We start from the raw sequence: 135,531 nt of genomic DNA, 5'->3' as shown, positions 1-135,531 counted from the left end.
AGAAATCCTATTTTTATATAATTTCATTTTGTTTGTTTCATTTTAAAACAACAAATAACAAAATAATTATACTTTGAATACATTTTTCTTTTACATCTAAGAAACAAAAAACAATCATATGAAACAGGCCCTTATAATTTGTGAAGGCTGAAAATTATTTCTTGTTAATTGTATCTAATTCAATTACAACAAACAATACTTAATTGAGTTCAAATATCAATTCATCGTTCTAAGGAATTTAACACACAAAGACGAGCATTAATTGATGGACGCTAGCTTGGATAGATGTGCAAGAATTAATTTTTATCTGACTACATCAAACACCAAACTTTTTAACGTTTTGAAACTACCACCAAGTCCTCAGGCGTGCCACCTTCTTAAATTGACAATAGTAATTACAAAAATTTTTGAGGTTTTTTTTTTTTATATATCTTTGTTTCCAAAAATAATTTAAAAAACATTTTTGAAATAATTCATTTTTCATTGTTTGATTGTAATCTTAAAAATTATTATGAAATTAGTAAATTTTTTAACTTTATCTTTATAATTATAGAAATTCTAGATTTTAATAATTTATTATTAAAACACGAAGAAAATAATAAAAATAATAAATTATAATAATTAACAGTGGTGATAGATGACTGACAGTAGGCAGTGACCGATGACCGATCATGGTGATTACTGGAAATTTAAATTAATTTATGTGTAATTTTCCCTTCAACAACACTTAAACAAATAAAAAAAAATTGAAAACACCTCAACCGTTAAAAAATATTTTCCACACAAGTTGTTATTTTTTGGCAAGAAACATAGCTTGAATTGCACTAATCAAAATTCATCGAACACATCAATGATAAAGACAATTTCCAAAACAAGGTTTTTGATCGAGAAAGATTTATAAAAAAAGAAAAAAGAAAAAAAAATTAGTTAAAAATCCGATCCTACGTCACAGGACACACCATAAAATAGCGGCAGTGCATTAGAATTTAGCAAATAGGAACAGAAGAAAAAGAGGGAGAGAGAGAGAGAGAGAGAGAGAGAGAGAATTTAGCAAATAGGATAAGGGTACTCGCTACTCACTCAGCATGTAGATTCCACGAATGTCGACAGGGAAGCATGTAGCTCAACCCTTCTGATTATTTTTGCAAGAAAATAATGTATACACAGTTATACATTTCTTTCTGAGTTAAAGAAACAAAACACTACCATTGACATTACTTGTTGGATGCGGAAGGAGAGAATGAACTCGTGCATCCGCATTCGTATGTTTATGAGCATGTAATTTAAACTAGAGAAGTCTGCAAATACTAATCCATTGACGAAAACATCATCCATCTAGGAGTTCAAAACCACTTACAACAAAGTTGTGAACAGAAATGAACCACTGGCACTATTTGAAATGGGATCAATTCTACCGATGACATAATAATTAGACCAGACCATTCCCTTCTGAAGGTTGGTTACTATACTTACCAAGGTTTGGGCCTCCCCTGTGCATTACTCATACCCGACCATGATCCAGACCCTGAAAACGTTTGTAGTAACATTTTAAGCCAGGGCAGAATAATCAACATAAAAGCTGCAAATACCCACAAAAAGAATCCTAACGTCTGGCATCCTCACCCAACAAAAATCCACTAAAATTTTAAAAAAGCAGCAGCATCTTCTCAGTTGTGCACAAACAATTGCAGTTACTGAAATGATATTCAGCAACATTCTCCCATGCAAGCAACCAACAGTTACCCCTTCATGTGATGGTTAAACTTACCAAAGATTCAGGAATGGAGATAATGGAACCAACCAAAAGGAGATAATTGAGAGAGGGCAATCAAAATTTCAGGGAACCAACCAAAAGTAAGAAAGTGCAACCTCTTCTCTTTACCCAATTAAAGACTGAGAAAACTCACCAAAATCAGTTCCAGCACATCAATTAGTATCGATTGTAAGCTTTTCCAAAATCTTCACGCCTCTGTCGCTGGAACTCACCGTAACTGTCATGAGGCCTTGGAGGATAATTTTCCACATGATTTGGGTACCTGGCCCTTGAATCCATTGGTAAACCAGCCCCAGTATAGTGAGGATTAGCTGACGAGCCATCATAGTCAGAAAATGCATGCTGCTTATAACCACTAAAACCTGATGCAGGCATTTGCTGTCGTGCTTGTTGACGCCTCTGAGCATCAAGTTGAAGAAATTCCTCCCACTGTCTTGTATGTGTGCCCCTCAGTATAGCCAGTTTCTTCATGTAATTTTCTCTCATCTCCCTAATAGTCTAGACTCGATGGGACAAAGAGAAAATATCAGAAATTCCTTGCAATAAAGAAAAGGGGCATTTTAGGACAAACTTGTATTGTCACAGATGATAAAGGAAAATGCATCAGCTCATAACTCAGAAAACAAAAAGCTAATAATAAATTTGAAAAAACAGGGAAAATTTTGAAAGTTACTTAACAGAATGTTTCCTCCATACAGAAAGTTCACACTGATCAAAAAGCTGTAAGGCGCCTCTAACTTTGATTTACTGATTATTTGTTTGATCATTATAAATACACTAGAGCAGGGAAGCAATAGAGATAGAGGGACCGAAATCCGCATACAAATGATTCACACACTATGTTCAACCACAAGACGCAAATAGTTTATAAGTAATGTCACAAAAAACAAACAATCAAAATTGTTCAGCTAGAACTCTAAGCATGGAACTTAAACTAGAATTTGCCAGGTGAGAATCAATTATCCAGCATTTAAAGGGAGATTATTACCTCGCGATGCTTATAATTCTCTTCCTCCTCTTCCTTGTCACGGATTCTACCAAGCTCCATTGCCTCCCTCTTATACTCCAACTCTAGTTCTTCTAATGTCTGAGGGAAGGTTTGGTATTCAAATTGTCGACCAGATTGCATATCGGGTCCCCTTCTCTCTGCATCCCACCCTTCATTTCTATAACCACCCACATTGTAATTGTGTCCATCATATGAACCATATGAGTTGCCAGCATAAGGGGGACGTGCAGGAGATTTAGAATGGCTTGAGCGACTTCTACCACCATCATTACCATAAGCTTCATAAAATGAAGAGTATGTTAAGCACTTGATTCGAGATGCTAGATGGTAGCTTTAACTACATGCTATTTAATATTCACACAGAGAACCCATCCGTCGCAAACAAGTCCAAATATGCTTTCAGTAAATAATTTCGTTTTGCAGATAATCCGATCAATTCAGACCCACCCACCAAAATACTTCAGAATCGTACACATTATGCTTGAAGCTAAGAACTTACCTCTTGCTGCAAAGAAATGATAAGCAACAAGAGTATCATTGAGAATTCAGAACTCTAAAATCAATTCTAAGAAAAGCACAAGCATATAGGGTCCTAAAAATCAATGAAAATTGGTTTCACTGGTTTTGCAAGGATGCTAAACAAACCTATGCTGTCCCTACCTTGCGGAGAACCCCTAGAAAGCTTCTGCAGGTCCTCGCGAACACGGTCTTCAACAGTTTTATCTTGTCTCCCAAACCTTTGTTGATACTGTGACGTATCACGTGGGTGACCTGGATAAGACCTTTGGGATTCAGAGCGCCGTAATCGTGAGCCAACAGGACTTCGCTCAGGCGACCTAGATCTACTCCTGTGGGAACTGGTAGAGCCCTTTTGATCACCCTCCCCTTTAATGACCTTGTGCACAGCATCAACACCTTTTGCCAGAATTAACCTATCCTTGCCACTAACAATTATAAATTTCTCCTCCATTTTTATTTTGCATCCAATATCCTTTTCGATCCTCTGTATCACTTTCTCAGTGAACAAGGCTTTTACATGCCTTTCTCTTGCAGGAACCCTTTCAAAGAAATCTTGAGACTTGCGATTTGCACCAAGGGTGGAAGGGCATCCCTGTATATGTGCCAGATGACAAGAGCAGGGTGTTTAATCCCAAAGGCAAAAGGGAAAAACTAAAAGGAAGAGTTGGGAGGTGGGGTGGGGAGGAATGACAAAGAAATCATCCCTCTTCTTATGTTTGCAAATTGGCATAACCCAGGAATTTATATGTCAAGCCAAAAAAAAAAAAAAAAATAGTGAAATGAAACATATCAGACCCTAATGGTATCATAACTAGTAAGTAAAAAATAAATATAGTAAAATAAAACATTGGAATTCTTTTTAAAAAAATTAAGCAACCTAAATATAAGAGTTTAGGTACCTTCCTCACTTGAAAAGTGAGATCAAATTAGTCTTTCATATGGCTAAAAAATAAGAGCTTAAAAATAATGTCACTCTTAGTACATACAGAATTACAGAATTGCATCATCCTTGTGTGTAAGACAGCTTGGAGACTAAGTGTAACAGTAATTTTCAATATTCAGCTATACATAAAAAGCTAGTAGGGTATTGCTGAAGCGAGAAAACAATACCTGAGTAAAATGACCTGATTCTCCACATATTTTACAAATCATTTCTTCTTCTTTTCTTTTCTTCCAATTCCGCTCTGTAGCTTTCGATTTAGCTTCCCAAACCTTAGCTTCTCGGCTTGTGAAGTCAGTCGGCACAGCATTTGGGTCCCGAGTTTCCTCTTCCTCATCAGAGCCTGCATGGGATCGTTTATTTTCTTTTGATCCATCTTGTGTATTGTTAACATTAGATCCCGGAGGACCAGTGTATTCCTTGTAAATTTCACTAAAATCGTCATCATCATATACATCCGACCTTGTTGCCATCCAAAAGAAAGTTAACTTAAATCAATCTCCTGCATTAACGACATAAACCACCTTAAATCATCTAGCAAGCACGAAAGAAGAAATATAATCATCCTCCACCAAAAACAAAAGAAACAATCAAAGGGAACTTGATAAGACACTAAAATTTTGTTCTACAGATACAAATTTTACAATTATTCTCACGATTAGTCAATCTTTTGTGTGCATATGCGTGTTTTAGCACTGCAAAAATGTATCAGCAAGGTTATAGAATGGATAGAATCAGTTATTTATCCAAACAATACACCAGCAAATGGTTTTAAATTCCTGGAGCAGAAACTTTTGCAGGAAATTTCATATGAGAACAGCACATGTAATCATGGTAAATAGATTGGAATCGCCACTCGTGCGTAAAAGAAATGCTACCTCGATGCACGAAGCAGAAACGAAAAAGAAAAACAGTACCTGAGCGGCGAGAACGAAATAGAGAGCGAAGGCCTTGGACGATGACCAGTGAAGCTAGGGCAGTAGGGCTGGATTACTTTGGCTTTATCAACTTGGAATCGTTTTAATTTTTTTTTATATTTTATTTTGCCTCCATATATATATACTGGTGTATTCCATGTTTATTATACTAATACTTGTAATTTACTTTTTATATCTAATTGTTGATTAATTTTTTATCTAAATAATATAATGTATTAATCGTCTATCTTATTAAAAATATCACATTTTTTAAATTGATTATAGGAATTTTAATGTATATAGATAAGCTACTATTTTATTAATAGTAATTTGAGAATTAATATCAAAAATATTTATTTAAAATATTAAAATAATAAACTTAATATAATTCTTTATCGGTCAATTGAGTCGTATATTGAGTATGTATGCATGGATATTAAATGTTTATTTATATTTTTCTTCAACGAAAATAAATCAATATCTTCTCATCTATACCAATTTTTTAAAATTATAATATTGACATTTTTTTTTTTTATACTCAACATATATATAAACGCATCGTCAAATACCATTTAATTTGATTCGGAACTCGAACTCGAAAGCTTTTCTTCACTTAATTCAATATTAATTGAGCTACAACTTATAAATATTCACAATTATAATTTGGTTAATGTTTTTATTATCAAATTTGAAATATTTAAAGTGATTGATTGAAAATTTGATAATTATGATAATTATAGTTTTTTTGGATAATTATGAAAATAAAAGATTAATAATTTAACTTCATTAAAAAATATATTTTTTCTACACTTATGGTACAATGATTAAAAATCATATTAAACTTTTAAGAAAATACATGCAAACAAACTAATATTTTTTTCTTTTGCATTATCAGATCATAATTAATTCATTATGATATGGGGTTGTACGGGTTGAACCATATACTATGTTTTTTTTTCTTTTTTTCTATTATCGGACCATGTTTATATTTATTCAAATTAAATATTCATATTTGTATTACCTTAATCCAAATTATTATAACGTCTTTTAAACATTACCCTTAATCCAATTAACTAATATTCTGTAAAACTAATATTAAAATATATATTAAAAAAAACAAACCTAGTATTCAAATATACACCTCACATCTAAAAATGTTGTCCATGTCATCCTAGAGTGTCAAAATGAATCTCACACGCCAACACAATTTGTTTAATACGTAAAATAAACAGATTATGGTTGAGATTAAACGAGTTTATGTCATAAATGAGTCGACGTTTATGACATAAATATAAACGTGTTGTGTCGCGGATTGACACACAGATCAAATAAGTAACCAATTTATTTAAGAGTAAAGAGGTAATTTTAGTGTCAAATATAAATACTCCAATTAAAACATATTTAAAATTTATTGTTGTGTTAATTTTCTTATTTTAGTCATGAATCTTGCAAAGTCCATGCATTTTATATATGAAATATTATTTTTAAATATGATTTTGAGTTAACTAGGTTAAAATTTAAAAATAGTATAAAAATATTAAGTGGGTCATATACAGGTCAACACGACCCACTTAACCTGTTTATAGTATTAGACGGATTACACTGGTTGTATATGGGTTTAACACAATCCATTTAATATGTTTATAATATTAGGTAGGTTACATGTGTCATGTGCAAATTTAACTCGATTATTAAATTGGTCATTTTCGTGTTGATGCTAATCGTGTCACGTGTTAGGGGAATTCACGTTGAACTCGACCCGCCAACCCTTGACAACCCTATATACATAAAATAAAATTTCAATTAAAAAAAGAACAAAATAATCATTGAACACTATCATTCTTATAGCATTTATAGCAAAAAAAAAAAAAAAAAAAAAAAACACTATCATTCTTATTTACTACATAATATATTAGTTTATAAATCAATACAAAATATAATAATATTTCTTTATATATTATGAATATCTATTAGCGAAATATTATTAAATGAAATTGTAAAGTTTAAACCAAATCAAAGAATAAGGAAAAAATTGGACAACAATAATGTTTAAAATATTTATAGTTAAGTTTTTATTTAACATTGTACTTGTTCTTTACTTTTATTTTGCATTACATTTTAATTTTAATTTTGCTTTTAAATGCAAGTTTATTTGAAGTTATTTTAATTTTAGAAATTTAATCAAATTAAATTAAATTGCATCTATTGTTTAGTTTAATTACCTTATGATTTGGTTGGAATTAAAATTTTCATGAACTTCCATTCCAGGAGTGAAACATGAATGTCAACACTACTATCCTTCAGGAGGGACAGCGTATTTCATAAGTGCTCGGGAATCGTTAGGCCCAGATGTCTTAAATTGGAATATTAACACCCAACTGTGGTCTGAGCTGACGGAACACTTAAGTAGTCTTTCTTTTTTTTTTTTTAAAAAAAAGGGGGAAAAGAAAAGAAAAGAAAAGAAAAGAAAAGAAAAGAAACATGAATGCCAACACCCTACCAGTACCGTCAACTACAAATAGGACGATTTGCCTTCCAATCAGTGAACGACCACGTGAAAGTTAAGCGACCCCTCAAAGGACGAGAGGAGGAGAAAATTTGCCTTTACAATGTCGTCAACGGAAGCGTGTGTATATATATTTTTTATTTTAAAAACGCAGCGTATATAGTTAAACGACCGAGCATCGTAGCAACTTCGTTTTGTTTGAAACAACCCCAACCGCTTTTTGTGCTCTCATATCCAAACCCAAACCCAAACCCAAACCCAAAACGAAACCCAAACTGAGAGCCTGAACCAAACGGATTCTTGTGTAACGGCATCGCAAAACGGAACTAGTAGGCTCTCATTGCCCGAAAGAATTCGTGCGGGTAGCCGGCTATTCTCATTTTCCGTTCAGGGCATTAGAATCGCAGAAATCTTTATCATTGAGTAGGGTTTAGATGATGGAACGTCAGAGAGAAGAACCCCACCATTACCACCGCCACCATCGCCCCAATTACTCGGACCAACAGGAGCAGCTTCTCAACTATTACCAACATCAGCACCAGCTCCCGCATGCACAACAGCACCAGCTCCCGCATCCACAACAGCACCAGCACGCGCATCCACAACAGCACCAGCACGCGCATCCACATCAGCATCAATACTTTAACCCCCAGGATCCCTTCGCCGGGCAGAGCCAGGACCACCAATTCAACTACCACAACAACCACGATAATCACTCGAGTAATGGCACTAATTCACAACCGAGGAGCGTCGAACCGAATGAGTCGTTTGGTGGTAGTGGTGGAGGTGGATTATTCAGTTCTAATGACCGCAAAAGAGGCCGATATCTTTCTGGAAGAGTAAGTTCTCCAGGTAATCGGTAATTTTGTACCACTATTTTTATGTCCTTTATAATTCAATAATATTTTGGTCGTCCCGCTGATTAATTAATGTTCATGAATTTTGCATGTGAAATATGAACTCTCAAGGTAATTTAAGCTCCTCCATAACTGCTCTATTAGAATAGAGGCGTGAGATACTGAATATTGGACTCCTAACCTTTCGAGTGCGTCTTTTAGTATCTAACGTTGGAGAATTGTCTGCATACTGTGGTTATCTAAAAGCAAGTGATGTACTTAATTTCTCATGAAATATTTCAGTCAATCAATTAATTTGTTCTACTTGTGGTTTTGCTTTTGCCTCTTTAGCTGAATGCCTTTGATCACATGCTGATGGTGGTACTTTCAGCAAAATTGAATGTTAGTTTATAGGGCAGGCTTGAGGTTTGAGTGTACGTGACTTTATATTGTTTTGCCTTTTCCCTTTTCAGATCATATGGATGATGCTGTTAGCGTCAAACTTTATGTTGCACCGATTGTAAGAACTGCAACTGATGAAGAAGTAAGTTTTTTCATTCAAGCATTGGCATGCTTTTCTTATTTGTTCACAGAATGGAGAAGAAAAAAAAGAGAAAATTAAGATTATTCTGTAATCAGTTTATACATGTATATGTTTTTATCTAAGCATGCACATGTTGTCCATAAACTTATGGAATGAGGATCTGCAATCTTAAGAATATTTTGGGGTTCTAAGCGGCAAGGAGCCAATAAGTTTTACTGATTCATGTCTGATGGACTAACTGTTTGGCAATGATCTCATTTTGGGGCTCTAAATTTTGGATTAATTTGGCAATGATCTCAAATGACACCTTGAACTTTACTACTATAAAATTTGTTTCCAATCTTTAATCACCCTTGGCCCCATATTTCTTAGATTCTTCTACTTCTTGGTCCATGCTTTCAAAAGGCAGGTAGGGTATATGAGTGTCACACCTATACTTCCTCATTTTCTTTGTTAACCTTATTAACAAATTTGTAATCTTTTAATTGTTTGCTTATTTTAACAATAAATTTCTGTATAATTTTCTACTATTCCTTCTTTGTACCAGATCCGCCCCTTGTTTGAACCGCATGGTAGTGTTGTTGAGGTAATTTTCCCCAAGGATAAGCGGAGTGGCCAACAACAAGGTACTTGGAGTATACTCTAGAACTTGTTTTAAGTCCGCTATCAATGTCTCTTTTGGGCCTTTTGAGGGTCTGACTTGAGCACTTGTATTCTTTTGTCATAGTTTTGCTATAATATAATTCACTATCATGCAAGCTGATTGATTCTGAAGGAGTGCTAGTTAATCAAGGAAGACATGCTTAGGGCTTAGAGATAGGTAGTTAAGGAGGACAAGATTAATCTCATCATACATATGAACTATCTGAATATGGCAGTAGTGTTAGTTTCCATCAAGTAGAGAATTTTTGTGTCAAGTGGTTGTTGCGTTCAGAGCTATTAGCTATATTGATGATTGCCTCCATGCCTGCATAGTGGGACTGTGCTAAAGCATGTCTAGAACTTTTAACAAAACCGTTTAATTTGTTTTTATTTGTTAGGCAGCAAATTTATGGCTGCTTTCTTGTTGAATGTGTTGAATTCCATTTTTAGCATCTGAAGACCATTCAATTCATAACTCATGATAATACCCTTTTTTGTGTTTTTATTTGTGTATGAATTGTTGCCTATTGGACCAAGCTTCATTTCCATTGACATGTTGTTTCCGTGACTATATTTTGTTCTCTTGCACCTTTAAGATTTTTGAATTTGAAATGCTATCAAAGTAGTAAGGCCTTTGATTGTCAATTTTTGGTATTATTGCATATATTTTTGCTATTACTTCATGTCCACAATAGATTAATTTTTTTTACAAATTTACCTTTTCAGGCTATTGTTTTGTGAAATATGCAACAAAAGAGGAAGCTGACAGGGCTATTAGGGCTTTAAATGGTCAGTATATTGTTCCAGGGGTAAGTTATTCGGCTGCTGCTATTGAAAAATGAGTTATGCTGTTGGTTTGTTGCTGATATCTAAATGATGTTGCATTGTTTGGTAAATTTTCTTTATACAGGAGGTGGCTCCCATTAAAGTCAGGTATGCTGACGGGGAGCGGGAACGCTTTGGTAAGGTTGAAAGGGATCGTCTTGGTAAGGGAGAAAGAGAACATCCAGGTATATTTTTGGTATTCAAAATATACTATTCTATAGACTTTTCTATTAACATCTTGCAATCATAATGTCTAGCTCACCTATGTTAGTACACTTCTGCCATACACAGTTTAATTATTGTTTATATTGTATTCATCAGATAATGTGCTCTACAACCCAATTTCTTGCCATTTGTTCTGAGACGTGTAATGGTGTTCTAGACATGAAAATCAACATAATGATATAGTTATTGTCAGGTTATACATATTTTCTTATGTAGCTTGGATGTGCTACTCTTAATGATTGGGGTAGATGATGATTTCCAATTAGACCACTTGGTGCCTTATGCTGCTTCCAGGGAAGAAACAAGTACAGAACTGCTGACAAGAATCACTTTGGCAAAATTGTTTTTGGGTAGCAACCTCTGGCCATTATGTCATAATATTGATTGAGAAAGGGTGTTCCTTTACATTTGGTCTTAATTTGGTTAAATTGAAAAGGGATCCTTTAATTTGCTTTTTGTGCTTTTATGTTTCTATAGTCCATACTATAAGATTCCTTGCTGTAACGGTACACTTGATATGGTCTTCATCTAGCCAGCAAGTCTCTGGGTTTTTACTTTAGTGCATATATATGTGTCTTACTCTCTTCAATGTTTTGTTTTGTTTCTATTATCTTATTAATTATATCATCATTGTCCTATGATAGGGGGAGGGGAGTTTGTGGACAAACTCTATGTTGGTGGCATCAACAAACAAGCTTCAAAGCAGGATATTGAGGAAGTATGAGCACTCAAACAAAATAATTTTAAATCTGATATTTTTAGTATATTTTTGAGAGTGAAAAATATGCAAGATCAACAAGTGCACATTGCTTAGTCATTGTCATTTTGAAATAAAAAAAAGAGAATATGTTACTAGAAGGCGTAGTCACTAAATATTGAAGGTTGTGGCTTGCATGCAATCGCCAAATTCATTGCATAGGTAACAGTACTTGTATAAACCATGCAATGCAAGAGCAAATGGACGTATTTGCCTGACACATCGCATGGGAGTTTTAAGAGTGAAGAAACAATATGAAAGTGATGTATATCTGAGTTAAATACCTTTGCTTGGAAGTTTTAGGTATAATTTAAAACCTTTACATTCCATCCTCTAACCTCCCTGTTTTGGGGTTAAGAAACATTGCTATTTGAAGGTTAATGGATGTGAACACTTAACCTCCATTTACTTTCATTTAAATTATAAAAAAAAAACTCATGGACGAGATTAATAGGTTAACCTCATTTATAATTATATCCATCATTTAACCTCCTTAAATCAACTCCCATGCAATACCTGAGTGCACAGACAATGTTAATGCACATCTTTTACCTGAGTGCACGGAGCATGTAATACTTATCTTTTGTATTTCTTGGATCCTAGTTTATATGGATGTTTTCTGTGTCAGGTATTTTCTCCATATGGTCATGTGGAAGATGTCTACATTGCACGAGATGCGCTGAAGCAAAGTCGTGGTATATCCATTTTTCTCATTACTCATTATTCTTCTTTAGTTGGAAATGTATTTGTAGCTAGCAACATAATGGAGATTGAGTTGTGCTATGGCTCTTTATTTTAAGGTGGTGCATTTCACCTCTATATACATATATAGGGCCTTTTCCTCCCAGGTGATTGTCATTGTTTCTTTTCATGGTTTCTTCATGTATTGTTAGATGGATAAGTGATACAAGAAATGAGAAATTGAAGGCTTTAGAAAAGTTCAATGTTAATGACTGTTTAGTGACCTGTTACACCAAATTACTCTGTTTGAGAACTCTGATTTGTAGTGCAGAAACAGTGTGATGGGCTTGTCTCGTGATGTTTCAGCCACTTCAATTATGTGTTAATTTTGTCTGAAGATTTCAAGTTGGTTGGAAATTTGTTGTGGTTCTGATTTGTTCTATGGTTTTATGAAGGATGTGCCTTTATTAGATTTTCTCATAGAGATATGGCAGTGGCAGCAATGAAAGCATTAAATGGGACTTTTACAATGAAAGTAAAGTGTATTTACTATTTTTGATGTGTTATATTCACGATTGTACTTTTGAACGTTATTTTCTCATTCTTTGTTTTTCTGATCTTCCAGGGTTGCGATCAGCCTTTGACTGTTCGTTTTGCGGATCCCAAAAAACGCAGGACTGGAGAATTTAGGTATTGTTTCCTTTATACAATTGCACTTGTATTCTTATTCATATTTATCCTCCTATTAACGTTTTTCAGAGCCTTAGAAATTGTGCTTGTATGAACAAATTAATAAGTGAAAAATCTATACATGCTATTAAAAAGCTGCTAATAAATCTTAAAGTACATAGTGGTGATTATGATGAGTTAGCTTTTTATTTGCTATCTCATGGCCAGTGCTGATTAACTAGAAATCACACTCCAAATAAAAGGTTATGGCATTTACTTCTGTTTATTCTTGAGTTCGCTCCTTAGTCTGATGCTCTAGGTATAAAATAATCTGCTTTTATTTTGCTAAGGTAGAAGCCAACTCACCCAAATTAAGATTTACCAATTAATTTTTTCTTGTTCTTGGATATTTATGTCACAGACAAAATAAGAATAACTCTTCCATTGGAAATATGATTTAGTTGACCACCATCACCTTACAGTTCCTAATCAATACTTTCTTTCTTAGGGGAAATTATGGATTTGGTGGACAAAACTTTGGTCCATGTTCCCAGGAACCAATGATGAGGTGCGTTTTTTAATATTCTCCTTCCTATCAATGTTGATCTTGTTTTGCTTATACCAAGTAGCGTTTCTGGCTTATGGTTTATTTGCTGCAGGCCAGCACCCAATTTTGGTGACTCCATAGGAGTTTGTAATTTGCCTAATCCTTCATATCCTGTGCAAGAAATATCCATAAATTCACAATCACAAGCTTTTCCCCACACAATACAACCAGCAATTGGAGCTCCTCATATCATAGAACAACCAATTCCTCCAGTTAGGCAGCCACCAACACAGTTGTCTCAGATTCCATTGCAACAAACACAAGCTTCTCAGAAATGTTTGCAACCACCTCAAGAAGCTGTCTCTGAGATGATGAAATATACTCATAATTTAGAGCAGCAAGAGACACTACAGATTCCCCTGGAGGTAATGCTATTAATTGCACTGAATAGTGATATAATGAAATGATTTTTAGGCACAATTGTGGCACCTCTTATATACATTTGAGTTGTGTGGAGTTGCAAATAGGACCTTTTGTCCTTTCTCCGAAACCTGCCTTTGGCATTACTGGCATTTCATAGGTGGGACTAACGCGTGGCAGAAAATGATTCCTATTCACAATGGTGTTATATTAATGTGCAGTTTATTTTCTCACCTAAATAGTAATGTTGATTTTTTTTTTTTTTTTTTAGCAATTCATTCAACTCATTATATTGATATCTCATATCTTGTAACTGGTTACAATGAGAACTGTGACTATCTACCATGTCCTACCTTCCTACAGTCTCAATGGACTGAGAGCAATACTCTGGCTGTGAGTGTTACTTCTGCCGCACCTGCAGTACCTGCAAGTCCCCAGACAGCAGATCCACAAGAGTGTGATTGGAGTGAGCATAGCTGCCCTGATGGGTACAAGTACTATTATAATTGCACAACTTGTGAAAGTAGAGTAAGTTTCTGCCTTTATCAACTACATTGAGTAGGTTCTTAGAAATTTTTGTAGTTTAAATTTAAAATCTACTCTTTCGCTTCCTCATGCACAAGCTTTTTATGTGAGGTTGCAGAAAGGCAACTCCAGTACGACCCAAATCTGGCCACCATGCCACTTGTGTCTAACATTTATCCGAATAGGTTGCAAAATTAAATCAATTTAACTGATTAAGCTGGAGATCTTTTCTCAGGAAGTCTATGGATGCATTTTTTAAGTTGAAATTATGAAAAATGCAACTGCTTAAATGCTTTGGCGGGTAATGAAGGGTGAGGGGAGGGACCGAGAAAAGTGTTCAGAGTATGATATTTTTCTTGAGAACACTAGTGAGCTATCTCCTTATCTTAGGAAATTAGTGTTCAGTCTCTGTTTTGTGAGAACATCGCCAACAGGAAGGTTGTAGAGAAAGAGAGTATGTTTCAAAAGATATGATGGGTTGGGCTTACGACACCCAATTGCTAACAACAATATTTTCCTTAGGTTTGTTTAAGCTATAAGTTTCAATTTGTGAGAAATTGCTACAATTAGAATTGATTAGACCTTTAGAGGTTGTGACTATTGTATTGAACTTTGTCGTGCAGTGGGAGAAGCCTGATGAGTTCACCTTATTTCAGCAACAACTGCAAAAACAAAAGCTACCCATTTCTAGGCAGCAACCTTGTTCTCTATCTGCTAGTTTTTGTGGTGAAGAACTTGATCATACACAAAAGGTGCTTCTTTTGACACATCTTCTTCATCAAAAATTCCAAATTGACATCATCGTCTGTGGTATTCTCTTTCTTTTGTATGGTTTTCTATGTTAGAATCTTTTTGCTTGTTTAATAATCAAGTGGTACTGCAGTTGCAAGTCATGAAAAAGCCAGAGTGCACTTGAATTTACATTTTTGTTCTTGTGGAAAATTGACTTTAGATGTTATCACAGTACAAATTACGATCAGCAAGCTAGAATTGCCTAACGGAAGTAAGATAGAAATTCATTTCAAGGTTAATATAGTCTTCAGTTTTCAGCAGATTCTGATATTATTGCAGGTGTGTTGCACAAATTGTGCTAATTTGTGATTGTAAAGGTTCTTGCCAACTGTCAAGGCTTTGACAGTGGACCGTATCTCGATGAGAGTACAAAATGCAATGGCTAATGAATTGCTTCACTTATCTTATGCAATCATCCATTCTTTGACTGTGATATTTGGCAAGGGGATTGTACTTATATTTTGAGGATTAGTAAAATTGAGGTACAACTCTCTAAATTGATTAGAACCCCACAAGTGAACTGTGCATCTACCAGTTTGATTATTTTTCAGAAAAGGTCTAAACTATATCTCGGGGGCTTGGACTATTGGCCTAAAATCCTTATTTTAGAATTAGAAACTAAGAGGATGTTCTTTTTAAAATTATTGCATTCTTGATCTCTATCTATTTAGATGTCAGATTTCAGAATTTGCATTGCCTACCTGTCCAAGTTGAAAGGAATATCGTTGTTGTAATTGCTGATAGATGAGTCATCTGGAGTAGGTGGTGGTTGCTATTACTTGTATCAGCATATGGTTTCATATGTTTGTTCTCGGAGTTGTGTAGATTTGCTAGTTTCATTGAGTTCTCTCACTTGAAAAAGCTTGGACTCCCCTCAATCAACTGATCACATTTGTCTTCAACCATGTGATATGAGAAGTGATGGGGTTCCTGCCATGTGCTGGAATAGAGAACTTCGGTGTCATTGTTCATGCATTCGAGCTTATTTTGTTTGGACGTTTGATGCTTGTGACATGGTTTAGTTTTTCTTTATAGTCATCCTTGCTCATATATTCAATAGCTGCTGTTTCCCTTGAATAGATGGAAAGCATATTTCATTCCAGTGGGCTTTGTGTTTTGTCGCAGGACTTGGATCATCTGCAAATACAATCAGAAACTAGGCCAGTTATTGATCCTGTCTGCATTTAACAGGTATCCATTGTTAATGTATTTGATCTCCATTAGAATTTAGGGCTCTGATTAAAATCTATGTAATTATTGCAGAGGCTTCAGTTAGCTGGAAAGTGGTTCTTTGAAGTGGTTCCTGAGGTTTTATGCATTCTTCTCACTACCAATATTGACTTGTATTTGCTAACTTAAGATTTAACTGTTGAGTTGTGTTTGTATGCAAGCTCTCAGAGATATTTGAGGATGGTATATAAGCATTCTCCATTATATGCTAGAATTACTGTTCGTCTCTGATGTTGTACCGTACCTAATTTTCCAATAAGCTGCTGATATTAAATCTTCAAAATATATAGCAATCAGCAGCTAAGTGTAAAATTTTTCAGCTCTATCTTCTTTTTCTTCTATAACATGTCCACATGCAAGGAAAAAGAGAAAAGGTAGAAATTCTATTTAATTTATTTTTAGATTTGATGTGTTTTGGCTGTACATGGTCTCCTCTTGTAGAATTTAACATACAAAACATCTTTTGGGAGATCCTATTGGTTATTATTGCACTTTTAGTTTATCCTCCTTGGATTATCTGCAGGCACTTACCGGTGAAATTCGAGCATTCTGATGGAGAAACCATATATATGAAGATTTATATACGTCTTTGGTGGATTTCTGTGGGTGAATCTTGCAGGAAATATATCATGTCTTAGGGTTTTGGGGTCCTCATGTTGCAATGTGAATTATATGACGATTATTGACATCTGTTCCTGCCTAAATTTTTCCTCCAATTGAATCTTCTTGTTCCCAGTCGCTCCACAGGAACCCATGTGAGTCCTTTCCTATACCACGAAATATTCTGAATGCCTATTTAATCAGCATAACTTATTTTCCAGCTAACTTCACATTTATGAAATATACAAATGAGGAGCTGCACAACCTTAACTTTCACAATCGCAGTTGCATGTCAATGAAGTTTTAGCAATGGAGTTACCAGGCACCCAAGTAGTAATTTGCTTTATTTTCTAAAATATGCAAACCATAGATCGATGCTTAAAGAACAAAAATACTCAGTTATTGCCTTGTTGGGTTGTGCCTTGGACGCTATAGTTCCTGTTGTGTTTTGTTGTGATAGAATGGGCTTGATGATTTTTGTTTTCTTTTCTCGAGTTTCAATGTTTAGAACTCTTATTACCAAAGGTTGAAGATGAAGGGAGTTTTCTGTTTGGGCTGAATTTTAAATAATTTATTGAGTTGAATGATTAAGAAATGATATTGAATGATTAAAAAGTGAAATATGATATTATTTCATTATTATAGGAGGCAATATTTTGTCTTGTCTTCAAATTTACATAGTTCATTGAATATGCTCTAAAAAAAATAGTTCCATTCAGAAAAAAGTTTGGCTTGCAAATTTAGATATACACCGTAAGTTTATTTCACTGTTTTCTGGACGAATAGGTAAAGTTCCGATAAAAGTGTAAAAACAAAACAAAAGACCTAGAAGTCGGCAACTAAGCCAAAGATTTTCGTTTTGAAATTGGGATTTTTCTTTTATTCCTATAATTTTTGGTTACTATCATCAGAGTGATGTTAAGTGTCAGTGGCTGGCCCGCTTCAGAGTTCACGATCAAAATAAGGCTTTTTTAGTTTTTCTTGGAAGGTTGCATTTCCCCTGGATTGTAACCGACCAAGGGACAATTTACCCTTGATAGAAACTAGTCTAGTGTCCCTAAAGTCTGAAGGGCATAAATCCCTAGCCTTTACCATATCAGCAAAGTGGGTCATCTTTGATAAGCACAAGCAAACTGACAGAGATGCTTATTCATATATGGTGCTGAGTATAAATTCGAACAAGTTAATCTTTTTTTAATTCCAATTTGGCATTGAATATTTTTCTGACGGTGGTTGGACATGAAATACTAGGTCGATAAATAACTTTCCACTATTTAAAATTAAGGTATTTCAACGAAGGATTCGAAAGGAACAAAGAATAGGATATGAAGGATGGGGAGACTTTATCTTTAAAATTACGGTAAAAAATAAATAAATAAATAATTACGATAAAACATGATTTGGAATTAAAATTTTATGACCGGTAAATTGTTATTAAACAACAAATATTCTCAGCAAATAGGAAATGCAAGTTCACATGACTAAGAGGGCATAGAACCACAGAAAGTGTAGAAGCCACTTGTATTAGAATCCATATTCCTTTTACATGCATTTGGAAGTTGTTTTCTCCTCTAAAGTCCGAGTCCATGTCCATACGTATACATTAATAATAAAAGACATATGCACACAAACAAGTGAGAAAGAGAAATTAAATAGTCATTAACTATACAAAGCTGAAAGTGGGTCTGAGTGGTAGTTGAGTTATTCTTGCTAGCTCTTCGCATCCCTCCATTGATATTTTAGAGACAGCACATTAATTTTCCTCACCCATTTCTCTCGATTGGACCCTTTGTTTTTCTTTTTTTTTTAAAAAAAGCAATAATGATATTTGTGGATTCCCACACAAAGGAAAATAAGGAAACCTCTGTATTTTACTAACTATCCTTCTCATGAAAAGAAACCCTAGCCATCTTTAACATATCTTTGGTTGCATTACTTACTCTCTTGAAATCAATGCACATTCCTTTGACAACAAAAACAAATGGCATAAGACAAACAATAGAGTCAGAAAAGCTAGCATTAAAGTTGAAATAACCTCATTTTTCTATATTTTCTATAGTTCCTTTTGGCCGAAAACCGCAAAAAAAATTTTAAAAAAAGAAAGATGTAGCCAAAGGAAACTGAACCCAACAGAAAAGCAGTTTCTTAGCATTGGAAGATTAAAAAAAAAAAAAAAAAAAAAAGAACCATCTTACACTGAAACAATCAGAGTTTTCATAAAGATCAGAAGTCGGATTCTTCTTCAACAAAGATCATCATAATTAACCTGTCAGCAAGAAAATTACATACTGCATTTTATATATTTATATATCAGTAAAGGGTCTTTCATCTACACCTCCTTTCAAGTTTAAAGTCAGTTAATAATGGAACTATAAAAGCAGTAGTAATTGGGATTTCTCATTTCTCATTTCTCATCTACTACTCCTTTAACATATGAGAAGGGACAATGTCTTGAAGAAGCCCATGATCTTGTACCAAACCAGAAACTGAAGGAGGAGTGCAAAATCGCTTCTCATTTACAAAACTAGCATTCGTATTATTAGCATTAGCTCCATTGTAACCCAAACCCAAAGGTGATGCGAAGCTATGAACAAAAGATTGTTGTTGTTGTTGTTGATACAGTGAGAGTCTTCTTTGCATTGGCATTCCAAAACCAGTGTTTGGAGAAAAACTAGATTCTGAATTGATACCAGCTCCGACAAAGCTTGGACGAGGCATAACGGGACTAGGATGAGTGTGTTGGCCTTCATAAGTAGTGACGACTATACTTGGATCACTGTAAGATCTTTCTACTCTTTTTTTCACATTACATGAGGCACTAGTGCAACGATAGTAACTCCTAATAAAATCAAGAGATAAAAACAAAGAAAACCCATTAATTTATTTTCCAAATATGAAATAAAATGAAATAAGTAGAATTGGTTAACATTGAATTCAGTACCTAGGAAAGGGGCTATTTTTCACAGCTTTTTGACCGTACTTTCTCCATCTGTACCCATCTTCTAAATGATCAACCTCGCTCTTTGTCATGAATGCGAATCTTGGCTCTCTCTGTCTCTTCTGGTTTGTCTTCTTGGGTTTCAACCTTTAAACAATCATATAAAACCATCAATCTTTAAGTTCATATAACATAAAAAGGAAAAAGGAAAAAGGAAAAGAAGAATTCTTTTGCTTTTCTTAATTACATATCAAATGAATAACGCTAAATTTTTTCTCAAATGGGTATTTATCTTAACATAAAATTAAAACAGTCTTTAATTTAAAACTCACTCTTTTGCAGTCTTCTGTTGCTCTTCTTCCTCATTATTAATATCCACAGGTTTAACCGGCTCATCATTTAAAGCCTCACTAGAAGCTGAAGAAATAGACGAAGAGTTAGGCGTTGCAGGCTGATTCAAAACCTCCGGTGGCGACTCCATCTTTTTAACTGGATTAATACTAACTGTAGGCAGCGGTACCGTAGATGGTAACGGTAGAACATCAAACATAGAAGGATTAAAATCCTGCATACCCAGTAGCTCCATAAACCCTAAATAGCTCTTATCTCCTTCACAAAACTCAGATACACCATTTAGAGAATAACTACTTTGAATATGATCAGGAAATGTCGTCGATCCAGCAATATTCTCTATCTTTACCGCTTCTTTCCCTTCCATAGCTATATCAAACAACCAATTTCTTCATCAATACCTACAGAATACACAAGGAGATAAATAGAGAAAACGAGAAAAAAAGAGGGCTTTTTCTACAGCTTTGAAGAAAGAAAGGGATAGTAGGGTAGGGTTGATCTGGTTTTTATGGTAGGTAGGTAGCTGAGAGAGAGAGAGAGTGTGTGTGTGTTCTTTCTCTGGGTGTGGAAGAAAGTGAGATTTTGTGGTGCTTGAAGACGGTGAGGTTCTTTTTTTTTTTTTTTTTTTTTTTTTTTTTTTTTAAGATGGGTAAAACAGAAATTGTTGACCGGCAATTGAAGGTCAAGTCTTTGTAAGAACATGAAACAGTGCCGGTCATCGAATTCAATGCACGAGAGTGTACCGACAAGCCTTAGGTGGTCGTTTCTTTCATACATGGTTTTTGACCGGTTAACCGGTTTGGGGTGTGAACGGGGTTCATCTACACGTGAGATACTTACGGCTCAAAAACCCTTCACATAATACTATTAGTCTTCGCTCGTGTGCATGTGAACAGGATATAGAGAGAGTGAGTTTCTCTGAATCCTTCAAAAATGTTCTTCTTTCCTCTTTCTTTTTAATTTCTCTCTATTAGTATTATAATAAATTAATTCGCATGCATTCACACGGTTAAAGATTTCATCATCATGAACGAAGTAAATACTCAATTTATAATATTTTATTATTTAATAAATTGTAGTTATTAGAAATTTTAAAATCATTTTACTCTCCACACGTAAATAAAAAAAATACTAATTATATCATATTTAATTAAAAAAATAATTTAAATAAAGAGAGAAAAATATCTTAAATAATCTTAAATAGAGAGAGAAAAGACTAATGTTGTAACATTTTTGTCCTGATTGATTTATGATATCTTTATATCCACAAATGAAAAAAAAAATAAAAAAAAATAAAAAAGAAGTGTAGGGTAGCTTAAAATTATTTAAGAAGAGTGTGATGGTTTTGGGTATTGATTGCATATATAGTTATATTATATTATATAAGTAGATGCAAATGCAATACACCTCTCTAATTAATGAGTTGTCATTACAGGACAAGCTGCCTCTCTCTTTCCACAGTACATATATAGTACAACCTAATTTTTTCTCTGACGTTGAAATTTGATTTTCTAGTTGGCATAAACTACCGTGAACCACCTTATGGCAGTTAAATTTTGATTTTTTTTCTTTTTAAAGGTGGTATGATTTTTTAAAATAAATTAAAATTATTAATAAAGAACCTAATAAATTTTTATCAATTTATATATTCTATATATAAATGTGGGAATGAAAAATGATGAGATTTTCGATATCACTTTTAATGAAATTTAGAATATCCTAAAATAGTCTTAGTTGTAGTCAATTCAAAAATTACATTTTATACAAACGAGTGTTTGGATGAGCGGTTCGACGCTCTTCTCCTTTATGTGAGGTTGAGGATTTGATCTTCATGAATGAATTAAATACTTGCTATGAGCACTTTATCATTTCTTGGGCCGATTCGGTACGAGCCAGATTTAGTTTTGGGTTTGGGATACACGTGGTTAAAACAAAGAAAAAAAAATACTCTTCTTTTTCTTGTATGTTTCTAGGAAAAATTGTAGTTTATTTGGAGAGGATATAATGTTTATTTTATGTATTCTTTTTTTATTATTTAATTAATTTATTTTGCAACTTATAACAATAGATAAATAAAATACTTGAATAAACTCATTAACTGATAAATATTGGATCCTAGCATGATTTGCTTTGTAATTTTCATTTATTGACTTTGCTTTTTTTTTTTTTTGTCCATCAAAATCAAATTTAATTAATTATAGCATTTTCAAGATTATTTTTGAAATTCAAATTGATAATTTTTTTAATATAATTTATTTCTTGTTATATGTTGAGTTCTTAAAAGATTTTTATTCTTAATAAAAATTTATTATTTATTATTTTCTTTTTCGTTATTGAATTAATTTGCAACCACTGTCACTTTAATTTAGTAAGAGATTTATATTTTCCTTGCAATAAATAGATGACCTTCTAATTAAACATTTTTTATTTTCTTGATATTTTTCTTTTATATTCTAAATATGTTTGACTTGAAAGAAAACAGTGTTTATGAAATTGAAAAAAAACTATAACTATATATTTCTATTTTGTGTCATTTTTTGAATTTCAAGAGTTTGTGTGTATGTTCATATATTCTTTTCTCTAATATACTGGGTAAGTAATACTATTACTATAGCCAAAATGATTACCATTATTAATTCAAATCACATTCTCTTTTTTTTTTCTTTTACCTATCAATAAAAAATAATTCATTACTATTTTTCATTATAGCTGTATATAGATATTGATTTGGAATGGAAAGCAAGGGTTGGGGATTGAAGGATAACTTGATTTTTGTTTAAGCACCTATCAAGGTTTTAAGAATCTGCATTTATAAATTAGAGACCGAAGGATAAAGTATAGGTATTTGATTAAACTTTATTTTGAGACCACTTCATTATGTGAAAATAGAATTAAGTATGTAGAAATAGCATTGTAAGTAGCTCAAACAATAAAATCTAATACAAATTAATCAATTGTATTTATTTTAATCTAAACAAAAACTTGTACTTTAATATTATATAGATAAAAAATTAAAAAAGTACAAAAAAAAAAATATAACGAGCATTGTCAACATGCAACGCACGTTATAAAAAAGATTAATAATTGAAAAAAAAATTCAAAAGCTCTAGCGTAGAAAATTGAGAGGAACTCGAATTAAGAAATTGGACTCAATTATTTCAGAAATTAATTAATTAGATAAATGTCACACGATTTAACAGTGCAAGGCACTATTTTGGAAATCAATTAATTTCATTTTTAATTATAATTTCTTACAACAAATTACCAAATTAATGAAACAAAACTCAAACAACTTTGTTAATTGTTTTAAAGAAGTTAATTAATACGAAAAAGGGATTTGAAATGGGATTAAACTGTGTTATGCTTCCTTAATTATATTGTCATTAACCACTAGCTAGGGGGTGGGTCGGTGAAAACGGCTGCTTTAAACTTCTCCTTTTCATTCAATTCTTTTGTAGCTTATGAAAATCACCAACAGAAAAAAGAGAAGAAGATAGCAATCTCTTTCTTTTTGTTGGGATGTGTAGTGTATATAGAAGAAAAGAAAAGCTCATGCACGCACGTGTGGTGGAACCATCTCAAAACATCATAACATAAAGCTATGTATCAGATTCATCGCACGCTGCCATTAATAAATTGCGTGTAAGCCCTACTCACCTTTGCATGCTTCAATTATTTGCTTTCTCACATTTCCTTAATTATTTCTTAATCTTTATTTATTAAATTAAATTAAATTAGCTCAGAGTTGTTTCATGATATAGATTGATAATTAGCAGTTAATTAATTTGCTAAATTAGTAATTTAGAATAAATTGCTTAATCCATGCACCTGAGAATTGCATACGTGAGGTATATATGTTATACTAGTAGTATTTACGAAATGCCACCTCAGCTAAAATAACCCTCATCCCTTGGTAGCTGTCAGAGTAGGTGGTGTATTCATGGCATAGCTATCCAAAGTGGTACCATCACTTATTTGAATATTATAATAAATAAAATCCATTTCTTCAATTTCACAAGCAAAAGATAGATACCCTATGTATATATCATGATAAAAGCACATTTAGAGTGTGTACATTAACCCCAGATATATTTTTTTTTATTATTAATTTTTAAAATCCAAACTGACATTTATTAATATTTAATTAATATAGAATAAGTTTAGAGATGATTTGGATGAATAGAATTTGAATGGGTTTTGATAGAAAAGAAAAAAGGCGGGTAAAAAAAAAAGGGCAAGAGACAGTGGGTTTAGCTAATAAAATAGATTTGTCATGTAAAATTGAAACCAAAAATAAGATCTAACATATAATCATGCGAACCGAATTAGGTCCACAATACACGGCCTGGTGTCCCTATCGCTCCCCACACATCGATCGATACACGGCTCCTTTCTTCTTTTTTATCGTACACGTGTTGTTTTCTTGTTCATTTATTGGGTCCTACAAATTCCCCCGCCACGATACATGTTTTTTCTGATCCGACGACCTTTATTCGTTTGCGTGACATCAATCTCACGTGCCCCTATTTCTGCCGTGATGTTTGGCCTCTATCGCTCTCAATATTTCACTATCATCACATTACATTTTCAATGGACCCTTGCCGTTCCTAACAAAAATATAATTCATATTTATTACTAATAATTTTAGGGATATTGATTATATTTTAAAATTTATTTTATATGATTTATTTTGCTCTATTGACACAATTCATTTTTGTTGTTTTATTAATATTAATTAACCTTTTTTTTTTAAAATTTTTTGTGTGATGTTTGTATTTGAAAGGCAAATGTTTGTCTGGAGGGTATATTACAAGAAGAAATTTGATGGAATGGGAGAGAGGTGGCAGCATTTAACACGGCGGTGGAATATTTGGGATTTGCTTGCAATATAAGCTCCCATGATCTATTTCTTTATTCTATTGTTAATATCTAATTAGGTATTAGTGTTATCTTATTATAAGATTAAATTAATTGACCACCATTATTAATTTTTTGAACTGGAGCATTAGTTAATTGTATATTTTGAAAAAAATAATATTAAAAAATTAAAAATACCGGAATAGGACTAACAATGTAGACAAGGATGGGTATGGTTGACTAAAGTTTGCTTATTGGATACGTTTTGGAGCTCAAAAAGAGACAAAAATGAATATATATATATATAAAAAAAAAAAAAAGTAGTTTTGTTGGGTTGTGCAAAGTCACCATCGTCCGTTACCAGCCTCGTTTGGACACAGAGCCCAAAGATTTGACTGTGGTCATTAGTCTCCGCCACTTATCGCTTATCGGTCCAATAATATGGCTCTGCACCTAGGTCAACAGTCCTCCTTTGGACCATCTATATAATTATCATTCTTTGGGTTCTTACCTGGAACTTCATTTTCAACTCCCTAATTACCAAGTAATGAACATAATTCGGACAGATCATGGTTCGGATTATTATATTTAAACTGATCAAATTTATGAGTACGGTTTGATTTGATTCAATTCAAACCACAATTTATGAGTATGGATTATTATATTCCGTTTAATTTGTTTCAGTTTGATTCCGTTTTATTTTGATTTTCAAAAAATTGAACCGATTTGATTGATTTAAACGGTTTTAAAAGGTTTGTAAAAAACATTATCTATAACCTACGATTTTATCTTTATCTCTCTCGAATTAATTATATCTAAATTACAATTAGATCGTTATATTTATACAAATAAATATATATTATATCATATTCATTTGAAATATTTTAATAAAAACAGAAAGATTATGAGAAATCTTTTAGCTAATCTACTGTGGCCTCTCCCTCACAGAAAGCTAAGCTGGTGATTAGAAGATATTCTAAAATTTATTAAAGAAATTACACGTTGCTAACACCCTTCATTAGTGGCTGCTTATGAGCCAATTACAATAATTCCCTCCAAAATATTAAAACCTTGATTAGATTTGTGAACCCACCTAATCTTTACTTTAATTTAAATTAAAAGCAAACCAAGTTGAGGATATCCCTATCAAGAATAATAATAAAAAAATTTAAAATAAGCAAACAAACAAACAAACAAACAAATAATGTTAAACAATACCTTCTCCTTTTTCTTTATTAGAAGAGTAGACCTTCTGGAAGTTTGACATAATAGAGGCTCTCCCTTTGATGTATCTAACTCGTGAATGAGTTTAGCTTTTTTGGCTTACAATCTTTTTATGAATCATCCATATTTGGACCCATTACGATTTTTCAAAACAAAATTGGGGAATTAGAGTTGCACATGGCAGCATTTTATGCAAGTCAAACCTAAGAAAATTGTCCAACAACATCTCATTTTTGTGCTGTGAAATGGTCAAATATATAATATAAAAGATAGATACCTCCAAAAGAATTAAATCCATCTTCTTGTGATCAATATAATCTTGAATATACCAAATTTCATTTAATTAAATTAATTTTTTTTTATCTTGGTTTTGTATAATTAATTTAATGGACCCCGTACCAAATGTCTCTTATTGACAAAGATCAATAAAATCAAGCACATGAGTAGTTAATTGCATGTCCACTAAGAAAAATAATGTCGTTACTTGTGATGTTACATTAATTAATAAATTTATTTTGAATGATTCCTTAATAAAACACACTTGCCTTGTTTTTTTTTTTTTTTTTTTTTTAACTTATTTGGCTTTGTAATGTAAATTAGGGTTCATTGATTTTTTAACGAGATTAAAATGATGTTTGTGAAGGTTTCAAAGTAATTATAGTGTTTATTCGGTAAAATTAACTATTTTGATAATTGTTACCTATTTGTCACGACCCGTTTCCATGGGCCGGACCGGCACTAGGGCCCAGGTAAGCTTAAGGCCCCCGAAGCCCGTAGTAAGCCTGAAACACTAAAATTTGCTATCTCAATATAAATTTCAAATATTCAGCCCATATTACTAAAAAAAATAAACCTCAAGATTTTATTACATCTCGGCCCAAATTTATCTTCTACAAAATTCCACAGTTCGGGCCCAATTTACAATACATCACGTTTCTAATATGGGCTCACAGAATCATTTCATCTATGATAATACCCGACTAAATGTAAGTAAATTCTACAACTGCGGAGTCACTAACTATTTGGTATACATAGCTTTTTATACATATAATTACATAGTAAAATAATTATAGAATTAGGAAAAATTTCTCTATTGCCCTGCGCCGAAGGAACATATCCTAAATCGTATTAAAGAAGGACTTACTTCCTGAAACATCAAACAAAACATGTGAGTTTTCTAAGGAGTAATAATTATTACACAATACACGCAGTCACACAAATGTGTAAACATATCAATCTAGTCATCCGACTAGTTATATGCTCACGCAGCCAGTCACACAAATGGCAAATCACCAGCACTCACAATCATTTACATCTTCATATAATCACATCACGTGGAAATTAGTCAGTGGAGTCACCGAGCCCCCGATGAGCCGTCCTCCCACATGGCTCATCCTCTCACATGTGCACTAGGGAGCCGATCCCCCATACTGGCCGACCGGTCTAATCCTCACTTGACCAGCCCTCTCATTGTTTTTTCTATCCTCTCTTTTTCTTTTTCATACCAACAGGAGGCAACCCGGTGGTCTCCATCCAATCTAGATCATCAAGCGCTCACAACAGGAGGCCACCCTGCGGGCTGCGATCAAATCTAGACTGTCCGGTGCGCAACGACGAGAAGCCAACCCGTGGTTAATGGTAACGGTAACGGTAGGTGCACACGGGGGCGCCGATCTCCCATTTACCCGGCTAACGGTAATCATATTGGATCCATATAACGGTAACGGTCTCACAAACCCATGGTGACCCACTTCATCCCAATTCCACACAAACAAAGCACAGCAATATCACAACACAATTAATCAAGTATTGCAATTAAATGCAAGCATATTAATCAACTAAACATCGTAATGCAATGCACAATTAGACATCCATTCTCAAATGCAAATAACTAAATAAATAAAAATTAACAATGAACAACAATGATGAAATAAATAAATAATTGAATAATTAAATGAATAATCATGATAATAATAAAATAATCAGAGCACTTTATTTATTAAATATCAAGTTATAGAATTAATCTAAATAAACTTATTAATTATGTGTAGGCTAGGTTCTACTGAAGTTTCGGCAGCATTTCCCCTAAAAATTGGACTATCCACCTGTTTAAATATCAAAAATTTCATTCAATATTAACTCAATCCACACAGCCCATCCGTCGGGCAATCAATCAAATCAAATACCCATCCGCCTTCAATAATATATCACCAATCAACCATAATTTACAAATTAAAAGACCTTCAACTATTCTGGGAATATTATCAATAATTCTTTCATCTACTCTTTCTCCTTTCAGTACAAGTATGTCAACGTTCACCAAATAAATCTACAAATTATATTCTAAGCAACTCATATCATCCAATTAACAATATCATGTATCAAACAAATTACACTAATCCTTAATTAACATTCAAATACATATTACTTAATAATATTAACCCTTATTAGTATTAACTTCATAGAAACTAAAACATCCTAATTATTATAAAATTCATCCATATAACTTATTTTGAATACTAACCAAATTTAATTACTTTGCTAACTAGCTAATTAAACCTTTCTAAAAGATCGTATAGTTCTTGTTTATCGACTTCCTTAATTTTTCAGCCTGAAGCCTAATTTCTAAATATACGTCAATCCACAGATCAATATCAGTTGATGTCAAATGTTAAAACTAATTATATATTCATACTCTACACGAAAAATGCAATATCCTGCCTCTTGGGAACTCCGGTCACCGGAACCACCGCTGTCGCCGCCGTCTATGGTGGCTGGAGGGGTGGTGGTTCTAAAATTCACCAATCAACGCCAAATCCTGTTGCAAATCCCAACTAAATCGCGATTTTATAGTCATTTTCTACCAATTATGTCATTATCTATCAAAATCCCAATTTATAAACCAATTAAAACCAAAGTTCAATTTTTCCTAAAACTTCCGATTAATTGCAAATTAATCAAACAAATGATTTGTAAAGGAATTAGAATGGGATAGTCAACCGACCTTGTTGGTGTCAGTCACCGGAATCGTTCGAGGTGGCTGGATTTGATCATCGCAACCTCTCTGTCTCCCTCTCTCTTTCCGTCGTGCGAGAAGTAGGCCAAGAGCATGAAATGGGTCGGATGGTTGTAATGGTAGGGACTAGAGGCGAGGTCCAGGTGGTGCGAATGAAGCTCCTTGCCGTTGATCGGTCGAAAAATGCGGGAGGAGGGGCTGAGGGTGCTGCGATCGCAGCTTCCTGCGACAGCCGCGCTAGCTACGCTAGCCTGAGACAACAGAGGTGAGGGTGAAGGAGAGCGGCACGGGAACGGCAGCGGGAGGCGATGGGAATGGCGTTGGCTTCAGGTGACCGGAAAGGCAAAAGGGAAAGGGGAAGGGGGTGTCGCGCGCATGGCGCTGGCGCAAGGAAGGAGAAGGGAAAAGAGAAAAAAAAAGAAAAAAAGAAAAAGAAAAAAAAAGAAAAGAGAAAAATCTTGGGCTTCTAGACCATTCCGGTTCGATTCGAACCGGTTTGGTCTAATTTCAATGATTCGGCTCGATTTTGTTCGGTTTGCAAGTTTTTCACTTGGTTTTCAAATTATTCGTGTGGTTTTTGAAAAATTAATTCGCGTTTCGAGTCCGGTTCAATTTATTTTAATTATTTTAATTAGGTTTCATAACATTCCTCCATTAACTAAATAAAATAAAAATATAATTAGTAATCATATTTGATTTTTAGGAAAATTAATTTATATATATACATAATAGATCAATTGCTGGACTTTTATTTTATTATTCGAAAATTTAACTGTTCTCGATTCAAAATTTTTGACATTATATTTGGGCTTGGGCCCAATTTGCAAAAACTTGAATTCAAATTAAAATTGTTCACTATGTACGGCCCATATTGTCAAAAATAGAAATTTTTGATTTAATAAAAATTCAAAGGTTTCGAAAATAAAAATTCGGGGTATTTCACTATTTTAGTAGTGTTTAATTGTTAGCTGTTTAGTAATTCTTTATAAAATGCTAAAAGCTAAACGTTACATGAGTTAACTTTTTAGAAAACGCTACCTTAACCTCTAAAAAACTCGTTCAAACGTTATGTTACCAAGCACTATAAAAAATAACGTTTAACATTTTGATCGGTTACCTAAATAGTTGTTGCCAAATACAATTATAGTCCAAAATATTAGAAATTTATCAATGTCTCCTTTCTTTTTTTTTTTTTTCTTTAGCAAAAATTACAAATTGGACTGTGATTATTAGGTACTTATATATCTTTTCCCTTTTGGAATGTTCAATCATTGGTGAGTTTTATTAATTATTTATTATTAATAATTAATTATTATTTTTAAATGGCAACTATAAACTTTTTTTGTGGCTTACTTTTTCCTAATTAAATCGGTGAGTATTCTTGTGATCAAATGCAAAAATGAGATAATCAACTAGAACACACACGGTTGACAACCATTAACCGTAAAAAAAAACGCACAAATTCAAATAAAATCAAACTATTCTCAACTTGCAAAAGTACAATTATAAACTCATGTATTTCAGAAATAGAAATTGTATAAATTGACAATTTTGCAAATGCAGAATGTACTTGTACAATAACAAAATTAAAAACCACTTGATTCCAACAGAAAAGGTGCTGAAGGACATGGATAGACATAGACCCATACGTTTGCTGAATAACTGTAATTATGTAGAGACAAGAATTTAATGGGATAGATAGTTACTCGATTGCTGCTGTAGGCTGCCATTTTCGTATACAGAATTGGGCAATTTTAGCCATTGAAAAATAACCAAACTGTTGGTCCCTTTTCCACTTCATTTCTCCTTCAAACAATTAAAACTCGCACCCATTCTCATCATCATCAAAACCCCCACGCCTCCCGATCAGTCCACTTCACATCTTATATTTTTTTTGAAAAATTTTGAGAATATTCTCCGGTTAATTTATAGAATAGTATTTGAATTTTTATAAAATCTTAATGTCCGTATTTTTAATTAATGATCCATCATTGTTCATGGAGACCATCATTGAAGATGCAGAGTACAAAACAGTACCATAATAAAGAAATTAAAAAAAAAAAAAAATGATAGTGGTTCGATTATTCCAAATAGGGAGTATGGAGATGGGGTGCTTACAGCTAAGGGGGAAATGGGATGTCCCACACTTGAGCAAATATGGAATTTGGAAATGTTTCTAATCTTTGAAACTGCGTCTCTGTGATGGAACCATGTTTTTCTTTTTTGTATCTTCTCCAACCTAATTTGGTCTCTTGCTCGTCCCACCATGTTTTTTCCCACACTAAAAATATTTTAGCTTTTGAAATATGTTTGGTTAGGCCAATTAAAAATCAGTTAGCTGGGTTAAGTTGAACACAGATCGAGCAGTTATTGGGAAAGTGAGATGGGAAGTGGTTTGGAGGTTTTTTTGGGAATTGAGGTTGGATCGGAGGTTTTTGAGCTCTGATATTATTAAAAAGATATATTAATTCTTTAAATTAAATTTTATTTTTGATTTTTTGAGAGCTTAACGAGTTGAAATAATAATATTATGGACTGTGCATAGGTAATCATCTGTTTAACTCACAATTTTTGTCTTATATTAAATTAAATCTTATTTAATTATCCTATATGGGTTATAAATGAGAAAATATTGATGGGCTCAGCGTCTCTTTATAACGTATACAAAAGGCCCAATGTCAATGTAATGGATCAGGCTCTTCTCAATTTAACGGCAGCTACCAGCCCGAAAATGTCTCGACGTTTGTTTAACTCCCTTTCGTACTGGTAGGGTCCGCTGTCGTTCGTTTATTGAGTAAGCGCGATGCCTACTTTTAACGACCAGACGTCTTTCCCGTTTGTTTTAAAAGATAAGTCGGTCATCTTATAAACGACAGGTAGGGATTTAACAACGTTCGTCTTCGCGAGACAAAAAAGTTATCAAACAAATGTCCGATTAGAATCAAAATAAGCTAAACAAGCAGAAGACAAAATCTATGTCAATACAAGCAAGAAGTTAACTAGGAATCTGTTGCGTATGTATCTGTTGGTTTTCCTCATCATCGCATTATTGATTAATGCAATTACAAAACCCTATGGCCAAGTTTTGCATAAGCAATTGAAACTCACAAAGGAATTTCATATATGTGATGATTTTTTTTCCCCTTTTGTTTTACTCACATGGAGTTACACCAAATTGAAATTTAGTATATTTAATAAGATTTTCCTTGATTAAAACTCTATTTTTGTTGTTTTTTTTTTTTTCCGTTAAAAATAATGCTGAATTTAATAATTGTACCAACTAAATCTCATATGATGTATAAATAATCAAATATTTATCCTCTACGAGGAGTGATTCCAGTGGCAAAACATATTTTAATTTAACGAAAAATCTCAAAATTAATTTCAGAACCAAATATGGTGTGAGAGTAAAAAAAAAAAGATATTTATCAATTAATTACTTTTAAGCAAATTAAATGAGGAAAATAATATATGGTAAATTCAACAAATATTCAACAGTCCACAATCTGGAAGTCACTTATCTTTCCACACAACAAAAAGATAAATGAAGTTAAGACCAAAGAAAAGATAAATGAAGTCTGTAGTTAAAAATCTACACAATCATCATGAACACATATCTGGAATTACAAAACAAGCTCCTATAATAACACAAATGATTAAAATATAAAAAGGAAAAGAAAGAAAGAAAGAAAGAAATGATAGGCTTTACAAATGAATATTTAATTAGTACACATATTATCATCAGAACTACCTGCTAATACCTTAACCATTATCTGCATAACTTTGACTCTCATTTGTAAAGTCAAAATGTAATCAGCTGTCTCTCTAAAAAGCCCTTCAAGCCCCATAGATTCACTACGAGGGACGAGCTTCTTCAAAGTTCTAACTCTTCTTTGGATACCAAAGGCAGTTGTTCTTCTACAACTTTCTAAACGACTTCCCCTATATTTCATTAACGCCCTTCGACATCTCTTGTTTCTGGTAATAATCCTTTGTTTCCTCATTTGCCGCCTTCTTCTAGCTTGAGATTCCAAGATTTGCTGCGTTTCTTGTTTTTCTTGGACGATACCCTTCAAAGAAACAAGAAAAGGATACGAAGAAATACCCATTTTGATATTGCTTGTTTTGCAATCTTCAAAGAAAGAAGACAAGTTAATCAAATTTTGGCTGCAAAGACAAGAGCAAGGGATAGAGAATCAGAAAGGAAGAGGCCCTCTTATATGGCAAAATTTAGGGCAGATGACATAAGGTTGGTAGAGCCAATAAGGATAATACAAAATAAAATAATGGTGAAAAGGTGGGGCCAAAACATAAATTTCATTTCATAGGAGGTGTTTCCAAAGGAATGGGGATAAATGAATAAGGAAGAGCCAAGTGTACGTACATAAGGGGGGTGTTATTGCTTGTTGCTTTGGGCACGTTCTCCAGCTCAATGCACATGCACCCACATGATTTTTCTCCACCACACCTAATAACCTTCTCTAATCTCATACACATACACACTAATCTCATCAAAACACCCTGGATTATTCCTCCTCCACTTTCCAAATTCAATGCACAGATTATTTAGTATATTCCAATTTTCCAGCTCAAAAAACATGGAAATTTCATTCAATAAACCGCTAGGGTTTTTTAGCCTGTGCATGTTTCTGTACAGGAAACCTAATTATAAAAATCATTACAGGTTGAATTGTTAATTAATTGTCAATGTCAGAGTTAACAAAATGTGGAGGATTTAGATAATGTTGGGATAAGGTGGAGTTTGTGGTGACATATTCATGAACTCCCATTTTGATCAAGTGAATGATGATTGTCCTTTTAAAGATCTTTCGTCAAATCATGTTCTGACATGTTTGTTTCTTATACATTTAGTACTACAACTTATTATACCCAGGCGACAAATTAATTTTACTGGTAATAAAAGTTCATGCATTTTCAAAATCATGTAAGGTGTCTTAATTTTTTTATTTTTGACACGTTAATTCAGAAACGAGTGATGAATAATTTCAATATAAATACGGACTATTCTTCTCTTGATTAAGAAAATTGCATTACTTAATACATAATATATTTAATTTCTTTCCTTCCTCTATTATTTTCTTTCTTTTAGTTTTCAAATGAAACCTTAATCTCTACAGTATATTTTTCACTAAGTTGTAACTCATTATTTCGACTATCAATTATTTTATTAACATAATAAAATTTTTTAAAAAGACCAGAATTACTGAGATTTGAATATATGATCTCCTATCTAATATTTTTAAGGTTAACGAATGATTTATGCGATCCTTTTAGATCAAATAATAACCATATTCACTTTTATTCCACCAGGTACAGTGGTGATGCCAAAACTAAAAATTACTTTCTCACGCCTCTTGTTATTAAAATCTTAATATTATTAATTAGAGAGTTCCAATCCATGGTTTGCTTGCCAGCATCATATAAACATGACCATTTATCCCTATATAAAAAAAACCATATACGCATAAAAGAAAAAGAATGAACATTGTATAATCATTATTTCTTCTACTCTCCTCAAGAGTACAAGGCTCAAGAACATGTATGCACATGCAGTTGTTAAGTGCATGATGAATCAAGTATTGCCTTGCCATCCAAACATGCAGTAGCTACTGCTAAATGTAGATCAGTAGGATATATATAAATATATATTGATATTGAAAATTCGATGAATTTATAGATATAAGAAGTGGGTTTTCCACTAAATTATAAAAAGAATTTAAATTTGGATGGTGCAGAAAATGAAGAACAGGTAGGCAACAATATTACGCAGGAGTTTGTCTTCCTGTCTGTCATCGACTTGTTGTTACCCTTTCATTTTCTTATTACTGGTAGCTAGGCAAGTTTATTTTATATAAAAACAAAATGCTATTACGGCTATGCACATGGATTAATCCACAGCCTCACAATCTCCATTAATATATAGCCGTTGCATTATTATTCTACCTATACGTGCTATGTTTCCATTCGAACGCACCAAATCATATGCCGTTTTCCCTCCAACTTTGTTTTATTTGTTAATTATATTCAACGGCCATCTAAAATTCCGTTTCATCAGAGACTTTCTTTTCATTAATTATTACTACTTCTTTTAATCCTGAGTTGAGCTTAATTAGTAAGATGGAAAACCATAATAAAATGTCAAATAGTTATAATATAAGAAGTAAAAATATTATAGGGAAAACTTTATTATTATAGTATTTATTTTCATTGTATGATGTGAAACCGTAACGTCACGTTTGGTAAGCTGTTAGATAAAAGTGTTTTAAGTGTAAATTTACATTAGCAATGCCCTTAATTACTTTTAAAATTACATTCAATTCACCAAATATATAAGAGGGAGGCCTCTTTTTGGCACATGCAAAGAACATAATTGGACCACTGCCACGTGTTAAAGGATGATCATATAGGGAAAGAGGTACTCAATCAGTGTTCGTGGGCCTGGTGGCCCATAATTACTGTTTGCATCCAACGCCATTTTTGCTTTTGATTTCATTTAGGAATTGAACGGTGTCACGTTCTCCATGTGCCTTGCGAGGACTAAGCCACTTGCTTAATTATTGTTATTGTTATCATTATCTTTAAAATTAAATTAATGGAACCTATTTCAACTAATCTTCTTCCGGATTAGTTTCTTTTTTTAATTGGAAAAGAAAATAAGAAATCCATCGCAACCGCTGCCTATGCATAGGTGGCCCTTTAATGGGCCAGTGTTTGATGAGCCTGCTTACGTGGCCACATGGACAATGATGATTTTAATTTCGTATTCACCATTACAAGACTAAAAAATGTATTTAATTAATGAGTGAACGACACTCTTCTCTTCAATTTTTTTTTTTTTTTTAATCCTTCTTTTGTTTTTATTATGTATGATTTTTAACGAAGCAAGAGGAGTTTCTTCCTAATCTAGACTAGGATGAAAACCTAGATTATTTGTTCACATCAGACGACAGGTCCTTGTACTTGACCTAAATTGTCGTTTCCGCCTATTTTTATTCTGACATAAATCTTTTTAGTTATGGATCCAAAGTTCAGATTGGACTACAGTTTAAATTATTTAATTTCCTTTAGTTTCGTCTTTCAAGGCTTTTATAAGTTTGTGGGCTGAAGTTTATACTTTTTGGACCGATCATAGACGACAGATCGTTGAGTTCGGGGAACCTTAACGTTACTCTTCTGAGCCGAATTTTGGATACTTTGGGCCGTTCGTTTTCAAGGCCTTATATCTTATGGGCCAAAACTTTTATATTTTAAAATGACAATGGACAACCGAACGAGCAAATTGGGCTATGATGTTGCTGCCAATCTTGATGATCAGACGGTGATGCGCATTCTATGACAGAGTTCCTCATCGCTAACCATGTAACGTGACCACACGCTAGCAAAATACGACGAAGCGAACGCGAACTAGGGCATACGTTAGAATCCAGTCCAATCAAATAAAACATTTGGTTGTGAATGGCAATTGCGGTCGCAACTCTCATGACCGAGTCGTCGTCTCTATTTCATTGGCCATCTTCAACCTTTGGTAGATACAGTACAAGAGGAAGAGGCATATTGCAGGTTTGTGCGTGAATCTAATATATAAAATTCGCCAATTTCTATCTATTGGATCGTGTTAGATTCACGCACAAACCCGTAATCTGCCTTTTCAATTTTCCTCGGTTTTGCAATCTTATTTTCTCGAAATCGCATTTTATCAGGGAAGTAGAGATGCCAGAAGATTCTGAAATCTTCCCGTCATCATGGTTGATTAGGTAATACTTAAGTAATTTCAAAAAAAGAAAAAGATAATACTTTAGTGGAATCTGGAAATGGGATTTAAAATATCTGTTTATTTACTTTTGGATTTTTTATTTGATTTCCATTTTGGTAATTAAAGGTGTATATATGATTATGATTATTACTATGCTGAAGCAGAATCTAAAAATATGGTATATTTGGATCAGTGGATCGTTTGAGAAGCTAGGTGCTTCTTCATATTTTACTTTTCGTGGAAGACAACGGAACTGTAAATAAATTATTAATTTTTCTTTTTGCCCTTTCTGAAATTGAACATAAAATTAGTCGAAAGCCCAAATCAATCAGACCTAACAAACCCAGCCCACTTTTAATGACTTAATTAGTTAATTATCAACTACTAATCAATCTAGCAATTAGTTTATTAATGTCTTGAATTGAAAGGATATAGAAATTGATGGGCAATTTTCTGAGATCATGTGCATGTCTCATACATTATACGCATCTATCACATCAAACACAAGTCCATCCTACAAGTTACAGTTTATTCAGTTATTTTAGTTAGATATCTGGATTAAGTAAAACTACTTTTTCTACTTTTCTTCCATTGGGAGGACCACCGTCCAAAGGTATTAGATATCGTCAAGCTCTGAATTTCTTTGTTTCAAAGTTTTCATTTTGGGATTTGATTTTCTGTTAGGATAATGTTGTTTTACTTTTTTGCACTACAAATATGGTCCTGCCGCTTGATTTCTAATGGGGACGTATTTCGGTCAGTAGGATTTCTCTTCTCCCTCGTGTTGAAAGTCGGTTTAGTTAGTTAAGTCCGATGTTTTTAGTAGGTCATTGCATATATAATTGGACCGACCAGAAGAAAACGGATAATCTAACATAAATCCTTAAAAACGCGTGTTTGTACAGGCAAATGACTTGTGGCTGTTTCACTTGTTTTTTTCTAACTACCTTTTGTTTTGTGCTTGATAAGTCTAATTTAATATACAGTACAGGTGTTAATAGTTGAAAACAGAAACTTCACGTCGGTACCAAAACAGAAAGAAAAAGAAACTTCATGTTGCTGACGCATCAAGTATCCTGATGTCTCTTGAAAATGACCGATGATTATCACATTACCTGTGGAATATCCACGACTCAACTGGATGCTTTTGGAATTTGGTTTAAAGCGGTTTTCTCCCTATAATGTAATTAACGTTTTTATATAAAAAATGAATTTCAAGCTTGGGTAAACATAAGCATAGTGGATAATAGTTTTTCAATGAAGAAACAGAAACATTCTTATAGTTCTAAACCTCATAAATTGAAACACCAAATATTTTGCTGTACAGAATGTCGCATTCTATTGTTTGAAACAATTGCGCGAAAAAGCACAGTTTGAAAATAACAACATTAACAGCCTTACGTTACGAAAGAAACTTCGAGCGGTCTGTGTTTTGGATCCAAATCCTTTTGTCCACTTTTGAACCAAAAAACTAACCAAATCTTGACACATTTTAAATTAACAATCTCAGAAATACACATGTTTGCTTTTAAGAAATAATTAAAAGACTTCTTATTCAGACAATACTTCAAACAAAAACAATAAGACACTTTGACTTCACTTTGATCAATCAATACATGACAGCCACATTAGATACACCACCAGCCTCTTCATTCCAAGGAAGATCTAAGCAGAGTTTGCCGTCAGCCAACCAATCGAAACCCACTTCACCACCGTTCAAGAAACATTTCTTTGGAGACACATTTGAGTAGGCCATGAATTTTCCTTCACCTTTAACTTCAATCTTGACACCAATTTCAGATTCAGAAACAAAATACTCAAGTTCTTGAATTGTGCCGCCCATATTGAACATGTTAGTCAGGCCAATTGGAGCAAATTTGATGGTGGGTCCTAATTTCTTGATAGGCACAAAGCTGAAGAGCTCAAATGTAGATGGTTTGAGAGTGACTTGGATTGCATCAGAATTTGGAGTCATAAACAGCAGTTCCTGTGCTTGGCCGAGATAGACAATATACTCCTCTGCCTTACCCATTTGGGCAGCCTCTAGTTTCTGGTCCCATTCGATGTCAGTTACATGAACAGAACCAGACATTGGCTTGTAGCAGTCAGAGTGGCCTTTGATCCTTTGCTCCTTTGGGTCCCATCCTGCTCCTTGGCAGTTGAAAGCTCCAATCACACCTCCATACTGCAAAAATACGTGGCAATCGAGTTTAATTTCCTTCAATGATCGGATAATCATATTAAATAATATTACTCAATTGACATTGGCACAATCTATTGCTTCTGCCTTCAACTAATATACGGTGACCGTGATTTAGATTTTGTAACATTAAAATAATGATAAGTCCTACCTTGTTGAAGTTCCAAATCTTGAGAATAGTTTTCTTGTCAAAAAGAGGGTTCTTGAACAGACAATCTCTAGTGGGGAGGGCAAAGTGCTGGCACTTAGGAATGGTACCATCAGGATACACAAGTTTCTTGAGGAGGTCAAAATCATGACCATCAACAGAGTCACTAACATAAATAGGTCCGCCACAAATGGCCCTTGATCCAGCATGGAACTTGGCACATAGGTGGTCTGATTGGAACATATCCCAATCAGGTTGTATGATCTGTCCCATCCACATGCTGTTATAGGCACAGTGGATCATATGAACTCCTTGTAACCAATAAACTCCCATTGGATCACCATTTGGATCCTGGAACCAAAAGTCATCGCCTGCCATGAATAGAAATATAAGAGCCAGGTACCAGTATTCTAAGAATTGAGTGTCCAGTAGCAGTCTGTGTCCGGATTTTCTTACCTACTCTTCCCATGGATATCTGCTTTGTCCCGAGGAAGAAGAAATCATTGCATTGTTGCATACTAGAGATAAGTCCAGTTCCTTTGAAATTCTTTGAAACTGAATCTGATAGCCCCTTATAGTAAGTCTTTGCAAGCTCAACACGACCTCCATAATCTTCAGACACATATTCAAGTGACTGCATTCGAAAATTTAGTCACGAAATAAATAATAGAATTTCAGACATATATCTAAATGACAAGGACAAGTTTGAACTCAGCAGATGCCTAATTAACTAAAAAATTGCATTATTTTTTTAAAACTGTAAAAAGAAAGACAATATGATAGTTGATTGATGAAGAGCTTACATGAATGACATCAACCTTGACACCTGTAATACCAACATTTGAAAGATAAGAATGCATAGAGTCGTAGAAATCTCCAGCTCGATTAGGATCAACAAGTCCAATTCCACCTTCAACAATTTTGACCACTGCAAGATCTTCCATTGTCCCATCAAGACCAGGAGACAATTTACAAGGAACAATTTTTGAATTCAAATGAGTAGTTCCTGGCCTAACTCCACCCCAAGCACCAAAAATAGCATGCCACACATATATATCATCCAAACCCTTAAATTTTGTTCTCAAATCCCTTGTTAATGCCTTCATTCCATAGTTGTCCCTCTTGCATGAACAACTTCCACATCCTTCACTAGAATAAAACTTTTCTTCTTCCCCAAATATCGCATCCAATTCTTTCTTCAACTTCTGAATTTTACTTTCAAAAATTGATAAATCAGTAACACCAGACTGTTTTGCCTTATCAAGTTCCTTCTCTGCATGCTCAAGTTCAGTTGCCTTAGAAATTAACATCTTAGGCTTCTTTGGGTCAAATTTAGGAGGATTGGGACCTAACATAGATCCTTCTTTGTATTTCCTAAATTTCTCAGATTCATCAAGCCTATGAAGCCTCGCTGTCATTTGGGTACCACCAAGAACAAGGTTTTTAGTGTCTTGGTTAGGTTTTTCACTATCATAATTGATACTTTGCCAGCCATCATCAATGATAACAAATCTCGGTGAAACACCACCTTCAACAAAATCATTCACACCATACCATATACCAGAAGGCTCTACAGTTAAATAAAATGCATCCCAAGTGCACCACCCAAATTTATCTATCAAAGAAGGAACAGATTTCTCTTCCAAAAGCCTAAAAGTGTTAAGATGGACCCTTAAAGCACTATAAGCCTCTTTCATAATATTATATGGATTTTCAGACACATGAACATATGCAATAGCATTAAAAGATGACGCCTTTACTCTTGTAGAGCCACTTTCAGCACAAATCATCACATGGCCATCATTGCCAGGATGAAGAGCAGACCTAAAATTCCCTTCAATAGTAGGAATTATGATGACATAAGATTTTATTTCAGGGACATTAAGGAGAACCCATTGGGTTTCCATTTGCAAATCAGACCCTGAATCTCCAACCCACATAGTAGACCACCATGTTTTGAATCTAAAAACGGATAAAAAATCCCTATGAGAAAATTTTCCTAGGGAGTTCATTAATCTATCTGAAGGTGAATCTTTGTGGAATCCAAGGAAACCTCCTCTGTTAGACAGAGAAAGGACTCGCTGGAGCAGGGGAAGTGGAGCATCAGATTCAGAGGAGTTACAGATAGAAGAAAATGGAGAAAAAACGACATTGCTTGGAACATCAGAGAGTAATGGGAAGCCTGCAACACTAAATTTTCCATTTGACAAATCAAAGTTTTTGTCTAAACTCTCTGATTTAAGGACTTTGGGGAGTGAATTAGCAGGATCATTTGGAGGAGCCATTTCTTAAAGAAACAGAGGAAAACAGGGTATTCAAAGAGCAAGAATATAAAAGGCAGGGGAAAACCCTAGTGTTCAATATTGCAGGAGGAAGAGCTAATGGTTTGTATCTATATATAAGAAATTTCAAAGAGAACCCGACGTAGTAGAAGAATCTTTAGATCCTATATATATACTTAACACTTGAAAGACGTGAAGGAAAGTTTCAAGAGGTTTGATTTATCCTCCGTGTGCAACGGATATGTGCAATAGAATCTTTTATTTATACAATTCACAAATATGGAAACTGCAACCAGAATATCAAACTAGGCAAATAAAGAAAAAAGCAAAAACTGCTAACAGAATTCAGTAGAGGAGAAGAATTGCTTGTGCGGAAGGGAATATGATTATGTAAAGGGTAAACACATGTATTTATAGAGAAAAATTGAACAGTGTCCAGTGTCTGAAAATTTGAATAAAAAATAGAATCAAGTGACCTGGACTGGTCCGTTGTGTCGCTGATGTTATACCGACTCTGTCTTTCTTCTTCCCTTTATGGGTAGAACAAAGCTACCACAGAGATGCTCTGTTTCCATCCATTGACAATGACTAGAAGTTTATTATTCAATGTCAGAAATCCTCGGGGAAATTAATATTAATATCTAGACAATGTAATAAAGTGATGTATTATGTATATGATTATCCATGCGTGTCACTTGCAATGCATGCATGGACTGCATGAGCGTCACTTTTGTTGGGCCAGCAGCTTCGAATCTGGACAAGCATTTCTCGAGGAGCTCTTTTATATAATTTTTTTATATTACGCTTTTTAATGAAAAAATAGCTAGTTAGATTTATTTATTTTTTCAATGTTCATAAATATAAATATTTTTTAATAAATTTTACATCAAGGTCATGCTCGCTGATGTGGTATTTAGTGCTTTAATTTATTTTTATTATTATATTTATATTGGTGTATATTTTGAATTTGAAATATTATGGGTGCCTTTAATATTTGATAATAAATTGCCCAGAGTTAAAATACAAAAATAATCAATTTTATCCAACATGATTTAATAATTTTAAAATTATCTCCAAAATTATAAATATGTAAATAAATTAATTTAAAAATATAAATAATTACAAATTCTAGAATTTCAGTATGTGGGAAACATTAATGGAGGAACTGTTTTGGGTTATATTGCTACGTAATACATTAGAGAACCGGAAAGTTCCACGTGGGAGTAGACGTTATATATTTGACTTTTGGGGAAGACCTTCCCTAACAAAAATTAAGGAAAATGATGATGCGATGCAATTTTCTCGAGTAATCTTATTGATTTTTCACTATATATATAATGTATTTTTGCTCTAAGAACTTTCTTGATATATCTTTGTATATTTTTATGGATCAAAACCCGGCTTATTTTTCGTAAAATTTAAGATTCCTTTCATTTTTGGAATATAATAAAGAATATTCATGATGAAATTAATTATTGAAACTGATTTTGTATTGAAGACTCAAATTCTCAATCTTCCGTGGATCTTGAATCTGCCTTCTTGCCTTATGCATGCATGATATTACTGGTTCAGACTTTAATATTTTTTTTGTGCGCTTTGCTTTCTTAGAAAAATGATTTATTTAATTCCTAAATAAAAATAAACAAAAAATTGAAGCTCACTGATTTTCGTGCAGCAGTTTTATAATAATAATAATATTATTATTATTATTTCTTAAATATATAATAACGTAAAAATACTGTGGAAAAGGAGGTTGGGATATTCTTTCTGGTTAACTGAAAGAGGAATCTGAAAAACAGTTTGTGATGTAGGTCGTGGATCTCTCGGGAACATTATGGGAGGTGGATGCAAGTTGCTATAATAATTTAATTTATAAAGTGGCTCATTATACTTTATCTAATTCCTTCTTTATTAAGATTGATAATTAATCTTCTCAATAAATAAATAAATAAATAAAATCCCACATGAGAAAATATTTGGAATATTAAAAATTGTTTAAAGTTCTAATTCTTCAATAGTACAAAGCCCATTTACAATAGGATTGGTTAAAGAAAAAGAATAGGATTTACTTTCTGGTTCTGTACTGATTGAGTTGGCCTCAGTTCGCTTTTTAACTTTTCGAGAAGATACCCAACTGAAAGGTCTACATACACAATTACAATGAAAGCACTTCAAATTCTCAAATTTTCAAGTATTGTCTATTCCGAATCTGGATAGTGATCACGATCCACTTTAAATATATTCTTGTGAATTCGGTTCGGGTCAGTAATCTGGCCCAGGTGGACCAGGTGCATATCAGTCAACGACACCCTTCTGATCTTTCCAAAGACAAAAGCGCTGTCGTTTCGAGACTGTTTTATTAACATATATATATAATAAAATTTCTAACTGAATTAATATTTTTAACTAAATTAGGTATCTAAGATATAGCAATATCTATATCAATAATTATTTTATTTGCTTCTTTCTTAATTTGATTTCTTTTCTTGTAATGAATCTGTGAATTGAAAAGTAGCTACCATATAATTATTCGCCATATTATATTTAATTTATCATTCTTTCATAAGAAATAAAATCCTAATTTTACAATTTATTTAAAATACAATAAATTGAATTAATTACTGCAAATTGCATAAATAAAATCATGAGTTTCAAAGAAACAATTCAAATAATGTTTTGCAAATCAGAAGATGAATTTCATTCAATGCTAATAGGTTGTTATGATGTGTTAATATTTGTTGTTATTATAATACGTTAATAGCTAAGCAAAGGTTATCAACTATTTCACAATTTGTTATTTTATCTTTTAATTTCTTATTTTATTTTTCTCAAAAAAATTATAATTCTTTTTTTGATACTAAAAAATTGATTAAAATATATAATTTCAACCAATAAAATTCTTTATTTTTTCAATTAATAAAATTAAATATTATTATTATCATAACCATATTTACATAATATAATTTTTTATTTTATCTCATAGAATTTAAATTTAAATAGAAAATAAATATAAGCAATCAAATTAAATTACCTTATATTTTCAAACAATAAAATTAAATCTTAAAGATATTTTTATGAAACCACAAATTTAATAGGGGTATTTTTGATAATTTTAATATTTTCCCATTCTTTTTTTTTTAATTTAAGAATCAATCTCATTTTATGTATTACAGGTCATAGATTATTATAGATAGATTCTTATTATATTTAAAATATATCAATATAATATACAATATTTAGATAATTATTTTTAGTTTCATATGTTTGGTCTAAAAGCGGGGTCATGAACCCGATCTAGATAAGTGTTTTCAAAAATTAATATCTTATTTAATTCGTGAAATGGAATAGAAGAGGGAATTTACTTGTCATACCATTTATGTTTTTCGTAAATTTTGGAAAAAATATTTACTATAAACAAATAAATCATTTCATATTGCAAAAAAAAGTGATTTCATAGAAAATTATTTGGCACCTAAATTTGGACCAAAGCTAAGAGGTACTCTACCCCTCCATATTCCATTTTATTTCATAAATCAAAAAAGGCCTAAAAGATTAGTTAGCGCAGAATCCCAAAAAGGTTCTTACTTACCTTCTAAAGTTCTAAAGTGGCGGCCATTAATTTGAATAACAATGAGGTTAGGGAACATAATTTTCATCTTCACTTGCTCGTAATTGCTGCATCAATTTTTCTCATACGCCATTCATCGAACAAATAGTGTGCATACAATCAAATTCATTGCTCATCAAGAATCCAATTGGCCATAATAGAATCTACATTACAAGTTAACTTTGAAATATTAATTTTGCCTGCAATTACAGAAACAAAATTTGTCTCAAACAATCAAATTCATTCCTCACGGCAGAACTTGAAATGGTCTCTCCTCACAAGATGGTAAGCATGTTTAGTGAACAACCTTTCCCAATTTTCGGCGAGAGAGAGGTGCTGTCATGTCGTTTCGATGATATCGAGTATGATAACAAGTAAAAGTAAACTATTAATTAGACCTGATAGTGCCATACAATTAATTTGCGGTGTGGTTGAAGAAATTGAATGTTTTACAGCTCAACAATATTTTTGAATATGAATTATATGTAGGACAACGACGACTGGATTGCCAATCCCACCTACTGTCTCCTTCTTCTCTTACATACAGTGATAGATAGATTAGATTAGGTGTACGGAACTAACCTTTCCAGCAGTTGGAAATGCGAAGGAATAATCATTCTTCCTCTTCTTGCATATCAAGGACAATTTTTCTGTCCCACCTTCGAAATTTTCCGGCAAAAGATTTCCTGTTCTAATTAGGAAACTTGAACCTTTTTTAGATTTACAAAAAAAAAAAAAGTGTACTTTTTTAGCAATTATGGAGAATTCGTTCTACAACATATAGAAATATAAAGCTCAAGATATCGTTTGCTTTAATTAGCATATAATAGAAAAATCATCAGAGTCAAAGGGTTAAGTACACAAGTTCAACTACACAATGTAACACCAACTATCAACTAACACAGTCGCAGAATCGCTTCGCAGAGCTATTTATATATATGATAACATAAATTATACTTATCTCATATAAAGCTCCTAATCGCACTTGACAGGCCATTAAATAAAAATGAAGAATCTTCCTTCATTTCTGTTCGCCGTGCTGTTATTCGCACTGCTACATTGCTGGAGTGGCTCTGAGGCTTCGGATTGTCAATATTCAAAGAACCACGTCGCGTACACTATCACTGTTGATAAATCAGGCAAAGGAAATTTCAGTTCAGTTCAAAGTGCCATTAATCATATTCCTGAAAGGAATACTCGGTGGATACGTATTCGAATTTCTTCTGGCAAATATAAGTACAACAACAGTCTATTCTGTATATTTAACCTTTATTTACAGCAACATTTATTTAAAATTTAAAGTGTCGTTCTTTCTAATTTTGTTTTTCTCCATTTCCTTTCGGGTGCAGTGAAAAGGTTACAGTTCCAGCGAGGAAACCATGCATTGTTTTTGAGGGAGCAGGCCGCCACTTGACGAGTATTGAATGGGGTGATCACCAAGATACAAGTACTAGTGCTACCTTCACTTCCAATCCTGATAACATTGTAGCCAAGGGCATTACATTCAAGGTGATGAGAACCAATTACTCGTTTTTAAAATTTTCTTTTTTCTTCTTTTTATGGTTTAATAACAAGTTATATAGGGTAATATTTTAATTAATTGATTGGATGTAATTAACAATGCAAAAAATGTTATTAATTTGGAATTTTTGGATTTTTTTTTTTTTTTTTTTTTAATGATTGATCAGAACACATACAACTGGGGAAAAGCAAAAATCACTAATTGGAGACAAGCAGTTTCTGCAAGATTAAAAGGAGATAAATATGCTTTCTATGACTGTGCTTTTCTAGGATTACAAGATACTTTATGGGATGAAAATGGTCTTCACTACTTCAGGGGATGTTATATTGAAGGTGCAGTTGATTTCATTTTTGGGAAAGCACAATCAATTTACGAGGTTCGTATAAAAACTTTTTAAACTTCAAAAATAATTTTTCCGACAATATCTTAAATTGAGACCTCAATTAATAATAATAATAATAATTTTAGTGTTCAATCATTAAATTAAACTTCAAATCTTTAATTAATTTGAAAAATTTGTAGGAATGTGTAATATCAGTAAACATAGGAAAATACGAAAAAGAATCAAAAGGGAGTATAACAGCTCAGAAGAAGGAATGGCCAGAATATAAAAGTGGATTTGTATTTAAAAATTGTGTAATTAATGGAACTGGTAAAGCCATTCTTGGAAGAGCTTGGGGGCCTTATTCTACAGTGATTATCTATAACTCGTTCTTATCAGAAGTGGTAGATCCTAAAGGTTGGGATGCTTGGGAATACTATGGCCATGAGTAAGACTATTTTTCATGAATTTTTTATAATATTTTCAACAATTACTATATAGTGCGTTAATATTTAACAAAAATGTTGTTTAATTGCAGAGCAAATCTTACCTATGTAGAGGCTAATAACAATGGTGAAGGAGCGAACACGTCGATGCGAGTTTCCTGGTTAAAGAAACTCAGTTCAAATGAACTCAATAAGTTTCTGGATATTTCATTCATCAATGGAAATGAATGGCTTGACAAGATACCTACCTCATTCAACTAATATTAATTGATTCATCATTTGTATTTTCTATTGTTTTTTCTTTCATTCAACAAATACATTGTTAGTTGCAATCAAACGAAATAGTAAGGCATTTTCAGATATTTTCTTTTCTCTAGTGTAAATGACCTCTCAAAAAAATTTTTCCCTTATTTAAAAATTGTAAGAAAAAAATATTAAAGAAATCAAACTATACATTCAAGTCTAATTAAGGGGTAAACGAGCTTAGTCAACTTGCAAACTGTTTAAGCTCGGCTCGAAAAAGTTAAGCTCTCTCGAGTCTTATGATATTTTAGATTAGAAGTATATAAGGAAACTAACCTCTCCTGCAATTGGAAATGTGAAGGAAATCATTCTTCCTCTTCTCCCATATCAAGAAAAAGTTTTCTGTCCCGCCTTCGAATTTTTCCATATAGTCAAGGAAAAGGTTTGTGTCCTAATTAGGAAACTGGAACCTCTTTTAGATTTTTATTTTTTATTTTTTGCAATTGTCCACAATTCATCCTACAATAGAATACCAACTACCAACTAACACAAAAAATAAAATAAAGAAGAAAAAAAAATCAAAATCTTCCATCAGTCAAAAGCTGCCTCCCTTGAATTTTCTAAGTACTTACTGGTAATTTGTCAAACCAAGACATTCATGATCATTCACGAGGAAAAATAATATGGATAAGACTGTAATAATTTCTTCAAATAATATTTTTTTAATTAACTTGATACATGAGTGGTCCATACATTGAGTGTAAGCAAACCTTATCTAATTTTCTTTTAAGGACTTTGCTAAATTTCTTTCAACAACATAAATTTTATACTTGCTTTCTTTGCTTATATGTTAATTACTTAATAGTTTTCTAATTAATAAGGAAAATACAGTGTGAAAACACCCGTGTTTTCTCTGTACATAGCTATTTATGTATAAATGATAACATAAATCATACTTATTCCATACTGGGCGTAAGCAAGTCTTCCCACCTTTATATAAAGCTCCTAATCGCATTTAACAAGCCATTAAAGAAAAATGAAGAATCTTCCTTCGTTTCTGTTCGCGTGGTGTTATTCGTACTATTACATTGCTGGAGCGGCTGTGAGGCTTTGGATTGTCAATATTCAAAAAATGGCATCGCATATACTATCACTGTTGATAAATCAGGCCATGGAAATTTCACTTCAGTTCAGTTCAGTTCAGAGTGCCATTAATTCTATTCCTGACAGGAATACTCAGTGGATACGTATTCACATTTCTTCCTGAAAATATAAGTATAACAATCTCTTCTATATATGTAACATTTACTTTTATTTTACGTTGTCGTTTATTCTAATTTTATTTTTCTCCGCTTCCTTTCGGGTACATGGCTGCAGCGAAAAGGTCACAGCTCCGATGAAGAAACCATGCATTATTTTTCAAGGAGCAGGTCGCGATTTGACAAGTATTGAATGGAATAATCATATGAGTATACAAGTACTAGTGCTACCTTCACTTCACTTCACTTCTACATATGTTAATTACTTAATAGTCAGTAATATCAGTAAACATGGGAAAGTACTCGACAGGATTAGAAGGGAGTATAACAGCTCAGAAGAAGGAATGGGCAGACCATAAAAGTGGATTTGTGTTAAAAATTGTGTAATTAATGGGACTGGTAAAGCCATTCTTGGAAGAGCTTGGTGACCTTATTCTACTGTGATTATCTGTAACTCTTACCTTAAAAGAAGTGATAGATCCTAAAGGTTGGGATGCTTGGAGCTACGTTGGCCATGAGTACGACTCTTTTTTTAATGATTTTCGACAATATTTTGAACAATGATTATATAGTGCCATTAATATTTAATATTGTCGTTTAATTGCAGAGCAAATTTTACGTATGCAGAGGCCAATGATAAGGGTGCAGGAGCAGACACATCAAGACGAGTGTCCTGGTTAAAGAAACTCAGTCCAAACGCACTTAATAAATTTCTGGATGTTCAGAAATTCCTTCCCAATATTGAATTTTAAGACTATGGATGTTCATGTCTAATTGATAACAAAAATCAATGAATTAGTGTCTCCAAGACTCAGAAATTTTGTTGGGTAGGCAAGCAATTCAAATGTTTTTTAGCCTAACTTTTACAAAATAATTTTATGAATACATCTAAAATTACACATGAACACCAAGCTATGAATGTCCGTACAGTCAACAAATGTAATCCAAATTTAATATATGCAATTTGCCTAATTTCATTTTTCTTTTCAGTTAAAATGCCATTTTATTTTATGGTTGTTTAGTCAAAGAATCAAGTAATTCACAACTAAAATGGCAGTGGCATACGCAAATTGCACGTCAAAGATAATATTTTTTTTCCCCAAGTGTCTTATTGAATTGGAGTCACACAGAAGAAAATAATCACAAGAAAATTTTTAGAAGTTGAGATTTGATTCTTCTAGTTTTTTTGCACTCAATCCTTATAAAAATAATGAAATAATTATTAAATTGTAAATTTAACAAATAAACTTATTATTTAATTTAAGTCAATCCTCAATTATAGGAACACGTTCTTCTGTGGAAAATTTTATAATTGGGGTTGACGTTCATCTTACTCCTCCTATATTAATAATAGGTTTATTTGAAATTTCACAAAGATTAGAAAAAATATAATTACTTGAAAATTTTCTTTATACCCTAATATTAAAACTTAAAGATTCATATTTCAAAATTATAGAACTGAATGGCAATAATAATTATTTTATTTATTTTAATATTTGATTAACGGTAATATCGTGTATTTTTTAGGTAGAAATGCATATTAAATAGGGGTAGACGGTACATGAGACTCAAAATTTTTTACAAATATTTTTTTTCTCGTGAAAAGACAATAATACCCTTATTAGTTATATGTAACTTTGTTGGATTAGCTCCATACGTTGGATTTACAGGTAGTCATTATATATATTATGTCTTGGTTCCTAAAAGGCAGGGCGTCTAGGCCATTAGATTTCGTTGCATATACATATATTTTTCTGAAAAATATGCAGCTTCTCCATTCATTTTTGTGGATACTGGTTCTCTGTTCCAGTGTATGTAAAGCGTTAGATTGCCAATTAAACAAATCAAATAGCTTGAAAGTCGCATATACAATTAGTGTTGATAAGTCAGGAAAAGGAAACTTCACTACAATTCAAAGCGCCATCGATTCAGTTCCTGATGGGAATACTCATTGGATACGTATCCAAATCTCTCCAAATACATACAGGTAAACGAAAAAGCTGTAAACTTCAATATTTGCACTGTTAATTCATTAGTTAAGTGTCTATCTTGTAGCTTGTGATATGAAGAATCCAAATCCTGCCAAAAATTACTATAACCTTTTTAGAATTTTGCTCTGATGTGACAGAAATTGTTGGGTTTTGGCTGCAGGGAAAAAATTACAATTCCTATGAAGAAACCATGCATTTTTCTGGAAGGAGCAGACAAAGAGTTGACGAGTATCGAATGGGATGATCATGGAGTGACAGGGACTAGTGCTACCTTTAGTTCCTATTCTGAAAATCTCATAGCAAAAGGCATTAAATTCAAGGTATTTAAAAGTAAAAAAATCCCGAAGTTACTTCTATATATTATTAGCTTTTTTTAAAATTTTTTGTTTTTTTTGTTTTGTTTTGTCAGAACACATATAACTGGAATTTACCAGTTAAGGCAGAGAATTTCAGCTGGAGACAAGCAGTGTCAGCTAGAATAAGAGGAGATAAGTCTGCTTTCTATGATTGCGCTTTTGTAGGAATACAAGATACTTTCTGGGATGAGAAGGGCCGCCATTACTTCTACAAATGCTATTTTGAAGGTGCTGTTGATTTCATTTTTGGCAAAGCCAAATCTATCTATGAGGTAATTAGCCTATGTATTAAAGTCATTATACATAAGAATATTTTTAATTCTGGAAATTTTTTGAGCAATCACTTTTTTGAATTTATATACAGAAATGTTTGTTATCAGTTAACAAAGGAAGATATGATCCAGAAATACCTGGATATATAACAGCACAAAAAAAAGAATGGGCAGAGCATGAGAGTGGTTTTGTTTTTAAAAATTGTGAAATCAATGGAAGTGGTAAAGCTTACCTTGGAAGAGCTTGGGGACCCTTTTCTTCTGTAGTTATTTATAATTCAACCATATCAGAGGTTATAGTCCCTCAAGGTTGGAATGCTTGGGACTACGTTGGCCACGAGTAAGACGATCTTATTTCATAATTGCTTAAAATGTTCCAATAAATTAGCAATAAGACAAAACAAATGAGCTTTAATCTTAAGTGAATACCAATTAAATTATTATTATGTCATCAGGAAAAATTGATTAAGGTTGTTCTGATATTAATTACAGAGCAAATTTTACGTATGTGGAGGTTGATAACAGAGGACCAGGAGCAGAGACTTCCAAGCGGGTACCTTGGGTGAATCAACTCAATGCCAGTGAACTTAGCAAATATTTGACTTTGTCATACATCGACTCAGATGGGTGGCTTGCTGCGTTATCCAATATCTTCTGATTTATTTGGAGGGTTCAGTAGAAAATTTATACTCTGGTTAAATTTTTACAGTTGTAGTAAATTTTATCCATAATAATGTAATAATGTAGCATACACTATTATACGAAATTTTCATTTCAAATTAGCTGGAACTATAATTTAAATGATCTTTTTTAATCAAATATCAATCTCTAGTGGAAATTGTATAAGAGTTATTATCATGTCAATTGGATTAAATAATTTTAAAAAGAAAAAAAAAAAAAAAGCAGCTACTATATTAAATAAGATTTACTAAAACATTCTCCTTAAAAGCATTACCGAAAATGAAATCCATTAGATGAAAAAACAAAAATAAATATTAGGATTTTGACATTGATTACCGAATTTACGTTGATTATAGCCGAAATAATGTATGTTCAAAAAATTAACATAGATACGTAAGCAAACATATAATACATTCCTCTTCTTTTCTCTCCTTTTTTCTTTTTTTTTTTAATATATACATATAATTAAGTTGACGGAGATTTCGGGCAAGGAATTAACGCGAACATGTTACAAGCGGGCAACAAAACATTTGCAACCTCATACAAATAACTACAAAGGAAGCATTTGTACATTAGAGATTTGATCAAACCTCATAGTTTCGGGATGAGTTCTATCGTCGTGAAGTACAAGCAATTTTAGTGTGCCAGATTCTTTTAACCAGGCAGCGACAACTGATCCTGTTGATGTAAACCGACCTAAGTTGCATTCAGCTAATCGAAAGGGTGCACCCATGCTAGTAAGAAGCGCCTCGATAGCTCGCCTTAGTGTGCTATCACCAACTACCTTGCTGTGTTTGCCCCATCCAGTTAAAATGCTGAAATAAATAGATGGGGTTCAGATATTTTCTGAAGAAAGTTAAATTCAAGTAATGGAAACCATTGTATACCTTAATAATTTTGGCAATTCATGGCCCTCAAACACAATAGAGCGAATGTTCAGCAACCATGCATGAACCATTGCCCGAGCAGCACCAGAAGACATCAGATGCAAATCTAAGCAAGAATTAGACCACACGTTCTCCCATACTTGTCGACGTTTCCCTTCAAGCACAACCAGTTGGGCACCTCGTTTCTGAAAAGAATTTAGTAAGTATTGCACATGGTACAACCCAACTGAGCAAAAATAGGCTTCAATCAGCAAAAGCTAGTGGTCGACAAACCTGGCCAAAGTGCCACAGCATGTCAGTCAAAGCATTATAAAAGGCAGATGCTGTTGAAGAGTCCATCAACTTGACTTCATCAAATAGGGACAGTGCTTGCATCCAAACATTTTCTCTATAACCCATGAGAAGTCCATGTGCCACACCATAGACCTGGTTATCAAATAATCGAAGCTCCTCCAATAACATTGAAGCATCTTCAAAGGAATCACACAGACTGCATCCAGAGAGACACAAATGAAACTTTATCCGCATTTGAAGTTAAGTATCCATAAAAGTATCTAAAATAGTCTAGCAAAGCTCCACAAAATCAGGCATTTATACTTCTTCTAATCCTTGTTAAAAGAAATACCAGTACTTTCATCTGCGTGCTTTATTTTAAAATAGATGAACTATTACTTAGGTATAAGTGAACAAAGAACAAAGAAAAAGTCAGATAGGATGAACAGTGACCTTCCATTCACCATTACTCCCCGCAGAAGTTCATATATTGATTGATTTAGCATCAACCACAGGCCACATGCATCATTAAAGAAGAATCATGGCCCTGAAACCAAACACATTATTTCTTCCAATAAGCTAAAAACATTACTTTGATAAAATCTGATAAAAATTTTGCCACTGATAATTTTGTTTGATCTAATACTGCATTTTCCCCAGTCCCAAAATCTAAAGATAATGGAAGTCACATCAGTAACAAGTTTAATGGCATTGCACCAAAGCAACAGGATTAAAACACACTAAGTTCTCATTTCTAAAATGCATCAAATGGCAATTAACATTACTATAGCAAAAAGACTCCCAAAAATGGCATTTAACAGTACCTGCAAGCATTTAAAATGGCAGAGAATGTGACAACATTTGGTTTGATTTCCAGTTCATGCATCTTCTGAAAGACTCCCAAAATGCACAAAATTTCCTGCCTGCCCTTGTTCTTTACTTGACCTGAATTCTCAGCAGCAAGCTGCCCAAAAATCTTTATGATCCTATTATCCTCCCTATCCACAACTTCCTTCTCAGTAGCTTTCTGAACAACAGTCGAATTTGAAGATTTAACTTGCAACTCACAGGCTTCATCATTATCGTCAACCACACATTGTGGCGTTGCTGACCGGCCAAAAGCATCTATCACAGAATTATAAGTGACAACATTAGGCTTAATTCCCTCCTTAGTCATCTCATCAAGCAAAATCACTGCAGACTCCACCAATCCATTCTTGCACAAGGCATCTATTAGTGCAGAATAAAGAACAACATCAGCCTTCAGTCCTGCTTGCTTAAACTCCCTAAAAACCTCCATAGCTTCCTTATACCGACCACCTTTTGAGTAAACATCAATCAAGGTTGAATAAGTTAATATATTAGGTGATATACATGCCCCTTTCATCTCCTCAAACACTTTCCTCACTTCATCATATTTGCATTGTTTCCCATATCCACCCAAAAGCGCATTATAAGTCACAACATCTTTCCTAATACCAGAATTCTCCATCTCCTTACAAACATCCAAAGCCTCCTCAAACCTCCCGAGCTTAGAATAAATAGAAAGCAAAGTATTATATGAAATTCTATCCAAACCAATCCCCAAAAACTTCATTTCGCTAAACAAATTAAGAGCATCATCTAATCTACCAGCTTTAGCATAGCCATCAATCATAGTACTGTAAGTAACAACATTAGGCAATATATTCTTGCCAGGCATCTCAGACATTATCTCAAAAGCCAAGTCCATTTGCCCACCTTTACAAACTGCATCCAAAAGGGTATTATAAGTAAATATATCTTGAGCAATCCCTCTATTCACCATTTCACTGAACAAACCCCTTGCTGCCTCCCATAGTCCTCCTCTACTACATACAGCAAGCAACGAATTAAATGTAATTCTATCTGGTTGCACTCCATTTTTCAACATTTCATCAAAAATCTCCACTACTTTATTAAATTCTACACCCCCTTTACCACAAGCATCAATCACAGCATTGTAAGTGACTAAATTTGGCTTCAGCCCGTAATCTTTCATTGAATCAAAAACCTTAATGGCCTCATTACAATAACAACTCCTCCCATAAGCACTAATTAAAGCAGAGAAGGCATAAACAGTGTTACCATAACCCTCACTAAGAGCAGTCTCAAACACAGCCTTTGCAAGCTCTACTTTACCCAATCTACCGAGGGTAGATATCATAGCACTAGCTAATTTCCCTTGCTCGTTCTTCCTATTTTCTCTTCTAACTGCAAACTGAAAGCATCGAATCGCTTTAGAAGAATCTCCTCGGTTTCCAAGCTCTCTAAGCAAGTAAATATAATCATCTGTGCCACAAAACCGAGACTCGAAATTGAGTAACACATCCTCAAGGGCTTTATCGTCTTTCCCATACAGTATCACCTGCTGCAAAGCTTCCTCCGCAACTGAAGTATGGCGGGTGCCCATACTGGTTTTTGGGCGCCCGAAGTGAAGCTTTGACACAAATCGGGTGGAGCGGCGACCTGAGAAATCGGCTGCGAGCTCGGATTTCGAGGATTGGAGACGGGAGAGAGAAGGAAAGTTGGGGTTTTGGGTATGGGCGGCCGCGGCGGCGGAAGCCCCTGCTTTTGTTACATTGCGAGGCGAAGGAGAGATAGGGGGTTTAGCAAGAGAGACATTTTGGTTAGTCCAGCGATGGTTAGGGTTGTGGTGGTGGCTTTGACGGTGGTTCTTTAAATGGTTTTGCGGATAGGGGTGATTTTGATGATAAGTTTTCGTTGTCGCAGTGATTGGTGGCGTTGACGCCATTCAATTTCTTGATAAAGTTACAGTCTTTAAAGGTCAATAATTTTAGTTAGGGACAGAAAGGCTGTGATTCTTAATGTTAAAGTAGGTTTTTTTAGGGGAAGGAAGAAGGAGAGAAAAAGGCCATTGTTTGTATATGGTGAGAAACAGAGACTGTAGTTCTTAGAGATAAGAGAGAGGGGCTACTGCCATATTAGATGATTGAGCTGGCTGACTCAGTTGAGTTGAGTTGAGTTGCGACGTTTTGTTTTTCGGTTCAGACATTGGAATCTTCGCTTAATTTCCTTCTTTTTTTTTTTTTTTTTTTTTGTTTTATACCTGTCGCCATTTTCAGGGTTTTGTTTATATGTGGCAAAATTCAATGAATCTTACTTGCACCCCTACCTAAATTGCAGAGATTTAACTTTTTTAGTCAATCACCGCTGCTTGGGTCCCTGAAATTAGTAGGTCATTTGACTCATTGTGTGCGGAGTGTTTTGCTTACGTGGCTAATTACCAATGGTCAGTGGACTGAATTTTATCACTAACAAGTGACCGAATGATTCCTCAACTAGATGGCCCGCGTGTCACAACTTTTCGTAGATTTGGCTACAAAGATGGATTTAAACGCATTATAAATGTATATTTTCTTATGGGATTTTTTTAATTTATATTTGGTAGCCAAATTCACTTAAAACTGATTCTCTTACGAAGAACTCGTCTACATTTTTTTAGTTAATTTTAAAATATTCCTTCTCTTTTTTTATAATTTTCTATTTCTATGATATTTTTAGAAAATTAACATAATGTTTATTATCTTATTTTAATTTTATCTTTTTTTAGATATCTTCATTAAAGGATTAATTAAAAAATTTAATCAATTATCTTTATTTTTTTTCTACAACTAAAATAGTTGAATTATTTTCTTAAATTTTATTATACAAAATCCAAAAAATGTTTAATTGAATGGAAAAAAAGTAATAGTAATTTTAAGTTTAACTCTTACAAGGTTGATCAAAAGTCGATGTTTTTATATAATTTAACTTAATAAACATTAACAAAAAAAATCTTCAAGGTGTAAAAGTGGCATTTTAGTATACGAGAATAGAGGTACCCCATAAATACCGGAGCGAACGTTTAGAAGCTACTAGAACAAATACAGAATCCAGGCAAATTTCACTGGGGCCCCAGCTACTGCAATGACTTTCCCCAAGACAAATTAGTGCAATCCAGGCAAATCCAGTGTAATTAGTGCGACTTCCCCAAGACAAAGAATGGGTTAAGGAGGGTAGGTAACTGGGGTGGATAATGACTTTCCCCTCAAGTTTAGATGTTGAAGAAGAGAGTGCAATCCAGTGTAATTAAAGCTGACCGAACCGAACCAATCCAAAATTAGTCGGTTCAATTTGATTTTCAGATCAGATCCAAATATTGCTCCAACAAATATACATCGTAATTGCACTCAGAAAGTAATTATAATTTTTTTTTTCAATTTTTATTAATATTTATTAAATATTTCATAGCAAAATTAAATAGAGTGTTTTCAATTTTAAAAAGAATAATTTAGATATTATGCTATATTTTTTAAAAAATCAACATGTTCCAATCATTTTTTTTAATCCTTGTAAAGAAATCAAATGTTGCTAATCCTCTAGAAAATCAGAGTTAGTTATTATATTTAATATATAAGAGTGATTATTGGCAGGCGTGCAACGAATACTTCTTTCAAGCTTATATAAACAAAGCGATAATCTTAAAAAGAATGATGACACCCAAAAGTTAACACCATAAAAGGAAAGAATGAAACATTATTTTTACTAACTGGATCTGATTCTACAAATTACAATACTTGCGGAACGTCCAAGACAGACATTAGTTGGCACTGGCCAGCCACGTAGTTCCTTTCAATAGGTAGCTTATGAGCTCAAAATCCTCCTCTGCTAACTAAATGAAAAATTAAATTTTCAGGGAGAGAGAGAGAGAGAGAGAGTTTGAATGTTGGGGGAAGGAATAGAAAAATACTCGAGATAGTGTGAAAAGGTGCTAACAGTCTCCTGTAAGTTAGGTATCTGACTGACCAAAACTTGAAAAGTTCACTCAAATCTGCGTTCCACTTTCACGTATAGAAAGGATCTTCAATATGTCTTTTTTCTCACGGCTGATTTTCGAGGTTCCCTTTTTGCAGTGGTCATAAATCCTGGTGTTGGTATGTCTACTGCAGTTTGATAAAGATCCTTTAACCTGCAGATGAGACGTAGAGATATGCAAGGAATTCACAATGGAAGTTCCATCAAGCAGTAAACAAACCCTAGAGAGGATTACAGGTGAAAATAGATTCCAAGTTACCTTGGTATGCTGATGAAAAGGGCAATCACTGCAACCCCAACAACAAGAGGGAATACTGGTGCTGGAGTCAACTCCTGCAGGTGAGGAAGAGGAAAAGTTGCTTGTTTAATAGCGTGGCAGAACATAGATTTGGGAAAAGGGTAAACGTATCTCCAGGTCATTCACATTCTGAACTGCTTGTGAGAATTATTTAAAAATGCTGAACATATTACTATAGCACAATAAAAACCTGTTTTTGATGATCCTCCTCAAAGTTGTATCTCAGTGGACCCACATGAATTTGGGCAGTCTTCTCTAGGTCAACCTCAATAACATCTGACTCGAATTTGAGACTGCTCGATTGGAGACTTGATCTAAGCTGCAGGAGATGTTTACCCTTAGGTAAGTTCTTCACCTGGAAGAAGTTGGACAGTGGTAGTGGGAAGACAGACTCGATCTTAGATGTGTCACTGGCCGACTTGATCTCTACCAATAGATGTGAATGAAATTCTTCCATCTTCTTCCCTTCAACGTTACAACTTAAAATGGTCATATCTGGCTGTTCAAAGACAACAAAATTCAATTCCCTGATGTCCTCAGATCCAACCTACACAGTCAGCAAATATAAACGTCAGAATCCACATTAATAGCAGAAATGGCTGAAATTATATGTAGGAGTTGAAACATTTGAGCCTATCACATGAATTAAAAATGAAAAAGGAATAAATTTTGAATGATGAAACCAAGGTAGTTTTTTATAACACAATTCACCACTTCAAATTAAAATTTTCGAAGTTTTTTTACTTTTGAGTTGTTCAATAATAATTCATTCAAAAAAAAAAATGTTAAATTATTCTTATCTATATATCACTTAAAAATTAGTTAAGCTAAATTTTACTTAAAATGATAAGTCAAAATTTTTAATTTAAAATTTGCACTAAAGAAAAAGTTATGGAGCTTTTAAACAATTTCATATTTAAAAATTTCAGCACTAGGAGTTTGAAATTGAGCTCCGAAATTTGTAGCAATTAATTTTTCAATTTTACAAAACACCGTCTAAGTTGGATGGACAGTTTCTGAAAAACAAAAATGAAGAGAATAACCTTAACAGGAATCGATTCCGGCGATGCACGTTCAATTCTAGTGGTACCCAAGCCATGCTTTTCAACAACTTTAATTACATAGGTCGTGTCAGGAACTAGTCCCCTCAGCCGATAATTTCCAGATGAATCAGTTACGGTTTCCTCGTAGTAGCCTTTTGACTCTGACCGGGCTTCGACTGAAACACCTTCTTTTGGCTGGCCAGACAAAAGTGTGACAACGCCTGTAGCACTGTAAAGAGGATAAAAAATATTACGATCTCATAGCATATAAACATTTGGAAATCTATTCTAATTTCAATAGCATTTCAATTTAACGAAGAATGCATAGCAGCAAGACGTCAAATCAAGAAAAAGGCAAAGCAGAAGAGTATAACATTTCACACTTGGGCTTCATTTGGTTCAGGGAATAGAACAAGAATAAAGTAATTACATGCTGAATAGTTATTCTCAACTACAATCCAAATTTTAAATGTGGAGAATATTTATTCCACAATCTCAACTTTTAGTTGAAATTTTGATGATTAGGCAATATAGATATTCCACAAATTTGTAGAATAAAAATGCCACATATGATTGATGAAATTGGCATTCCATGACTATGGAATAGTTATTTCACTCTCACATTTTATTCTAATCCACAAACCAAATAAAGCATTAATATAAAAGTTTCTCTTTTGAATTAAAATGGAAAAAATTATGAAGCAATATCATATTGCAGAGAACATTAAAAAACATGTTTTTCCTTTCCATTATAAACCCAGAATTAAGGAACTCTGACTTAATAAAATTTATTATGGAGTTCCTTCCCGATAAAATTTTTGGTTTTTTAATATAATTTGGTCCAAGAAAACAAAATAAACTAAAAACCAAATAAATTATAACAGATGTCTGCATGTAATGGAAGCAAAATGAAGATAATAGATGACCTGTAAGCAACACGGGTAGCCTGGAAAGTGATTTCTGTAGAATCACCAGAACCAAGCTCTATTGCCTGTGCTGGAGGTAAGAAAGCATACTCCTACAGAGGCAAAACAAATCATTTGATGAGATAAATCCAACAAACCATAATCTCAGCACAAAAGAAAGAATGTCCTCGCAGGTACCTTTAGCAAAGGGCGCAGATAGAAAATGCCAGGAAATAAGTTGTCAAAGATGAAGGTACCACCAGTTCCAGATATAGAGTTGTTTCTATACCCATCATCTCCACTCAATGATAATAGCACAGAAGGAATAGGTTCATTAGCATCTCCCTCTGAGTATATAAGCACAGAAATTTGGCCAAGCTTCTGGCTAGAAAAAGAATGAGGTCCCACACGTTTAAGATAATAGCCAGGCTGCATAAATTCAGAGAGACATTAGGCAACACAGTACAAATGAAGACAAGCAATAGAAAAAAAGTTACGAACAGTATATACTTTTAATAATCAATTTAAGTCATTCAACAACACACATCCCAAACCTTTAAAGCCTCAACATTGTATGTTATATCATCATATAGAGGGCCCCCAGTGAAAGAACCATCTGTTCCTGTGGTAGTTTCAAGTGCTATGTCATCTTTCTTCAGTACTGTGATATGGCTATCTTCTGCAGCAATAATCTTAATATAAACATCGGAAAGAGGGGGAGAAACTGATCCTTCTAGATACAACCCAGGACGACCAGAAAAAAGAGGAATTGAAGCTTGACAACCGTCATTTGTTACCAAGACCTATCAACACGAAAAGCATCTTGAGTACTAAGCTCCACAGAAAACCCAGAAAAATTTAAAAAGGTGAAATTCTTCATTAATTCTTACACTATGTTCTTTGGGGTAAAACAAGATCTTCTTCTCTCCATTAACCCTGAAAGATGTCAAAGTTCAAGTTAATGGAATAAATGGGACAGCTTTAAGCGATGGAACTTTCATAACAAACCTGAGGAAATTAACAAAAATTACATATCAATTGAATAAGAAACATGAAAGGGAATATATTGCAAGTCTGCCTCTTGCAACTAGCATCACTCCAGAGCATTGTTCACAACCAACTAATTCATAGTAAGTAGTAACTGATTCATATAACATTATAATCATAGTTATTTCCTAATCTATAATCCAATGAAGGAAACCTAAATTCTCAATTCAAAAATTCTACAGAAGATCAGTTGAAAAATTCTACAGCTGAGTGTAGCTCCACCAAGTATCTGCTGTTAAATTGTCAGATGAAGGTGAACAGTCCCTTGTCAAGATCAAATAATGCTATTTCAAGTTTGAAATACTGTTATAAAATCTTGCTAGTGTTCCATGAAAACAGGAGCTATGGAGTGACACTGGTAAAAAAAATCCACAATTTACATACCTAGAGTCTCGAGGAACAAATGTAAGTTTCTGTCCAAGATTAGCCCAAACAGAGTATTCATACAAAGCAGTGCTTGTTTGATCACTTTCATTAGATGCAAGGTTTGCAGTTGTACCATCAAAAACACTGCTGTCGCTATTTAGAATATCCACAACAATAACATTAGGCAACTCGAATGCACCACTACCTGAGCTTAACCCAACCTTGATTTGTCCTTTGAGAAGATATTTCTCTGCTCTCAGATAGATAGGCTACATCATAAAATGGAAAAATAAGATGAATAAACAGGAAAAGATTTGTTCAATTTTTTCTTTTAAGCAAGAAAAATTCAAGACGCAAAAAAATTAGAAAAATAAAGGGCGTATTGCATGATGTAGTATTTACCGATGGTTTTGATGTATCTATCTTCATTGGTGTGCTTCCAAAGAAGATGCATGACTTAACAAAATGGAGCTCATGCACTCCAGGAGATTCCACACATATGCGCTGGGAACCTTTCTGCATTTCAAATGATAGTGCATTTAAATACAGATGAAAGCAAGTAGATGTCCGCATATAGTTATATGAACGTCAAAATTAAGATATTTAAGGAAAAAACTACCTTAATTTTCAAATTAACAATCGAACTATCTGACTGGGGAATGTAAGCATCTACATCATGAGTTGAGAAAACATTGACCCAGTAACCTTTTTGAACAAATACAAGTTCTTTAACATCCTCAGCACCAACATCTATATCAATGGATCTCTGCTCCCAGCACCAATTATCTTCACTGGGCAAGGCTTCTGGGGAAATATGTTTGACCTGAAAAAAATACATTAAAGACAGAATTAAAAGCATTCAGAACCCTTCAAAAATGTCACTAATTTAAAAAAAAAAGTTCATTAACATAATACAAGCATTATACCTCAAGCCTGTATTTTCCAGGTAAAACACTTGGAAAGAGAAATTCATCACTTCCATCTGTCAAACTAATAGACTTCCTTTCTTCATTATGCTTACCAGCTAATCTCACTAGGTCAACAGAAACAGATGGACCACATTTCTCCTTGCAAGTTACAGACCCAAGCACATTGACAAGAGCCTTTATCACAAGAAAGAAAATCATTGTTAAGTAGTAGTTTGGCTGAGGAAATAAGCACAACTAGCATTAAAATCTAAGGTTCACTGAGTACCCTTGCAATCTTAATGATGAAAGAAAACAAAGAATGCATAGTTTTAAACACTATATTAAGTTAGTTCTCCAAGCAGAATCTAAAAAGTAGGACATTTGTCTCTGATTCATATGAAAAAATTGGTTTTCATCCCAATATGTGTAACAATATTAGAACACTATTGTTCCACAAGTAATCTAATAACTTGATGCTCATTATGAACCATGGTGTTGAGGAGATTAAACCTCGTATAATTTTAAGCCTCCAAGCGGCAACAAGACATAAGATAGAAATGGGAATTCCAACAAAGCCCATGACTTTATTAAATACTGTATCATTGTTATTTAAAAGAAAAAGATAGAAACAAGAAGACTTAAATTTCCATTTCATACAAATGACATGTTACCTGAGAAAATTCTACATTTAATAATGGACTTTTGACCACAACATCAATATGAGGTGGTAAAACGAGAAGTCCTGGAGAACTCTCAGGAGTAGCAGAAAAAGCAGACAAGCGATATTCACCAGGTGGGACCTAAAAATGATGATAAAGAGGAAAGATGAGACTTCAATAAATAAAGCATTAAGACATCAACGTATAAATGGCTAATGCAAATAAAATATAAATATAACATGGCTGAATATTTTGAAAATTACAAATAATTTGTCTTGAAAGTGATAATAAGTGTATGGTTTTGTGTCCTGTGTCATTGACTACATAACCTTGTTGAAAGACCTATGGGTGTCAAAGAATTAATAACACTAGATTCATGAGCTCACACCTCTCCAATTATTGTCTCATGGATCACAATTTAGATAATTGAATTATCAGCTTAATAGCAGCAGTTTCGCTTTCTCCGTTCAGTACCAGATATTCATACAGTAAACCAGAATTGTCATCAATCTTAAAGCAGTCACATGTCGAAATATTGAGAAATGTTTCAAGACCTCCTTGAAAGTGCATGTTTCATGAAATTCCGAGTGTAAAAGCCATAAATAACATAATAATGGACAAGATAAATTAAAAGGAGTACAAAAGGCTGCACATTCTTACACAAAAAAAGCAAGAGGTTAATTAGTATAAATGGGACAAATTCATAAGCCAGTGAACAATTCACTTATTTGAGGGAAAGCTATTTTGCCATTTCTCATATATATAAGTTTGTGCAACTGTATGTATATCATCGGTAACTAAAAGTGCCGTTACATACCTGAAAGCAGAAATTTCCACCTCCATCTGTCTGTCTAACTTGCGGTTTGACATTCTCTGGTCCATGAGTCAAAGTTACCTAGAAATCATATGTGCCAAATATTACAACCAATAGATATGCAAGCTTATAGCATCTAAAGAGTCATAATTGCAGGTTGCAAAAATACCTTTCCTGCATATTTCAATTTTAAAAAATTACCTTTGCTTTGTAACCAGTATTAACCATCCTAACCACACCACAAACATCATAGGAGATTGCCTTAATATCTGCCACTGAAGCCATATTCGGCAAAACCTGACCAAACAAACAGGTCAAGAATAAAGATATTTCAAAAGTGTAATGAAAATCAGTACAACAATGAATTATACATAAAAGAATCTTTCCCTTTCTAATTCTTGCAAAAAAAGATTAACCTTTAAAAAGATTCAATAATCCAGAGTCAAGATACAAAAATGTAAAATTTCTTTTATATTCTTTACCATGTACTCCTTCAAGCTGTTGAACTTGTAATGCTCCTTCCTGGCCTCTATTGTATAATGATTTGATGTAACCTAAGGAAAGCAACGTTTTAGCAGCTTATATGAAAAAAATGAAGCATACAAACTTGCAATTCTCATGCCTGGCCTCTGTTGTATACTCATTTGAAAATAAGCACAATACTTTAGCAGCTTTATGAAAGAAAGAGAACTGACTGTTCATAAGGTACAATGCAGAAGCTTGGCTTGTAACTCTCAAATTTCTACAAGAATTTGGTTCAGTTTGATTCCCTCTAACAAACAGCAACCCAATAAACTCCTAAGCATGTGAAGCAGCTATGGCATACACAACCGACCCCCCCCCCCCCCCCCCCTCTTCAAAACCACATGCTAACAAATTGAAAAGCCAACTTAGTGTTCTTTTTAACTGTTTTACAAATACCCATAAAGGGCCAGTTTGGAAAACTAAAACTTTTATTGGTGTCATTACACCAGCTAAGAATATATGGTGCAGAACAAGACTCGTGATGCAATACCAAGATGAAATGCTCCAAAAAAGAGCACGTAGGAAATGAGAAGCAAAAATTAAAAATTCACTTTCCATTAAATGAATAAATACAGATTCAGAGAAGTTGAAGTGATCATGAAAAATCATTGGCAACAAGACGCTCAGATTGTATACATGATAATACCTGGTCAAGCTTGTAGTAACCCTCCTTATCAGTTCTAGACCTTTCATGACCATCAACAATGATTGTGACACCCTCAACTCCCATTTCATTCCCATCAAGCACTCGCCCTCCAACAGAAAATCCAGTGACCTACACAAATCAACAAGAGCAGGGGATGTTATAGCTGAATTAACGTGCAAGTGATGGAAAGATGGGAAGTTAGCAACGCTGAAATTCCTGAAGATGGTTCAAAAGAACTAAAATATAAGGATCGCTCTGCATGAAAAACTGATAATGCTCTACAGCTACTTAGAACAAGAATATGAACAGCCAGGCTGCATGATTAACACCAAGCAATTGGCTAGACAAGGACCAGCCAGAAAGATACATCAACCTCGTAGTAAAAATGTCCATGATTTGCTAAAGCCATGATGATCATGTTATTTAGGTTTTTTTTTTCCCCTTCAAATCTACTGTCAGCAATTGAACATGTAATCATTATCCATTAAAATATCAAGACTATTTAAAATGGCTTGATGTGGTTCCAAGAATTAAAATCTTATTGCAACTATCAACTTTAGCTAATCATTGCTGAAGGAGCTGGCTAAATGAGACGCATACAGACAAATGCATAGAAGGAATACTATGCCTCCATGAGGATTGTTATGTTTCCATCCTTTACACCATGTTTGGTTGAAAGGACAGAAGAAGGTACAGGAAATAAGTGTTACGGGGAAAGGAAGAAATACAATCTTTCCCCTTGTATGTTTGGTTGAAAAGAAAATGAAAGAAAGATTCCTATCTTTCGTATTATGGAGATGATAATTCTGGAAACTTATAAGGAGAAATTGTCCATGTTCTGAGTAGAAAGATTCCTATCTTTCATATTATTAGGAGAAATTGTCCATGTTCTGACCATGTGGGGAACCATATATACATTACCTGAAACTTTTGGGGAACTGTTACATGCTGATGCTCAACAGAAACTGACACAACAGGTGGTGAAACATCAAATACTGTATTCTCACCCTTGTAAAATGGGATGAGTTCATAGCGCCCTGCAAATGATTTCAAATGATAAAACAAGAAATTAGTCTTGAAGTTGACAACTGCCCAAACATGTGTGTATACACACAACCATCTACTATAACAATGAATGAACACAACTCAAAAGGAGAATTACCACAAGGAACTGATTTAAATGTGAATATCCCATCGGCATCAGATACAGCATGACAAAGAGGTTTTCTCTGTCCTGTGGCATCACCAGAACCTTGGGGACAATCTAGTTCTACAACATCATCTGAATATAGATAAATGTGCACTCCCAATATTGGATTTCCCTACCAAACAGTTAATCAAACCCCATATATCAAAGAAAGCTTGAAACATACAACAAGAGATTTACACGATAATAGAAATCCAACGCCAAGGATGAACTAGAATAAACTAGAAATATACAAGTCCACTCCAAAGATCTGGCCTGATAAAAAGCACACTTCTCAAGCATTCATTTTTATCATGTCTCAAGTGAAATGGCGGATTAGATATAGTAATTGCAGCCACAAACCAAGGAAAAGATTTGGCTGTTTCAAGAAAAAGGGGGGGGGGGGGGGGGAGAGGAGGGGAGTGTGGTGAACTTTTCCACAAAATAATATATGTCAAACACAGACTTCGACTATAGAGACACGACAAAATAAAGTTAGAAGTCATGCAGTAGTCTAAATCAATGGTTGTCTTCCCTGTGAAGTATGAGCTTTACCTGAGCAACAACATATCCATGGAGATCATAACCAGGGACAAAGAAAATTTCATCAATTATGCCATTTGCAAAACCCAATTCTACCTGAAACAAGTGTCATTATATATACGAAAAAAGTGTTAATAATCATTTACATATAGGGAAATAGAGAAGGAGGGCAAATAAAAAGCATAAGAAACACAGAATAAGGAGGGAGTGAAAAGGCAAGCAACCTCTGTGGAACCTTTAACTTCCACTTTTAGATCAGGATGTGAGGCACGAATTTTGTATTTTCCTGCATGGTACACAAGTATAAAATGTTGTAAGGTAGTGTTTTCTGTTGCGCTAAAAAAAATAATCAGAGAGAGAAATAAGAGAAAATATCATTGATTAACCTTAAGATGAAAGGTGAAATACAATTTCATGATTGGAGATGGAGAACAATGTAAAAATAACTTATGCATTGACTATGAACTATGTCTAACATTTTGTTTTTTCATTTGTGAGTGTGTATATAAACAGTTCATATATTCAATTATGCTTTACCTGGAATAACATTATTGAACAAGTAACTCCCTGTAGGTGACGTTGCAACTGAAGAAATGAGATCATCGCTGGGAGACAACAGTTCGACATTTACATTTGAAGGACCCCCATTTTTAACAGAACAGCTCTCTCCACCTACTGCTCCCACAATTCTACCCGATAAAGTGAACCTAATGTATAAACATATGGAAACTGAATCATCCTATCACTGGAAAACTTAATTTGCATATAAAATTATGCTTGAATTAGCTAAACACAAACAATAATAGAAATCATCTAAACTAACCCTGTGAATCGGAAGTTAATATCTTCATTGCGATTGCAGCCAGTATCATCAACAACAACAGGAACTTTTTCTGGGTCCCATGACCATCCTTCTGGCCCATTGATTTTAATTACAAAGGAACCCTATAAATTATAAAAGACAATGATGATAACAAAGATCAGAAGAACTGAAGATTAATGTCAAGGGAGTCCAACACCAAAACATGGAACAAGGTGATGTTTTTCCTGAGAAATTGATTACTAAAAACAGCAAAGCACAAATTAACAGAGCTGAAACAGCGCATGATAGAGTTGTAGAGAGCAAAAAGAGATTGAGAAAACAACCCTACAACATCAAGAAAAAAACTAGCCCATAGCTAAGCAAGGCTGGATAGTATTGAGTTGGGCTCCAGTTGGTCTTATAAATGGATTGTTGTCTGCCAAATTTTACGAAAGGAACCATTTCAGGTTATTAACCAAATAAACCACTGAACGCTACCACATTTTGAAAATACAAGAAATAAAAAAATATATATATAAAACTTACACAACCAATCTCAAGGCATGAATTCAAGCCAATGCAGAATGCTAAAAACATCAAAATATCGAATGGTTATCACTTACATAAATATTAATCGTTGAAACATCTCAAAATTACATGTCCCATGAAGAGAATAAACTAACAATCCATCCATCGTTTCAAACATATGCTGCCCAATAAAACACTACCTTGTCATATACTGGAATGAAGTAGTAACCGTTTGGAGCACACTGAGTTCTGTCCTTCACCAATCCATCTACTGTCCGAAGCTCAACCTAGCGTTGCACGAGTAGGTTTTAACTTTCACAAAATACCAAACAACCAGTGGGATTGGAAAGGTAGCTTATAGCTAGAAAGAGCGGAAATCAGGATGTGAACTCGTACCGTGACGTGAGAATAATCCAATTTGGAATCAGAAGGCTTCCTCGACTTAATCAGGGACGAACTAGCCTGCACGTGTAATTGAGCTCAGTAAACTCGTCCCAACATTAAAAAAGAAAAAAGGAGTTAATGAGTGATAGAGATTGAAAATAAAGGTTAAAGGAAATAAGCTATCCGCCAACTTAGATCTGCAGTCTTTTACAGTGAGACTTTGATACATTAAAGCTCGCTCGAATTGAATCAGCTAGTTTTACCAGGCTTCGTCATCGTATATTATTTTGATTCTTACTTCTTGTAATTTCTACGAAACCAAACGCTCAAAACGAAGGTTTTAGCAATCACCTCGACGAATCCGCCACAACCGTGGATCGAATCAGCGGAAACATCTGAAGCTAAATAGATTAAAATCGAGATGTATAGCCAGACGTCCCTGGTCTTCATTTCCGGCGATGATTTGGAGCTTCGCAAAAGTGCAGCCAGAGGACGGATCTGTTACTTCATACGAAGTTTATATCTGAAATTGGTGGAATTGCTTTTACCTGAGACTGACTCTGCCAGAAGGGAGGGTTTATGGTTTTAGAAATTAAAAAATTATTAATTTATAAAAATAAAAACAAGTTCGATGGTTAAATTATTCTAAGTGAAATCGGAATTTTTTATATTTTTTACTTAATCGACCGAAAATGTCAAATTTAACCTTCTTTTTATCCTGTTGAACCAATTCGGAAACCAAATTTAACCTTTATTTCTTTCTTTGATTTAGTTCATAGGTGGATGGATAGACTGGTCTAAATAAATTTAATACATAAATAATAAAAAGTCAATCTAAAAGGTTGTAGTATTTATTTAAGGGCATTAGATTTTGCTGGTTGAAGTTTTTTTTTTTTTTTAACTGAAATAGGACTATTAGGTGTGTTAGTTATATGCCGTCGGCTTAGATAACCGGTCTGGTGTTGACATCCTGATTTAAAACATCTTACAAGGCCATCAACTTGGGAGACGTTACTCCTTCTTGTAGGGCCGTAGCATTGTTGTCCTCAATCACGACCGTAAAGTCCAACCTAAAACAGCTCACAAAGTGGACTATAGCTGTTAAATAATACAGATATAATGGATAATGGGACGCTGTCGATGACCAAACCTAAATTAAGCAGCGGATTATCAACGTCTTGGAGGTTAATTGCACCCAAGTTTAAATTAAATTTAGGGATCAAAGTAACAAATAAGAAATGCGCGTCCTACAACTGAGTTTGAATGTACATGTAGAGATTCTACGGCAATTCTCAACAGAACGCCAAGTCGTGTTTATTCTGGTGTTATATATTTTCAATTTTTCACTTCACAGCCTTCTGCCCGCCAATGAAACGACAGGATGTTTGCTAAGCAGACGAGGTGGCACGTGCAATTAATGTTGATGATTCGTTGCTCCATGTCTCCAACGACAGCCAAATTTGTTATGGACACTTGTTTTTGATATTAAACGGCCCAGTATTCATTCTCAGTATAGCTGGCAACCAAAGTCGAAAAGTCTATAATCCCAAATAAAAAAGAAAAAAAAAATATGCTAACTAACTAACATGATGGTTCACATCGAGTTGAAATAATATGTACGCATAGCATTTTGGACTTGGAATTAGGACTATAACTGAGTTGAACTTTTAATAAGCTTGAGTTTGATGTCAAAACCTATTAAATCAAAACTACTTCGTTTTGATTTAGGTTTCATTAATCTCATCTTCTTATGCACCTCATCAACTGATTCATAAGTACAGTTCGATGAAGCTAACTCGCGATCTAATAATCTTGACTTATTTATTAAACAAACTTGATAGTTCATTTCAAAAAATTTATGAAGTGAGTTTGAACGATTTTTATTAACTTAAATATCAAATAACTTACGAATAGCTTAACTTATTTATCGTATCGAAAATAGAGTAATCTATCAACTAACCTTGAACAAATACTTATTTTGCCCTTGTCCTTTTATTCATGCATAAAAGCTTTAATTTTTTACAATATTTACAAAACCCAATTTATGCCAAAAATATTATAGAATAATTATATTATCATAACAAATATACAAATATTTGTTTATATTTTTATTATTGGTAAATTGTTATAAACATAATAAAATAATGAATGCCTTATTTAGTTATTTATACTTTCTTTTTTTACAAAAACAAATCAAAATCTTTATTATAATTTTTGTTTAGTTATACTACAGGCGTTCTAAGTCCATTGACTTTAGTCTAATTCTACTCATATTATGTCAGACCAATGAAAATTTTCTCCATTCACAAGTATCCAATATTTGATCTCTTGCTTAAGAAATCTAAATCATTTATACTCGAACCAATCCGTACTCATTTTCTTAGTTTTTTTAGTTGTTAGGTTACATTTATTTTCAAAAGATAATTATCTTTCAAAAATATGTTTTCAGTTTGGTTACAAATATTAAAAATGAATTAAAAAATAGTAAAATATTTTTTATTTACAATAGTAAGAAATATTTAAATTATAGAAATTTCATAATTTAAAAAACTACTGCTATATATGAAAAGCAAATAAAATAATAAATTGCAATAGACATTACTGATTAGTGATGATGGCCACTAGTGGCAAGTGGCAACTGTGGAAAATTTTAATAAATTTACTAGAGTCCTGAAAATATTTGCACATTTTGAAAACGAGAAGTTATTACCTTTCAAACAGTTTAGTTCTTCCTTTTAACTAAAAATTAATTACTGTACCTCCACCTATCAAACATCAAAAAAATTCAGAAAATATATTCTAAATAACATATTAACAGATTCAAAGAAAAACAATTCTGTCACTTTACTTTTTTTTTTTTTATATATATATATATATAATACAATAGTACAAAAAATTATCAACTTATTTTTGTCTAAATAAATAATGTATTATGAATTTTTTATGACAACACTTAATTTATCTATAAAAATGATATATTCAGTTCTAATAAACTCATGTCTCTTCACCCAAAAAAAAAAAAAAAAAAATGGAGAGATGAGATGAGATGGCATGAATCTCCTTTCTCTTACCAGAGTCTCGAATTCGAGAAATGAGATAAAATAACATGAATACCCTCTCTTTTAATCCGAGTCTCGAGTTCGAACTTTAAATATATAGTCCATTTAAATATTTCGGAGGAAGTGTTCTTTGGGTGTCTATCCGGTGTGGATCCAGATTATGGACAATGGACTTCAAATACCGAATTATTAAAAAAATATATAAAAACTCATCTCCATCCCACGGCATTATTCTCTCAATTACCTGCAATCTTGCATTATTTTACCAAAATCATTATTTTTACTATAACCCCTGAATTTTAACCTTTTATAACTGTTCATCCCTTAAAAAGCAAAAATGGTTGATCATATTTGTCATCAACAGGAAACAAAAAAAAAAAAAAAAAAAAAAAACAAAAGAAGGGAATCGTACAACCTTCCACTTTTTACTAAAATATCGTACAGAAGTCTCCCCTCACAGTTGGCGGCTCGTACAAACTCTGATGATGGACGCTCCAACCCTGCAACTGGTCAAATTAGACGGCGTCTGCAATTTATTTCTCAAGGGAAATTTCATTCTTCCAGGCTCCACCAATAACTAAAGAGGATAAAACATATTTAAGCTAAAAAAAAAAAATCAATTATATATTTAAATTTTAATAGCCTTTTTTCTTACACATTTGACCGATATATCAAGAAAACATATCCACCATTCAACACTGAACATTGAGCAAATTAAGATAATATAAAAGGGTAACTTTTTTTAATAATGAGTTAAATTAATAAAATATAAAATATTAATGTATTTCTTTTATTTTTTATTTATCACAAATTATTATCCCTTATTAAATAATATAAACTATTACACTCTATAAATGGGAATTATTTATTCATGGACTATTAAGAATTTCTCAAATAAAAAAAAAAAAAACTGGTATGTGAAGCTTATCCAGGCATTAAATAATTATTTATTTAAAAAAACTTGCCTATATTTGTCCATGTTTGATGTTTCTATGTAGCGGACGTAACTGAAAAATTAGTACAATATATTTTAACATCAAACTATTTTCCAATTGTCTTTTGTTTTTTTTAACTAATCCAAAGTCAAGCGCCAATATATCGCACAAGCTTAAGTCGGCCAGGACAGAATGCAGCCACTAAACACGCCAAACCATTTCCGTCTCTGTTCAGCAAGGAAACTTCTTCCCTTACAATGGTTCGAGCCTTGTTGGTGCTCTTGGTTCTTGGCTCCGTTTTAATCGGGTGGGCTAGCTCGCACCAGGAGTCGGGTGACTGGAGCTGCGAGTCGGACGAGGAGATCCGAGTGCAAGCCGATTTCAGGCCAGGAATCATCACTCTCGATGGCCGCGCCGACGATTGGAAGGACATTGATGGCTTCGAGTTCGCTCTCCTCCCTGCTCTGGACCCGGATGACGATAAAGAGTATAAAAATGGAAAAATGACCGTTAAGGTAGGTTCCGATTCAAAAATTTATATTGTGTTCGAATGGTGTCCTGCATATATAAATAATATCTACAGTAGGATGTTTAAATCAGTTAAATTGCGGCTATGTGGATCCACTGTTGAATTTGTCTTTTTTTTCTTTTTCCTTTTTATGATGATATGCGGCTGTGGTTTTAAAGGCTTTGCACGATGGCAGAGACGTGTTCTTCTTGTTGCAAGTTGACGGGGAGTATGCTTACACGAAAGGGTAAGTCTCCTTTCGAAAGAAAGATGCAGATTATAAATAATCATGTGCATTGTTGTCCAATATTAAGCATGTAGCTGGAGCAGGATGCTCCTTGAAGTGTATTGCAATCTAATCCTGTCTATAAATGAATAAAATTTTGATTTACATAAAAGGCATATTAATGAAGATTTGATTTGAGGGAAATTATTTCCCGTGCTTCCTGATTCCTATACTATTTAAATTTTTGCAGACAGATTTTATTTTGCCATGGTTAGACTTTTGGGAGTTGGGAATAATCATGGGATACATGTTTAGTTAGATCACATAATCAAAATCAATCACTGAAACTGGTGCTTTGACTTATAGACTTAGAAGGATTGTATTGGATTCAATGTATTTTGTTTACTGCAGCAATAACAAAAAATGCCCATCTGTGGCCCTCATGTTTCCAATTGGTGATCATGCCACCTATCACAATGTAAGTGAACGCCCCACTGATTATTGTACTGTTGTTATCACAATTTAAGGACCATCATCATCTTTCATTTATCTTAAAAAGTTCTTGTTTCTTTAGATGGGTGGTTGTAAGGAAGAACCTAGTAGTTGCACCAGCAAAACTTGCAAAGGCCACGAAGTTGACATTATGCACTTCTCAATTGGAAATGCTATTCCTGGACGGCTTTATGGTGGAAATCCAATAGACAACAGAGATGGAAATGGTGGTGACAGGTGGTAGAATATTTTACTTCTTGACCATCAAAAGAATAGACTGTTTCCTGGTGATGGATGCTTTGCGTTATGTGCTTAGTTTCTCTTTTATGATATTTGTCATGCTTTCTATGGACAGGTTTGGCCATTTGGTTGATCTTTATGCATGGAATCCACACTGTAGATACGTTGATGGACTTGGTCCTTCAGGTATTTCTAGCATTAAGTTATTCTACTGCTCTTTTTCAATGGAATGGAAATATTTATATATGGTGAGAAAATGATGGGACAGTATTTAAACAAGAGCAATAAAGTGGGATAAGGCACTAGTAAACAAGTTGGCGTTGAATTTACCATGTGCTCCTAGAAAATCGAAGCTTGCCTTTTTCTGATATTGTCTTAAGCTCCATAGATGTTGACATTTAGCCCAAGCACTTTACAAAGATCTTGATATATTTTATCACTTCATCCTTATTTTTTAATGTTCTCTAAGGACATCCATAGGTGTCGTAAATCCATTTTCAAATGTTTTACTATCTTTTATTAATGTTAAGTACTTGTTGTTCAGTGATATAACAATACTCTAGTAGATGATTTTCCTTTGAGCCTTGAGAATTAGGGAGCCTTGGGTACTAGGAATGCGTGTTTTCAGGGTCCAAGCTAGAACTTTCAGTTAAGGAGGGAGCAAAAATTTAATTTTTTGAACTTTATTTATCGAGGGGTCAACTTTATTCAGCAATGGTGGCAAATTTTTTTTTTTTTAGCTAAATGGTACGATTATAAGTTTTGCTTAAACTAAGGGGTGCAGTTTCCTGCTTTCTTCTAAAGGTAGCTTCATCCATCGTGTTTTTAATTCTTTGATCATGAAATTCTTTCATTTTTTCAGGTTGAACTTATTACGAAAATTAACTTCCAGTTCCTTTGTAGTCATATCACCTACCAAACTAATTCGAGATTAAGGCTTAGTTGTTGTTGTTTCATTGTAGTCATATCAAGTTAATTTATTTTACTGCTTCCTCTTCTTGTGTAAGCTTCAGTTTGTTCTTTTAGTTAATCTTTCTTATAATTGGTGAGTAATATCCAAGGTATTAATGGTTGATCCTTTTTCCATTTCAGGAAATGATTCTAGTGCACAAAATGACTGGAAAGGGGCTTGGTGGCACACTACTTTCAGTGATAAAACAGGTAATTTCCTATCTATCTATCTATATATATATATACAATAACACATGTCCATTTGCATGATTAATGATACTTAAGGGTGTTGTGTCTTAAATGTGGTTTGATAAGGGTACAAAAAATAACAAGAAATATTTATTTCTTATGAACTTTTATCCGAACAACATGGACTTTGGACGTGAAAGTTTCACATTTGTTTCTGTATGGCATTAGTGTTCAATCTGTTTTTGGATTTTTTCTGGTGCTTCCAAATAATTCTTTTTGGGGATAAAGCATACATCATTCTTCCCTATGATATTGATCTTTTAAGTTTGAATATTTTCACTAACAGGTTTTGTAGAGGAAGAAAGCCCTTATGCTTCAGATGGTCAAAAAGGCACTTATTTTTTTGAATTCTCTAGGACGTTGAGAACCATGGATCGTCTCCAGCAGGTTAGTAACTCATCCACTCTACTAATTATTTTGGCCACCTTGATTAATTTAAAAAATTTGAAAGTTCAATTTGTGCATCTGCCGAGGACATTTTAGTTCATTTTCAGCATTGTTTGGACCAACTGTTGCTCATAGCTTGGTCGTGCTGTGATTCATAGTTATTATTGGACGGTACTATGTCAGTATGATAGAGGGTATCCGCACTGCAGTTTCTGAATTTTTGCTGCAATTGTTATTGCGCGATCTTGCTTCATGTTGACAAGTCATGTACAATTACTTTAATTGGAATACATATATTGTGTGAGGTGCCATTGTATTATATACATAAGTTTATAGTTGAAAGCAGTACCTTACGTTGCAGCAGAAGCAGAGCCTGAATGGTTGTTTTTTCTAATTTCTGCAGGATGCTCAGTTCACAATCAGTGGATCTAGCAAGATAGCTGTTGCATTCTGGTATCCAGTTGATGGGAATCCATGGTATGCATCTGGTCACTATTCTGTCAACTGCGAGTGGGTACCCTTAGATTTCTCGCCTGGTGGTTCAACGCTAACCGCTTCATCACCAGGCAGCTCAGGAGAGACTATCAGTGTCTTTGCGCTTCTAATTGCAGTAGTCTCTATATGCTTTTCTATTTTTCTGGGATATAAAGTTGCTAGACCCAATACTGTAAATTTTACACCCATGGGGGAGGATCTTTAGAATAGTAAGTAGTATGGATCTGAGATTGTACTATTAAGTGAGACTTGTACTTCTTAGTTTTGTACTTTGGTCACTACCACGTCATTATTGAATACAAATTTTTAATTGTTTGTCTGGACTTACTACCTTTGTGATTAGTTTTATCACTTTGCGATTCTTGGTTGGTGCTGCATATGCTTTTGCTTAAAGCGCATTAGGGAAATGAAATTAGAAGAGCCACTTGGTGTAGTAAATAAGCAATGGCGAGACATTGTCCCAAAATGCAGCGCCAAAAGAAAAAAAAAAAGAGCTCTGGAGTAAGAAGAAATTATAATTGATTGTAATTTTATCTTGATTATGCAATAGAGGACTAAAGGGGTTTGAATTGATTATAATTCTCCAGGTTTAGGAGATTATCCCACCTTATTCGGCTTTTTCCTATAATAATTTAAGTTAATACATAAGCATTTTTCTCTTCAACTAAAAAAAACCTTGACTCGATTCATTTAACTCCTCAAATTAGATTAACGAAATACTTACTGAATAGTTAACAAATATAAAATTATTATTTAATATTTTCATATAAAAATGTTAAAATCCTAAAAATTGTTGTTCCATAAGTATATAGTATTTCTAAAATTTTTAACTTTGGAGAAGTGATAATTATCCTGTAAAATTTGAAATAGAACAAAATTTTTTGTAAAAAGTATAAGAGTAAATTTATATATTTCGGCATAGGCTTTTGATTATAGAAGTGACAGTGCTGAAATAATCATTTTCATAATCTGAATCAACCTAGTATCCTCTGCGTTTTGAATGCATTTAAACACGGCAGTCCAACGACATTAAGCAGAAACGGCCAAGTTTAGAAGGAACAACTGTTTTCAAACGACCGGCCCTCCTTGTGCAAATTTGAAACGATTAACCGCGGAAATAATACGCAGATAGTTTGCTAGTCGTAAAAGAGAGATCAGTCCTGGCGGTTCAATGCCAACATTTATTAGCTGGCTTGAGGCGCTAGAAGCAAGAGAATATTGGGCTTAACCCGGCCCAATCAGTAGCCTCTTTCGTCGAAAATTGAAAAATATACACTGGACCAAAAACTACAATTGAAAAATCAACCATCGATTTTCACTAAAAAGAGAAAACAAAAATAAATTAAAGATTACGAACTGCAACTTATCCTGCTCGAAGAAAGAATCGTACAGGTAATTCTACTTTTTTATTTCTTTGTTTTCTAATTGTTTTCGTTATAAATATTATAGATCTTCAAATCCTGTCTCCAAATCTGGCATCTTGAAAACATTCTGTGTTGGTGATGGATATTTTGGGTTCATAATTTCTCTTAAACACTGCACTTTCAGTTTGGTTTAGAAGATTTTTGTAGATGGCAAGGATCAAACCACAAGCTCTTCTGCAACAGAGCAAAAAGAAGAAGGGACCGAGCCGAATAAGTGCCATTACTATTCTGCTATGCGGCTTGATTATTCTATTGTCTGTTTTTTTCTTGTATTCTACGTACAGACATTGGTCCCTAAGGTTCATGCACATCATGATTTGCTTGTATTTTGATTATACTCTCTGTTTACTTCGCTTATAATATTGCTCATTTGTTTCATTCTATTTTAGGTCAAGAATCCAGGCTGAGAGTGGCAAATCATCAGATTTTGGGGTACATCTCTTTTGTTATTATCATTATTATTTCTGTTAATTCAAGGAAGATTTGTAGTTAATTTATCATATATTGAATTTACGTCTTGGTGTTTTATCATTTGATCATTTCTAAAAGCTCAATGTTCCTTTTGTTGGTTTCAATTCCTCTTGCTTTAATATATTCAATTTTTCTGTCCTGTAGGTTGAGGTCGATCATGCATATGTAGAATCAAAGAAATCCAATATCCCTGGATATGCTGTATGTCTTTTTCCCCCCTCCACTTTGTAGCTTATGTTACTCTGTTTCCTATGATATGCATTTTGCCAGGGTGAGCATTGCTGTTGATAATCAGTTTGATATGGTTAGCGTTTGGGTAATAAATCTTGGGAGCTTTCATCAAAGTGACAAAGTGGGGTCTGGTGCTGTTGTATAGTATACTAGGGGCATGTTTGGTTCACTTTAAAAATGGAATGAGAATGGGAATGGACGTATGGATCGTAGAATTCTTGTGTCAATTTTATTTTGATTTTTAACATAACATTCATAATTTTGATTTTATTACTAGATTTTAAATACATCAAAAGGCTTCATTACAGTGGAACTCTTCAAGGATGGTTCTTTTGAAGTTGTTGACAAGTTTGTTGACTTATGGTGAGTACTTACTTGAATAACCACTTTTTTCGATCTTAAGTTCCTAGTTTCATATGTGGTTCATGTTGCTAATGTCCTCTCATGATCTCTAAAGCTGCTGCCATCAGACAATGCAAAATTTTCAAAGTTCTCTTATTGGTGCTGTTCATGTTAATCGCAAACTTGTGCATCTTAGTTGAGACACCAAACTTCTTTTCTATTAACAAAAATCTTATGTAGTGGGTTAAACTGCAAGGTACATTGTAGAACTGGGTAACCATAAGTCTTATTTGGGATAAGCCCAAAATGGTGGATTCTAAGCAAGGATTTTTCTCACTTATCTAACATGTGTTAAACCATATGTAGATGCCTATGGCTTTATGAATTGGTTTATTCATTATGAGCACTTGTATCAAACATATTATGGCTAGTCTTGTTTCTTCCCCATGTTGTCTCTTCGGCGTGTCCATTTTATCAATTTGATTAGCACTCTTTTAATGGGAGCACTGATAATGAATATGCCGTTACTTTGCAGAATTGATGAATGAGTTTTTCTTTTTCTTTTTTTCCCTTCTTTTTAATATATTATGTTCTTCCCGGGTGGGTGGAGAGTTTGCAGGGTCAATATAGAACAGCTAGGAGTTGTAAACTATGGGAAAAACTATGTAGGACACTGCAGAAGGGTATTCTTGAATTGCAGTGTTGTTTCGCTACTTATACAGAGTGCTTCATAAAGCATCAAATGTCTTATGCAATTGCGATTGAAAGGTTTAGATCTGTAAAATATACTAGGATCAATTTAACTTTTGATCAAGGTTCAAAGAACATGGTTTATATATGGACTGAATCATCTACAAGAAGTATTGGTAGTAGAATGTACTTGCAATAGCTTTTATATGGCAATTCTTCACAACTTGCTTTTTGAGTAGCTACCTCACAAAAAACATCTCGCAACATTGCTTGTTCAACTGTTGCTCATCCTGTTGGATTAAAAGTCCCAATGTAATTTGTTTTGCAGTGAAAAGGGGCACTTCAATGGGATGCGATTTCGTCATGTAATAAAGCATTATGTGATTCAGGCAGCTGATAGTGATAGTCTTGGCGCTGCAGAAGATTGGACATTGAAGGGGAAACATAACAGTCAACTTGATACAAGGTTAGTTCTCAGAATCATATTTTTATTCTCCTCCATTCTTCTACCATTCTATGAGAGTGTTCAGTGTTTGCACGTTCTAAGTTTTAATTATATTTTGGCATTCAATCAGTTTGAAACATGAGGCATTCATGCTTGGAACTTCCAAGGCAAAACATGATGATAAAAGATTTGAGCTTTACATTACAACTGCACCTATCCCAGATCTAACTGAAAAGGTTATAGTTTTTGGACGCGTCGTTAAGGGAGAGGATGTTGTTCAGGTGAAACTTCATTTTTCTTTCTAGTTGTTATGCTGCATGTGGAGATTTGACCTAAAATTCGTATACAGCAATGTCCAAATGCAGTAACCAGTATTTTGAACACACTGCTATATGCCATTTGTTCTTGTAATACCTTTATGATAGGTTGCTGTCCTTGTCCAAGTTGGGATAAGTTTGCTTGTGAAAATGAAATCATATCCTTACTAGTTTATGCTAATGACTTGTATTTCTTGTTGTTGCTGATTAATTTATACTCTCGAACAGGAAATTGAAGAGGTGGATACAGATGAATATTATCAGCCTAAAGCTCATATAAGGATTATTGACATAACTTTGAAACAGGAAATCTGAACTCTGTCCTGCTGATTCAAACCTTTCCACATTGCTCTATTCCTCAATTTCACCTAACATTTTACTTGTTATGACACATTTGCGGACTCTGTGCACTGTAAGGCATTACTCTCAGGGATCTGCACAGTAGGGTTCAAGCTATATTTTAAATTAGATGTGTAATGATTGATATCAATTCTGTTTTGGTGTTCTTTCTTCAGGCTGGATCATAAGATAGGGCTAGTTTTGGTAAAGTTGTAATAGAATGTAATCCAATGTAATCAATTGCATTTATAGTAGTGTAACAAATATAGTCCTTACTCAAGTATTGAGACGAGAGAGTATTTTGCTGATGGTCTATCTTTCCATTGTTTCTGATTCATGAGCTTTTTTTTCTTTTTTCTTTTTTCTTTTTTTTTTCAAATTTGCTGCATAAATAAGAACAATGATAGTGAAATCATTACAATTATAGCAAATTGTGAAACGCAAACTTGTGTCGTTCACATCGTTCACTGCCAAAAGAACATATAAACAAATGAATATCTTTTAAATTTCAAAAACATTGTAAATTGGAACTCTCCATGGCTACACGTAACGTAACCAGAAATGGCTTGTAGTCTTCTATCTGCAGCTAGTCCTTTCAAGCAAGTCCTCAAGCTCATGGCTTATTTGAATATTATCTTCCTCCAACCTCTTACGCATGTCAGGAGCCAATCTGTCAGCAGCTATATACGTCTGTAGAAGCAAACTATAAGCATTGGAATCGAGACAATTAATATGCTTCAAGATCTTGCAAAACTTCTCCGCACCATCAATATCTTTCTCTTCACAAAAATAACTAAAAAATGCACTCACTGTTTCCGCTTTTGGTTTCCACTGATACTCCTCAGTTTCAGAAAAAGCTACTTTCATATGCTCCAAAGCCAAGTCCAGCTCATTAATCTTCAAGAAGAAAACCATGAACATCTCTCGCACCTTGAAGAAAGGTCCTTTAGCTCTCTTAAGCGCTCCATCAAAGATCAATTCAGCTTCTTCATACATGTCCTGCTCTAAATATGCTTTTATAGCTGTATTTGCTAATCTCATATCATAACTGGAGCAGCTGGATTCCCACTCCTTGAACAATTTGGCTATACCATCGACATCTTTTAGTTTTGCAAGTGCCTGAAGCATCACCAGATAACTCGTATTGGTGACTGTTGTGAAACTTTTCTTCAAGGAATTCCACACTCGATTAACCTCGTTCAGGTTTTGAGTACCAGAATATATGCTAATCAGAAAATGGTAAGCCTCACGATTGCGAATTCCCATTTTCAACTCTAACTTTTTAAGAGCTGATTCAGCTTTCTCAAAAAGTCCTGCCTTGAGATAGATTGTGGCCACATTACTGTAAGTATTCCATTTGCAATTATCTTCACCATCTTTTTCGATCTCAGCTAGAACTCTTTCTACTCCTTCAAAATCATTCAAACATCCATAGCTCTGCATCCATATATTATAAGAAAAAGAGCAAGGATGGATGTTTCTCCGCTTCATATCATGTACTAAGGCAGGCACCTTCTCAGGCTGGCCTAATCTCATATATAATGACATTAGATTGTTAAAAGGTAAAGAAGTTGAGAGAAGATTCATTGCATCCAATTTTTCAAAAAGATCCAATGCTTTGTCAGGCATAAGTCCCTTTGTATAACAGTTCAAAAGAGCTCCATAAGTAGATCGAGTTTTTGCATTTGGTGAGAGGCTACTGAAGTAACTTTCAGCTGCAGATACCCCTTTGGTTTTGGCTATAAGATCTAATTTAATCGCATACTCTGCTCTTGAAAAGTTCATTTTTCTCTTCTCCATCCACTCCATTATCTGCATCACAGTGAACATAACAGATAGCTTATAGAACCTAAAAGGAAGTTTATTTGTAGAGGAAATACTAATTTTTAGAGAACAAACGAGCGTTAAGGAGCAATACAGTTTAATAACAGACCTCAAGGGCATGATCGAACCTCTGATACTTGCGGAGCTCTTTGATGCATCGAGTGAGCTCGGCCTTCCTTATAGTGTTTCCTTCCATTACATATTCATTTAACGTCATTGACACGCTCCCACCCTTCGCTCCTAGAGCCGACAACCTCGGGTACAGCCTTACTGGTTTATCTAATGAACCCACCGCTGAAGGAACCGCCTCCGCCACAGCCTCGGCCGCCGTGCACAGCTTTCTCGCTAACCATGACGCTTTCGACAGCAAACGGCTAGGATCCTTCGCCATCATACAATTCAGGTTCGGTCTTCTCGCAATCACTTGAACGATAGGGTTTGCTTTGGGTTTTTTATTTTCTCCCTCTCGTAGTCTTTGCAACAGCGGTAATATTATTTGGTTAGATTAAAACGATGTCGTTAAATACAGAGCACCGTTTTGCTTAATGGCCGTTAAGTTTTAGTTGTCTACTCCAGGTGAACGACAGAAAGTGCAGCCACATGAAGCGAGGATGAAAATGAAGCCAGTGGTGCTCCTTCGTCCTCTCTCCATATCTTCTTCATCTCCTTCATGCCTTCACTTTCCATCCAAAACAGTTCACCATTGCCCAATCTTTCGAGTCTCGTGCTCCTCTCCTCGGTCAGAGCTGGTTAGTTCCTCTCGATTTTTTCTTCAATTAATAGCTTAATCAATCAATTTCAAAACCTATCTTTGGACTCTAATTTCCTTTAACAGTAGCAAAAATTTTACAGGTAAAAGCCAAAGATACAGGCACAAGATCTGAATACGAGCCAGGACTATTGGATGATCTGTTCCTCACTCTGTTTCGAAACAAAATGGTCAAGGTGAGTACGTAGATAATTGCATCAGTATTTATAAAATTTTGATTCATTTTTCAGGATCCGTTAAAGTTTTGTGTGATTATTATTGATTTTAAGGACAATAACAGGAAGTTGGATGGGATTCTGATAAACCTGGATATGACGGATTAATTCAAGTAGCCAATCGCCTCATGTTAACAGGGAGAACCAACGCTGAAACCAGAGAAGCAGCAGTATGTTTTTATTATTATTATTATTATTATTATTTATAAATAATTTAATATCTATATTATAAGCCTTATGTTTTGAGACTGTTATTATTTGGCCTAGAGCAGGTTCGAATATTAAGATCCCTGTTTCCTCCACTTATATTAGATCTATACAAATTGCTCATATCTCCTTTAGGAGGAGGAAAAGCAGCTGCCTTGATGGTTGGTGAGTAGATTTTTCATTTAAAGTATGTTTCTTTTCTGTTAAAATCGTTTGATTAATGATTATATACTAAGATTTTGTAATTAAGCTCAATGTTTGGTGTTCCTGAACCACTTGGATTACATGTTTATACAGCGAGAGTTACTGTACTCACCTGTCAGTGGCTTATGGGTAAATGCACAGTAAATTCTATAGATCTTCCTGATGGAACCTCATTTGAAAGTGGGGTAATTATTTGTACTTATCCTAAAATTTTCTTTCTTATGAATCAATATTTTGTCTTTTCATTCATGAATCATCAAGATTGTTGGTATTGCATGAAGGTTTTTGTAGAAAGATGCAAATATTTAGAAGAAAGCAAATGTGTAGGGATATGTGTCAATACATGTAAACTTCCAACACAGGTAAATTAATTATCCACTTCACGTTCAAATTTCTTTTGTTAACAATTTTTTTTTCAACTTTTTGTCATTTGATTATGTAGACCTTCTTCAATGATTACATGGGAGTCCCCTTACTGATGGAGCCAAACTTCACAGATTATAGTTGTCAGGTATTCTATCGACCATTTCCTAGTTTTAACAGAAGAAAGCTGGTCTGTCTGGATAGTAAGTCAGGATATCCAATCCCTATTCTTCGCTTGGATATAATATTCTACTGATTGAAAATTAAAATGATAGCTTCTTAAGCTCTAGCTAGACCTTGAGTAGTTCTGACCTTTATTGTGGCAGTTTAAATTTGGGGTTCCTCCTCCAAAGCCTGAAGATGATAGCACACTCAAGGAGCCTTGCCTTGAAGCATGTCCTATTGCAAGTCGAAGAAAGCAAGTGGCCCAAAACGTTGACATAGGACAGTGCCCCAAAGCGTAATTGCTCAGAAATTATATATATATATATATATATATATGAGCTAATCAACTACACCGTAACACAATAGAGATTGATTCTATATGAGCTAATAATAAGCTACACAATAAGTATAGCTAAACAATATTGTGCCATCCTGTCCTTACTCCACTCGGACTCGTATAAATCTACCAGCCATCCCCTCAGGCATCATTTGGAAAAACTTGGTGCAAAAGTTAAATTTAATTCTATTGAAAAATTGAATTGAATTTTTCTAAAAGTATTATTTAAAGCACCATATAATTAATAATAAATTTATTTTTTTATATTATTTATTAATTGTATATATTTAAATATAACCAGTAATATTAGAGCTTTACAGACTGAGATATAAGTTATAATCATACATAATTTGACTTCAAGTTCACTCTAATTTAAATATAATTCTTGCAGCAATGAACTCAAATGGCATCTATTACTTAAAAATTATTTATTGTCTATGAACCATAACATTTCCAAACAAAGCTGAAAACTGATAAAATAGAATTCCTTAAAAGAGAATTCTGGTACCATTTTTCCTTTGCGAAGGAGCTGGTGGGGACTGAAACCATAGCGTCGAATCACGGATAGTTACGTTATACATATCTATAATTCACCACGTCAAAAGTGGGATACAATAACAATTAAAAATTCTACCACTATCAGACTTATAAAATATTAGATTCAAATAATGACTTAGAAAATTTTACAACAAAATTCACTGGAGTTATTGTATGGCTCATTTGCTAAGAAATTTACTAACTAAAAATCTAAGTCTCCCTGTTATGTACCATTGCCAGAGGAAATAAGTCATCTTGAAGACTATTAAGTAGATGTAACTCTCTATGAACTAAAATATAAATTCTCACATAGTTAGTAACTAAACAACAAGCGCATCAAGGAACTCATTAAGCACAAATAATCATACAGAGAGTTCAAGTCTCGTCCTAGAAGATAAGAAGTTCTCATCCATGTGAGTGTGGCATCAGTGGTCCCAACCAGATGGCCTCCGCCTTTCTCTGCCCCTATCTCTGGAACTGCAAAAAAAAAAAGCAATGAATAATCTGGCCAGCGTCAAAACTGAATCCTAGCAGAAAAATAAGTAAAGAGAAAAAAAAAAAAAAAAAAAAGAAACACCAGTTGATCTGAGAGACATTACCTTTGCGTGTTTTGAATAGGATTCCCAATGGAGTTTTGATTGATTGCCTGAGTTCTATTCGCATCTCCGCTAATTGAACCACCAGAGACAAAACCAGGTAGGCTGCTGGTTGTCTGAGTTCTATTAATGTCTCCACCAATTGAACCACCAGAGACAAATCCAGGCAATGCCGATCTCTTGTTGGCATAATTATTCGAACTTTGAGAGTTTGATGAAGCTACAACAAAATTACTCTTGAATTGAGTCATCGCCCCTGTCCTTACTGAATTACCAGTATTAGGTCGACTTGGCGCAACATTAGAAGTAGTGCTATTGGATTCAGGATTATAGCCAATGCCCAGACCATAATCCACACCACGCACGCCTCGACCACCTGCACTCCTCCCTTTACCCTTTTTCCCACCTGCACATATAAAATGTTCATGGGAGGTTTAATACACTAAGCAAGACTTAGCTTAAGAAAAACATTCTTCATATGACACGTTAACAACTTAACATGCTCTGCCACCAAGCATTTTCTATCCCCTGATGGAACCTCGATGTGAGATTGCAAGAGAGATTTCAGTTTACTTTTTTTTTTTTTTCTTTTCCCAAGGAAAATAAAGGTCCTGGATAAATATTTTCAGAAAAGGGTAATTACAAGACACGCAGACACCAAGAACCTTATAAGCAAAAAATTGCAAGCACATCATATATTGCTAACCAGCAGCCATGTTAAATGCAAAATTGAGAAAAGCATACCTCCTTTTCTTGCATCACGTTTGGACCTGAATCTCCCATCCTATTGATTTAAATGGTAAACATCACTCAATATTCTTAGGTACATTATAAGAAACAAGATATAACAGAGGAAAAGTATGAAATGGTGCCATCCAACATTTTGAAATTAAATAGTGATAACACCGAATAAACCAGAATAGAAAAAACAGGATCTCAATTAAAACAAGGATGCAATAGAAAATTCCTTAACATCAAGGGTTCCAGCTCTATAAATCTATCAATCAATGAGATTCCTATTTTGGATATTCTAAGCTGCTGAAATTGTTCACCTAAGACTTGTGCAGTATCCTAAAGGACAATTTATTTTTTAGGAGCCAGTTAAATTTTGTATCTTACGCAGCTTGTGAATAGGCCTTGTTAAAGCAAGTTGCACCAAGAGAATCAAGAAAACCTATCAAATACTAAAAAGATCTAGTTAAATATATTTTCCTAAGGCAACTAGGTGTCCCAGTGAGGTGTGGAGCACGAAGGAGGGTTTTAATATCCCTTCCTACTCTTTCGATATTAAGTAGAGTACTTTCCAACTACCTCATATTTGCAGGAAATATAAGAAAAAATAGCATCATTGTCATTGTAAAGCATTATATTAATGAATGGCAACTGTTACCATCATTTAATGAAACAAAATTAAGCATTGCATCAACTGAAATAAGGTTTGAAATACCTCTGCCAGGGGTCATAAGATGAAAACAAAGCTCTAATGCATCTGAACATATGCAGATGACATTAACAAGCATAAAAAGAAAAAATATCATGCAAAAGTTTACCTTCATAGCAAGATCCATAAGTTCCACAGAGACATTCTGACCAGCAGCAATCAGACTGTTAACCAATTCACCAGCAAAGCGTGCTTCTTTCTGAGTAATAATGGTATATGCAATCCCATCTTTGTCACCAGCACGACCAGTCCTACCAATACGATGCACATGCATGTCCATCTCTCTTGCAATATCAAAGTTCACAACGGACTTTATCGATTTGATGTCAAGTCCACGAGCAGCAACATCAGTTGCAATAAGAACATGATAGACACCTGATTTAAATTTTTGCAAAGTCTCCATCCGAGAAGCCTGATCTTTGTCACCATGGAGAGCTGCAACTTTAAACCCCTTCTGAGCCAGTTGCGATTCAATCTCATCCACAGTAGCCTTTTTAGATGCAAAAACTAGAACGTCACCATCATCAATCATCCCTGGCAGCTTTTCAAGAAGCCAAGGTAACTTTTCTGCATCAGAAGGAATTACTTGAACAACTTGAGTAATATCTTCATTGGCCATTCCCACATCTCCAACCGTAACTCTTACAGGATCTGTGAGAATCTCCCTAGCTAATTTTTCAACCTTCCTGGGCATCGTAGCTGAAAACAGTAAAGTCTGGCGCTCTGGCCGAATCTGACCAACAATTGATCTTATTTGTGGCTCAAACCCTAGGTCAAACATTCTATCAGCCTCGTCAAGTACCAGGTAAGTTGCCTTCAACATATTCAGAGCCTTCATTTTCAACATGTCTATTAATCTCCCTGGAGTAGCAACAACAATGTCGCATCCTGCCTTAAGTTCTTTGAACTGATCAAGCTTCGACATCCCACCATAGACAGCAGAGACACGTATCCCATGTGATTTAGCAAATTTCTTTGCTTCCAAATATATTTGGTGGGCCAATTCTCTAGTGGGCGCACAGATGACCCCAATTGGACCTTCTTCTTTCTGAAGTTCAGGCTGATCCATAATATGTACAATCATGGGAAGCACAAAAGCAGCAGTCTTACCAGAACCAGTTTTTGCTATCCCGATTATGTCTCTCCCAGAAAGCACAATTGGCAAGGCTTGGCACTGAATTGCTGTGGGCTTTTCATAAGCTTGTTTCGCAATAGCATTCATCAGTTGTGTTGAAAAACCACAGTCCTCAAATGTCTTAATTGGCCTGGGTACATCGAAACCTGAAACACGAATAGCTAAACTTTTGCGATATTCAGCAACATCCTCCTCACTCATCCCTGGATGAATTTGAACATCAAATTCACAATTTTAGAGTTATATAACCAGGCAAAACAAAATCACGCTTGCTAGTAACAAACCACAAATAACAAGGAAACAAACATTTTTAAGTTAATTAAAACCTCACCTGATATAGAAGGCTTCTCTTCGTAAAAATCCTTATTGAACGGTTCATACTCAATCGAGCTATGATCCAAAGCTGGAATGGGCTCAATCTTCTTCTTATCAACAACCACAGGATTATCATCGGAGTCATACTCCAACATCCCCGCATCCACAGCTTTTGCAGCAGCGTAAACCTCCTCATCCGAATCATAGCCTGCATGTAGCGCATCGGCCGCCAACGTCAAGCCTAAATCCTTCTTCGCCTTCAAAAAGCTCTCCATAGGATCATCATCTTCGTCATCCCTGTATTTCTCCGTCTTCTCCTTCGGTTTAGGCGGCGGGGCTGCCCTCATCTCCTCATGTATCCCCTCCATAAACGCGTCCAGAGGGTCAATTTCGTCATCTGCAGCTCCATTATCTTTACTATTATCAGCTGAGGTGTCCTTGGCGTTATCATTTTCTTCATAATCGATATTGTCGAGGTCAGTATCTTCATAGTTGTCGTGGCCATGGCGTGAAGAAGGAGGGACATAGAGCCGTTGCGGAGCTTGAGACCGCTCGAAATTGTAAGTCGTTTGGCGGTTTATCCCAAATCCTTCAAATCCGAATTTTCGCTTTGACATGTTTTCCGGTTCTAATATGATTATTAAAGTGAAGACGAGGAAAAAAACCCTAGATTGGCATGTGAAGGAGTAGGGCGAGATCGATATATTAAACCCTAACTGAAGGTTGAGGTACCGTTTTAGTTTGGGTTTTTTAGAGCTTCAAGGATCAGAACTTGAATCCTGTGCTATGGCCTATGGGGAGGAAATTGCGGCGCGCTGGTTCATGAGTCACTGAGTTGCAACCGAGACGGAGGAGGTAATGAATTAATGACGGATACTGTAGTCTGTAAGATTATTTTCTGTTGCCCGACCCAGAAATTTGGGCCTTCTCCGGGTCGGTTTGAATCGAAGATAGGCTCATGGCTCAGCTGTAAAAGACGTAGCTAAATGTGAAACCGGGCCTGGGCCTTAGCCTACCGGACGTGACTAATTTATTGAATATTTTCCATCAGAAGCCGAAAGCCCAACAGGGAGGAGTGAGCATTGGCAAGTTGGGCATAAACTACTCCAATTTTTTATTTTGATTTAGATCAAAAACATTTTTCGTCACTTTTTTTTCTTTTTGAAGGTATTTTTCATCACATTTTATCATACACCATTTGATTTACAAGTGAATTTTATAAATATATATATATATATATATATATATATATATATATTATCCTATCAATATAAATTGTTCTCCATATTCATTGTAAGATAAGAAAAATCTCACATAAATATCTATATATAAAGGAATTTTATGACAAGTTATTGTAAAATTTTGGTTTTATTTTATTAACATTCTACAGTTTTATCATACATTTTTTTTCATTTCAACTATGATAAAACTGTCCATGGTAGATGCTCATGAACCCCTTCTGTTCTTTTTATTTTACTGAATTTTATATGAATATTATTTAGTTTATATGTTAACTGAAAATACAAAGACTGCCACAAAATATTTTAAAATTTCAGCGATATTGTAATTGAAATATTAGTATCTAAAAATCATATATAATGATAATAATTCCAAAACCAAACCAATAGTTAAATCACTTGCACTTCCTTTGATATAAAGATTTTGTAGATTTAACAGATAAACATTGCAATAATTGGAAATCATGTTCTATGATTATTTTGTGCAGACAGAGAGTTTCCGTCCGTTGATTTCTGCGCTCAGATTGAGAGGAACGACTACAAAGCTGTATGTTTTATCCTGGCTTGTATAGAATAAACGATTAATATAAACTCGATACCACCGGAAGATATTTTATATATATATATATATAGTGGGAAACTGCAGGAGGAAGTGTTTGGTACGCGCAGAGTTAGGTGTTAGGTGACCGGATCACACCCATGATGATTCTTATGGCGCCTCCCAGACGACATTATACCAATGGGAGAACACGAGTGGGGGCAATCAAGTGGGACACAAAATCTGAAATCATGATTCATGATACCAATCACAAAACACCGTTTATGCTATTGGTCATTTGTAATTTTGGTTGAACTTACTATTTTACACCTCTAATATTTGATAAATTTACTAATTCATCCTTAATTTAGTCTAATTAAATCATCTAGTCATTTATTGTCAATTTGATTGATCTTTTTTTACATGTGTGAGGAGTGAGAGATTTTAAATTCGAATCATCTAAAAGAGTTTTCACTAATTTAATAAATTAAAGTAAAATTTACCCTTTATTGTAGATTTCCAAAATAAATCATTTAGCCATTTAAAAAGAATGTCAATTTTTTTTATACACATGAGGCCCATGACTAAAAATATGTGTGATACATAACGAGAGATAACATTACCATTTAAATAAGGACTGCATAATTAGAGTCATAAGCATTATATTTAATTTCACAAGCATTGATTGTTTTATACACCATTTTATAAATTTGTTTAAAATGAAATATAAAGTGAATTTTAAACATTAAAGTTGAGTATTATATCTACCAATACTCAGTTTGATATTTAAATGTTTTCGTTGGTAAAATAATTTTATGAATGGTTATTGTTATTTTTTACATCTGCAATCGCATTATCTAATGATGCTTAATTCTGATGGAACATGAGATAAAAATTCTTGAACAACGATGAAGTGACTGACTTTACCAACGGAATTCCGAGAGCTAGTGTGTAGGTTAAAAAGTGAAAAGCACAAGTTATAATTTTATTGACTCTGTTGATAGCATGATCAAATCAAAGAACACAACTTCACCGTTGATTGGGCTGACAACTAAAAAGTAAAAACGTACAAGTAACAAAAACATCTTCCTACTTTTCTTAACCATTATTCACCTTAGTTAGCGTGATTTAAGTATAAAGTCCTCATAAAACTAAAAGATAACTAAACTTTCATGATTGATTGTCAATGTCGTTACGAAAACCACATTTAATTAATTGGATTAGTGCCTAATCACTAGGTTAAAAATTGTGCGAGTATATTTAATACATATTTAATTTAATGGAAAAAATTAATAATTAATGGATAAAATTGATATGAAGACAGCGACGAGTGCGGAGGGCGCCACGTACATGAATTTCGGTGTCCCAGATTTGCGGTAGGTGTCCATTCATCCCTTGTCAATTATCACGTGTACAGTTTACTCAAAATATGTATTGTATCCCAATTCATACGTATCTTGCCAACATATTACGCATCACACCCTAAAACGTCTTTATCAATTGATTCGGATACCCGCAATTGGGGATTTGATATTCTGGATATCGATGGCAATCCAAAATGCCACATCACAGCTTCCATGTAATTATTTGCAAAAATAAATGTTTAGATACTACATTTGTGTAACTTCTAATTCTAATTATATATTTAAATTATTTTATTAATTAGCATTTATATTTGTAATTTTTTATTATATTAAATGATTACTAAATTGAAAGTGTTCTATTAAACCAATAATTCAACATAAAAAAAAAAAGAAGAAAAGAACTCGATTGAGGTCAATTTAAAGTTTCAAGTCTTGAATAATTTCATTAAGTCAATTTTTGATAACAACCACCAACCTAAAATTAAATAGTAATCCAAATGGCATTCTTGAAATATGCTATAATTAATTGATTTAGAATATTCTTATTTTTGCTTGGCCCCAAATTGAACCATTATCAATAATATTTTAAGTGATACATATGAAACATGCTAGTTATCATTTGTAGTATGCGGAAAGCAAACTTTTTTTTTTTCTTTTTTAAATAAAAGGAGAAAAGCAAAACACGATTACATCAAACTTATTTATAACACACATGGGATGGTTATATCGATATTCATAGTATTTGAGTAATTATTTATTTATAGAGCTTTTATTTGGGAAAGAAATGAAGAAAATTAATTATTTATTTGGTATATGAATCAATTCATATATTAAATTAATTTAATAAAAATATTTGACATAATCGAGGTATTGAATATAATTTATTAAAAGTAATAAATTAATGATATTTTTTTAATGGCAATTAATTAGTGATTTGATGAATGTGTAATTTTTTAGGGATGAAAATTGCATTTACATGTTGTGAACCATTCCATCATGAAGTGAAACTCTATGAATTTGTTAATTTATTAACATAATTTGTTATTTTAATTGAAAATTTGACCGTTAATTATTATTTTTTCACTTTTCTCCTTTTTTTTTTTCTTTTATCTCACCTTGTCTTCTTAAAATAGAGATAGAAGTTAGCAAATATTGTACTAAAATTAAATTCGTAGCATATAATAAATATAAAAGATGTTTAATTTATTAGTTACTTCTAATTTTGAATTAAAATGTACATTCTATTTTATAGTTCAATTTAAAAATAAATAATTGGATATTTTATAAAATAACTTAAAATACTCTTAAGCAGTTTAAATATGTGGTTAACAAGTAGTTAAAAATAACTTAATTTATCACAATTACTAAAAAAAATTATATTAAATAAATACGAAGCATAAGTGGAGTATGTCAAAACGAAATTATTTATCTATAATTTTTGGTTTATTTTAATTAGATTTTTTAACTTATAAGTCAAATCAAATATTGTTATACCATAAATTTTTACTTAAAATACATTTAACCAACAAATTAAAGAAAAATACTTAATTAATATATGAATATTAGCGTGGATGTATGTTAAGAAAAAAGAGTCAATTGACCCCTATTTTTTTATAAATTTTCTTAAATATCTATGGATATTTTTCAAATTGACCACTCATAAATTAAAATTAAACCTTTTTCATAATATTTTATTTTTATATTGATCCTGAAATTTTTTTTTTTTCTAAATCCGCAAGTAACTTTCTCCCTTTTCTCTTTCACTTTATTTTTTTAACAAACCAAAATGTTTAAGCGACGTCGTTTGCATTTGCATCCCGAATTTAGCTGTGACAGTCAACGGAATAAACCAGAAGTGCACTGTAGAGAATCTACTCAGTTCACGCTCAACTGAGCAAATTAGTCCACTTTCTTACCGTTAATTTGCGCTTTACCGTTAACGGCGCACGTTAGACATTAATAAAAGCCAGCGCCCATTCCTGCTTTTCACAATCACACCAGCCATCGGATCATAAAAGCAAAAACAGAAATAAAACAAAACAAAAAGAAAAGCAAAAAAATATTTCCAATACAAAGACCTAAGAAACGCCAAAAGCTTCTTCAATACTAATGATAGAACAAAACCAACGATATCTCTACCAGCAGTCATAAAAACAAGTCTCTCTGTTTCTCCTCTTTCTTAGTAAGCTCCAGTTCTGCGAGTTAAATTCTTTAACTTAACTCTGTAATGGAGGTTTTGGCACTGAGTTATCAGCTCCGAGTTGCGGTTTATATGTTGATTTCTCCACTGTTGGATCCTCCTTCATTTACTTTAATAAACAAGTCCTGTTTGTAGTGCTTCGCTTTTGCTTTGGATTCTTATGCTCACTTTAGACTGTGATCTCGACGTTGATTCGCTGAAATCTCGCAGATCTAACGTGTAATTTTATAATAATCAACGGCATCGGTGATGTCGGTGCTTGCAGCAGCGAATACCACTGGTAATTTTAGTTTTTATTGCCTTGTCATTTCTCTTTGCTTTTTTCTCTTTCTTTGTTAAATCTATTCTTTATGCTTTTCTCGGTGGTAGTTGAACTCGAGTTACTATTTATCAAAGCTGCTTTTTGGTAGCTGAGGAAGTTTGGGATGGAAATTGGAATTATAGTTTTATCGTCTTTGGTCTTTTAATTTCAGAAGCGCTAAAATGGAGATTTTAGGTTGAGTTGAGTCTTTGTTAGTTTTTGTTGCTTAATCATTCAATTATTGAGAAATTACGACTCTATTGGCTAATGTGATAAGTGGTTTTCTTGAGATGGGTTTTTTCCTCGTGTGGTTTATCTGGCAAAACAAAAGAAAAGCTAAAGAAAATTTGGCCGTTGAGGTAATGAGTTTTCCCTTACCAATGTCATCAACCTAAGTCGTGGGAAAATTTTGAGAACTTCAAAATGCTAACTGCATAACCTGTGGGGCAATAAATTGATTGATCAGTAGGTATTGCAGTGGTCTTAATTGTAGGTCAGTAAGAGATGTAGACATATATGCACATATATTCAAATGCCTTTTGCATGACTTTCAGGAGCCAATTGAATTCAAAGCCATCCAAAAATGATTTATTTATTTATTACAGTTTATATTCTGTTTCTTTACTTCTGGAGGGAACAGTTCATACTTTCGTTTGTTTGATTTTTTGCTTTTGTTAGATTGAGACTTTGTTCTGAATATGGTGTGCAGAAGTACCAAGAAAAGTCTGCAGTCTGTTGCTGCAGCTTTTGGTTGTTGCATGTTATGTAATTCCCACCACCGATGCCGATTTGGTTGATAATCAATTTTTCAAAGAATGGATAGTACCTCCAAGTGGAGCGCCTTTGCCTGCACCAGCTATTCCAGATCTTCCCCTCCCAGCCAACTTGCCACTGTTTCATAGACCACCAAGAAAACATTTAGCGCCAGTTCTTGCACCATCAATTGTGGTAGCACATGCCAAACCTCCTAATTATGATCCACTAATAGCTTTCAGTCATCCCCCTACCAGTTCGCGTTTGTCGAAACCATCAATGAAGAAAAATCCATTACTGCCTCCTGGTGTTGGATTGATAGATGTTGCACCAACACAATCCAGCGCTGGTGCAAATGCTACTGGTTTAGCTCAGCCGCCATTATCTCCTTATGTCTCTGGTGAGACAATTAAAAATTTTACAATTTCTATTTTTATACTTTCATGTTTCATTTGCAAAGTATTTTACTGTCAAAAATAAAGTGTAAATATCTATTAATGCTTCCTACTCAAACTACTAAGTACCAACCAAGCAAACTGAATTTTTATACTTTCATATTTCATTTGCAAAGTATTTTATTGTCAAAGATAAAGTGTCAATATCTATTAATGCTTCCTACTCAAACTACCAAGTACCAACAAAGGAAACTGAATTTTCTGCTTTTCTTAAAAACAAATTCACACACACTAAGCAAACCCGTCATTGTGCACTTACCTTAGATATTGACATTAGAATTGGTTTCTTATTTTGCTAGATTGTTGCAAGCCTGACATGGTTTTGAAACGAGGGACTCATGGTTGCCATTGTGTGTATCCCATAAAGCTTGATCTTCTCCTTTTGAATGTCTCTCAAAACCCTAATTGGAGCAAATTTCTGCAAGAATTAGCTTCTCAGCTTGATTTGCTCGTTTCTCAAATTGAGCTGATCAACTTTTATGTACTTAGCTTATCAAGATTAAATATCTCAATGGACATTACTCCTCATACGGGAATCAGCTTCTCCGCCAGTGATGTGTTATTAATAAACTCTTCACTGGCATTGCACAAGGTTCATTTCGACTCAAGTCTTGTGGGTGATTACAGACTTCTCAATTTTACCTGGTTTGAACCCCCAGCACCTTCGCAAGGTAAATTTTTATAATGACCTTCTTTGAAATAAGGAAGTTTTTTTCAATCAGATATGGTTTTTGCTGTGTTTGGATTTTTTTTGGAATAGGTGAGCTTTCATTAATTATATATTATCATTGAAATTTTATGGATCCATGTTAATCATCTGTGTTTTGTCAGTCTATCTCTGCCTATGTGCATGTGGCTTTTTTTCTTTTTCTTCTTTTCGCAATGACTAAATGATGGTCACTTCACACCCATTACTGCTTAAATTATGTCTTTTTCTTATCATTTAAATTACTTTTTCCATTACTAGTTGTCTGTGAAATGTGAAAGGGCCTAGTTGGATGACTGTATCATTTTAGGATTTGTATGTGGTGAATATGCTTAAGAGAGAGATGGTTGCCAACCGAGTGAATAATGGTGGAGGCCAACTAATTCAGTAGACAACAACACACTTAAGTCTCTGCTATCTTTCAAGGCATTTTGTCAATTTTTTTGTTATCACCAAGTTGCTGGGGGCCAACTGATTCAGTGAACAACAGCACCTAAATTGTCTGCAAAGAACATCTTCTAGTCTTTCTTGATGAGACATTGAGCCTTGCTGTTTTAATAATGACAGTCATAATAGTAATAACATCATGAGAAAGGCGTAACCCTAATGGTAAAATGTATGAATAAATACAATTAAGAAAGAACAATAGAAGTCCAACTATATTTGAGTTAGTTTTAAGATTTCAATAAAAAGAAGAAGAAAGAGAGTTTCAGATCAATATTAGTATTCTGTTTAATATTTTTTATTATCATTAATTCTGTTGACAACTTTTGTAGTTTTACTAAATTATTATCTTTGTTCGGGTATATACAGTGGTGGATCCACAGTTTAAAAAGAGTGGTCAATTGACCCCTCTTTTTTTTTTTTTTTTTGGATTTTTTTTAATATATATGTGTATATTTCTCTAAATTAATTCATAAAGTTCATTTTATTTATGTTTTTGACCCTCTTTTTTCAAAAAATTATATATTGACCCTGGAAAAAAATTGCTAGATTCGCTACTGGGTATTATATATGTATATTTTTTTGAATAAAAGATTTATAGTTGTGAATATTGTATAGATGGTTCTCTTGTTTGTATGTTGAAGTAACTTTGCATCTCATAAACAGCTCCTACTATTGCTCCATCACCTTTGCAAGCACCAGCACATCAATCTGTGAGTTCCACATCAGTTGGTGCTTCGAACAGCGGCAAACATACAAATTTAATTGTTATACTTGCTATTGGTGCTGGCATTCTGATCATTGCTATAATATCTATGCTTATAATTTGCTCATGCGCATTTCATGGACGGAAGCCTAAAGGAGGATCTCCTAAAGCAACTGGTATGTATCTTACTAGGTCCAACATTTTTATGCTGTTTCTCTCTGATTAATTGTATCAAGAAACTTAATCTGATGAATGTCAGCTTAAGATAACACCTTTGGAGCTTGCAGTTGTGGACATATTGTAGATGGTATTGAGAGAAACATCAATCAAATTATCATTGCTGGTGTGGCTATCCCTCTCTAATTAAAAGAGTGTGCTTGCTTGGATTTCTACATTCTTCTTGTTTATTTTTTGAAACTTGAATATCAAAGTTATTTTGGTGACATATAACTTCATGGTTGCTGGCCCTCTTGAGACGCTTAAATGATTGAGGAAAAGACATTGATGTTGATAAAAGGAGGATGCTTGAACCACCAATGTGGAATCCAAAATAAATTTATTTAGCTGTTTTCACAGTTGTGCCAAGCATATTTGTCTTACTTTTTATATGCTTGAGCAAAACTAAAGCTTGTCATTGCATCTTACGAATGTAAATATTTGTTGGTGTTAGATGTCAGTTTATTGTTGCAAAAACTTTTAATTGGTCATTTCTTCTTACATTTAATCTTTTTATTTGTTATCCACAGTGAAGCCAAGGACTGTAGAAGCAGTTCCAGCTGGAGGATCTCTTCCACATCCTACCAGTACACGGTTTCTAGCCTATGAAGAACTTAAAGAAGCAACCAACAACTTTGAACCTGCAAGCATACTTGGAGAGGGTGGGTTTGGTAGAGTTTTCAAGGGTGTCTTAAGTGATGGTACTGCTGTAGCAATTAAAAGGCTTACTAGTGGAGGGCAGCAAGGGGATAAAGAATTTCTAGTTGAGGTTGAGATGCTTAGCAGATTGCATCACCGTAATCTCGTCAAACTTGTGGGCTACTATACCAGTCGCGACTCTTCACAAAATCTACTGTGTTATGAACTTGTTCCAAATGGAAGCTTGGAGGCCTGGCTGCATGGTAATATGAAAGAATCTTAAAACAAAGATCCTCTTAGCATCTAGGAGGATCTAGAGGATTGTTATTTCCTTTCAATTTGAGCATCTTTCTATGAGAAATGCTTCACTAAAGAAAAACTAAAGTATCACCTATTTTACACTGATTCTATATCTTCGTCCAAGGTTCCTCAATTAACACAATACTTGGAGGCCTGGCTGCATGGTCATATGAATAAGTCTTAAAATAAAGATCCTCCTGGCATCTAGGAGGATCTAGGAGTTGTTATTTCCTTTTAATTTTAGCAACTTTCTATGAAGAATATTTCACTGAAGAAAAACTAAATGTTACCTATTTTTCATTGATTCCACACATTTGTCCAGGGTTCCTCAATTAACAGAATAAACTTGGTGTGAGACTAAATACTTGTATCCAGTGACTACACCTGGGATCTTATATTTTCTGAACCTTTTTTTTCCCCCAATTTTGGGCTTTGGATATGCACCCTGGAATGTGAAGAAACTGGAGAATATTCTTTTCTATTAGTTCGACTTTCTTTAGTAGTGTTCATTTGAATACTAGTCGGCATTTTACACTTGTCACTGAATAGTAGTCGGCATTGTACACTTGTCACCGAGTTAACGCAACATAGGATATTTGATTCTGTGTCTGTGGTTCACAATATTGATGCTGTTTTTATTTTTGCCTCAGGTCCTCTTGGTGTAAATTGTCCTTTGGATTGGGACACTAGAATGAAGATTGCACTTGATGCTGCAAGGGGACTTGCATACCTGCATGAGGACTCACAACCCTGTGTTATCCACAGAGATTTCAAGGCATCCAATATATTGCTTGAGAACAATTTCAATGCTAAAGTTGCTGATTTTGGATTAGCCAAACAGGCACCTGAAGGCAGAGCAAACTACCTTTCCACTCGTGTGATGGGCACATTTGGGTGAGTGTCAGTCCCTCTTTTTCTTAATCTTTTTATTTTATTTTTGGATCATTGAGAGAGACATTGATGTTTAGGTATGTGGCACCTGAGTATGCTATGACGGGACATCTACTAGTAAAAAGTGACGTTTACAGCTATGGAGTTGTCCTCCTTGAGTTGCTGACAGGAAGGAAACCTGTAGATATGTCACAACCATCTGGGCAGGAAAATCTGGTCACTTGGGTTAGTAAGCCTAATCTGGTTACATATTGTTCCTTTGTAATGATTGAAAAATATTTCTTTATCATATATATAAATATAAAATTGGGCTAGTTGAGACAATTGGTTGCATTTCCAGGCCAGGCCGATCCTTAGAGACAAAGATAGGCTAGAAGAGCTTGCTGATACAAGGCTTGGGGGAAAATATCCAAAAGAAGATTTTGTACGCGTTTGCACCATTGCAGCAGCTTGTGTTGCTCCGGAGGCAAACCAACGACCGACAATGGGTGAAGTGGTTCAGTCACTTAAAATGGTACAGCGTGTCACAGAATATCAGGATTCTATGTCAGCTTCTAACACCCGGCCGAACATGAGACAGTCGTCTACTACCTTCGAGTCCGATGGAACATCCTCAATATTTTCCTCGGGTCCTTACTCAGGTCTAAGTGCCTTTGATAATGACAACATCTCTCGAACGGCAGTTTTCTCGGAAGATCTTCATGAAGGACGATGAATGCCTTCTTTTGATTTGAAAAGCATTCTTTTGATCGACCAATATACGATTTGTGGATAAATTTGAAGATGGCAAGATGCTGATAGGAATTCTTTTGAGGAAATGGCATAGATTTCGCAGTTGTGATTGGTGGAGTTGGTGGGTTTTTTTGGGTTGTGCCTTGCGGGATGTCACTGCAAAATTTTCCCAAAGGCAGTGGTTACCTACATGGTTGACGAAATTTTGTATATAGTACTTTCTAGAGCTTTGTCTTACTGGATTATTTTTCAATGGTCTTTGCTTAAATCTTCTTTTCTTTCGTCCCATATTTTTCACATCCAAGCGATGGTATTTTCAATGCCTTTCTGTCATTTTTCTCATTTCTTCGAGTTTATAAGTTCCCATTTTTAATAATTTCTGATATCATTACGATTTAGCTATCAAACATCCAATAGAAGTATCCATTTGGCTCGTCAAAATGATTATCAAAATATTATTTGAGAGTTTAGCATTTAAGTACCTTCTTGACATTGGAAAAGTATAATTTCATAATTATTCTTAAAAAAAAAAAAAAAAAAAATCATGTTATACATTTGTTAATTGTCTTGTTGAATTAAAAATTGAATCGCTGCTTTAGTCAAAATAAAGTATATTAAACATTTTATTTGATCAAATAAATTGGTGATCTAATCATTAATTTAATCCTGAATTTTATAGGTAATTCAGACAAGCACATCTTAAAGTGAGAGTTTCAAATCGTATCAAGAGAGGTATTTAATATTTTCAATTTGGCTGCTGTCATTGATTTCAAGGATTGTTAATTTGTACTTGTGTGTTTTTCTTTTGCAGGAGAAAGATCCATTCTTTAGAAGAATGGTGCTTATGGATTAGCCCATTTTAGCGTCCCTGAAGTTAAACCACTCATGCGCAGTTCTATCATTTTGCATACCCTATAAACAGCGAGGGAGAGAGAAAGTGATGTAAAACCTCCTACATATTAGTGTACAAAAATGGAAACAATTCCCCCTAAAAATAGAAACCAAATTGGACGGTAACTAGCTAACCATTCCTTTAATTATAAAATCCAAACCCAACCCCCAGTACTTTCATCATCTCCTTCCTCCCCTCCAATAAAGAGAGTTGGCATATTTATAAACTTAAACAAAAAAACAAATAAAAAATAAAATGGAGATTAACAAATCCATTGTTCTTGTCATCTCTCTCTTGTGTCTTCTTTCATTTTCCGGGGAGGCTATTCGCGACGTCTCTGCCTATGCCGAGTATGTATTTCTCCCCCAGAAAGAAAAACTGGCACCAGCCAAACCGCCAACTCAGCATCATTCACATCACATTGCTCCTTCCCAATCTGCAAATGGCGCTAAAGCTCCCGGATCTGGACCCGTCGAGCTTTATGTTAACATGGAAACACTCCAAGCCCGAATCTGGCAATGGTGGCCTTAAACGGCGCGGAACGTGTCGTATTGAGTTTACGCTTCTCGAAGGAGGGAAATGAGCGAGTCATTCTGAGAAATGCATTACTGGGCTTGTGTGCGTATAGAATTGTGGTTTTTTCAAGCACCTTATCTTTCTGGATTATTTTTTTTGTTTATTAATTTAATAATATTTTCATTCTGGACTCTGTATCTTTGTATTTTTAGTCCGAGAAATTAAAATTAATATTACATTCCCATGATGAGACTCCATTTCTCTTCGTTGAGAGGTTGTCAATTCCTGCCACAATTCTTCATTTAAGACCGAGTATTTGAATCCATTGAATTAAATCGAATCAATTCAGTTTGATCCAACTGAATATATTTAAATAAATATAATGCAACTTTAATTATTATTCTATTGTTTGCATTTAATTTTAATTATTTTGGATATAAAATAAATTCAAATGAAACTCAATTATTTAATTTTATTCGTTAAACTCTGCAATTTACAACGATTGGTTGTTTAACTTCTAAGTTGACGTTAAAGAAAGCTATTACCAAATTGCATACTGAGAGTACACGGCTTTTCAAACAAAATTAGCCAAAATGGAATATAATGAAGAATGATAATCTTTAATTGAAAAAAAAAATACTACAGTAATAGAAAAAATAATTTTTATATAATAATTAATTATTAGCTGAATATACCAATGACGAATACATATTGAGAATAAATAAGAGTTATTTCAATTCCTATAAGTTTTTTTTTTTTTAATTATATTCTACAGCTGAAAGCAAATTGATTATTTATTACTGATTATTAACTATATTAAATAAAATCTTCACATGTAATGATATGTAATAAAAAGCTTTAGACCTACGTAGTAAATAATTAAAAAAAGAAAAGTTACCATTTAACCCAAAAACTTAAACTTATTTCATCATTAATCCAAATACTAACAATTTAACAAAGTATTAGCCTAATTGTTAAGGTGGATGCACTCTTGATAAGCGTCGTGAGTTTAATTTCTATCCCACCACCAATTATCATGTAATATTATCATTATATAATATTATTACAACAATATCAAAATTCACTATGACCAAATCAATGTATAAGGGGCAAAAAATCACAATTACAAATTAATTATAAGTTATTGCAGCCACGAAAATTAAACCTGAGAACTTTGAGAGAAATTTTATGTAAATATATTTTTCAATGAGAGAATTACATGTAAGCTACAAATAATTAATATTACGAGTTTTCATTTTGAATTGAATACTCCGGAAACGAATAACAATAATTATTGCATTTATTTACATTATTAATATAAATTTTCTTTTTGATAATTGTATTTTCATCGATCAATCTACAATTACATAGATACTATTTAAAAAAAAATACATATAAATGTATTTTCAATTATTAAGATTTAGGGATTTCCTTATTTAAACTGGATATATGGTCTCACCTATTGATTAAATCAATAAAAAAATAATTATTTTAATTTATTTGGTTCATAAACAAGTATTTTCTTAAGATATATGTATATCGTCCATCCCATTTAATAGTTAAATGAGATATTAATTTTTTTTTTCCAAATAGAGAGTTATTATATTAATTCAATATTAATTAACTAGAGCTCGTATGTTCACTAATTTCAGCTGGCTAGCTTTAATTTGTCGTGAAACAATGATTTCCCAATATAAAAATAGTTTGCACTAAACATAGAACATAGCCTGAGCCCTCTTAGCTCGCATTACCATTAATTATTTTCTCCAAACACGCCCATTTAAATTTCTTTCCCAGTCTCCAAATAATAACTCCACGCCCTCCTATTGTCTCTCCTTTTGTCCTTTCTCACATCAATAAAAATTAGAAAGAAGATGATGGAGCTTAAAAAATTCCTCCTCATCTTCATCTCCTATTCTCTAATTATAACATCACCGTTCGCGGAGGCAGGCAACGACGCCTCTTCTGCTCCCTCTGCTTCTACCACCACCGCCGCCGCCACAGCGACGCCTACAACAACTTCATCAACAAAAAATAATTTGAACACTGACACGTCATCATCTTCGGGGTCCTGGCCTAAATCTTCTCCCTCAGGTTCAACGCCTTCTAAGCCGGTCAGTCCTGCTCCGGCTCCAAGCGGCTTGTCGTTGCTATTCTCAACGGTTCCGTTACCAACTAAAAATCCAGTCCTGAAGAAAATATGTGATTCCACTAGTCATCCAGAGGAATGTATGAGCTCAATCACTCCTTACCAAACTGGCGAGTCGGATCCTGTTTCCGTACTAAAAATGGAAATGCAAGCTCTTCGTAAAGGTTTTGAAAAAGCCATTGCTAAAGCAGATTCTTTAAATGAAGATCCTTCAACATCAGAAATGATTAGAAGCTGTATCGATACATGTCTTGAAATTTATGATACTGCCCTTTATGACCTAGACGATGCTCTTGAGGCGGTTTCTTCTCACGACATTGATAAGCTTAAAACGTTCCTGAGTGCTACGGTATCAGATATTAGCACGTGCGAAGAAGCTTTTCAAGAGGAGCCAGGTGCAGAATCACCCTTGAAAGAATTTGACGATGAGTTGGATAAACTAGCTAGCAATAACTTGGCCATTGTTAATGCCTTACTCCGCTAAATTAATTAATTAATTAATAGTTAATTAATCCCCTATTTATTGTTCATAACAAGGAGAGACATTAAGAAATTGATTCATTTAGGTTTTTTTTTTTTTTTTGTGTGTTATGTATCATCCATGTGGTGTTAGAAAGTAGTCAAAGCTGCCCGTTATACAATTGAGATAATTGTACATCTTATTGAAATTATTTGTTTAATAGCATCATTAATATTTAAAACTTAATTTAATATTTTTTTAATTTTAAATTATTTGATCTTACTACGAGTACTCCATTCATTTTAATTACAAAGACTATTAACATTTTAGAGTTTATGATTGTCTTCTTTCGTGAGTATTTTCAATTTCGAAGCAATTTGTATTTACTTTCCACAATTCTATTTTTTTCTGCAATATTATAGATTTTTCACTATATATTTCTACACTTTTTTAAAATAAAATGTAAGATTAATCTTGTTTCCCAACTTTACATAAGTAAATTTTCACATATTTAATACTATAGTGAAAAATAGAATACTATTAATTAACAAAAAGATATTACGATCAGGTTTCAAAATCATTTTTACTGTAAAGATGCATGATAAGCTACATCAGCGTTTTACATGCCCATAAGCATCGTATGAAGTTTGACAAATAAACAAAGAGTTTTCTTTGAAAATAACTTTTAGATTAAAATGTTAGGCGTTATTTTTTATTACAGTGTTCGGTAACATAAGTTAAAATAGGTTAATTCCTGTAACATTTTTTTATCTTTTAACTTTTTATGAAAAATTACTCAAATAACAACTAACTATTCAAATACCTAAATACTTTTAAAATAGCTAATAATTATAAAAACAAAACTGCTCAAATAACAATTAGATATTTAAATAATTAAACACCGTTAAAATAACTAACAGCTACAAAAACAATTAATTTACGCTTGAGGTTGAAAATGATAAATTGCTATATCTATTCTACCTGGTTTACAAAATCAACTATTTAATTTTTTCATCTTGAGAAAATACAAAAATATGTACTTTTTACTGTTAATTTAAATAAAAATACAAAAAACCTTTGTGTTTAATAAAAATCCATATTTACTTATTTTTTTACTAATTTGAAAAATAAAATGATATGCCAATTAATAATTATTTTATGTCCTACTACCTTTGTTTCTAAATAATTGTTATATTTGAAATTTTAACTTATTAAAACTAGCTTGAAATTTGTTTAAACTAAAATAAATTATTAAATAAATTAACTATATTACTTTTAATTTAATAATCTAAATGCTAAATTTTTTAATAATTAAAATAATGATTATTGATCATATATAAAAGCTAAATATGATAAAAAAAAATTTATTACTCGTTAAAATCATAAATGTGATAATTTTTTTGAAATAAAATACTTTATCAAAAATGATAAATATTTAGGGACAGAGGCCGTATTATTTAGCAAAATATATATTTAAACTTTATTGTGAAAATTAAATTTATTTCTTTTATGATAAATTTTCACATTTCATGTTATTAGTAAATTTGACAAAACTCGGTAGGTTGGTTTAAACATCTGTTTTGCCATATTTTGACTACTTAATGCCAACGCTGGCAAATACTAAGGTCGGTCAAAAACTAACTTGAACGCCCGGGTGCGCAGCGTCTTAACCTACGCACACATTTGCAGTGTAACCGTGTTTCGAAGAAGAGGGAAATAAAAGGAAAGGAAAGAGAGAGGGAGAAAACTTCTAGAGATAGAATGAAAGGAAGGAAAGAGAGAGAAAGAAATACAATGAGTTCTTTCTGAGTTGGATCAACCGAGTCGGGTGACCGAATCAACATTGGAGACACAACAACAAAGGCCAAGGCTAAAATCACCCTCTCAAACAAAAAGAAAAAAAAAAAAAAAAAAAAACACAGGGCAGGTGTGGTAATAGCCAAAAGATGGAGAATGGGAAGCGGATTATTAGTCATCCTCTAAGCCTTTACCTGTCTCATTCTTATCATTGTTCTCACCCTTCCTTCTCTAACCCTAATTCTATCTCTCCAATCATCACTAAAACTAAAACTACAACCAAACAGCACCAACAAATATCTGTACACAAATTATTCTCTTTTTCTCTATTCTCTTTCTTTTCTTCTGTTCTTTTGTTCTCTTCTTTTTCTTTTTCTCTTTTCCTTCACTTCTCTGCTGCGAGAACGTCTGATTTTGGTCTGGGTTTCGAATTTCTTCGAGGTAACGCATATGTTTGTGTTGGCTCGTTTGGATTTTTGTTGGGTTGTTATTGTTTTTATGGCTTGATGAATGTGCGATTGGGTGTATGTGAATTTTAGCATGTTTATTTTTGGGGTTATGTTTTGATGGATTGATTGATTATATCTGGTATTTGCCTTTTATTTTCTATTATTTGGTTACGGGATTCAGCAATGGGTCTGTTCTCTATTGGGTTTGTTTAAGCTTGATGTTTACTTGACTGGTAAAGGGCTGGTTGCTATTCCTGAACTGGTAATTTTAATTGCTCTCTTTTTTTGCTTGATGTAATTGCATACAATTTTATTGCTTTGGCTGAAATTTCGATGCTGAGATCATATGTTGCAATGTGGATCCGGTTGTTTGTATCAGTGAGCTTGATGTTTCATTTTCTCTAAATCAAGTAATTGGCAATGGACGTGGTTTTTATTCTTATCTTACACTGTCTCATTTTAAGCAATTCTTCTTCATGATCTTCTTTCTTTCATCAATCGATAAATGTTTCATATTTCTTACTTCTTCCTATAATCTATCTGATTTCTTGTTTATTTTAGTGCAAGAGATAAGTAATGTATGTTTAGTTCTTTGCTCGGATTCATTCAATTTAAGTACTTAGCTTTTTTGTATATATTTGATGTAGAAATTTCAAGAGTCTTTGTAGCATATGCTTTCTGTGGGTTCCCTTCATCTCATGATCTGAGTGGAAGCAATACATAAACTGGGTTATAACAATTTTTTCTTCATGGAAGAGTTCAGTCGCGCTCGGTTTGATGGCATTGGAAGTACTGCAAGAAAGAAAAGGAGTCAAACATCTCGGCGGCCTAAGCCTGATGCACGACAATTCATTGACAGTCATGATAATTCACTCTCATCAACCCCACCACCTTCAGATGATGTAAGTAAGGCCTCCAGTGATGAGAATGATACTAATTCTAGGAGGAAAGAGTTCAATCTTAATCAATGCATGTCCAAGGTTTCTTCTGCTACTGAAGTTGAAGGTGAAAAGTCTTATATTAGGAATAAGGAGTTTGGAGGACTCAATGCATTTTCCCACAATGATCCTGGACGAAGTATGATTAATAGTAAACGTGCTAGTGAAGGTGTCCTTGCCCCTGCTAATTGGAGAAGCACCAGTAAGGTAAAGGAATCCTTTGAATCAGAGTCAAGTAGTGCAGATGTCTACATTGGAAGGAATGGTGAAAGTTCAGGGCAGTCTGGAGTGATTTTAGATGGATTAGGAAATGAGAACAAAGTTAAAAAAGTGAAGCTCAGGGTTCGTGGTGTCACACACACAATCCATGCCGACTCAACGACTAATGGTGCAATTTCTACCAAGAGCTCTCGATTCTCAGAAACTTCCAGATCTCGTCAGAAGCAAAACCTTCAGGTACTGTTGTCAGCTTGACTTGTTCAATCGTTTTATATATTATATGCATGTATGCATAAAGTCGAAGTCCATGTTGTGCACACATAACTTTTGTTGCTGCGCATGTGCATATGTATAGCTACTATACAAACTTCTCAGAATTTTTAGGTGAGAAATGTAAATTGCTTACTTGAATGTTTTGTGTTCTCATCTACTAGCAAGTATTGCGTAGACTTTGTTCATACATAGACATTTCATTAAGTTGCATTGTTGAGTGGATGCTTCCTTATACAACTGTTTTCTTTTAGTTTGTCGTATTCGTATTATTCCTTCGAATCTTAGTGTCAGTTGTCAGACACTGATTTTCTGCTTGCGCACATAGATTTATACACTTGGAATTGTTTTCTTCCGGGCATATCTCAAATCGTACTTTACTTTTATGGAAGAAATCTCTTTGTATGAATGGGCATTGGTTTGCCTAATTATTGTTCTCTCCCTATCGAGTAATATCAGAATCCTATGTAATCATGTTATTTGAATTGTTTTTATTACAGTGCAATCTACAGGAAGACAATTCCATTTTAGATAAGAGGTCTGGTTTGCAAGGAGTCCCTTGGAAAGATTTCTCCAAAGGTGGTTTTATTCTTGGGAAAGACAGTACTTCTATGGGGAGGATATCCGGAAAGAATACATCAGGAAAGCAAGGAGAGAAATCTGAACCAGTTCGTAAGAGCAAGCGGGTGCCCAAGAGACGTGTGCTAGATGGGGACATTGGTGAAGAGTATGAGGATGATGAGATCCGGTACCTGGAGAAACTTAAAACTCCAAAGATTGCAGCTGCATATAAAGATTATGAAGAATCAAGCACGAAACAGCAAAAGCTGCTGAGCGTGGAAAAAGTTGGTGCTTCAAGTTCAGTGAAGGATGGGAAGAAGAAGTCCACTTTAGAGAGGGCATCAGAGGACACAGATTATGAGGACGAAGAAGATCTGGCATCTGAGGGTGAGGTCGAAGGTAATAAGAAGAAGAAGCAGAAAAGGGAATCTGTGGATGCATTGATGGATAGTAAGAGGGAGATGACTCTGACCACGCGTCAACGTGCCCTTCAGTCAAGCAAAGATGGCTCTGCACCTGGTTCTAACCTAATTGAGTTTCCGAACGGATTACCGCCTGCGCCATCAAGAAGTGAGCCTTAATAACTGCCATTACAATTTTTACCTTTTCTGAGGATTCTAATTGTATTACCAAGTACTAATTATAGATACCTTCCCTGCTGTTGTTTTCATTTTATACAGAGCAAAAGGAGAAACTTACTGAAGTGGAGCAGCAACTAAAGAAGGCTGAGGCTGCCCAGAGACGTAGAATGCAAGTTGAGAAGGCTGCAAGGGAATCTGAGGTTTATTTCTCTCTTCATTTTTGAATTTTCGTTTGCATATTTTAGATCTGGATAACTGATTGAGGAATTATTTAAATTAATTTTGTAGGCTGAGGCTATTAGAAAAATACTTGGTCAAGATTCCAGCAGGAAGAAGCGAGAAGACAAAATAAAGAAGCGCCAGGAAGAATTGGCACAGGTATTAGGAACTGTCTGATAAACTTTTTTCTTTTTCTTTATATATGATGATGAGCTCTTTGTTTAGTTCTCTTGTTTGCTTTGTGCAGGAGAAGGCTGCTAATGCCCTGGTGCTTGGAACAAACACAATTAGATGGGTCATGGGTCCTACTGGGACTGTTGTGACTTTCTCCAATGACATGGGCCTCCCCAGCTTATTTGACTCTAAACCTTGCAGGTTTAGAATTCTATCAGAAACTTGAAATTATTTGTTCCAATTGATCCTGATGTTCATTTTCTGAGTCCTAAAGTTTTAAACTTTTCTGTGTCAACATGCAGCTATCCTCCTGAGCGTGAAAAATGTGTGGGTCCTTCTTGTACTAATCCATACAAGTATAGAGATTCAAAGTCAAAGCTTCCGCTTTGCAGCCTACGCTGCTACAAGGCAGTTCAGGGACAGCTGGGAGCTGAAGCTAGCTGCTAATTTTGTCATTCCTGATGCCCGTCAATATTTTTGCACAGCTATGTTGATATTTCTGTTAACTATAGTATAGGCTAATGAAAGATAATTTTTAACTTAGTGTTGAAGGGTTATACAAGGATGTTGGCTGATTTGCTGTCATCTACGCCTTGAATATCTATAAATGAAAATTTGCCTTCAATGGCTGAGATATGTTCTAGGTATTTATGCAATGCAACTGAGATTTGTTCTAGATACTTGAGTTCATTCAAGCTTTTAAAACTGAAAAAATAACAAATTTGACAAGTTTTTGATTGAAATCTCCAAAATTCGCACAAATTATAATTTGCTCACTTAAACCAAAAAAAAAAAAAAAAACACAACCATATCTGGGCTGGCCCCAAAAAAAGAAGGCCCAGATAATCCAAAACCATTTATAAAGAATAAAATATCAGACTAATCCGACCCTTTAATGAACAGATCGGGTTAAACCGAGATCCAAATCCAGATATTCATCAAGTTCCTGTTATTGACAATTAAACATGTTCCTTGCTCGAACACTCTACCAGTACCTCTCTGCGTCCCTTATCGCTCCCAGTTTAAGCGCCGTCTAGCCAGGATAAGGCGCTAATATTTTTCCAACTTGAAAACGTATAATCAATTTTGCTTTGAACGAGCCAAGTGAGGCAATAATCGGCGAAGAATGGCGCATTCATTAGTATCCTCATCGGCCTCTTCCCTCAGATTCAGCTCTCTCGTCTTTTCTCCAAACCCTAGCACTACTTCCGATTGCCAGAAGCTTTCTTTACCTTTTGAGCCTCTTCGTTCCAGGTTTTACTATTTAACTGTTTACTTTTTATTTGGTAGCATGAATATTTAGTGTTTCGTGAAGGGTTCAAATGAAAGGAATCGAAGTCACAGCTTTTGAGTTTTGATTATATTTCGGTTTCTAAAGTGAAAGGATAATCTTAATGGGCATGTCATAGAGTTCTTGCATTCTTTCTTTGATTTTTTTCTAAACAACAACTTAAGAGCGAGAAAGTAGATGTTTTTGAGATGGCTTCTTGCGCTATATGAACTCCTTTCTATTGGAGTTGGAATCTTTACTTGGTAATCAGAAATGAAGTTTTGAATGTATTGCAGGAAAGTGGGAAAGTTGAGTAGTTTTAGAAAGAATTTTCAGCCATCTCCAACAAAGGCTGTTTATTCTGGCGAGTTTTGGGCACCTCAGAGAACTTCTCGAAAGGGGATTTGGTCTATAAGGTAGGTTCATTTTATGAGAGAAGTTATGTTTGTTTTCCTTGTTATTGCCTATTTACTTGCTGTACTCACAGAAAATTGGAAAACTTGCTACTTTTCTTTTGTAGGGATGATTTGGAAATCCCATCTTCACCTTATTTCCCTGCATATGCCAATGGACAAGGTCAAGGACAAGGGCCACCTCCAATGGTGCATGAGAGGTTCCAGAGTGTTGTTAGTCAACTTTTTCAACATGTCAGTGATTGGATTTTATTTCCTTTCTGATTTTCCATGTGTCAAATGTTGCACATTTTCTTTTTCAAGAGTTCTGATATTGTGTATTTTGAATGGTTAGAGAATTATACGCTGTGGTGGAGCTGTTGATGATGACATGGCAAATATTATTGTTGCTCAACTTCTTTATCTTGATGCAGTTGATCCTAATAAGGTTTGTTTTATGTCTTTTTACAGTGGCTAGCATCTTATATATCATTGCCAATTCACTTCATCCCAATATCTAGTTTCATAATACCCATCAAATTTCTTCTATTTCTCTTTTGCACACTATTTTTACCATATCAGAAAAAATTTCCAGGAGATTTACTTGTTTATGGGTTCTTTTCTTTTCTTTTCCTTTTTGAAACAGGATATTGTAATGTATGTAAATTCTCCAGGAGGATCAGTTACAGCTGGTAATGCTCTTTTTTACACCTGTTAACTTTTGAATTGCCACTTCTTTCTTTGATTTCTTTTTCTAATCATTTATTACTTCTGTTAGGCATGGCAATATTTGACACAATGAGGCATATCCGACCTGATGTATCCACTGTCTGTGTTGGGCTTGCAGCCAGGTACAAGAATCATTTGATTAACTGCTTCTCTCTCTCTTTTTCCCCCTGTCGTTGATACCTTGGGACCTCATAAAGTTATTGTAGCCAATGTCTTGTTATTTTTATTTCTTCTTAGAGACTAAGCCTCGACACTCTGATGTTAGCAATGATATCACTTTTGAGAATTTTTGACATTGAATTGTTGGAAGTAATGGGCAATAAATTCATTGGGACATGTGAAAGTTGGGTGCATCCTAGTCCATAAAGATAATACATGATGGACCCCAAAAAATAGGTAAAATGAAAGGGAGATCCATGAACTAGCTTTCTCGTCCAATCAAGTTTATGGCTTCTGTTCATTTTTAGCTAGCTGTTTTATAGTCTAAATCACCTATGTTTGAGAAAGATATCCATATGTTAATATTGATTTCATGCAGCTGAGCTGCTGCTTCTTTTCTTTTCTTGGTCATAATTATCGTCTAAGAAATATGCATATGGTTGATGTTGAAACTTCAGCTAATGAATGATTAGTATCTGGTAATGCGAACTTAAGGTTCTTAGGGTAGAACATTGAATGGTTGAGCTGAATCGCATCACTGTACTTAAAATTAAAGAGAATGGTACTTACCTTGGATCTCATACCTCAACTTTTGGGTAAAGAATAAAAAATAAAACTAATAACTTATCAAGGTTTTGGATTCTGCTAATTGCTTGTTTTATCTATGTCCAATTTGGTATGGTATCATGTGCTATATACATGGTTCTCAAGTATTGCAGTTTCAAATATAAATTGAAGCCTGTGTCGCGTGATCTCTCCCTTGAAGAATTTCAGGAATTTGTAAGCCAGTGTGTGGTTTTAAAGTTTTATGATCTGCAGTAGATTTTAAAGTGCTGCTGCTGCAGATCCTTATATTAGGCTAAGGATCGTCATTGCACTAAAATCTTAGGTTAATCTTTTTCTGGAACTAACTTTTGAAGGATGTGGTATATTGAAGCACTATCATCTCTATGTGAGAGAAGAGAGTTTTGAAGTAAGAATGCAATTAACTTTTAAAATTGATCTTTGGACAGTGAATATGTAAGCAAGAGGAAAACATTCTTCTGAGAATACTATTGATTATCGCCTCATTAGTGATGCTTATGTTTTCTGTTTTTTCTTCTTTATTTCACAGTATGGGTGCTTTCTTGCTTAGTGCTGGGACCAAAGGTAAGAAGGCTTCTTTGTAGCTTAAAGTTTCAATCTACGGTTTTGCTTCTAAGTTTACTGAACATTTTTCTCCCTTGCCGTGGGACTGAAGGGAAAAGGTACAGTTTGCCAAACTCAAGGATCATGATCCATCAGCCTCTGGGTGGAGCTCAAGGTGGGCAGTCTGACATTGATATTCAGGTAAACCATATCGTCTAGACTCTATTTTCTATGTACTCGAGGTAGTGATTGTTGGTTCAAATCTAAAGTCATTCCTCTTTCTGCACAGTTCCACATATATGGTTTTTTTTTAAATTGCTACTGATGCACCTTTAGAATTTCAGATAGACATTAATTTCTCCGTTTGTTTTTATTTTGTGAAAAACTAAACAATGTAGTTACACTTCCATAGAAACATGTATACACATATTTGGTGGTGTTGGGACTGTTAGGTTTATATTTGTATATTTTTTCTTTTGAGCATGGTTGTAACTAATGAGCATAATTCTCAGGCAAATGAAATGTTACATCATAAAGCAAACCTGAATGGGTATCTTGCCTACCACACTGGTCAAAGTCTTGAGAAGATCAACCAGGACACAGACCGTGATTACTTCATGAGTGCAAAAGAAGCCGCAGACTATGGGCTTATTGACGGTGTTATCACAAATCCTCTCAAAGCCTTCCAGCCACTGGCAGCTGCAGCAGATCAACAATGAGCAGTCTTGTGTAAAATTCCTCGAGGCATTGCATACTTTTTATTGTAGAGTAAATCAGAAAGATCAAATTTGCTATTCTTAGTTAACTCGGATGCTCATTGGTGTACTGGAGAATAAAGAGCATTTGTTTGCTGTTAGTCCTAACAGAACTTGCACCTCCTTAAATTTTCCCCTTCTAACTACCCCCCTTGAAATTTTTGGATGCGATTTCAAATTTCACAATCAAAGCTTGAGAAAGTGATCAGATTTTAGGTAATGCTGGCTTTTGTCTTTTGAATCTCCAGTCGTCTTTATTTATCATATAGTGAATGATTATTTCACGCCCTCAAGTTATAGAAGTGAGGGGATGAGTTAAATGAATGGTTTTTTGTTACTACTTTCAATATTCGATTTGAGAGTTGTCGTTTTCTATTGATTACAAGGAAAACTTTGTTCTCAGCGACAGAAGACATCTGACAATAAATGTGTTAATAAGGCTTAATCCAGTTGTTTTTCCTTTCCTCTCATTTGTAAGCGAACGAGAGAAACTTTGACAAGAAAAATTTTCTGTTATTTCTTTCCCTTTATGTTTTAGCAACTCATAGTAGGTCGTATTTATGATCGCAAGCCCAACTTTTAAGTACGAAAAGGTCAAATGGGCCTAAAAAAATAGACCTAAATCGAGTTCTTTCGCCCTGACATTGAAACGTTAGTGGACTGCAAAATGGGCCACAGAACCACTATTCCCCGACCGACAAACCTCCTCAACTTCATTAATATTAAGGTAACCAAAGAAATGGAGAAATTAGAAAATAAGATCAGTGAAGTTGAAAAATGGGCATATGGATTGTGATCTAAAGTTAGGTTTGAGCTAAGATGGAAGCTCATTGATGACTTGATCTCTCAATTTTATTGTCTCGTATATAGGACAAAATGTACTTTGATGTTATTCCATTCATATCTTTTTCTTTCTTTTTTGATTTTTTTCTGTGTCACAAGTACAACATTAGATACACCCTCGTTGCATGAGCTGACTTGTTGGCTTTTCTTGATCTTCATTGCATGATGAGATGAGTTGTCGGCTTTTCTTGGTAAGTGAGTTGCACGCACGCCTGAGATAAAATATGACAAAATCAAGGGTTTTTGGGTGTTTTTTGGAGACCAGACCAGACCTGACCTGACCTAAGGCCAATACATTCCCACTCAAAAAGGGATACTTGTTGGCTTGGCATTTTCAACAACACAGAATCTCTAACTGTACACTACTCTATACAAAGCCAACAACCAACACCACCTTTTAGAAGAGTGATACTTGTACCTATACCTGAACCCAAATTCCTCAATCAAAACTTCAAAACATCCAAAAAGGACAAACATCTCTCTTCCACCAAATCAACCACTCATCCAAAGTAAAAGAGAGCCTTATCCCCTAAAAGATCTTTGAGCACTCACTCGTGAACCTCGTGCATTTCTTTAATTACACATTTAAAAAAAGAATACAATACAACCACCAAAAGAGGCCCCCTCCAATGTCTCCTATCTTCTCTTTCATTTCAGTCTCAATCTCAAGAAGCCCAACAAGGGAGATCACATGATCATACATCTATCCACTACCTCTGTTGGTGCAACCTTTTTAGCTATTTTGTACTGAAAATAAATAAGAAAAAAAAGGAACAAACACTTAATTACTACTAGTAGTGGCCAAATATATTTAATCTTATCATAAATATTAACATTTCTGTTCTTTAAGTACATTTTTCAAGAACCTGCAACTGCAGGCCCCCAAAACACCAAGATCAAGAAGGGACAACAGGAATCCTTTCATCGTAAAAATTGCTCCTCATGAAGAAGCTAGTGAAAGCTGAATATGTGGGTAGCTCTTCTAGTTCATCAAAGAAGTCATTTTCTTCTGATTTACTTGGTGTTGAAAATGTCATCAATGTTGGGCAAGAAGAGACTATAGGTTCTTCATCCAAGAGAATACCCAGTGTGTCATTTTCATGAGTTTGCTCTGCATCTGGTTTTTTTTCGATAAATGGGTCTTCTTGGCTAATCATCATATCTTGTGTACAACTTAGTGGAGATGATTGCAAGTAATGAAAATCATTACCATCTTCGATATTGTCATTTTTATGAATAATTTCATTTTCCACAATGGGTTGATTCTGATTCTCCTCTTCTTCATCTTCTTCTTCTTCTTCTGTAGTTGTTGGACTATGATCTTTAGTAGTACTGGGTTGTTTTTGGTTTTGGGACTCTTTTGGTTGTTCTTGCTGGTTAATTAGGTTGGTAGCATGAAGGTCAGGACCTGGATGGTTATGTGTAGAGGTATAAGTGATTATCAGAACTGAAGCATCTGTTCTGCATCTTTCAACTTGTTTCTTGGCTGAACAGCCTTTTGATGTGCTGCACCTGTAATACCCCCTACATAGAAACCAATCACAAAGTGGGTTTATGTTAATTTTTGGTGAAATTTAGGGGCTAAAAATCGTAAATTAGCTTTAAATATAAGAAAAGCTGCGGAAATAAGTAATTCTTTATGGAAAAGAAAGATTATCATTAAGAAGAAATAAAGAAACCTTGGATAAGGAGATCCTTTGATAGGTTTTTGCCCATATTTCCTCCATGACCAAAAATCAGAAGGTGGCCCTTCATTCTTTAATTTCCCAGCATTTGCTCCTATCTTTACTTTAACAACAGTCTTCTCAACCACCTTCCTACAGCAGCCATGCGAAGAAAGAAAAGAAAAACAGATCATTCTTAGGTATCGGATAAATTTGGATACAAAAGAAAAAGCCCAGAAAAATAAATTATATATCTTTTCACATTGCACCACTTTCTAAAAAGAAATTATATTAGAGAATAAATGAATTAATTAGAAAGGGAAAGGAGTGTAGTAATGAAACCCACCCACCTTCTTTTTGATGCCTGAGTTTCTGATTTGGGTTCTGAAACTTTTGAGTCTAGTTCTAAAGAAGTACCAGAAGAACCGTCCATGACTACTTTTTGCTGCTATAGCTGCTTCTTTACTATCTTGAGCCAAAAAGCTTTAGATTAGACAGAGAGGATCGTTATGAAGATTTTAACTTGGAGAAGTAGTGTAAAGGGTAACAATAGGATCAAGATATGCTCTCATTGATTATGAGAGAGAAAGAGAAAGAAAAGGAGAAAAAAGCAGTTAGGCAATAGAAGACAAACAAGCCCTCAAGTTGCTTTCCTTCTTTTCTTTTCACTCATTAAATATTAGGCAATATACAAGAACAAACATAATGAGCATATATCAGCAACCCACCTTGCAATAAAATAAAACCCACCCTTACAGTTGCAAAATAAATGTCTAGAGATATTTCTTATTTCCATATCTGAAAAAAAAAATCCCCATTCATTTGGTTGGCTGGAGCAAAGCCTTCCCAATTCGCATAGCCCACACTCCTTTACTCATTTTAGAGCTTGCCATGTGGATATTATTATGAGTGTGAGTATATATATTTATGTTCATACTTTTATATTTGTGTGAGTGCTGACACACATATGGCAACTTCCAAGCATATAATGGTAAAATGAGTTTCTTTTTCTCGTTGGATTTGGTGGGAAGACCATGTCATTGCTCTTGTTAGATATAAGCTTATGTCTTCAAATCGAAGGGTTTAAAGATACAGCTGATATCATATAATCAAAGGTGGTTGATTTCACCCTATATTTAATAAATTTTAGTATTTCACTAATGCAGAGAAGAGCTTTCTGTACAAGTTCGAAAGCTCTCTTCCAATACTGAAAAAAAAAAAAAAGAAAAAAAAGAAGAAGAAGAAGAAGAAGAAGAAGAACTTGCTGTTATCTAATACCTATATAGGTTAAGTAAACTAATAACTGCTACTTTGAAGTTATACGGAAAGTCCTAGATTGATAGACATTAGTGTTTTACTTTTTGTCACGAGTGACGCAGAGATGGATATAACAAATACTAGACAAATTTCCAAAAAGGCCAATGAGTTTCACTCTCAGATAGACATTGACATTTATTGGTATTGGAAATGTTTGTTGGTGTGGTGGTTAAGTTGGCCGGTACCACTTAAAAGCTAAGTATGAGCACTCTAAATATCAATTTTTTGAAAGATAAACTGTTACTATATTTTAAAAAATAATTTTAATTATTTATTTTATTTAATACTGTAATTTATTTCTTATTATTTTCAGTTGTATTTGATTCATATATTAAGTAAAGCTCTTCGTATCTGTCGGAACCAACCAACAATGAACTGTCCGGTTTTTAGTATCAGCTTTTACTAAACAACTTCACTTTTTTATGGATAATGAAAACATACAAAGCCGTTTATAATAGTCACGCGATTCTTACAATCATTTAATATATATTTATCCATATATTAATATTTATCTATATATATAATTAAAAAATGAAGAATGCTTCGTCTCCAACAATCAAAATAGAAGGTACTTTTATAAAATATAAATTTTCCATTAATTGAAATTGCTTACAAATTTCGAAATGTTTATGTTGAAATTTTATAAAATTTTATAGTTTAGCCATATTTAGACGAGGGCCCATTTAAATCTTATGATGGATCTATAATGGGCCTTAAAGATTCTGGCCTCTCCAAGTACCCAAACGTAAAAAATGCATTTGACTAGGAGCACAAACGTGGTCGTCCTGCAGCTCCTCTTATGAAAATGGATTTCTAATCAATCAGCGGCTGTGCTATCTCTATGTATAGTTGGTTACGATGTTGACTTGCACCTTCATCGTAGTTCATAGAATAAAATACAGCCTCAACAGCAAGTAAATAATAAGCTGTAAGGAGTATTGTGGGACCCTTGCCAATTTGGCCCAACCTAACTGTAACTGAAAGGGATAGATTAGGATTAGTAACTTCTTTCTTTGACAAACTCAAAGCTCAAGTTATTCTCAACCCTACAGTACTCCTTCTTATTATTATTTTTACCTTGTTTTTTTCTACATTTAATGGAGCTTTTGCATCAGATTTTCCTAAATTCGATTCTGGCGTTTTGTAAATTATATAATTTATCACATTGTAGCATTTGTAAGTAAAAAAAAAAATGTATATATCAGATTGAGACCACAAATCACAGTTTCTCAGACATAAACATAAACAACGGAACGGAATGCTTTGTTATAGTTTATGAGCATTATTACGGTCTGTTTTTTTTTTTTTTTGTAGTTTGTTTTTTCTTGTGGCTTTCATCTCCTAAAAAGAACCATAAAAATTAAAAATTAAAAATGTTTTTCTTGTATTTTTTTAACGTTGAGCGTGGGTTTATATTGGAGTTTTTGACTAGTTCATCCAATGCATTCTTGTCTCCATTATATATACATATTATAAATAGAGAGAGAGAGAGAGAGAAAAACAGGCAAATTTCCAGCAAACAAAAGCGTATAGATTGCACGAAACAGGCCAAGTTCCAATAATTTTTTTTTTTAAAAAGGAAAGAATATCATAAGAGAATGACGGAAAATTAAAAATAGATAATGTATCTCGATCCATCAATAATTAATAGGGAAAATAATCTGTTGACTCTGTAATAGATAAGACATCTTTGAAATTATTTCATTTTTTTTTTTTTTATAATTGTAAATAGCTAGTTGACATCACTTCCTCTCAGCAACGTATTTCCAAGTTTTAAATTCTGTTCAAAATCAAGGCAAACCTACTGCTTGTTATATATATACCTTTGACATTGATTTTGCGAATTTTCCTTTGTTTTAAAGTATTGATCGATCAGCTCAATTTATTAATTAAACTGCGCATTTTCCACCAGGAGATGGATTAAGTATTAGTAATTAATTATCAAGTTGTTAAGAAAACAATTGATTAACAATAAAAATGCATGAGCCGAATACTTAAGACCATGTCTAAGTGTCAACTAACTTGATCAATGGACGTGACAACCACTTTATAATTATATTCCATTGCCAGACAGCCATAGTTATATAGGCTTCATTTCCTGTCTCTTATCTTGTAATCAAATTAATTTTGCTTCAAGAAACATAAAATGGGTTGGCAGAATTGGCAGAACAAAGCTAAAGAGCTCTTTGCAATCTGCACCATAACCCTCCTCAGCATTTTACTTCCTCTTTCCTTTCTTCTTCTTGCAAGACTCTCTTGTTACAGTTATTTATTAAGCCTCGTTGGATCTGAACCTACACAACCACCTTTGAATAATTTTTTTATCTTCTCTCTTTTTCTATACGGCAATCCAGCAATTCTGTATTTTCTTGTTTCAATATTTAGCATTGTGACGCTTCTTCATGCCTTGACGGGTAAAATTACCATTTTAACCGAGTCATCAGGTGAATTTCACCGTCCACGTTTATACACTGCATGGATTTTACTATGCACATTACAGGTATGTGTAGGGTTAGGTATTGAAGGAACCATAACTGCCGGAATTGATGGTTACAGTTTTGATACAGGGATACATACTTTATTAAGTAGGGTTATATTTTTCTTGGGTTTGCATGAGACTATGCTTTATTGGTGTAGAATGGTGGTAAAACCGGTGGTGGATGATACTATTTTCGGGGTGGCTAAAGAAGAGAAGTGGGTTCAGAGGGTGGCTGTGGCGATGAGTTTTGGTGGGTTGTGGTGGTGGAGGTTGAGAGATGAGGTTGAATCGTTGGTTATTGTGGCTGAGTCAAAAAGAGAGATATCGGTGGGAATTGCTGTGGGCGACTTTCTTGGTTGGTGGCTTTATTATGTTACTGTAACAATTGGCATGATAAGAATTGTAAAAGGGTTAATGTGGATTTTTATGATTTTGCTTTGTACAAGGGCTAGAAGGAATTCTAATGAGCCTTGTGAAATTGTAGACAAGGTCTGACATCTGAATGGACTCTTTTCACCGTAAAAAAAAAAAAAAAAAAAAAAATTCTTTTCTTTATTGCGATAAATGCACTGTACTACTTTTCTCATTGTAATTAAACATTTTCTTTTGTTTTTTTTAGCATCCGAACAAGATTTAAATCTAAATCCATTATCAGATCATATATGCACTTATCACTGAACTATATTTTTATATTTATTGTAATTAAAATTGTACCAAAAATATTGTATCAATTTTATAACCTTATTATCAGTTGTCACTTTTTAGTTGTTTAGTCAATCATAATCTCAGAAATTTATTTTGGAAGGGAACGATCCATATTATTTGCATGACAGATATCTACTTATTGCCAAATTATAAAGAGATGTAAATGTGCACATATAATTTAAAAATTTGTGAAACTTCTTTTGGTTAACCCTACATTAGATTGTTAAAATATCACAGAAAATACTTTAAAGAAAGAAAATTTCAATTTTAGTTAGTATAAAAATTCTATATTTTCAATAAATTTAATTTTCAATAAAATAATCAAACTTGATCTAACTGAATAATCGAACTTGATCTAAATCTTGATAACATTCCTCGTAATTCGATTTTTAATACAGCTTGATCATGGATGAAAAGTATCTGGCCAGGCACGGCATCCCCATAAAACAGATGTCTCAAACCCATGTATTCTATTTTACTTTTTGGTTCATCTTTGTTTTCTTCAGTTAAGTTTAATTTGTCCAATCTTGTTTGGCTGAACTTTAGTTTAAATTTATAAAAAATAACAGTTGTAATTACTAATTTTGATATCATATTCATTTGGAGTTTAGCCCTGGATTCAACAAAAATGACACCAGAAAATATTATTCTATTCTGAATTCTGCTTAATCCAAGCAGGCCTTGATGATTATTTAACTTAATTTGAAATGTCACCATCACTGTCACAATCCTTGCCATGTATAATTTTTTTTCTCATATTGTTCGGATTTATCTATGATCTAATGTGATGAACCAAGAAACTAGAGCAATTTCTACCTGCGTTTATTCACTTGTGTGTGAATTTGCCGATTGATCAGCTTCTTTTTCTGAGATGGCAAATGCTTTGTTCTCTTTCTCTCCATTCGACTTCAGCGGAATCCAAGGTGATTGTAGTCCCTTCGAAGATTATAGGATGAAAGAAAAGCAAGACCCTTTGTTTTCAATGGAAGAATTGGGGCAGGTTTATCCTTTATGTACTGAATATGGTGCTTATCAGGATAAAGGTTTACATTTCTTTAAAGATCAGCAGCCGCCGCCGCCGCCAACGCTGCCTCCAAAATCAAATTGTTTGACATTGGATGAATATTTTGATTCTTGTTTCCCTGTACCAGCGCAACAGATGCAGGAAGTAAAGAAGTCTGAGAATATTGCCAAATCCGGTCATCCATTTGCTCTATCCTCATCTCTGGAGCTTCTCAACAATTATGGAAGTGGTATCAAGAAATTGAACCAGAACCAGAATCAGAACCAATTCAGCAATGTAAGCAGCGAAACTATTGTAGAGGCTCGAAAAAAATTATCGACCGAGGAGATTATGAGAGTAGCTGGAGCAAGGTATATACAATTCTCTGATCAAAGAAATGATGATTTCTCTATGCTTATGCACCCTTTTGGCTATGCTCTCTCTGGCCTGTCTGAAGAAGAATCTAGGGATGTTGAACTGGCTCATCTTCTTCTTGCTTCTGCTGAGAAAGTAGGTTACCAACAGTTTGATCGCGCAAGCCGATTGCTTTCACGCTGTGAATGGATTTCATCTGAGCGAGCTAATCCAGTCCAGAGAGTTGTGTATTGCTTCGCAGAAGCTCTTCGAGAAAGGATTGACAAGGCGACCGGAAGGTTCACACCAAAGAAGAGAAGTGCTAAATGTGATGGGTTAATTAGTACCAACCTTGCTTGCCTTAGTGTTCATCAAAAAGTTCCTATTAATCAAATCACACAGCTCACATCAATCCAAGCTATCCTCGAAAACATGGGATCAGCAAGGAAACTCCATCTGATTGACCTTGAAATCAGAAGTGGCGTTCAATGGACGGCTATGATGCAAGCTCTGGCAGAGCGTGAACAGCGCCCACTTGAACATCTCAAAGTAACTGCTGTGTGCTTAGCAAGCAACCAGAAGAATACAGAAGCCACTGGTGGGAGGTTAGAAAGTTTTGCCAAATCTATGAACTTGCCTTTCACATTCAAGTTAGTTAATGTAACAACCATGAACGACATCAAGGAAGAGCTATTTGAAATCGCAGCCGATGAATCCCTTGTTGTCGTTTCTAATTCGTTTCTAAGATCGTTTATCCCAAACCCCGATTGCTTGGAAAATTTAATGAGAGTGATCAAAAATCTTAATCCATCAATGATGATTGTTGCTGAAGTCGAAGCAAATCACAATTCGCCTATATTCGTGAACCGGTTCATTGAAGCATTGTTCTTCTATAGCGCATATTTTGATTGCCTGGAAACCTGCATGGATCAGAACCTTGAGCATAAATCAGCAATCGAAGCATTATTCTCTAAAGGGATCAGAGAAACTTTAGCATTGGATGACAACGAAAGATTGACTAGAAACGTGAAGATTGAAGTTTGGAGAGCATTTTTTACAAGATTTAAAATGGTAGAAATAGGATTTAGTGAGTCATCTCTGTACCAAGCTAGTTTGGTTCTTAAGCAATACCCTTGTGGGAGTTCATGTACTCTTGATAAAAATGGGAAGTGTTTAATTCTTGGGTGGAAGGGAACGCCATTGCATTCCCTTTCAGCTTGGAAGTTCTCTAGAGAGAGACTAGGGAGGTTCTTTGCAAATTATAGATTCTGAATCTAAGCCTGTATTTTATTAACTCTTTTGTGCTTTTGAGATAATTTCGAGTCTCTGTTGAACTGAATAAAAGGCCTTCCATTTTTTGAAATGGGATCATTAAGATATTCCCTTAATCTCTGAAATGTAGCCTTTTTAAATGCCATGTCAACCATAAAAGTAATGAAATCAATTATTACTAAAAAATTACCATAAGGCATCTACTCTCTTCTTGATATTAAAGAAAACAGAATATTTATTTGAGAAAAAATATACTATTTTTGTTTCATAATATTTTTCACATTTAGAATTTTACATCTTTAAGAAAACCATTAAGCTTGTTTAAGTTACAATAAATTATTGAGTAACTTGATTATATTATCTTTAATTTAATATTAATTTTCTAAAAAACCATTAAATTGAAGTAATAATTATTGGTTATATATAAAAGGTAAATATGGAAAAAAAAAAGATTTATTACTCGTTGAAACTACATATGTGACAAATATTTTGAAATAAATTATTTTCTCAAATATGAGAAATATTATTAAATAGAGATAATAATTGAGAAGAAAACACTAACTTGTACGTTAACTCAATTCCATAACACAATTTGGGAAATAAATAAGGGTATCTTTTCATTAAAAAGTACAATAATTTTTTAAATAATATTCATAGAGGATTGATTTGCGTAGATCGAGTGTGAGTCCAATCCATTCATTCATAAATTGATTAGTGTATAAATGGCTCGTATACCAGTTATACGGGAGTATTATCTTTCACCCTCTGTTTGGGAAGAGTGGATTTTAAGGGAGGAAAGAAAATGTGGATGGAAAATATCAAAGATAACTAACTTTCTCCTGTTTGGGCAAGGAGAGAAAATTTCGAACGAAGGAATTTGGTCTTTATTTTCCTTCCGGGACCACCTAACTGGATTCTCTCCAAACCGGAGAGAAAATGAGCAAATGAAGAGGGAAAATTTCACTGTGCAACGGAAAATTACAGAAATACCCAAAATATCTTGCTCTGAAAATCGGGCCCTGGGTCTTTCCCCAAAACGAACATTGAAAACATTGCCAAAGGAGATAGCCAAGGGACTTCGCGTTACTGTCAAGCTTACGGTGCAGAACCGTTTGGCCAAGGTAACGGTGGTTCAATCGACCCTAGGTTTAAATGATGAAAATTAAACAAAAGCCTCCAACACCCGCCCATCAAACTCCAAGGTTCGGTCTGGTTGGGCCGAACCCAATTTCACATATTATAGGCCCCGTCATCCACATACACGTGTTAATCCAGTGCCCGAATCGTTAATCCTTCCGTCGTGTCTCTCTTTTCTCGATCGAGTAGCAGTGCGCAGCAGAGCACAGTTGCTATGGTGTCGAAATCAAGCGACTCCTCTGCCTCTAAACTCAGAGTTAGTTCCTTTCTATATCTTTCAATATAGCTTTCCTTTGTACCTGGACAATTTTTCGTTATCCTTTATTGCCATTTTTTTTTTGTTTGGTTCAGTGATATACTTAGGATCATAATTAACAGTAATTCGCTGTTCTTATCTCAATACCAATGGAGATTAGTTTAATTTCTGAGTCTAACTGTGTTTCTAAGCGTTTGAAATATGTAATTTTCATTGATGACTTAAAAATAATATTGTGAATTGGTTGCATACCCTGTTTGGTTGCTGATATATTACAGGGAAATCTAATTTAATTAGTTATTTTTTTTTCTAATTATTCTATATGATTAAAAAACCATGAAGAACTGCTTGATCACATTCTTTTATGTCTTGTTATTTTCTTGGTTAGATATATTAGTATATGTTATTAATCTTTATTGATTCTGTTATACATTTGCAGAAATTTCAAGGAGAACAGTCAAATCAGGGTATTGGAAACCTGTCATATAAGCTGAATCAGCTGAAAAGGAAAATTCAGGCGGAGAGAATTGTTTCAATAAAAGTAAGATCATATGATTTTGATTTGTGGTTATGCTCTTTGGACTTTGCTAGCATTGTGCTTAGACAGATCATATCCATGTCCTATTAAGCTTGCTTAAAGCATTTTGCCAAAGTTATACTGCTCAGTTTGCTTAAAGCTTCTTTTTGTTGATGACATGAAATTGTATGAAATGTGAATTTTTGCCTTTGGGCATATTGTTAGATATACAAGAGAGTCTAGACAGTGCAGAGTGTTCATAGTTAAATTGGAATGAAGTGTTAAGAATTTAGAGTCGGTGGTGATTGATGTATGAATGAAAAGATGCAGTAAATGAGAAACTGATGCTTAAATATTGCGTAGGAAAAAGTTGAAAAGAACAGGAGGAAATTAGAAAGTGATGTTTCTCAAATTATGTCAGCTTCAAGGAAGACCGCTTTATGTATGGGGCATGCTGGAGTTGGTAGCATTAATTTTTCAAGAATGGGAACCCCTCTTTGCAAGTATAGTGGCTTTGCTCAAGGTTCAGGGGATAAAGATTATATTAATGGTCATGAAGTTATACCCTTAACAAGCACAAAGCTTCCATTCATTGAGAAGATACCTCCATATACTACCTGGATATTTTTGGATAGGTATGACTATCATGGATGTTCCTCTTCGTCATCTCAACTTTTAACTGAATAGGTGATTGTACATGCAAGTCAAGTGTCATTTGATCTATTACAAAAAATCCAATTTAATCTTGAAGAAATTTATCTTCATGTTGGCATATAATGAAAAGCTTTTTGTGACCTATGTTTCTTTTCTCATCTCGCTTCATTTGAAGAACTAGTTTTGCTGTTTTATCTTAATTATTCCTTACACAGCACAGAAATCAGAGAATGGCTGAAGACCAGTCAGTAGTTGGGAGGAGACGCATATACTATGATCAACATGGCAGTGAAGCACTCATTTGTAGTGACAGTGAGGAAGACACTGCAGAACCTGAGGAAGAGAAACATGACTTTTCTGAGGGTGAAGACCGCATTCTATGGTAAATTTAGATGGCATACCTAGTCTAGGGAAAAAAAAAAAAAAAGGAAAACATAGTTCTGATGAGCATAGTATGCTTTATTGCATCGAATTGCATTTTCTGTTAACCTTTCTTTTTCTCCATTTTTTTCATTCTTAAATTAGCTAGAGAGGCTTAAGCTGTGATATGGTACAAAATGTCATTTCCTCCCCTCAAGAGAATTTATCAATTACAAGGAAGATCAAATTGAGGAACAAGATTTTAAGAAGCTATAAAGCTAATAGTGTTGTTAGATTTACTCATCATATATAACTCAAAATATGTATGAATTTACCGCTTCTTAATTCCGGGCTCTTACAAAATTTAGGTTTAAAGCAAAAATATGACTGTCAATCATGCTTTTTCCTGGCACATTTTCAAGTATTTCATGGCGTATGTTTTGAATTTTGCAGGATGGTTTTTCAGGAACATGGATTGGCTGAAGAAGTGCTAGACATTGTTAGCCAATTCACTGGAGTCTCCACATCAGAAATCCAGGTATTTCAAATGAGATTCTTGACATTTTTATTCTGTTTGAACTTTAAATTAATTTTCATTATTCGTTGTTTCCTAGCTCTTTTTCTTCATTCAAAATGTCCTTCCTGTGCTGACTGCTGATGATGTATTATGTTTGAGCTCTGCAGGAGAGATGTAGCATGCTCAAGGAAAAATTTGATGAGGAACAAAATGAGAAAGATTCTGGGGATTCCATGTCTAATAGGGGCATATCTCTGGATAAAAGCCTAACTGCTGCTTTAGATTCTTTTGACAACCTATTTTGTCGTCGTTGTTTGGTATTTAGTCTTATCATTTCTTGCTCTGCATTAGTTGTTAATAAAAATCATGGGTATGAAATCATCTTTGAATTACTTTAAAATTAATGTTTATCTGCTTATGTCTATCAAACAGCTATTTGACTGTCGCCTACATGGTTGTTCTCAAACATTGATCAATCATGTAAGTAGAAATACTCATTATATATTTTCCACTTATTATGTCAATTTTTTTTTTCATCTAATAGAAGGCTTTGGTTGACAGAGTGAAAAACTTCCTTACTGGTCTGAATATGAGGATGACAGAAAACCTTGCAGTGATCAATGTTGCCTTCGGGTATTTTTTTTTTTTTATCTAATCTTTTAGCTGACATTTGTTTTTGCTTTGATTTCTTTTTGTTTTTCCTATCCATATTATCTATCTAAACAAATTTCATATTTTTGATTAGTTAGATATTGGACCTTGGTAATCAAAAGAAAACTAGCAGATTAGATGACATGTTGTAAATATGTTTTAAATTACTGTACATGGAAAATCATGGAATAAGAATGATGAATTTTTTATACGCTGCTTTATTCTCTACCTTTTTTCTTCTTTTTACATAGTATGGTCTTATGTTGTTCTTGAGGCTAACTTTTCTCCCAAGTATTAATCTTTTACATGAGATGCACCCACTTGTGCTTGTAATTGATTATTTCTTTTCAATTTTTGTGTGCACATTTATGTTCTATGTATGTTCAGTTAATATGATCAGATATATTTGTAGCATTCAGGGATTTTATGTATTTGGTGAATGATTTAACTCTATTGACTTCTAGTATGCCACTTCCATGGCATCTGCTTCTATGTACATTCCTCCAAAAGCTGCAATTGCTTCATCCAAATTGAGAATCTAATATTTATGCCAAAGCCTTGCAGCTTAGAGTTGTCAAAGACTTGCCAGAGGGTTCAGTTACCAATGGCTTGCATCAGACGAAAAATACTAACTTAGAAGGGGAAAAAAACACTGCTCTCGCCTCAAATTTTGAAGCACCTCATGATGCTGATGGTGCCACAGATCTGGCCCAAGATGATATACTGTTTTCAGAGAAAGAGATATCTGTTGCTCCAGGAACTATATATCTCTCAAAACTTGCTTCTGAAGCTTCAGATTTGGATATTCCTGCCACTGTGATGCACAATCAAGAACATATGAGAAAGCGCAAAGTATCACGTGATACAAATGTAACCGTTGGTGACTCCACTGAGATTCCTGATGATCTCCATGATTCTTCTGGTAAGAAGCAGAAGAAATTATTGACTTCGGATGTAGTTACCGAGGATGTTGAAGATATCTCAACTCATGATAACATAGCTGGTACGGAAAGTACAACTGTTAAAAGTGAGCTTCAGTTGACTCCCAAAGGCACAAGGAGTCATCCCAACGAACATTCACCAAAAGAACTTTCTTGTTCTGGCACCGAGGTGGCAAGTCGAGATAAAGTCGATGATATCACTGAATTGCCTGAATCAAATCTGTCATCCTCAACAGAAAGACAACTAAAGGCTGCTTCAAGCAGGTGTGAGTGGAAACCTATTGAGAAAGAACTATATTTGAAGGGAATAGAGATATTTGGGAAAAACAGGTATGGGGTTTTCCAGTATAGATTACCATTACTAAATGCATGCAAATAGTGGCAACTTAGGCCTTTAAAGTATCTGCCTTGTTAGCACTGAACGAGCTTTGTACTCATAGCCTGGAGAACTGCCATGCAATCAAGTGTTTCAGTTGCTGGGCATATGGGTGTAACACAGACTTCATGTGTTGCTGCTCGGTTGTTTTTTTGATATGATGTCATTTCTGCTCGATAAATTGCAATGAATTGTTTTATTTTGTCTGTTGATTACTGGAATAATCATGTGTTAAAATTTACAAGTAGCTGTGGAATGTTACTGAATTCAATAACTTGAAAGCATGTGTGTGGTACTGTCTTAATTCTTACCTACCTGAAAAAGTTCAACCTCTAACACCAATCATAATATATTCACTGGCGCTACGCGATTTAGGGTATGCAAAACCTTAAAAGATCTCTCCTTAGGTGATCATGGCGTTTGTGCTGGAAGAGAAAATGTTTAACACAGATTTTTCTTTTTAAAATCAGTAGAATTTAAAATGATATAGGTCAGAAGCATATATAGGATGAATTGCGTTTGCATCTCCCTGTCTGTATCCTGATTTACTTGACATTTCCACTCTTGAGAAATGAAGTAGAAAGAAGTTGAGGAATAGTGGCCAGATGAGTATGATTAAATTTTATTTCAAATATTTCAAATATTTCAAAACTGACCCAGTTAAGAGTTTTTCTTTTTTCTTATTTTTTTTTTCTTTTTTAAAGCTTTTTCTAGGTGTTTCTGCACCTTGGGGGTGTGGGGAGGGGTTGGAGGATAGTTGTCTCTTTAAATCCCCGTTTGACCAAAGCTAATTAGAGTTTTGTAACTTTCAGATAAAAATTGTTAAAATTTGGATGCATGCAGTGCAAAGTTCTAATGCAGTAACAGACTAACTTATACAGATTATATTGCTATTCATTACACTATCAATTAATGTACAAGTTTGTGCTCTGCAGTTGCCTTATTGCTAGAAATTTACTTTCTGGGTTGAAGAGTTGTATAGAAGTGTCAAAATACATGTGTGAGAGTGGAGCAACAATGCCTCATAGATCTGTTGCACCAAGTTCAATTTTTGACGATAATGGAAAGACTGATACAGATTACACAGTATGTATCATAATATAGATTACAAGGTTTTTATTGTCTCTTAAGAGGCTCTGCTTTTATTAGCCATACATGCAGTTCTGCATTTGCAGCCTTCTTTCTGATTACCTTCCATTTCTTGTAGGAGCTGGAGATGCCAACAAGATCACGGTTACTTCGCAGGAGAGGCAGGACACGGAAACTTAAATATTCTTGGAAGTCTGCTGGACATCCATCAATGTGGAAAAGAATTGCCGATGGAAAAAGCCAGTCCTGTAAACAGTATACACCATGCGGATGCCAGTCAATGTGTGGAAAGCTATGCCCTTGTCTACATAATGGAACATGCTGTGAAAAATATTGTGGGTATGTTGAAGTATCACTTGATAAGGTGACCAACCACTGAATAAAATAAACATATAGATCATGCTGATAGCTCCCTGCACACTTGTGGGGAACTTATGTATTCTCATTAAATTTAGCAACGGGAACCTGCAGCCAATAAAGTGGTGAATAGAGGCTTAGTTAGTTAACGGTTGGCTATAAATTTTTCAGGTGCTCAAAGAGTTGTAAAAATCGTTTCAGGGGATGCCACTGTGCAAAGAGTCAATGCAGAAGCCGACAGTGTCCATGTTTTGCTGCTGGACGTGAATGTGATCCAGATGTTTGTCGGAATTGCTGGGTTAGGTAATGAATTCTACATGCTTATTGTCAATAATTAACCTTTTTTTTGGGTTTGTGTATTTCAGGCATTTGATGACAGCTTACATTGCTGACTTTTCAGCCATCATTAAAAGCTTCTTTAGTATTTTGTATTTTTTCATAAATGTTTGTGATTTTTACAGTTGTGGTGATGGTTCATTAGGTGAACCATCCAAACGAGGAGATGGCCAATGTGGGAACATGAGGCTTCTTCTAAGACAACAGCAAAGAGTGGGTTCAGAACTCTCATATTACCATTACTAATATTATGAGAATAATTTTGATCGAAATATGTTCTGCTATAATTGTCTTTATATTTTTCTTCTTCAGATCCTTTTGGCAAAGTCTGATGTTGCTGGATGGGGCGCCTTTTTAAAGGTAGAATTGTATACATAGTGTTTTGCTTCAATAGTCACGTACTAGTTTTGTTCATGGATATGGTGATTTCAGAACCCTGTCAGCAAAAATGATTATCTTGGAGAATATACTGGTGAACTGATTTCCCACCGAGAGGCAGATAAGCGAGGGAAAATTTATGATCGTGCCAATTCATCGTTCCTTTTTGACTTGAATGATCAGGCAAGCAATAGTTGCTAATCTTTCTTTCTTTTGGTTTTCTGCACTTCCATTTGGTCCATTAGTAGGCGACTAGATGCTGGCTGCTTGGTGGAGGTATTGACCTCTATATCAGTGTCAAACAGTTACTCCAAAAATGAACTTGAAAAACACATATTTATAGCCATCATCTTCATGGCTTAATTTCGAAATGCCTCCTTCTACAGTATGTCCTTGATGCTTACCGCAAAGGAGATAAGCTGAAATTTGCAAACCACTCCTCCAACCCCAATTGCTATGCAAAGGTATAAATCTTGTGGAGATCTTGCCGTTGATATAGCATTTCTTGAATAAGCTAATTTATTGCGTTGTTCAGGTGATGCTGGTGGCAGGAGATCATCGAGTAGGAATCTTTGCCAAGGAACATATTGAAGCTAGTGAGGAGTTGTTCTATGATTATCGATATGGACCAGACCAGGCTCCTGCTTGGGCTCGGAAAGCCGAGAGTTCCAAAAGAGATGATTCAACAGTCTCGCAATGTAGAGCAAAGAAACATCAATCCCATTGATGAGTTGCTTGCGTGGTTTGATGCAGTTACAGAGAATATTGCTCTAATTCTGCAATCGCCTTTTATCCGTGTTCAAAACTACTACGAACATAGAGCGTGACTCATGAGAAACTATACCTCGGATCTGCCAACAATTACTTGTATATAGATGTATAAGTTCTCTCTTAGATATTTTGATTGTTAAATAAAATCACACAAATCATGATTGGCGATAATGATGAACCTTCTCTAGAGGCTTCCTGTAATTGGCAACAGTTATAGGATCAATAATATTGCTGCTCTATCTATGATCTTGATTGTAATAAATGGAATTTGTAAACTTATAAAAGCATTATTCTTTTGTAGTTCGTATGCTATTGGCTGACTCTCTCTCTCTGGCAAGTTTATTCAGTTCATACCAGACTGGTCGCAAGCAGCTCTAGGCTGGAGCCACTGTAAATATCTCATTTTTAAGTCTTACACCTTTAAATATAACAAACAAGAAAGCGAGGGAAAAAAATTTTTCATTTGACGACAGCATATTGAATTTTACTTACATTGCCACCTACAAGATTTGAGAGGCGGAAAATGGTCAAAAGAATATAAAAAACGTAAACAAATGTTATTGAAAACTGCCTCCCTGTTTGCTTTGCAAGTGAAAATACAAAAATTCATTCCATGTATCAGGAACGCCAGGAAGACACCAATGGCTGCAATCTTGTCCATTTGAACCTCTGCGCTTTGCAGATATTTTCCCGTACATGGACGGATGACCATCTATCCGAAATTCTGATAAACTAGTAATATTCAACAAAGTAACTGGAGTTCTCATGTGCTTGATGATATCTTCTGTGATCATATTCTTCTCAGAGAAGCCCATATGAGAAGTGTCATTTAAGGGTTGCCTTGCTTCCTCACAATGTCCACCTGAATTCCATTGCCCACCCCTGTATGATAGGATAACGGTCAAGACATTGACCATTTGGCAGTTATAACTTAAAGAAATATTTATGTTTGGCAGGATTAAAACCTGAAATGGGAAGGTGCAGAACTTCGAAAGAAAACTTGAGTCTTTCTTGGATTGATGTGTCTATCAACCCATGATGCCCAAGTCATTAAAGCTCTTCTGAAAGCTGTGGAAACATCGAGCTTGGGATGAACTATGCTCCCTTCCTGGTAATAGTTGATCCTGTTGCAATAGTTGCAGATATTAAAAACTGCTTTATCTATAAAAGTTCATTTTTCCATTCCAAAGCAGTTTTATTTTTCTCAGCTGTAGTTACCCATTTGAATGAGTGCTTCTTCTTCAGCTTGAATAAGCAAAGGTCTTCCAATTGTTTTTTTAGTCTTAAAAGTGAGCAATACCATTTAGTTTTTTGAAACAATAGAAAGTTAGAAAGAATAGAACTGTGCAGTTAAAATCTCCGGGCAAAATCATACTAGATGTGTATTCACTTGTGTTCTAAAGCCTAATAGTTGAAGAAGGAAATTGGCACTGACCCAGCTTTTGTTTTGAAATGAGACCACCAATGGGCAGTGTTGAAGATCAGAATATCAGCTCCTCTCCATCTCGATGATCCATGATCAATGGCGTCAATTCGCAAGGTCTGCACCCTCTTCTGCCCTACTCTTGCTTTGCTCTCATGAACCAAGAAATGTGATACATAGTACTCAACAGTACACTTGTAATCCTGAAAAACCAATTTCAAAAATCAGATACGCACATGAGAATTGAAAAAGAACACAGCAAAATAACTTGGTTTTTAGCACAATAAAGTCATTACCACAAATTTGAAACTATAGTTGCCTTTCTCCTTGGTGATTTTCCTTCCATGGGTCTCATACACCATCTTAGGATCCTTAACACCTGCCATTAACATACAAAGCATGGATTCCCATTGATTCCTGTTAATTGAATCACCAACAAAAACCAGTCTTTTCCCTCTGATTAGATCCAACATTCTGGTTGCATTGAACCTAATAAAGCATCCGATTCCAAGAAGGACCAGAATTATTTAAAGCCATATTGAACTCTAGATCAAACTACAATATCTAACTAAATAGATCAGCAAAGTTAGTATTTAAAAAAAAATAAAAAAATAAAAAAATAAAAAAAAAGGAAAAAGAAGATAGTGTAGAATACCTTGGGATGTCACAATCTTGAGGTTGCCATCTCCACTTCATATAATCTTTATCCAATCTCCCATTGCCTACACAATCAAACCCTTCATCTATGAAAGGACATGAACTATTCATGTATAGAGGATAGCGCTCATCATAGACCCACCTCCCTTTTGCAATGTCGCATTCTCTTGTACTCCTCTGTTTAACCTTACCTCTACTTGAAACACCAATACTCTCGACTGAACCCTTTCTGTTCTTCTTTTCTCGAGTATCTCCTTCACTTGTAGCTTTACTATTTTCAAATGAAATTGCTTTAGTCTGCTCTGCACTCTTTGCACTCCTTGAAACTTTACTTTTTCCTGTTGAAATTGCTTCTATTTTCTTCTCTTCGATCTTTTCACCACTTATGACTTCACTTTTCCCGGAAGAAATTTCTGGTATTGGTGCACTCTCTTGCACAATAGTAAAATTACCATTTCCACCATTTTTGTCTCTTTCATCATTTAGCTTTTCATATTCGTCTTTGTCTCTTCCAATGGGAATGCTAGCAAACCCAGAAGTATTTTCAGGCATCGCGAAATGGGTATCTATCAAAATTGAATTTTGCAAGCCACTTGGTGAGAAATTTCTAGCCAAGCCGGGAAAGGTTTGTACAGAAACGTTTTTGTGACCCACAACAAAAGAGCTTCTATTGAACTCAAATTGTGCTTCTTGAAGAATCGAAGGGCTAGATTTGAATAGCCAGACAGTGAAAATTGTAAGAAAGATTATAGAAGATGAGAGCGTAAAAGAAAAGACCAGGAATCTTGTAGATTTGAAGGAAAAACTTCTCTGCCTCTCCATCCAACTGAGCTCTCAGTTACTCTGTTCAGTTTAAGATGTGAAATTTACTTCAGAAAAACATAAAAAAGGAAGTCAAAGACAGTTTGTTGAGATTTGGTTTGGCATGGCATGTGAAGAAGAGAAAAAAAAGGTAAAAAATTGAAAGACATTAACAGAGAATGCTACCTAATATTGTTGGAGCAGGTTGAGGTTCTATGATTCTTCAGGTAATAGGAAAGACAATGTATGGCAGTTAAATTCCCTAAACGTCCCTACCTTCAACCTTTCACTAACTTTTTTACATTTTCTTTCATTAAAGGGCCAAAAAGAATAATTCCAGTTTGATTAATAAGAAGAGCAAACCCATGGAGTAATTTTCAGCTAACAAACAACACAATGATTTTTATTTATGTTAAAAAAAATGTACTTTTTATTAGCAAAATTGCTCTTAAATGAATTAACAATGTAGTAAAACTTCCAACAGTTTTGGTAAACAACATTAATGTCACGATGACAAGTAAGTGGT

The 135,531-nt window shown here is 34.1% G+C and overlaps 23 protein-coding genes, 1 long non-coding RNA gene and 1 pseudogene across 40 annotated transcripts; 14 read left to right on the top strand and 11 right to left on the bottom strand.

Moving 5' to 3' along the window:
* Positions 1-1,092: 1,092 nt before the first annotated feature.
* LOC105642644 (Zinc knuckle (CCHC-type) family protein) lies at positions 1,093-5,278 on the bottom strand. 2 transcript variants are annotated; one of them, XM_089721895.1, is made up of 7 exons: positions 5,160-5,278; positions 4,413-4,744; positions 3,444-3,894; positions 2,763-3,061; positions 2,137-2,272; positions 1,908-2,042; positions 1,093-1,525 (listed from the first exon to the last, which is right to left on the bottom strand). In XM_089721895.1, exons 2-6 carry the CDS (start codon positions 4,713-4,715, stop codon positions 1,927-1,929), a joined length of 1,305 nt encoding a protein of 434 aa, XP_089578021.1. In that variant the 5' UTR covers positions 4,716-4,744; positions 5,160-5,278; the 3' UTR covers positions 1,093-1,525; positions 1,908-1,926. The 2 variants fall into 2 exon arrangements, with proteins under 2 accessions (XP_089578021.1, XP_012082930.1); XM_012227540.3 differs by having other exon boundaries at positions 1,908-2,272.
* A 2,598-nt stretch (positions 5,279-7,876) lies between these two features.
* Positions 7,877-17,518, top strand: LOC105643316 (flowering time control protein-related / FCA gamma-like protein). Of its 3 annotated transcripts, XM_089721700.1 has the most exons (16): positions 7,878-8,517; positions 8,975-9,045; positions 9,593-9,671; positions 10,414-10,496; positions 10,598-10,697; positions 11,382-11,455; positions 12,123-12,189; positions 12,631-12,710; positions 12,801-12,865; positions 13,353-13,412; positions 13,504-13,816; positions 14,175-14,339; positions 14,960-15,088; positions 16,254-16,319; positions 16,392-16,436; positions 16,882-17,518. In XM_089721700.1, the coding sequence occupies exons 1-14, from the start codon at positions 8,100-8,102 to the stop codon at positions 16,314-16,316; spliced, it is 1,767 nt and encodes a 588-aa protein (XP_089577826.1). In that variant the 5' UTR covers positions 7,878-8,099; the 3' UTR covers positions 16,317-16,319; positions 16,392-16,436; positions 16,882-17,518. The 3 variants fall into 3 exon arrangements, with proteins under 3 accessions (XP_089577827.1, XP_089577826.1, XP_020538435.1); XM_089721701.1 differs by lacking the exon at positions 16,392-16,436 and having other exon boundaries at positions 7,877-8,517; XM_020682776.3 differs by lacking the exon at positions 16,882-17,518 and having other exon boundaries at positions 7,879-8,517; positions 16,392-16,766.
* Positions 17,519-19,193: 1,675 nt separating this feature from the next.
* LOC105642643 (WRKY transcription factor 68) lies at positions 19,194-20,830 on the bottom strand. The gene is made up of 3 exons (XM_012227538.4): positions 20,229-20,830; positions 19,900-20,043; positions 19,194-19,797 (listed from the first exon to the last, which is right to left on the bottom strand). Exons 1-3 carry the CDS (start codon positions 20,612-20,614, stop codon positions 19,377-19,379), a joined length of 951 nt encoding a protein of 316 aa, XP_012082928.1. The 5' UTR covers positions 20,615-20,830; the 3' UTR covers positions 19,194-19,376.
* Positions 20,831-32,795: 11,965 nt separating this feature from the next.
* Positions 32,796-33,638, bottom strand: UPB1 (transcription factor UPBEAT protein). Its single transcript, XM_089721907.1, has one exon. The coding sequence runs from the start codon at positions 33,451-33,453 to the stop codon at positions 33,064-33,066; it is 390 nt and encodes a 129-aa protein (XP_089578033.1). The 5' UTR covers positions 33,454-33,638; the 3' UTR covers positions 32,796-33,063.
* Positions 33,639-38,520: 4,882 nt separating this feature from the next.
* STS (stachyose synthase) lies at positions 38,521-42,333 on the bottom strand. Its single transcript, XM_012227537.4, has 4 exons — positions 40,270-42,333; positions 39,923-40,100; positions 39,470-39,837; positions 38,521-39,303 (listed from the first exon to the last, which is right to left on the bottom strand). The coding sequence occupies exons 1-4, from the start codon at positions 41,749-41,751 to the stop codon at positions 38,728-38,730; spliced, it is 2,604 nt and encodes an 867-aa protein (XP_012082927.1). The 5' UTR covers positions 41,752-42,333; the 3' UTR covers positions 38,521-38,727.
* Positions 42,334-46,268: 3,935 nt separating this feature from the next.
* Positions 46,269-48,007, top strand: LOC105643313 (putative pectinesterase 55). The gene is made up of 5 exons (XM_012228414.4): positions 46,269-46,591; positions 46,705-46,864; positions 47,044-47,253; positions 47,400-47,647; positions 47,738-48,007. Exons 1-5 carry the CDS (start codon positions 46,362-46,364, stop codon positions 47,904-47,906), a joined length of 1,017 nt encoding a protein of 338 aa, XP_012083804.2. The 5' UTR covers positions 46,269-46,361; the 3' UTR covers positions 47,907-48,007.
* Positions 48,008-48,571: 564 nt separating this feature from the next.
* On the top strand, positions 48,572-49,899 carry LOC149496496 (putative pectinesterase 55; annotated as a pseudogene).
* A 917-nt stretch (positions 49,900-50,816) lies between these two features.
* LOC149496495 (putative pectinesterase 55) lies at positions 50,817-52,585 on the top strand. Its single transcript, XM_089721062.1, has 5 exons — positions 50,817-51,134; positions 51,299-51,458; positions 51,548-51,766; positions 51,859-52,106; positions 52,259-52,585. Exons 1-5 carry the CDS (start codon positions 50,836-50,838, stop codon positions 52,422-52,424), a joined length of 1,092 nt encoding a protein of 363 aa, XP_089577188.1. The 5' UTR covers positions 50,817-50,835; the 3' UTR covers positions 52,425-52,585.
* Positions 52,586-52,779: 194 nt separating this feature from the next.
* On the bottom strand, positions 52,780-56,642 carry GUN1 (s uncoupled 1). The gene is made up of 4 exons (XM_012227536.4): positions 54,432-56,642; positions 53,608-53,824; positions 53,335-53,519; positions 52,780-53,262 (listed from the first exon to the last, which is right to left on the bottom strand). The coding sequence occupies exons 1-4, from the start codon at positions 56,378-56,380 to the stop codon at positions 52,998-53,000; spliced, it is 2,616 nt and encodes an 871-aa protein (XP_012082926.1). The 5' UTR covers positions 56,381-56,642; the 3' UTR covers positions 52,780-52,997.
* A 1,493-nt stretch (positions 56,643-58,135) lies between these two features.
* LOC105642639 (Carbohydrate-binding-like fold) lies at positions 58,136-69,677 on the bottom strand. The gene is made up of 26 exons (XM_012227535.4): positions 69,449-69,677; positions 69,110-69,175; positions 68,914-69,000; positions 68,207-68,328; positions 67,921-68,090; positions 67,608-67,669; positions 67,396-67,479; positions 66,817-66,976; positions 66,576-66,691; positions 65,655-65,783; positions 64,966-65,037; positions 64,685-64,780; positions 64,487-64,564; positions 63,682-63,810; positions 63,029-63,205; positions 62,722-62,925; positions 62,505-62,618; positions 62,121-62,371; positions 61,580-61,625; positions 61,244-61,492; positions 60,888-61,118; positions 60,711-60,802; positions 59,785-60,013; positions 58,932-59,288; positions 58,703-58,776; positions 58,136-58,597 (listed from the first exon to the last, which is right to left on the bottom strand). Exons 1-26 carry the CDS (start codon positions 69,545-69,547, stop codon positions 58,492-58,494), a joined length of 3,600 nt encoding a protein of 1,199 aa, XP_012082925.1. The 5' UTR covers positions 69,548-69,677; the 3' UTR covers positions 58,136-58,491.
* A 2,753-nt stretch (positions 69,678-72,430) lies between these two features.
* Positions 72,431-76,626, bottom strand: LOC149496494 (uncharacterized). Its single transcript, XR_016321020.1, has 2 exons — positions 76,494-76,626; positions 72,431-72,733 (listed from the first exon to the last, which is right to left on the bottom strand). It is a non-coding gene; the product is annotated as an uncharacterized LOC149496494 (long non-coding RNA).
* LOC105642638 (heme binding protein) lies at positions 73,231-76,966 on the top strand. 2 transcript variants are annotated; one of them, XM_089722076.1, is made up of 8 exons: positions 73,231-73,606; positions 73,779-73,846; positions 74,237-74,303; positions 74,400-74,557; positions 74,673-74,743; positions 75,650-75,718; positions 76,044-76,144; positions 76,548-76,966. In XM_089722076.1, exons 1-8 carry the CDS (start codon positions 73,349-73,351, stop codon positions 76,842-76,844), a joined length of 1,089 nt encoding a protein of 362 aa, XP_089578202.1. In that variant the 5' UTR covers positions 73,231-73,348; the 3' UTR covers positions 76,845-76,966. The 2 variants fall into 2 exon arrangements, with proteins under 2 accessions (XP_089578202.1, XP_012082924.1); XM_012227534.4 differs by having other exon boundaries at positions 73,237-73,606; positions 74,400-74,554.
* Positions 76,967-77,876: 910 nt separating this feature from the next.
* LOC105642637 (Cyclophilin-like peptidyl-prolyl cis-trans isomerase family protein) lies at positions 77,877-81,206 on the top strand. The gene is made up of 8 exons (XM_012227533.4): positions 77,877-78,031; positions 78,188-78,362; positions 78,453-78,495; positions 78,679-78,735; positions 79,043-79,128; positions 80,126-80,263; positions 80,373-80,523; positions 80,788-81,206. The coding sequence occupies exons 2-8, from the start codon at positions 78,211-78,213 to the stop codon at positions 80,872-80,874; spliced, it is 714 nt and encodes a 237-aa protein (XP_012082923.1). The 5' UTR covers positions 77,877-78,031; positions 78,188-78,210; the 3' UTR covers positions 80,875-81,206.
* Positions 81,207-81,290: 84 nt separating this feature from the next.
* Positions 81,291-83,116, bottom strand: LOC105642636 (Tetratricopeptide repeat (TPR)-like superfamily protein). 2 transcript variants are annotated; one of them, XM_012227532.4, is made up of 3 exons: positions 82,832-83,116; positions 81,709-82,710; positions 81,291-81,588 (listed from the first exon to the last, which is right to left on the bottom strand). In XM_012227532.4, exons 1-3 carry the CDS (start codon positions 83,114-83,116, stop codon positions 81,475-81,477), a joined length of 1,401 nt encoding a protein of 466 aa, XP_012082922.1. In that variant the 3' UTR covers positions 81,291-81,474. The 2 variants fall into 2 exon arrangements, with proteins under 2 accessions (XP_012082922.1, XP_012082920.1); XM_012227530.4 differs by having other exon boundaries at positions 81,291-82,710.
* A 217-nt stretch (positions 83,117-83,333) lies between these two features.
* Positions 83,334-85,251, top strand: LOC105642635 (beta-carotene isomerase D27). Of its 3 annotated transcripts, none has more exons than XM_012227528.3 (8): positions 83,334-83,471; positions 83,575-83,667; positions 83,772-83,876; positions 83,979-84,078; positions 84,211-84,302; positions 84,399-84,479; positions 84,560-84,628; positions 84,807-85,251. In XM_012227528.3, exons 1-8 carry the CDS (start codon positions 83,334-83,336, stop codon positions 84,942-84,944), a joined length of 816 nt encoding a protein of 271 aa, XP_012082918.1. In that variant the 3' UTR covers positions 84,945-85,251. The 3 variants fall into 3 exon arrangements, with proteins under 3 accessions (XP_012082918.1, XP_020538415.1, XP_012082919.1); XM_020682756.3 differs by having other exon boundaries at positions 84,560-84,683; positions 84,807-85,010; XM_012227529.4 differs by having other exon boundaries at positions 83,338-83,471; positions 83,558-83,667.
* A 376-nt stretch (positions 85,252-85,627) lies between these two features.
* On the bottom strand, positions 85,628-89,873 carry LOC105642634 (P-loop containing nucleoside triphosphate hydrolases superfamily protein). 2 transcript variants are annotated; one of them, XM_012227527.4, is made up of 5 exons: positions 89,023-89,870; positions 87,666-88,894; positions 86,860-86,899; positions 86,119-86,521; positions 85,628-85,996 (listed from the first exon to the last, which is right to left on the bottom strand). In XM_012227527.4, exons 1-5 carry the CDS (start codon positions 89,621-89,623, stop codon positions 85,945-85,947), a joined length of 2,325 nt encoding a protein of 774 aa, XP_012082917.1. In that variant the 5' UTR covers positions 89,624-89,870; the 3' UTR covers positions 85,628-85,944. The 2 variants fall into 2 exon arrangements, with proteins under 2 accessions (XP_012082917.1, XP_089577225.1); XM_089721099.1 differs by lacking the exons at positions 85,628-85,996; positions 86,860-86,899 and having other exon boundaries at positions 86,228-86,521; positions 89,023-89,873.
* Positions 89,874-94,145: 4,272 nt separating this feature from the next.
* LOC105642633 (Protein kinase superfamily protein) lies at positions 94,146-100,777 on the top strand. Its single transcript, XM_089721515.1, has 8 exons — positions 94,146-94,626; positions 95,357-95,800; positions 96,155-96,526; positions 97,672-97,887; positions 98,458-98,829; positions 99,517-99,760; positions 99,835-99,982; positions 100,098-100,777. The coding sequence occupies exons 1-8, from the start codon at positions 94,596-94,598 to the stop codon at positions 100,470-100,472; spliced, it is 2,202 nt and encodes a 733-aa protein (XP_089577641.1). The 5' UTR covers positions 94,146-94,595; the 3' UTR covers positions 100,473-100,777.
* A 2,914-nt stretch (positions 100,778-103,691) lies between these two features.
* Positions 103,692-104,775, top strand: LOC105643312 (pectinesterase inhibitor). The gene has a single exon (XM_020682894.3). It carries the CDS (start codon positions 103,772-103,774, stop codon positions 104,528-104,530), a length of 759 nt encoding a protein of 252 aa, XP_020538553.1. The 5' UTR covers positions 103,692-103,771; the 3' UTR covers positions 104,531-104,775.
* Positions 104,776-106,240: 1,465 nt separating this feature from the next.
* LOC105642632 (HIT zinc finger and PAPA-1-like domain-containing protein) lies at positions 106,241-110,350 on the top strand. Of its 3 annotated transcripts, none has more exons than XM_012227518.4 (7): positions 106,241-106,744; positions 107,509-108,146; positions 108,680-109,310; positions 109,421-109,521; positions 109,610-109,699; positions 109,788-109,915; positions 110,017-110,350. In XM_012227518.4, the coding sequence occupies exons 1-7, from the start codon at positions 106,453-106,455 to the stop codon at positions 110,159-110,161; spliced, it is 2,025 nt and encodes a 674-aa protein (XP_012082908.1). In that variant the 5' UTR covers positions 106,241-106,452; the 3' UTR covers positions 110,162-110,350. The 3 variants fall into 3 exon arrangements, with proteins under 3 accessions (XP_012082908.1, XP_020538383.1, XP_012082909.1); XM_020682724.3 differs by having other exon boundaries at positions 106,605-106,744; positions 107,516-108,146; XM_012227519.4 differs by having other exon boundaries at positions 106,605-106,744; positions 107,400-108,146.
* A 311-nt stretch (positions 110,351-110,661) lies between these two features.
* CLPP5 (nuclear encoded CLP protease 5) lies at positions 110,662-114,367 on the top strand. The gene is made up of 9 exons (XM_089721705.1): positions 110,662-110,968; positions 111,281-111,400; positions 111,505-111,631; positions 111,732-111,824; positions 112,023-112,068; positions 112,155-112,227; positions 113,379-113,413; positions 113,505-113,593; positions 113,905-114,367. The coding sequence occupies exons 1-9, from the start codon at positions 110,841-110,843 to the stop codon at positions 114,109-114,111; spliced, it is 918 nt and encodes a 305-aa protein (XP_089577831.1). The 5' UTR covers positions 110,662-110,840; the 3' UTR covers positions 114,112-114,367.
* A 1,408-nt stretch (positions 114,368-115,775) lies between these two features.
* Positions 115,776-117,584, bottom strand: LOC105642630 (uncharacterized). Its single transcript, XM_012227515.4, has 3 exons — positions 117,005-117,584; positions 116,670-116,807; positions 115,776-116,514 (listed from the first exon to the last, which is right to left on the bottom strand). The coding sequence occupies exons 1-3, from the start codon at positions 117,085-117,087 to the stop codon at positions 115,887-115,889; spliced, it is 849 nt and encodes a 282-aa protein (XP_012082905.1). The 5' UTR covers positions 117,088-117,584; the 3' UTR covers positions 115,776-115,886.
* A 2,486-nt stretch (positions 117,585-120,070) lies between these two features.
* LOC105643310 (uncharacterized) lies at positions 120,071-121,071 on the top strand. The gene has a single exon (XM_012228412.4). The coding sequence runs from the start codon at positions 120,118-120,120 to the stop codon at positions 120,943-120,945; it is 828 nt and encodes a 275-aa protein (XP_012083802.1). The 5' UTR covers positions 120,071-120,117; the 3' UTR covers positions 120,946-121,071.
* A 692-nt stretch (positions 121,072-121,763) lies between these two features.
* LOC105642629 (DELLA protein RGL1) lies at positions 121,764-123,851 on the top strand. Its single transcript, XM_020682682.3, has one exon. It carries the CDS (start codon positions 122,027-122,029, stop codon positions 123,782-123,784), a length of 1,758 nt encoding a protein of 585 aa, XP_020538341.1. The 5' UTR covers positions 121,764-122,026; the 3' UTR covers positions 123,785-123,851.
* Positions 123,852-124,637: 786 nt separating this feature from the next.
* SWN (SET domain-containing protein) lies at positions 124,638-132,424 on the top strand. Of its 7 annotated transcripts, none has more exons than XM_012227512.4 (17): positions 124,644-125,177; positions 125,617-125,718; positions 126,058-126,329; positions 126,569-126,730; positions 127,162-127,246; positions 127,393-127,542; positions 127,658-127,705; positions 127,787-127,858; positions 128,441-129,147; positions 130,129-130,279; positions 130,401-130,621; positions 130,841-130,942; positions 131,101-131,188; positions 131,288-131,335; positions 131,408-131,536; positions 131,740-131,817; positions 131,889-132,424. In XM_012227512.4, the coding sequence occupies exons 1-17, from the start codon at positions 125,136-125,138 to the stop codon at positions 132,078-132,080; spliced, it is 2,649 nt and encodes an 882-aa protein (XP_012082902.1). In that variant the 5' UTR covers positions 124,644-125,135; the 3' UTR covers positions 132,081-132,424. The 7 variants fall into 7 exon arrangements, 6 of the variants coding, with proteins under 6 accessions (XP_012082902.1, XP_012082901.1, XP_020538359.1 ...); XM_012227511.4 differs by having other exon boundaries at positions 124,655-125,177; positions 130,811-130,942; XM_020682700.3 differs by lacking the exon at positions 126,058-126,329 and having other exon boundaries at positions 124,655-125,177; positions 126,564-126,730; positions 130,811-130,942.
* A 127-nt stretch (positions 132,425-132,551) lies between these two features.
* On the bottom strand, positions 132,552-135,242 carry TBL6 (TRICHOME BIREFRINGENCE-LIKE 6). Its single transcript, XM_012227509.4, has 5 exons — positions 134,203-135,242; positions 133,844-134,036; positions 133,560-133,750; positions 133,090-133,248; positions 132,552-133,006 (listed from the first exon to the last, which is right to left on the bottom strand). Exons 1-5 carry the CDS (start codon positions 135,024-135,026, stop codon positions 132,682-132,684), a joined length of 1,692 nt encoding a protein of 563 aa, XP_012082899.1. The 5' UTR covers positions 135,027-135,242; the 3' UTR covers positions 132,552-132,681.
* Positions 135,243-135,531: the final 289 nt, after the last annotated feature.

This window comes from Jatropha curcas, chromosome 5, assembly GCF_041381405.1.
Source record: "Jatropha curcas cultivar XTBG-Jc1 chromosome 5, XTBG_Jcur_1.0, whole genome shotgun sequence".
Lineage (NCBI taxonomy): Eukaryota > Viridiplantae > Streptophyta > Magnoliopsida > Malpighiales > Euphorbiaceae > Jatropha > Jatropha curcas.
The sequence above is the reverse complement of the archived record's forward strand: the minus strand, read 5'-3'. Positions and strand labels throughout refer to the sequence as shown.

Excerpts from the sequence above, each read along its gene's own strand:
- LOC105643316 (XM_089721701.1), top strand. The coding sequence starts at position 8,100 with ATGATGGAACGTCAGAGAGAAGAACCCCACCATTACCACCGCCACCAT. Across the intron at positions 12,190-12,630 it reads TGCGCTGAAGCAAAGTCGTG|GATGTGCCTTTATTAGATTT; the intron begins GTATATCCATTT and ends GGTTTTATGAAG. Across the intron at positions 14,340-14,959 it reads GCACAACTTGTGAAAGTAGA|TGGGAGAAGCCTGATGAGTT; the intron begins GTAAGTTTCTGC and ends TTTGTCGTGCAG.
- UPB1 (XM_089721907.1), bottom strand. The coding sequence starts at position 33,453 with ATGGGTATTTCTTCGTATCCTTTTCTTGTTTCTTTGAAGGGTATCGTC.
- LOC105642630 (XM_012227515.4), bottom strand. The coding sequence starts at position 117,087 with ATGGACGGTTCTTCTGGTACTTCTTTAGAACTAGACTCAAAAGTTTCA. Across the intron at positions 116,808-117,004 it reads ACTCAGGCATCAAAAAGAAG|GAAGGTGGTTGAGAAGACTG; the intron begins GTGGGTGGGTTT and ends TGGCTGCTGTAG. Across the intron at positions 116,515-116,669 it reads AAAGGATCTCCTTATCCAAG|GGGGTATTACAGGTGCAGCA; the intron begins GTTTCTTTATTT and ends GTTTCTATGTAG.
- LOC105642644 (XM_012227540.3), bottom strand. The coding sequence starts at position 4,715 with ATGGCAACAAGGTCGGATGTATATGATGATGACGATTTTAGTGAAATT. Across the intron at positions 3,895-4,412 it reads AATCAGGTCATTTTACTCAG|GGATGCCCTTCCACCCTTGG; the intron begins GTATTGTTTTCT and ends GCACATATACAG. Across the intron at positions 2,273-2,762 it reads AGAATTATAAGCATCGCGAG|ACTATTAGGGAGATGAGAGA; the intron begins GTAATAATCTCC and ends CATCGAGTCTAG.
- LOC105642639 (XM_012227535.4), bottom strand. The coding sequence starts at position 69,547 with ATGAAGACCAGGGACGTCTGGCTATACATCTCGATTTTAATCTATTTA. Across the intron at positions 66,977-67,395 it reads ATGGATATGTTGTTGCTCAG|GGAAATCCAATATTGGGAGT; the intron begins GTAAAGCTCATA and ends ACTGTTTGGTAG. Across the intron at positions 58,777-58,931 it reads AGGAGGATCATCAAAAACAG|GAGTTGACTCCAGCACCAGT; the intron begins GTTTTTATTGTG and ends CCTCACCTGCAG.
- CLPP5 (XM_089721705.1), top strand. The coding sequence starts at position 110,841 with ATGGCGCATTCATTAGTATCCTCATCGGCCTCTTCCCTCAGATTCAGC. Across the intron at positions 111,632-111,731 it reads TTAGTCAACTTTTTCAACAT|AGAATTATACGCTGTGGTGG; the intron begins GTCAGTGATTGG and ends TTGAATGGTTAG. Across the intron at positions 112,228-113,378 it reads TGTGTTGGGCTTGCAGCCAG|TATGGGTGCTTTCTTGCTTA; the intron begins GTACAAGAATCA and ends TTTATTTCACAG.
- LOC105643312 (XM_020682894.3), top strand. The coding sequence starts at position 103,772 with ATGATGGAGCTTAAAAAATTCCTCCTCATCTTCATCTCCTATTCTCTA.
- LOC105642637 (XM_012227533.4), top strand. The coding sequence starts at position 78,211 with ATGGCAAGGATCAAACCACAAGCTCTTCTGCAACAGAGCAAAAAGAAG. Across the intron at positions 80,264-80,372 it reads AACAGTCAACTTGATACAAG|TTTGAAACATGAGGCATTCA; the intron begins GTTAGTTCTCAG and ends GCATTCAATCAG. Across the intron at positions 80,524-80,787 it reads AGGGAGAGGATGTTGTTCAG|GAAATTGAAGAGGTGGATAC; the intron begins GTGAAACTTCAT and ends ACTCTCGAACAG.
- SWN (XM_012227511.4), top strand. The coding sequence starts at position 125,136 with ATGGTGTCGAAATCAAGCGACTCCTCTGCCTCTAAACTCAGA. Across the intron at positions 127,706-127,786 it reads CTCAAACATTGATCAATCAT|AGTGAAAAACTTCCTTACTG; the intron begins GTAAGTAGAAAT and ends TTTGGTTGACAG. Across the intron at positions 131,336-131,407 it reads GATGGGGCGCCTTTTTAAAG|AACCCTGTCAGCAAAAATGA; the intron begins GTAGAATTGTAT and ends TGGTGATTTCAG.
- LOC105642643 (XM_012227538.4), bottom strand. The coding sequence starts at position 20,614 with ATGGAAGGGAAAGAAGCGGTAAAGATAGAGAATATTGCTGGATCGACG. Across the intron at positions 20,044-20,228 it reads CAACAGAAGACTGCAAAAGA|GTTGAAACCCAAGAAGACAA; the intron begins GTGAGTTTTAAA and ends GATTGTTTAAAG. Across the intron at positions 19,798-19,899 it reads AAAAATAGCCCCTTTCCTAG|GAGTTACTATCGTTGCACTA; the intron begins GTACTGAATTCA and ends TGATTTTATTAG.
- LOC149496495 (XM_089721062.1), top strand. The coding sequence starts at position 50,836 with ATGTCTTGGTTCCTAAAAGGCAGGGCGTCTAGGCCATTAGATTTCGTT. Across the intron at positions 51,459-51,547 it reads CAAAAGGCATTAAATTCAAG|AACACATATAACTGGAATTT; the intron begins GTATTTAAAAGT and ends TTGTTTTGTCAG. Across the intron at positions 51,767-51,858 it reads AAGCCAAATCTATCTATGAG|AAATGTTTGTTATCAGTTAA; the intron begins GTAATTAGCCTA and ends ATTTATATACAG.
- LOC105642634 (XM_012227527.4), bottom strand. The coding sequence starts at position 89,623 with ATGTCAAAGCGAAAATTCGGATTTGAAGGATTTGGGATAAACCGCCAA. Across the intron at positions 86,522-86,859 it reads ACGTGATGCAAGAAAAGGAG|GTGGGAAAAAGGGTAAAGGG; the intron begins GTATGCTTTTCT and ends TTATATGTGCAG. Across the intron at positions 85,997-86,118 it reads CCTATTCAAAACACGCAAAG|TTCCAGAGATAGGGGCAGAG; the intron begins GTAATGTCTCTC and ends TTTTTTTTGCAG.
- LOC105642635 (XM_012227528.3), top strand. The coding sequence starts at position 83,334 with ATGAAAATGAAGCCAGTGGTGCTCCTTCGTCCTCTCTCCATATCTTCT. Across the intron at positions 83,877-83,978 it reads CTGAAACCAGAGAAGCAGCA|GTTCGAATATTAAGATCCCT; the intron begins GTATGTTTTTAT and ends GGCCTAGAGCAG. Across the intron at positions 84,629-84,806 it reads TCACAGATTATAGTTGTCAG|TTTAAATTTGGGGTTCCTCC; the intron begins GTATTCTATCGA and ends TTATTGTGGCAG.
- TBL6 (XM_012227509.4), bottom strand. The coding sequence starts at position 135,026 with ATGGAGAGGCAGAGAAGTTTTTCCTTCAAATCTACAAGATTCCTGGTC. Across the intron at positions 134,037-134,202 it reads CAAGATTGTGACATCCCAAG|GTTCAATGCAACCAGAATGT; the intron begins GTATTCTACACT and ends ATGCTTTATTAG. Across the intron at positions 133,249-133,559 it reads CATTTCAAAACAAAAGCTGG|GATCAACTATTACCAGGAAG; the intron begins GTCAGTGCCAAT and ends CTATTGCAACAG.
- LOC105643310 (XM_012228412.4), top strand. The coding sequence starts at position 120,118 with ATGGGTTGGCAGAATTGGCAGAACAAAGCTAAAGAGCTCTTTGCAATC.
- LOC105642632 (XM_012227518.4), top strand. The coding sequence starts at position 106,453 with ATGGAGAATGGGAAGCGGATTATTAGTCATCCTCTAAGCCTTTACCTG. Across the intron at positions 109,700-109,787 it reads GCCAGGAAGAATTGGCACAG|GAGAAGGCTGCTAATGCCCT; the intron begins GTATTAGGAACT and ends TGCTTTGTGCAG. Across the intron at positions 109,916-110,016 it reads TTTGACTCTAAACCTTGCAG|CTATCCTCCTGAGCGTGAAA; the intron begins GTTTAGAATTCT and ends GTCAACATGCAG.
- STS (XM_012227537.4), bottom strand. The coding sequence starts at position 41,751 with ATGGCTCCTCCAAATGATCCTGCTAATTCACTCCCCAAAGTCCTTAAA. Across the intron at positions 40,101-40,269 it reads TCAAGGTTGATGTCATTCAT|TCACTTGAATATGTGTCTGA; the intron begins GTAAGCTCTTCA and ends TTTCGAATGCAG. Across the intron at positions 39,838-39,922 it reads GATATCCATGGGAAGAGTAG|GCGATGACTTTTGGTTCCAG; the intron begins GTAAGAAAATCC and ends TATTCATGGCAG.
- LOC105643313 (XM_012228414.4), top strand. The coding sequence starts at position 46,362 with ATGAAGAATCTTCCTTCATTTCTGTTCGCCGTGCTGTTATTCGCACTG. Across the intron at positions 46,592-46,704 it reads ATTTCTTCTGGCAAATATAA|TGAAAAGGTTACAGTTCCAG; the intron begins GTACAACAACAG and ends TTTCGGGTGCAG. Across the intron at positions 47,648-47,737 it reads TGGGAATACTATGGCCATGA|AGCAAATCTTACCTATGTAG; the intron begins GTAAGACTATTT and ends GTTTAATTGCAG.
- LOC105642638 (XM_089722076.1), top strand. The coding sequence starts at position 73,349 with ATGGTTCGAGCCTTGTTGGTGCTCTTGGTTCTTGGCTCCGTTTTAATC. Across the intron at positions 73,607-73,778 it reads ATGGAAAAATGACCGTTAAG|GCTTTGCACGATGGCAGAGA; the intron begins GTAGGTTCCGAT and ends GTGGTTTTAAAG. Across the intron at positions 74,304-74,399 it reads ATCATGCCACCTATCACAAT|ATGGGTGGTTGTAAGGAAGA; the intron begins GTAAGTGAACGC and ends TTGTTTCTTTAG.
- GUN1 (XM_012227536.4), bottom strand. The coding sequence starts at position 56,380 with ATGGCGTCAACGCCACCAATCACTGCGACAACGAAAACTTATCATCAA. Across the intron at positions 53,825-54,431 it reads GCCATTTTAAATGCTTGCAG|TCTGTGTGATTCCTTTGAAG; the intron begins GTACTGTTAAAT and ends CTCTGGATGCAG. Across the intron at positions 53,263-53,334 it reads GAATTGCCAAAATTATTAAG|CATTTTAACTGGATGGGGCA; the intron begins GTATACAATGGT and ends TATTTATTTCAG.
- LOC105642629 (XM_020682682.3), top strand. The coding sequence starts at position 122,027 with ATGGCAAATGCTTTGTTCTCTTTCTCTCCATTCGACTTCAGCGGAATC.
- LOC105642633 (XM_089721515.1), top strand. The coding sequence starts at position 94,596 with ATGTCGGTGCTTGCAGCAGCGAATACCACTG. Across the intron at positions 95,801-96,154 it reads ATTATCTCCTTATGTCTCTG|ATTGTTGCAAGCCTGACATG; the intron begins GTGAGACAATTA and ends TTATTTTGCTAG. Across the intron at positions 96,527-97,671 it reads ACCCCCAGCACCTTCGCAAG|CTCCTACTATTGCTCCATCA; the intron begins GTAAATTTTTAT and ends TCTCATAAACAG.
- LOC105642636 (XM_012227530.4), bottom strand. The coding sequence starts at position 83,116 with ATGATGGCGAAGGATCCTAGCCGTTTGCTGTCGAAAGCGTCATGGTTA. Across the intron at positions 82,711-82,831 it reads GGTTCGATCATGCCCTTGAG|ATAATGGAGTGGATGGAGAA; the intron begins GTCTGTTATTAA and ends ACTGTGATGCAG.